This window comes from Bos indicus x Bos taurus, chromosome 7, assembly GCF_003369695.1.
Source record: "Bos indicus x Bos taurus breed Angus x Brahman F1 hybrid chromosome 7, Bos_hybrid_MaternalHap_v2.0, whole genome shotgun sequence".
NCBI lineage: Eukaryota > Metazoa > Chordata > Mammalia > Artiodactyla > Bovidae > Bos > Bos indicus x Bos taurus.
This window is the reverse complement of record NC_040082.1, coordinates 85,487,801-85,619,018: the sequence shown is the minus strand read 5'-3', so window position 1 is coordinate 85,619,018 and position 131,218 is coordinate 85,487,801. Positions and strand designations below refer to the sequence as shown.

General features: G+C 38.6%; 1 protein-coding gene across 2 annotated transcripts; it reads right to left on the bottom strand.

The window, feature by feature from the left end:
- Positions 1-40,518: 40,518 nt before the first annotated feature.
- On the bottom strand, positions 40,519-121,076 carry SLC27A6 (solute carrier family 27 member 6). Of its 2 annotated transcripts, XM_027547036.1 has the most exons (10): positions 120,043-121,072; positions 104,590-104,793; positions 91,416-91,574; positions 89,997-90,121; positions 69,818-70,012; positions 52,782-52,872; positions 49,122-49,320; positions 48,046-48,143; positions 46,794-46,924; positions 40,519-41,088 (listed from the first exon to the last, which is right to left on the bottom strand). In XM_027547036.1, the coding sequence occupies exons 1-10, from the start codon at positions 120,569-120,571 to the stop codon at positions 40,912-40,914; spliced, it is 1,908 nt and encodes a 635-aa protein (XP_027402837.1). In that variant the 5' UTR covers positions 120,572-121,072; the 3' UTR covers positions 40,519-40,911. The 2 variants fall into 2 exon arrangements, with proteins under 2 accessions (XP_027402837.1, XP_027402838.1); XM_027547037.1 differs by lacking the exon at positions 69,818-70,012 and having other exon boundaries at positions 120,043-121,076.
- Positions 121,077-131,218: the final 10,142 nt, after the last annotated feature.

Below are 131,218 nucleotides of genomic sequence, written 5' to 3'. Positions count from 1 at the left end.
CACCCATAGACCTTTGATTTCCAGATTTATGTCACACAGGCCTCATTTCTGAATGCCAGATTCATATATACAAGTGCTTATTTGATATCGCCACTTGGATCTCTAATAGATTTCTCACATTTAATTTGGTTTGCACCTTCCCAAAATTTCTCCCTCTGTGTTAGCATGTAAGCATGTGTCAACCTCATTTTACTAAGTACAATAAGCATTAGCTTATCCTTTATTCCTCTTTCTCTCCCCCTCTAGTCTATCAACAAGATCTGATCATCAAAATCCAAACTTTCTTATCCATACAGTCCTACCACCCAAGGCCAAACCACCATCGTCCCTCGTCTGACTAAAACATGATCATGTTAAACAGTGCCTATTGTTGATTTTTGTACCCCCAAAGGCCATTTACTACAAGGCTTTCAATTCCTGCAGTGAAAAGACAGAGAACATTGAGGATCAGGACTAGGACTTAATATTAAGAGGAGCAGAGCTCCAAAGAACATTAAATTCTTAAACAGTACATATTTTCTATGCCAAGGTCAGGGACCTGGTTGGGAAATGGAACCATGACACAGGCAATAGGATTGATAAAACTAAAAATCCTAAGTCCTCAGACTCCTTGGGCTTCCCTGGTGGCACAGATGGTAAAGAATCTACCTGCAGTGTGGGAGACCCAGGTTCGATCCCTGGATTGGGAAGATCACCTGGAGGAGGGCATGCAACCCAGTCCAGGATTCTTGCCTGGAGAATTCCATGGACAGAGGTGCCTGGCAGGCTACAGTCCATGGGGTTGCAAAGAGTCAGATGAGACTGAATGATTAACACTAGCGTTTAACCTCAGATTCCTTAATGACCAGCATTCCTTCATGTTTTGAAGACAAGGCTTTTCCTTAGCAAGACATGAATTTTCTCAGGACTTTCCCTCCACCTTCCTTCCTGGTACCTAGGCCCATACATAGGCGTGCTGCTGCTGCTGCTGCTAAGTCACTTCAGTCGTGTCCGACTCTGTGCGACCCCTGAGACGGCAGCCCACCAGGCTCCCCCGTCCCTGGGATTCTCCAGGCAAGAACAGTGGAGTGGGGTGCCATTGCCTTCTCCGATACATAGGTTTATGCAACAACAAAACCAGGCCATTGTTGTACTGGGCCTTCTAAAGAAGGAAAGGGGTGATATCTCATAGGAATTACAGAATCTAACAAGCATGTACCAGCAGGAACTGAGACCATGCATGGCCCTGAAATATGAGGGTGCACAGTCAAGGAGGTGAAGCATAAGTTTATCAGTCAAGAAACTACCAGCATACAGGATTTAACACCCTTGTAAAGCTTTTGGGAGATAGACCAGCTGCTTCTAGAGCAGCTTCTACGTGGACCATACATTTACATTTCTCAAACCAAAGCTATGGCAGCTGTCTTTCCCTCCAAAGAGGTATAAAGTGACTGGACATCCTTCAGAAAATCACACTTGTCCACTATATTGATAACATCATGCTAATTGGAGAAGATAAGGAAAAAGTAATTATTCGTGGCAGGCCTTGGTAAGACAAAAGAGCTCCAGAAGGGAGAGAGAATCTCAGAAGTTTCAAGGACCCACCACATTAGTAAAATTTTAGGGTTCAGTATCTAGGGCATTCCAAGACACCCAGTGAAAACAAATAATTACTTCTTGCACTTGCATTTCCCATCATGAAGAAGGAAGCAAACAGCCTAGGAGACCTCTTTAGATCATAAAAGTGAAAGTGATAGTTGCTCAGTCTTGCCTGACTCTTTGCAATCCCATGGAATGTAGCCCACCAAGCTCTTCTGTCCATGGAATTCTCAAGGCAAGAATACTGGAGAGTGGGTTACCATTCCCTTCTTCAGGGCACCTTCCTGACCTAGGGATTGAACCTGGGTCTCATGCATTGCAGGAAGATTCTTTACCATCTGAGCCACTAGGGAAGCCCCTTTAGATCATGGAGACAGCATCTTCCACAACTGAGCATAAGCCAAGACTCATTCTGTGTGCCATGAAATGCTGCCAACTTTGAGTGTAGCCAGAGCAATGGAAATGACTTTGCAGTAGATCCCAGCAGTGATGCAAGCACCTCTGCCTCTCAGACCATACAACCTGGCAAGTCCTATGATAATGGAAACACTAAAGGTACAAAAGGATGCTGTTAAATTTATGGCAAATCCTCCTGCAAGAATCACAATGCAGACCATCAGTCATTAGTTTTGGAACAAAGCCATGTCACCTGCAGCAGAAATTTATACTCTACTAGGACATAAAGTGACCATGCAGGTGGAAGAGCCCATCCTGAGCTGATTTCTGTCAGATCCACCAAAGCGTATGGTTAAGAAATGCAAGAGGAAATAGAAAGTTGGCATGATGCATATGGAATCAAGAATAAACAAGGCTGGACAGAACAGTGAACTATAAGAGCAGCTAGTCTAGACACCTGCACCAGCCACCTCTGTCTCACCAGTGCCTGTCCCTCAGGTCCCACTGGAAATCCATTATCACTAGCTGCTGGGAGATAAAAAGTTTGGATTGGCTTAATATCCTGGTGTAAGACAAGAATGAGGGGAAATCCTCCCAGTGGGCAAAACTCCCAGTGATCAGTGACCTGGTCATCTACTTTCCTTGGAAAGAGAAGTTGCCTGAACAGAGCTTAGAAAATACACAGAATCATGCCAATGGCAAATGGCTTGGCAAGCTAGTCAGGAATCCGGAGGAAGAAAGACTGGACAATCAGGAACAAAGAGATCTGGGATAGACACACGAATGTGTTCATATGGGAATGAGCACCAAGTGTGACAATTTTCATATCATATAGTAATGTTCCCTAAAAGGAGCTGCTAGAGGATAAATATTATCCTACCAGGTATACAACCAGAATATATAAAAGACTCCTATTAATCAATAATAAAAAGATAGCCCAGTTAAGCTTCTCTGGTGGCTCAGATGGTAAAGAATCCTCCTGCAATGCGAAGACCCAGGTTCAATTCCTGAGCTGGGAAGATCCCCTAGAGAAGGGAATGGCAACCTACTCCAGTATTCTTGCCTAGTTCCTCATAGGCAGAGGAACCTGGCAAGCTACAGTTCACGGGATCACAAAGAGTTGGACACGACTGAGTGGCTAACAAATACGTAGCTGAATTAAAATGGGAGAAAAGACTGGAACAGAGATATCATTAAAAAAGATAAATGAATGTCCAGCAAGTACATGAAAAAGTGCTTAACGTCACTAGTTGTCTGGAAAGTACACATGAAATCAACACCAACAAAAAATACTACTTCACCCCACTGAAAAAAGCTAAAATTGAAAGGCCATGACAATAATACAGAGCTAAAATTAGTATGCATTGCAGTGGGTGTGTAAATAGCACAACCACTTTGGAAAAATTGATAAGGAAGTTTTTTACTTAAATAAATATATACCTGGCCTTTAACCACAAATCTCGATTCTAACTATTTATGCAAGGGACATGACAACATATTTCCACAAAAGGGATCACATATCAGTATTCACAGCAGCTCCATTCACAGTTTCCCAAAGGTGGAAATAACCCAAATATCAATAAGATTTGATAAGCAGGTAGTGATATATTTATACAATGGAATACTACACAGAAATAGAAAAGAATGAATATCTAATATCTTAATAACATGGTTGAATCTGAAAAGAAACAAAAACATGAAGCCAGACACCAAAAATATGCATTGTATAATTTCTTTCAAATCATGTTTGAAAAGAGATAAAGTTGATCTCTGGTGATCGAAATCAGAACAGCCATTATCTGTGAGAGGACTGGAATAACTGGAGCGGGCGGGGGGAGGGGGTGACAGTATTTTCTAGGGTAATGGAAATACTCTGTATTTTATTTGTGTACTTAGGATCTATGCATTTTACTGTACATGAATTTTTACCTTAAAATAATTCAAAATAAAAAGTATAATTCAATGTCTTATATTAGGTCTCTGATTTTAATTTCTGTCACTCATTCTGCTCCTGCCCCATTGACCCCTTGTCGTTCCTCATCTTTTGTACTTGCTGTTCTTTCTGCCTGAAAACCATTTTTCTCTTAGAGAGCTATACTCTCTGAGCTTTGTATGTCTATATGAGTTTTTGTTCCCTCATTTAATTTAGATCTGTATTCAAATAGGGACCTCAAATCAAAGGAGTTCAGCCTTGCTATCTTATATAAAATAGATTACTTACTGTGATCACAGTCTATACTCATTTCCTGCTTCATTTTCTTTTCTTTCTTAACACTTTTCACCATTTGTATATATTGTGAGAACAGAGGCTTACCTCTGTTGTTCCCTGCTAAATCACAACCTGGTACATAGTAGGCTGTCTGCAAATATTTGCTGAAGGGCTGTTCCCCTGAATATATTTTCAAGCTCACCATACTGAGAAATCCAGGGTATATTCTGTCAAAAGGGATATATTTTAGGTGACTGCTCTGTCTGCACTGTAAATGAATCCTGAGATAACTTATTGGATTACTGGATTTCTCAGCAGGCTCCAAACAAGATTATCTGACTTCATTTGTGTTTTTTGGAAAGTTTGTGATAAGGAAAGCAAAGGAATCAAGTATCAAGACAGCTTTTACCCTCTCCTCCTTGGGGAATTCTGACAATTTTCTGCAAGGGAAAGGGAAGAGTGTCAAGATGTCACTTTATACATAGATAGATTATGGTGCAGTCAAATGATTTAAAGAGCTACAGGATAAATTTAAAACAGAGGAGACCTTAGAGATCATTTAATGGAGACATCTAGCAGAACCTTCATGCTAGAATTTATTATTTGATTACAACATCAAAGATCTTACAGTTAATTGCTAGTGTATCCAGCTATGTCACTAATAATATGCTCACCCTCACGTTAACATAAACTTGAATTGCTTGAATTTTTCATGAATTCGCTCAATCAATGAATAAGATTGAAGGGAGTTTGGGCTTCCTGTGGGGCAGAGACAGCTGTTCTATTGAGAACGAAATTTAGATAAACACACAAGCAGGTTAATAACATTGGAATAAGAAAATGAGGTAATTGCCTAATCATATTTTCTTTTATATTATTTATAACTTTGTCTTAAATGTCTATTATCCTTATTTCTTGGTATTATTTAGATATAGATTAATATACTAAAGGCAGTCATAATTTTGACCTGGTCAGGTATTCCTACCTGTCTTATTTTCTTTTCAAAGAGCATATTTTCAGAGTAACATTTCTGTTTTAAAACAGTCATCTCACCATGATCATCTTTTGAAGATAGAAAGGTGTTTATAACTTATTATATTCTGTATTTTAGAATTTCCACATATCTCATCAAGAAGTTTCTGTCCATTGCTGAGTTTGGTTCAGTTTTCAATAAACGGGTTCCTGGAGTGGAAATGAGAAAGCAAAATTATAAACTCTTTCCCAAACCCAGAACTCCTGTTGTGTCTAAAATTATCTTCAGTTCTTGAAATCATCAACCTAAGAGAGTTTAGCAACATCTCACTAGTCCTAATTAATTTTATCACTATTTACACTTAGGCTTTAATTTCCCTAAGTTCAGTTATGGCTGGTGTGGAGTCCTTAATCACATTTTTGCTTGTCATCACTGCTCTGCTGCAGATGGCCTTGTCATGCATGGCAAATGCAATTTTGTGATTCACCATTCTTTGACAAAAGTTGGCACATTCATCCCGTGGTTTCCCTGGGGGATTAGTTCCCAGACACTCCCCATCCCAGATACCAAAATCTGTGAATACTCTTTTCAGTTCAGTTCAGTTCAGTTCAGTCACTCAGTCATGTCTGACTCTTTGCGACCCCATGGACTGCAGCACGCCAGGCTTCCCTGTCCATCACCAACTCCTGGAGTTTACTCAAACTCATGTCCATTGAGTCGATGATGCCATCTAATCATCTCATCCTCTATTGTCCCCTTCTCCTTCTGCCTTCAATCTTTCCCAGTTTCAGGGTCTTTTCAAATAAGTCAGCTCTTCACATCAGGTGGCCAAAGTATTGGAGTTTCAGCTTCAACATCAGTCCTTCCAGTGAACATTCAGGACTGATTTCCTTTAGGATGGACTGGTTGGATCTCCTTGCAGTCCAAGGGACTCTCAAGAGTCTTCTCCAACACCACAGTTCAAAAGCATCAACTTTTCCGTGCTCAGCTTTCTTTATGGTTCAACTCTCACATCCATACATGACTACCAGAAAAACCACAGCCTTGACTAGACAAACCTTTGTTGGCAAAGTAACGTCTCTACTTTTTAATATGCTGTCTAGGTTGGTCATAACTTTTCTTCCAAGGAGCAAGTGTCTTTTAATTTCATGGCTGCAGTGGATGCTCAAGTCCCTAATATAAGATGCCCTTGTATAGAGAACTTTTCGGGTCAGTACAGCATTTACCATCTACATCTTCCCTCCTCACAAGCTGAAGGAAGCATCCTTGCTCCTCTCAAGGGCTCCTCCATCTCTTAGAGATTTCTGTTCCCAGTCATCTCCACGGCTGTCCTACATAAACACTTTCTCCCTCTCTACTGATCTCTCAGTGAGAGATTAGACATGAAGTGAGGTGATAATGAATTAACTCTTTTCCTTTTCTCCTATAAATATGAACCCCTTCCTCTGCTCTCCACAGAAGAACTTCTTGGGAAAGGTGACTCTAATTCTCTTTCCATTTACTCCTTAACTCACTCCACTATGGCTTTCTGCCTTCCTCAGTCTACTGCTTTTGTCAAGGTCGCCAGTGATCTTATTGCCTAATCCTGTGACCATGTCTATCGCAAAAGACCTGCCTATGCCCTGAACTTACCAGACTTTTCAAATATATTCAACACATCTCTGATCACTCTCTGCTTTGTGAAACCTTTTTAGGTTGTACCTGCCATTACTTTATATTCCCCTGATTTTCCTTTTCACTGACTGTTCTCACCAGCCTTTATTTTAAAAGTGTTGTTCTTTCATTATCTGACTTTTAAATGTCAGCACACAGCAGGCCTCAGTCCTGAATCCTCTTTTCTCTGCACAGTTTTCTCAAATGATTATGATCCATTCCCATCAGTTGCATACCATCTAGATGTTACAACAATCAAGTTGTTGTAGTCTCCAGTGCTGACTCCTTCCTTGACCTTCAGATTCATGTGTCAAACTGCCTGCTTGACCTCTCCACCAATGTCCCCAGGACTTCTCAAACATACCATGGTCAAAGCAGAACTTTAAATTTTTCATTCTATGAATTGTTTTTTCAAGTGTTCCCCCATCCTAGAAAGTGGCACTATTTTAGAAAGTGAGACTGCCTCGAAATGATCAAACTAGAGACCTGTGAGTCCATCTTGACGTATCCCCCTTCAGTACCACAACATTCATTTTATGAGCAAAGTCCACTGTTCCTACCAACCAATGTTCCAACTCAGGTTGCAGTCCTCTTAGTTGAAGCATAACAGTTCTAGTTGGATTACTGCCAAGTGGTTTCCCTGATTTGACTCTTGCCCCTAGCCCATGCTCCAAACAGAGTGAACTGCTGAAAACATATATGAAAACGTCCTACTTCTCTGCTTGAAAACCCTCATTGAAAGTGTGAAAAAGTAGATTCCAACTTAAAGTGAGATGAAATCCACTTTCCTACCTTAGTCTGGTAGGGCTCACAAAGCCTGACTTAGGCACTATCTCTCTGTGCTCACCTTACTTCTATCTTTATACCACATTGCTCCAGCAACATTGAATTCTCTAGAAATTTTCCTGCCTCAAAGCTTTGCACTTACTCTGCTTGCAACATTGTTTTCCAAGATTTTCCCTGCTGGGCTCCTTCTTCATCTTTTAATTCGATCTAGAGGAGATTCTATCAATGGAACCCCCATTTGTTCACCATATTACTGTCTTTGTTTTTTTCTTAGCACTTGCCATTCAGTATTTATCTTTTCCATAAATCTGTTGATAACGTGTACACACCACACAAAGGCAGATACTTTGTTCACCTCTTTCATCAAAGTATTCCCAGTAGCTCAGTACCAGTCAAAAACAACTCAGTAAACACTTGAACAAACCAGTGAATAACTAAATTTAACAGGTTAATCATTCTCCCTAACATTCTTTTTTATTCTCTGGTTGAATAATTCAAAGTTATTTCCCATTCTCTCCCCAAAAATGTTGTAATACAGTTACATCATTCTGTGCTCCAAGGTCCCTGAACCTAAATTATTGATGATCTGAATTTACTTATATGTATTGTATCTATTAGAAACACTTTTACTTGCAGGAAATCAAATTCCTGGCAAAGGATTTACATTTGCATATAACTACAAGTCCAGAGGAGGGTGGTGGCTGCAGTGATGTCTGGTTTAAGGTTGGCATCTAATTCTCTCGCCCTGCCTCTTCTGGTCCCATGATAGGCACTGCAGTTCTAAGCATCACACAATTCTATTCAGTGCCTGACAGCAAGGGCAGCACAAGGGAAAGAAAGTTGTTGAAGGAAAAAAATCCTTTCCAGAAATCCTGCACAAACTTCTGCTGGCATGTCATTGGCCAGAAGCGGCTCACACAGCCACCTGTAGAAATATTAGTAGATATATTCCTAAGTATTTTATTCTTTCCATTGCAATGGTGAATGGAATTGTTTCCTTAATTTCTCTTTCTGTTTTCTCATTATTAGTGTATAGGAATGCAAGGGATATCTGTGTGTTGATTTTATATCCTGCAACTTTACTATAGTCATTGATTAGTTCTAGTAATTTTCTAGTGGAGTCTTTAGGGTTTTCTATGTAGAGGATCATGTCATCTGCAAACAGTGAGAGTTTTACTTCTTCTTTTCCAATTTGGATTCCTTTTATTTCTTTTTCTGCTCTGATTGCTGTGGCCAAAACTTCCAAAACTATGTTGAATAGTAATGGTGAAAGTGGGCACCCTTGTCTTGTTCCTGACTTTAGAGAAAATGCTTTCAATTTTTCACCATTGAGGATAATGTTTGCTGTGGGTTTGTCATATATAGCTTTTATTATGTTGAGGTATGTTCCTTCTATTCCTGCTTTCTGGAGAGTTTTTATCATAAATGGATGTTGAATTTTGTCAAAGGCTTTCTCTGCATCTATTGAGATAATCATATGGTTTTTATTTTTCAATTTGTTAATGTGGTGTATTTCATTGATTGATTTGCGGATATTGAAGAATCCTTGCATCCCTGGGATAAAGCCCACTTGGTCATGGTTGTTCTTTTTGGGTGTTGTTTTTGGGTGATCTTTTTCATGTGTTGTTGGATTCTGATTGCTAGAATTTTGTTAAGGATTTTTGCATCTATGTTCATCAGTGATATTGGCCTGTAGTTTTCTTTTTTTGTGGGATCTTTGTCAGGTTTTGGTATTAGGGTGATGGTGGCCTCATAGAATGAGTTTGGAAGTTTACCTTCCTCTGCAATTTTCTGGAAGAGTTTGAGCAGAATAGGTGTTAGCTCTTCTCTAAATTTTTGGTAGAATTCAGCTGTGAAGCCGTCTGGACCAGGGCTTTTGTTTGCTGGAAGATTTTTGATTACAGTTTCAATTTTCATGCTTGTGATGGGTCTGTTAAGATTTTCTGTTTCTTCCTGGTCGAGTTTTGGAAAGTTGTCCTTTTCTAAGAATTTGTCCATTTCTTCCACGTTGTCCATTTTATTGGCATATAATTGTTGATAGTAGTCTCTTATGATCCTTTGTATTTCTGTGTTGTCTGTTGTGATCTCTCCATTTTCGTTTCTAATTTTGTTGATTTGATTTTTCTCCCTTTGTTTCTTGATGAGTCTGGCTAATGGTTTGTCAATTTTATTTATCCTTTCAAATATATCTACCTAAATAAACTAAAGACCTATATATAGAAAACTATAAAACACTGGTGAAAGAAATCAAAGAAGACACTAATAGATAGAGAAATATACCATGTTCATGGATTGGAAGAATCAATATAGTGAAAATGAGTTATACTACCCAAAGCAATTTATAGATTCAATGCAATCCCTATCAAGCTACCAATGATATTCTTCACAGAGCTAGAACAAATAATTTCACAATTTGTATGGAAATACAAAAAACCTCAAATAGCCAAAGCGATCTTGAGAAAGAAAAATGGAACTGGAGGAATCAACCTACCTGACTTCAGGCTCTACTACAAAGCCACAGTCATCAAGACAGTATGGTACTGGCACAAAGACAGAAATATAGATCAATGGAACAAAATAGAAAGCCCAGAGATAAATCCACGCACATATGGACACCTTATCTTTGACAAAGGAGGCAAGAATACACAATGGATTAAAGACAATCTCTTTAACAAGTGGTGCTGGGAAATCTGGTCAACCACTTGTAAAAGAATGAAACTAGAACACTTTCTAACACCATACACAAAAATAAACACAAAATGGATTAAAGATCTCAATGTAAGACCAGAAACTATAAAACTCCTAGAGGAGAACATAGGCAAAACACTCTCTGACATACATCACAGCAGGATCCTCTATGACCCACCTCCCAGAATATTGGAAATAAAAGCAAAAATAAACAAATGGGACCTAATTAAACTTAAAAGCTTCTGCACATCAAAGGAAACTATTAGCAAGGTGAAAAGACAGCCTTCAGAATGGGAGAAAATAATAGCAAATGAAGCAACTGACAAACAACTAATCTCAAAAATATACAAGCAACTCCTGCAGCTCAATTCCAGAAAAATAAATGACCCAATCAAAAAATGGGCCAAAGAACTAAATAGACATTTCTCCAAAGAAGACATACAGAGGGCTAACAAACACATGAAAAGATGCTCAACATCACTCATTATCAGAGAAGTGCAAATCAAAACCACTATGAGGTACCATTTCACACCAGTCAGAATGGCTGCCATCCAAAAGTCTACAAATAATAAATGCTGGAGAGGGTGTGGAGAAAAGGGAACCCTCTTACACTGTTGGTGGGAATGCAAACTAGTACAGCCACTATGGAGAACAGTGCGGAGATTCCTTAAAAAACTGGAAATAGAACTGCCTTATGATCCAGCAATCCCACTGCTGGGCATACACACTGAGGAAACCAGAAGGGAAAGAGACACGTGTACCCCAGTGTTCATCGCAGCACTGTTTATAATAGTCAGGACATGGAAGCAACCTAGATGCCCATCAGCAGATGAATGGATAAGAAAGCTATGGTACATAAACACAATGGAGTATTACTCAGCCATTAAAAAGAAAACATTTGAATCAGTTCTAATGAGGTGGATGAAACTGGAGCCTATTATACAGAGTGAAGTAAGCCAGAAGGAAAAACACCAATACAGTATAATAACACATATATATGGAATTTAGAAAGATGGTAACAATAACCCTGTGTACGAGACAGCAAAAGAGACACTGATGTATAGAACAGTCTTGTGGACTCTATGGGAGAGGGAGATGGTGGGAAGATTTGGGAGAATGGCATTGAAACATGTAAAATATCATGTATGAAACAAGATGCCAGTCCAGGTTCGATGCACGATACTGGATGCTTGGGGCTGCTGCACTGGGATGACCCAGAGGGATGGTATGGGGAGGGAGGAGGGAGGAGGGTTCAGGATGGGGAACACATGTATACCTGTGGCGAATTCATTTTGATATTTGGCAAAACTAATACAATTATGTAAAGTTTAAAAATAAAATAAAATTTTAAAAAAAAGAAAAAAAAAAGAAATATTAGTAGAAGCAGGTATTTTAGTACAAAGGAAGAAGGAAGGAATAGCTTCTGATGGACAATGAAGAATAAGGGCTATAAACTACCACAAGTTTAGGCAAGTCTAGTCTTCCTTTTCTGACTTTGCTTAGTGAAGGCAGCAGATGGTAATTGCCCCAGTTTCCACTCCGTTACTCTACTAGCAAACTTGCAATGTTTTCAACACATGAGCATTGCGATTGAAAAAGCCGGGGAAGCCTTGTACTTGCTCCACTCGCGTAACACATATTGCCTCTGTGAAGTGAAAGTCACTCAGTCATATCCGACTCTTTGTGCACCCATGGACTATACAGTCCATGGACTTCTCCAGGCCAGAAAACTGGAGTGGGTAGCCATTCCCTTCTCCAGGGGTTCTCCCCAACCTAGGGATCAAACCCAGGTTTCCCACATTGCAGGTGGCTTCTTTACCAGCTGAGCCATCAAGGAAGCCTTAAATTATTGATTCCCTCATTTCCATTAAGTCTGGAACTGAAATTAAGATGTCATCAAGACCATGCTCTCTCTGGAGAGACTCTAGAGGAGAATTTTCTTCTTGCTTCTTCCAGCTTCTGGTGGGTATTGGATTTCCTTGGCTTGTGGTCATATCATTCCAATCTCTACTTCCATCTTCCCATCACCTTTTCCTATGTCTCTCTGTAGTCACATCTTCCTCCCTCTTATATTTCCATGTGATACATGCATATACATGTGGTCACTTCTAGGGCCACCTGGATAATCTCCACATCTCAAGATCCTCAACTTAATCACACCTACAAAGTCACTTTCTGCCATATAAGAAGACATTTACAGGTTCCAGAAATTAGGACCAGATACCTGTGGAAGCTAGGCTTCCTTGGTAGCGCAGATGGTAAAGAATCTGCCTGCAATGCAGTAGACCTGGGTTCAATCCCGGGGTCGAGAAGATCCCCTGGAAAAGGGAATGGCAACTCATTCCAGTGTTATTGCCTGGAGAACCCCATGGACAGAGGAACCTGGTGGACTACAGTCCATGGAGTCACAAAGAATCGGACACAACTGAGTGAATAACACACACACATATCTGTGAAAGTCATGATTCAGACATGCACAGTACATTATACTTCATATAATTCACACAGCCATTGAGGGAAATACAGTTATTATTTCCATTTACTGATGAGGAAATGGAGACAGAGAGAATATATAATTTTTCCAAGAACAAATAGTCATTAAATGGCAGTATCTGGATTTGAACCCAAGTTCTATAATTCCTATAGAAGTACTTCCCCAGCTGAAAGTGCCAAGACAGAGATCAAATGAAAAGAGTTTTCTCCTTTAAAGTTTTCTCCTAGATTATGGAATTTCCCTCACTTTCTCATCTTTGGCAGGACTCCTTGTTCTAGTGTGTACTTTATCCTTTCATACATACACAATCAATTTAAGTGCAGGGCTTTTAGAGTAACATGAGAAAAGTATGCTGTACAAACTGTATTCTGTTGAGATATTTGCTGAATGAATGGAAGTTTAACCAATCCATCAAAGGAACACCACTGTTAACAATAAGCGGTAAATAAGCCAGGTACTCCTTATCATTTTTAACATTGAAGACAGACCCTTCTAGAAAAGCTTTCTAGATTCTGTACTCTCAATATTTCAGCCAGTTAAACCTTCTTAAGCAATTCACAGATCCCAGGAGAAGGTTTTCTAGATTAAACATCCTATGGCATCAGATTTGTCACACGTCTGGCAGACAATCTTGGAACCTTTGGGCTATGGAGACCAGAAGGTTTTTGCCCCTTGAAATCTTTGACCCATCCATCTCTGCGTCTTGCTCAGGGCAGGCTGCTTAAGCCCATCTCTGTATGCATGTTCTAGGGGTCCTTCCAGAAAGCTATCTATACCCTTCTCAAAGTCTACATTCTTTATAGCACCTTTTTAGTGAAATCATTTTCTATTTCTCTTCCCCATAAACCTAGTTTCACCAAAATAAATTTCATAGTTCTTCACATCACCACACTCTGAGGGTCAGGTCACTTGGCCCAAAGGCCACATCTTCCTTCCAGAAAATCTCATTCTCCCTTGGCCAGACTAGCGTGAGAGCTCACATGCACTTCAGTTTATAGCCTTATGCTGTCCTACCAGTTCTGAGACACCACAGGTATTGCTATTCTACAAAATACTGGAAAGATGTGTTCAAAGACTAATAATCACAGAATTGAAATATTTTTTAAAATATATGTTGATAGGTGCAATATGACAGTTCCTCATATATTTCTGGTCAGCATGTCAATTATTACAATCCTTTAAGAAAACAACTTGACATCATGTATCACAAATCTTAAACATATTAATGATCTCTGATCTAAGAATTCTATTGCATAAGTTGCTGTAGGTTGAGGTGCTGTAACTGATTCCAAACATGTAAATGGTTTAAACACAAAAGAAGTTAAGTTCTCACTTTTGTAAGTACTCAGGTAGCCTGGTTAGAGTGACTTTCCTAGACAAGCTGACTTAGAGATGACTTAGAAATGAGGATACTTCTTTCTAAATGCATTCTAAAGCATTGCCATCCCCTATGCCACCACCATCTGCACCTGGCAAAGAGAAGAGGAGAGAGAGCACAGGGAAGCTACCTTCACTTAAAGCTTTAACCCAGAGGTGGCAGACATAACTTCCCCTACCTTCCATTGGTGAAAACTCATCATTCACCTAACTGAAAGAGAGCTTGGGAATGTAATCAAGCTATGTACTCAGATACAAGAGGACCTAATCTTTTTTTGATTAATGAACAGCCTCTGCCACATCAATCTTTCAAAAGAAATAAAACTGAATATTAAAAAAAAAAAACAATGTAGTGGGGATATAGACCCAGAACTCAGACCACGTAAGTGTCAAGGACAGATAGATATATCCAGATTTGAATGTTGGCTTCTGGTCTTCATGGACTTCCCTGGCGGCTTAGACAGTAAAGCGTCTGTCTACAATGAGGGAGACCTGGGTTCAATCCCTGGGTCGGGAAGATCCCCTGGAGAAGGAAATGGCAACCCACTCCGGTACTCTTGCCTGGAAAATCCCATGGATGGAGGATCTTGTTAGGCTACAGTCCATGGGGTTGCAAAGAGTTGGACACGACTGAGCAACTTCACTCACTTTTTCTGGTCCTCATAAGTTGGAGCTCTTAGCCAAGTTACACGTTGTCTAATTTTTAGTTGAGGTAATCATCTCTCAAGGGGATTTGAAGATTAATTGGAATTTAATAGATTTAAATCACTTACTAAAGAAATTTTTACATGGTTATCACTTAATGGGCTTCCCAGGCAACTCTAGTGGTAAAGAACCTGCCTGCCAATGCAGGAGATACAAGAGACACAGATTTGATCCCTGGGTTGGGAAGATCCCCTGGAGGAGGTCATGGCAACCCACTTCAGTATTTTTGCCTGGAGAATCCAATGGACAGAGGAGCCTGGCAGGCTATGGTCCATAGAGTGGCACAGAGTCAGACATGACAGAAGTGACTTAATACACATGTATGCAATTGCACTGAATCTCTTGTTCATCTTCCCTGCAGGTAAACACAACAGAATCTAAACATGTTGCCAATTGTCAAAGATTTTCGTATTGCTCATCCAGGCTTAAATACCTGCTAATTTAGATAATGACTACAGTCCATCAGTTAATAGTATTTACAACAAAAACATGTGGCCAGCACTTAGAATATCAGTCATTAGCTAATGTGAGTCATTTCCAGATGATAGAGAGATCATTTATATTGTCTGTATGGATTTCACTTGAATAGTGTGGCATCTCCCAGGGTTGACCCTAACAGTAGATACTGGTGGCTCCTTATATGTCGACTTACTGAAAGACTCTGAAAAAGCCTACTCATTCTTCACAGCTGATGAGGTACAGACTGAAAGAACTCTCTCTAAGCTTGAGGGAGGCACGAGAGAGATGTAAGAAGGAGAAGAGTCAGAAAAGATTAGGAGAACAGAAATTGACCAAATTAAAGTCTGCTTGAGTCAGAATAGGTGAGAGTTTATGCTGCAGTAACAGACAACCCCTAGAATAATGACTTAACCCAATAAATATTTTTTCCTTATGTATATTACATATTCAGTATGGGTTAGAGAAGGCTCTGACCAATGCAGTTATTTGGGAGGTGAAAGCTTCTGTGATCAGAGCCTTCTCCCCAAGTTGGTATACATCATTTCTGACCACACTTGGTTGTTCCCAGCAAAGTTCATTGCCACCTATAACTGACAGACTTTCCATGATATGCCTGGAAAGAAATTGGAGATCTTTGGCAAAGAGCATAGTTACTACCTAAATCTGTCATTCTGTTTATAAAAATCTTGGTTCAATGGCTCACTCTTTGCCCCACAAAGAGATTACATTACCCCTACTCCAAGAAAGACAATCCAAAAATCCTACTCCTGGGACTTCCCTGGTGGTCCAGTGGTTAAGACTCCAGTTTTCCAAAGTAGGGAGCATGAGTTTGATCCCAGGTTGGGGAACTAAATAAACTGAATATTGCATGGTAGAACTAAAAAAAAAAAAAAAAATCCCACTCAGTCATGACATTAAGCTCAGTATCTTGGATCTCTGCATTATAGTCATCAGTTTCTACTTCAAATTTGGATGTAGCTACTCTAGAAATGGAAACCTGTCAACAAGTTAAAGTCCAGCACACACATACACATACGCATACACACACCATACATTAGGGTGTGCATGGACTAATGCTGGAAGCAATAGGAGGCTAGTTCAGGAAGTTAAGAACTGCTGAAAAATACTAGTTTAGTGGTAATTCTTCTGTGACTTTTACCAATAAGCATGATCAGTCAGGCATTTTATTCATGCTAAACTAGGGCAATACCTGGAAAAGATAGACACAAGGGCCTTCCAATACTCAATACTTTGCCAAATTAATATGATGAAGTTAAAACTCCTATGTAGTCTGTATAAAGATAGGCACCAGGATATGACATAGTTTACTTTTATCCCAGGCATGTCTATAGCTTTCTAGATCTGCAAAATTAAATTCCCTTGTGGGGGTGGCTAAATTTAAACTCCAGACTCCTTTAGCAAATGTATTTCTCATCTATTTCCACCTCGTCTTCTTCCCCCTTGTCCTGCCTGTGTGGTCTATAAGCCCCTGAGCTCATTTGGACTGAAGTCTAGTGTCTGTGTTTCTGGCATCTAGTTTGTTTGGTCCCAACTGATTTTTCCTCTACTGAAGATAGATCTATAAAAAGAAAGGGAGTATTTTTTTTTACAAGGATGGGGAATTTTCACAGAGCAACTCTTCATTAACTGATGGCACAATTGGCTGAAAAATAAATTATAGATGAGAAAGTATGGGGATATCTTTTAATATATATATTAAACTTCAAGAGGAGCGACACCAGGAAATAATGAAATAACCCTGAAAGAAGTACAGACTGCCAAACATCAGGGGGAATAAGCAATTGAAAAGAAAAACACACGGGGAGCTTTTAAACAGAAGTCAGTGAAGGAGACTCGCTCTTACTGTCAAAGCATGATCTTTGCACCAGCAGCCTGGGGATCATCTGGGAATTTGTTAGAGATGCAGAATTGTGAGTCTTGAAACTTACAAAATCAGAGTCTGCGTCTTAAATACATCACCTGGTGATTCATGTCTGTTGGTGCTGGCGCTCATCTAAATGACAGTTATGAAAAGTTCTTAAAATGAAACAATATAATTGTTCACATATTCTTACATTTAGAAGAACATCAAACATAGTGCCTGACAACTAGTTGGTTTTGGTGACTATTTATCATGAAGATAAAACTAACCCTTTTGGACTAGAAGTATTTCTTTTGCTGTGTAGAATATAACTGCTGAGATAAAGTTTATGTGGATGGCTAACAGTGAACATAAAATCTGAAAAAACAATTTTACGTAGAGGAGTGCCTTACCATTTTCTTACGTATTCCTGTAAACGTACACATGCATAAATCAGGTATACAAATATGTAAAATGTATTATAAATTAAAAAGTATAACCTTTGTCACATAAGTATCTTTATATAATAAAGAGCACTTGGACACAGGGAAGTTAAGTGTATCCAAGGTCACATATCGTATAAGTGGCAGAATATGGAACAGAATCTAGTTCCTGTGATCATAATCTTACATTATATCTAATAACTTTGAGGCTTAAATATTTTAATTAAGATTAATTACAGTAGTAGTCCATGATGAATTTCAAACAACAATCAAATTATAATTTGAATGGTATGGTTTCAAGGTCATGTTCTTCTGGAATTTTAAACTAACACATGAAAATTTCATCTTCAGTTTAGAAATATTTTTCCATTATTTATAACCATATATTTTTAGTTTGTATGACTATGGGTTTACTCTTCTACTTTCTAAATAATTTGGTGTAAATTTAATTTAAACATTAAGGCTTTACCTCAGGGAAATTTTAATTTCACAAAGTGTTATCAAAATTTTAAATCTGAAAGCTTTTCTTGTACTTGAGTTGCTTTAATCTATTCAATTTTTGTAATGGAAGCCATAAAATATAAAATGGTAAAACTAATTTATTTAGTATTTTCCAAGTGTTATCACTTATGCCATACTTTTTGTGTACCAGTAAAATTCCTTTTCTTTAAAATGTTAATATACATTAGCTTCAAATTTTATTATGCATAATAGCTTATTACTTACATCCATTACATCTATGTGAGTTATGATTGCAATATAAAAATATCCATGCTCATGCAAGGTAAAATTCAAAGATAAGTTTAATACAGGGTTAACGAGTTTTGCTATTCTAGCCATATGCCTGTATGCTAACTCACTTCAGTTGTGTCCAACTCTATGAGACCCTATGGACTGCAACCTACTAGGCTCCTCTGTCCGTGGAATTCTCTAGGCAAGAATACTGGAGTGAGTTTCTGCACCCTCCTCCAGGGGATCTTCCCGACCCAGGGATCAAACTTGCATCTATCTGCATTGGCAGGTGGGTTCTTTACCACCAGCACCATGTGGGAAGCCCTTTCTAGCCATATACTTAATGTTACACATTCTTTTTCAATAAAAAGTGAGCTCTCTGCATGTGTACATGTTCTCTCATAATCTGTGGCTTGAATTTTCATCTTCTTAGTGATAAATTTAGAGAAACATATGGTCTTAATTTGAACTGAATTAGAGATATTAGCCATCTTCATAGTTAGTGTTTTGGTTCTATTCAAATGTTTCACATTCTGAGTTCATAATCTCTCATTGTCTAAAAATTTTATTGTTTTTGCTTTCACACTGAAATTTGCAATCAACTTGTATTGATTTTTGGTTGTGGCATGATGTCAAAACAAGTTTCATTATCTTCCCACATGGATATCCAATTTTCATAACATAATATTTTGAAATCAATATAATTTTCCCACCACTCTCTAGTGCTACTTTTCTCATAAATCAGAAATTTACATGCATACAGGTATGTTTATGATTTTCCTATTTTCTTTTTTCTTTTATTTTTCTGTTTTTGATGCTATGATAATATCATAAGTAATTTAACTGTATGATAAACATTTAATTAAAAATTGAATTTACTTAATAGAAGGATATTCAGATTTACCATTTTCTTTTGCATCAGCTTAAGTAAGTTGTATTTTTCTGAAGATCTAACACACATTTAACTAAAGTCCTAGAAAGGAAAAAGAGAGAGAGTGAAAGAATGGGCCAAAAGGAATATTTAAAGAGATAACAACTAAGAATTTTTTAAAACTGATGAAGGGCTTCAATCGCTAGATTCAAGAAACTCAGATATTAATCAAGATAAATTTAAGCTGTTACTGCTGCTGCTAAGTCGCTTCAGTCATATCCGACTCTGTGCGGCCCCATAGATGGCAGCCCACCAGGCTCCCCCATCCCTGGGATTCTCCAGGCAAGAACACTGGAGTGGGTTGCCATTTCCTTCTCCAATGCATGAAAGTGAAAAGTGAAAGTGAAGTCGCTCAGTTGTGTCCAACTCCTAGCGACCCCATGGACTGCAGCCTACCAAGTTCCTCCGTCCATGGGATTTTCCAGGCAAGAGTACTGGAGTGGGGTGCCATTGCCTTCTCCGAAATTTAAGCTAGTGGCAAATAAATAGGATGATGTTTAAAGAAGTAATAACAGTTGAGAAAGGAAAAGCAAAGAGACACACTATGTAGAAAGAAGGTAGCAAGATGCTAAGTTTTAATTCAAATACTATTGATACTGGTTATAATTTCAAATACTAATTACATTAAATGTAATTACTAAGTGCTAGGGTTGGGATTTTTCAGAACATCTCAGATGTCTTAAAGCTATTCTATAGTCTCCGCAGGAGCTGATTCATTCTGTTTACCCTAATTTCTAGAATGTAATTTTTGTGCCTTTATTTATACCATTGGGGGTGTATAAGGTTCCCCATCACTGGTGGGTTCTGGAGGATAACTTTTGTCCTATATCCTCCCAGTTTCTTCCATTGTGTTGCTCAGCTTCCCTACCACAACTTCAGGGCAGATCAAAGACCCCTGGGCCAAAATCCCAAAGAGATGCTGCATGTCTCTGCATTTGTGTCAAGACTTAATTCTCAGGACTTAATTCTCAGTGTCTTCTCAGCCACTAATTGTTTTACTGTCTTGTTAGGATAGTGATCTTTGCAAATAAATGTTTTATAACAAATTTTATGCAAGTTTTCTAGCTGGTTTCAGTGAGAAGAGTGGTCTTAATTACCTAATTTGCTACTACCAGCAAAGATAATTCCCCTTTTGTTTTTCTCATGCATAAGGACTATCATTTCATCTTTTTGTAATCTAGTTTAAATGGTTTATTTATTTCTTAAACTTATTAAAACTAAGAGTTTTAATAGAATAGCATAAGACTTCATTGAAAGTCACAATCTCTGAATTCAATAATTAATACTTTATTTAATATTTATAAGTCAAGCATTTAACAGATTCATGGTACGCAATGCCTCATACCCAATTCTATCAATATTAAAACAGGCATAAGTTTTATGCAAACATGTTTAACATCAACTTCCTTTACCTTAGCTAACACTAGGAAAAACATAGGGAGCACAAATAAAATATTGGGGATATGGGGCAAGTGGACTCCAAATATTTATAGGTTAGAAGAAACAAGATAGGAATACTATGAAGCTAAAAGGAAGGATAGAAATTAAGGTAGATACGTGTAGAAGACAAATTCCACTATCTCTTGGTATTCCTAGGATCTGCTATGGCTCTTTGCAGCTGTTTTAGAATAGCTGGCAGTTTTCCTAGTATGCAAATAATGTTGAATTGGGGGCTCATGTGAATATTTCTCCCATCTCAGTTTCACAACTTTATGCTTGGCTATTCTTGATAATGAAAACAAAGCCAGATGGTATAGCCAGTTAACAGGCTGAATGAGACAGCTACCAGAACTTAAATAAATAGAAGTTAGTCTTAAATAACTCAAAGGCTTTCAGTTGCTTTTCTTAGTGTGAATGAGCAATGTGCAGTCAATTGGCAAGAGATGGACTCAGTTACTTTAATACTTCAAGTTATGCTTAATGCAGTTTTGTTCAGAAACTATGGATTAAGGAAGATTTCCTGATAAAGAAAAAACTTTGACTATTGAATAATGAGAATGAATTAGAAATGTTGAGAAGGGCACAGGGGATGGATAACTGATGCAGGGAGACATCTAAGAGATACATTTTAAGATATTACTATGTGACCGCCAAAGGAGCAATTTCTGACTCTAAAAAGACTCAAGGTTCTGACTTGAGTAATTATGTGGATGGATAATGGTGCCATTTACTGTTACCAGAAATGTAGTAGGTTGAAATCCTGTGATGCATCAATATTTAAGAACTAAGCTGAGAAAGAGGGGCAAAGCACTTTGAGATAACATAGAAAAGCCAGAGAAAGTAGTGTCTTAGAAATGGAGAGATCTGAGAGTTTCAAGAAGAAATAAACACTCAAAGATGTCAAATAAAGTCTGTATATCTAAACAGAAAATATTACAAAGTCATTGGATTTAACAATATGTTGATCAGTAAGGACTTTTAGAGAGCAATTTTGGCATCAAAAATAAGATATCACTGAGTTAAGATGCAAAAGAAGTAAATAACTGGAAATAAGGTCGAAGTAGACTTTCAAGACTTTCACTGTCTCAGTCACAGTGAGATGGGATGGCACCTGTAAAGAAACGCAAGATTGAGGGAGGGTTTCTTTTTCTTCCTCCAGAAGAATAAACTTAGAGACTGAGGAAAACTCAGGAGACTGATAGGATACATACAGGAGGAAATGTTCATAACTGCTGGAGAAAATACCAAGTGAGAAAGGGGGTCTTAACAGAAAGTAAGAGAAAGTGGTTGGATATAAAGTAGAAGGACATGTTTAACAACTGAGGATAGGTGATATTGCTTAAGGAAGATACAGATGTGAATATGTTTATAGAAGATGAGTTGTGTAGATGATGCATGACCCAGACCCTAAGCTCAGCAAGATAACATTGATTAAGCTGCACTCTGAAAACTCAGTAGAAGTTGATTTTAATGTAAATGTTACAATTATGAGGAATGACAACTTATAATAGTCATCCACATAATAAAGTATCTAAATAAGATAAATTATACTGTGAACAAATCCAATAATTAGATTTTAATAAAAATCTTACACACAAGATTGAGGTTGAATGACAATTATGGGATATAAGGGAATTGCTCATGTTCCACAAAGGTTATATTCTCATCAGTTAGGCTACCCTGAGACTTTAAGTACATACAGTCCCTCAGCATAGGGTGAATATTTGAGACAGCAGAAGTCAAAGAAGAGGACATGACTAAAGATATGATACAACATAAGAGCTCAGAAAAGAGCTTTTGAAGCTTTCACTACAACTCACTGCACCTAGGAATCTTCCATTCATATTAACTTTTGCAATTTAGTCAGAGATCACATATCCCTCTTTGCCTGGTCTACAAGTGTTATCCCAGCCTCCTTTTCTATTTAGCATTTGTCATATGGTGAGCTTAGATTTAGGCACACCTAGTTGAATGTGAAGGGCTTCCCAGGTGGCACCAGTGGTAAAGAACCTGCCTGCCCATGCAGGAGACATCAGAGATGCAGATTAGATCTCCTGGAGGAGGGCGTGGCAACCCACTCCTATATTTTTGCCTAGAGAATCCCATGGGTAGAGGAGCCTGGCAGGCTACAGTCCATGGGGTCGCAAAGAGTAGGACACGACTGAAGCAACTTAGCAGCAGCAGTGGAATGTTAACACTAAGAAAGGTCACACTGAAGTTGAGTGAATAAGTCAAGTTAGGATAGCCAAGAATTTTAAATCAGATGGTGATGTCTATTGAAATTTGTCCTAAGCCACTCCCAATGTAATTTGCTTTAATCTAATTTGACCTCGTTATTCTTGGTAATATAAGTTTAGTTGTTCAGACTATGGGAAATTAGCTAAGACTGAACTATTGACCTGATGATGAAAATCTATCCCAGGAAAAATGTCTAAGAGGCTCATAAGGCCCTGGAAGCTTTCTCACAGTCTCCTAGCTCCTAGGTTAAAACCCAGTGCCCTAGAAAGAAGCATTTATTTGCAGCCACAAGTGATTAGGAAAGCATTGTATTAACATTTTTTTAAGGAGAGAAAGGGGCTTTCCAGGTGGCACCAGTGGTGGTAAAGAAGCTGCCTGTCAATTCAGGAGACATAAGGGATGCGGGTTCTATTCCTGGGTGGGGAAGATCCCTTGCAGGCAGGCATGTCAACCCACTCCAGTATTCTTGCCTGGAGAATCCCATGGACAGAGGAGCCTAGTGGGCTATAGTCCACAGGGTTGCAAAGAGTCGGACACAACTGAAGCGACTTAGCACACACACACAAGGAGAGAAAAGCAGTGATAAAAAGGAAATCAAATTAATTTCTCCATCTTCTGTTAACTTATGTTGCCTTCCTTCTTTCCCTTCCCTATCTCTTCCCATCCTGAAAAACCAATACTTTGAATATTGTTTCTTGAATACAAAAATCAATGCAAAATATTCAACAGATAGGTTAGGGATATTATGCTTTAGCTCAATGATTCACCAACTTTCATCTTATGAACACCTGGAGGGTTGTTAAAACACACTGCTGGGCCTGCCTCCAGAGTTTGAGTCAGTAGGTTTGGAGAAGAACCAGGTAACTGCATTTCTAACAACTTCTCATGTGCTGCTGCCACAGCTCCAGAACCACTCCTGAGAACCACTGCCCAGCTCGACCTAGTTGCTCAAAATATCTGCCTCCTTGTGAATTACTTGAGAAACCCCCACTCACTCCCCAGCCACCCACCCAATGCCATCACCATTTAACTTCCTGGAGTCAGTGAAAATTCTGATGTGCATTGAAATCCCAGATCACTTCTGATTAGTCATGTGCTTCAGGAGAGACTCTTTGTGACCCTCCCCCAACCCAGGAAGCTCCAAGAATTAAACTAGAACACGTTAAGTTAAATGGCTACCAAGGTGTCTGACCACAAATCCCAGAGTCCATTAGTTACCAACACTATGCTGATAGGAGGGCTTCTCTGGTGGCTCAGATGATAAAGCATCTGCCTGCAATGCAGTAGACCCAAGTTCAATCCCTGGGTCACGAAGATCCCCTGGAGAAGGAAATGGCAACCCACTCCAGTACTCTTACCTGGAAAATTCCATGGACAGAGGAGCCTGGTAGGCTACAGTCCATGGGGTCGCAAAGAGTCGGACACTACTGAGCTTTCTCACTCACTATGCTGATAGGAGATCCAGAGCATCCATGACAGCATCCTTGTGTGGTAAGCGTGAACAACTCAGACATCTCAGCGGGTCAGAAAGAACTCATGAGCAGTCATTGAAGTTTCAGTTATTTCACATCTTCATACAGATTCAGTTTTAATGATAACTGAAGATTTAAAGACCATTTATTAAATTGAACAATAAACCATGGTTCTAATGTAGTGCTTCTTTCTTAAATTTTCTTAGGTTCTAGACCTACTTTGAGAAACCGAGAAAAGCTGTGGCCCCCTTTTCCAGGTCAGTGCAACCAATTTATTGTGGAAACAGCGATCAACTGAGGGATCTATGTTTTCCAAATTCAGAACCTTTTGTATTTAAGGTAGCATATTCACTGGTTCTGGAAATTAGGACATAGACACCTTAGGGTGTATGTGGGGGAGACCTTATTTTGTCCACCACAGCCTTAATTTTATTTACATCTTTCTAACATGCACTAGCTTTTGGTAGATTACCTTTACTTTCAAGATCAGTAAAATACAATGAATAATAACTCTGAATGTCAGTTAATATTTAAACTCACTTTTAACATTTGGTAGAAGTTAGAAGTTAACATTTTTCTTAAAATAAGTTAAATGTTAAGTTTTTTTTTTTTAATGCTATGAGGAATGGAAAGTGTTGGGGCAAAAATCCACTCATTTTTATAACCTATCAAATATTATGGACTGGAGTTCTCTTTCTCTCTTTTTCTTAAACTTATATTTTTATATTGTCACTAAGGGGCTTCCCTGGTGGCTCAGAGGCAAAATACTCACCTGCCAATTCGGAAACCTGGGTTTGGCCGGGAAGATCCCCTGGAGTAGGAAACAGCAACCCACTCCAGTATTCTTGCCTGGGAAATCCCAAGGACAGAGGAGCCTGGCGAGCTATAGTCCATGGGGTCGCAAAGAGTCAGATATAACTTAGCAACTAAACAACAAACAAATGGTTGCTAAAGTAATGCTTGTGTTCTTGCTAGAGGATTGTATTTTTCAAAGCACAGCGTAAGTTTTATTCTACATAGTAACAGGAAAAGGATCCAGGCACCAGTATATAAAAGCCTTATAGTCTCCTGGTATAAGTATACAATCTACTTATCCCTATGATTAAAGTAATGCTATGGTTCTGTAAAGGGAACAGTCTGAAGCTGGCAGCATGGGCATGCTTGTCTGGGTCACACAGGCCAACCCCTGCTATTCTGGGCACTCAGGAACTAGGGTGCCAGCTACTAACACCAGCCAGCAGCAAAGAAGTACACCAATATCTTCACTCGTGTAATTTACTTTGGCATTTGAAAGCATATTTAATCCATCTTTAAAGTACAATTTATATAAGGTAATATGTAGCAAAATGTGTTCTTGTAAGCGATTTTTTTCCATAATAATGGACGCTTCTAATTTTATTCTCCTTTTTTTCCTTCTGGTTATGGTTCACTACTATCAGACTCTGTGCTTGACTTGCACGTGAACCTGACTTAGCTGCTTTCCTGGAAGTCCCTGATGTGATTCCTAGTAGACAGTGATCTCTTCAGGATACTTTCAATGATAGGTAACAGGAACTCTGCTCAAACTAACAGAAATCTATTGCCTCCTATAACTAACAATCCAGAAAAAGAACAAATTGTGGAGTGGTCCAATTAGGGCTTTATCTCCATTTCTCTGCAGTTGTCAAACTCTGTTCTTCCATGTGAAAATCGCTCAGTCACACTTTGTGACCCCATGGACTGCAGTCTGCCAGGCTCCCCTGTCCATGGAATTCTCCAGGCCAGATTACTGGAGTGGGTAGCTGTTACTTTCTTCTGGGGATCTTTCCAACCCAGGGTTTGAACCAAGGTCTCTGGCATTGCAGGCAGATTCTTTACCATCTGAACCACCAGGAAACCCCAAGAACACCGAAGTTGGTAGCCTATCCCTCCTCCAGCAGATCTTCTCCATTCAGGAATCAAACCAGAGTCTCCTGCATTGCAGCTGATCTACCAGGGAAGCCCTGTAAAAACATAGGTATCAGGTTCTTTTGCTTGTTTGTTTTAGCTTGATTCCCCTCATCATTGTAACAGAATGTCATCAACAATGTTGCCATCAACAGTAATGGCATCCTGCATCCTCATTCATTCATGTCTGGCTGGAGAGTCTGGCTTTCCATAGTTCTCCATTAAAAGTAAGGAAGGACTTTCTCAGAAAACCTGCCCTGGTTTCTCATTAATTAGAATATGAAGCTCATTTCTGTTCTTAACAAGTCACTAGTAAAGGCAATAGCAAGACCAACCACTTCTACCCCATGAGATCAATCACACAGATCTTATAACTAGAAGGGGAAAATCATCATTATCATCACTATCATCAGCATTTCAGACAGACTTAAGAAATTAAACAGATTGCTCATTTATGAACTTCTTTTTTCTAGTAGAGACCCCCACTTCTGTCTCTTGCCAGTTATACCCTGGGGGCTTATTCCCTCAGCATGGAGCTTCAAGCAGGCTTTTTCTAAATTTCTTATATCCGATTCTTTCCTTCCCGTGCCCCTCCTGCAAACCTCCCCAATCAAGCAATTTCTCTCTCTGTAGGGGTCTGCTAAATAAAAGTAAATAAATATACCATATATTATCCATTCATTTAATTGCTATTTAATTAAACTCCTTGTTTTTACTGACTGTGATAGTTTTAAGGAATACAAGACATGTATTTTGTAAAAAGTTCTTAATTTTTTTTCATGATAAGAATAGGGTTATCAATGAGTTATTGTCTACATGTTGTCTTTTTTTTTTTTTAGTACTGTGTCAGTAACTAATGTCTAATGAAAGCATATAAGAAGTCTGTATTATTGCTTTGCTCTCCTTATATACAGAACTTTCCCACATAGCCTATGAAAATTTCATTCATTTTACTACAAAACTCAATTTGAGCTAAATGTCTTTCATGCTTTCATATAGCACACAATTAGATCTTAAGAGTCAAATAATATTTTTTTATTTAAATAGGTTTTGAAGGCAACTAAATAGTAAAATTGGGTATTTTGATGAAGATTAAAAACAGTTTTTTAACAGTTTTTTAACTGAAGATTAAAAACAGTTGACCATTCATAGATTTCCTTTTTGAGCTTAATAGTTTGGCTTGCTTATCATTCACCAAAATATTTGACACAGGATTTATAGGCATAGGTTTGATCATTAGCTTTGATATAAACCAATTAGTTCATATTTCTCCCTTACTGACTTTCTTGGCAATGTCAAAAAAGAATTTCCTTTTTGTTTGCTAAACTCAGTCTGATAGCAATTTTTCATTATATTATTGCCTCTTTGGCATAAGCTTTCATGTATCATCCTCAATAATTTTAAGATGTCTGCATGAGAATATAATATCTGGTCTCCATGCTGCAGTTCTTAATATATGAAGAATTGCTTTAACTTTCCATTAAGTTATGGACAATTTATATATAAAACATATCTATATAAAACGTCATTTTTTGGCTCAGATGTCCACTTACAGATAATAGTACATTCAAGAAGTAGCACAAAGAGCTATGATAATAAAGATAGCAAATGTCTTACCTATTTCCATTTCCACACTTGGCAGCTCGGTGTCAGCACAAGTCTTTCTTTGACACACCGTTACTGATAATGGCTTCCTTGTTCATTCATCATGCACAATGAGGCCATAGTAATCCCTTGGCTGTTCTTCCTATTCCAGACCTAATTCACAGACAAATGGAAAGAAGTAAAATAGCTGTCAATCCTAAGAGATCTGCTCCATGAATCATACTAGAAGACCCCAAGAAGCACAGTCAGTAAACAGTCCTCTGAATGTCTTTCTATAGAGAGGCTTCTTTATAATTCTATGTCAAGAATTAATAGTTAGAGAATTTAAATTTCAGTTCAAGACAGAATTAATTTCCATTTTAAAAGGCAAGATTGCAACACTTAATTTCAGGCAATTTTGACTTTTCTTACATCTATAATTTCTCTTAAAATTGGGTCTAAGTTTTTGAGAGTGTGCTAAGGACACTTGGGGAGGAGGGGGGCATTGGGCTACTTAAATTAACAATGATATTTGCATCAAAAACTATTATAAAAAGTGAGAAAGCTCCTTGCATACTAATTTGCAAAGATCTCCCATATACGTTATTAAATGGAAAACAGAATAGCATTTTATATGCTTGAAATGGGCACAGAAATAAGGATACGTATTTATATTTATTATATTGTCATAAAGACATACTGAAAGTTATCACAAGAACTAAATAAAAATGATTCCCTACCATGGGTGAGAGACAAATGAGGATGAAACCAAGACTTACCATGTATTTTTTTCATCTTGCTTTATGTTTTGCTTTATTTAAAACAATATGATCTATTTAAAAGAAAATACAAATATTTAAGTTCTCTCTTGATATCATGTACTCTTCAAGTTCTTCATCTCTGTCCCCATTTAATGCAAACTTCATAAAATTATCTCCACTTTCTCCTCTACCATTCACTCTTCAACCTATTTGAATCTGTCTTATTGCCTCCCCACCAGTTAAAAACTACTCTTGTTGAAGTCATTCAGTTCAGTTCAGTTCAGTCGCTCAGTCGTGTCCGACTCTTTGTGACCCCATGAACTGCAGCACACCAGGCCTCCCTGTCCATCAGCAACTCCCAGAGATCACCCAGACCTGTGTCCATCTAGTCAGTGATGCCGTCCAACCATCTCATCCTCTGAAGTCATTAATGATACCTATTTTGCCAAACCCGAGTAACAGTTTTCTTTCTAGCCTTGTCTTTCTAGGTCAATCAGAATCATTCTACACTGTTGAACTTTACCTTCATAGTCTGTGACAATGTAGCACTCCACCCCTTACCTTTCCACCTCCATCTGAGCTCTGTTCGTTCTCTATACTTTGGTCCTAGGCTTTCTGAACTTGCTCTTGTGTCACCTTTCATTCTGCTACTTGAGCTCCTTGAGTGTCCTTGGAGCTCCTTAATTCTAAATATCTTATTTATGTGGCAATTCCAATTTTTTTATCTAACTCAGACCATCCACTGAGATCTAAACTGGTGGAGACAAGTACACTGGATCGTTCCCAGGATTGTACTACTACAGACAGTGCCCAAGTCAGTGACCTCGTAAGTATTTTTCTGTATATGTCCAGGTACAACTCTTAGAATAAATTCCCGGAAATGAGATCACTAGACCAAAGATACCTGCTTTATAAAGTTATAGATATTGCTAGAGTGATTTCTGTGGGGTTATATAATTTTATACTTCCATTAGCAATATATGAAGTCCTGTTTTCTTATTCCCTTGCCAACTGTTGGGAAAATTGTGAATTTTGACAATATAAGTGCAAAATAGAAGCGAAGTGTACTTTCAGTATGTATGTGTTTCTCTTATTATAAATAAGCAAGGACATTTTTTATACACTTTAGAAAATTATTTTCTCCAAACTATTTATGTTTATAACCTTCATCTATTTTTTGTTGTTGTCTGTTTTTGTTAACTGTACTACTTGCCTTTTCTTTAAAAAAAAATGTATTTATTTTAATTGGAGGCTAATTACTTTACAATATTGTGGTGGGTTTTGCCATATATTGACATGAGTCAGCCATGGGGGTACATGTGTCCCCCCATCCCGAACCGCCCTCCCACCTCCCTTGTCATCCCATCCCTCTGGGTTGTCCCAGTGCACTGACTTTGAGTGCCCTGTTTCATGCATGGAACTTGGACTGGTGATCTATTTCATATATGGTAATATACATGTTTCAGTGATATTCTCTCAAATCTTCCCACCCTCGCCTTCTCCCACAGAGTCCAAAAGTCTGTTCTTTACATCTGTGTCTCTTGCTGTCTTGCATATAGAGTCATCATTACCATCTTTCTAAATTCCATATATATGTGTTAATATAATGTATCGGTGTTTTTCTTTCTGACTTACTTCACTCTGTATAATAGGCTCCAGTTTCATCAACCTCATTAGAACTGACTTAAATGTGTTCTTTTTAATAGCTGAGTAATATTCCATTGTGTATATGTACCACATGACTTACCTTTTCTAAGAGATCTTTAAGAGATTATCCCTTATCTGTGATGTGAGTTGCAGATATTCCCCTAGTTTTTCATTTGTCATTTGATTTTGTGGTATTTTTTTCCCCAAACTGGAATTTCTCTTTTCTTTCTTCCTCCTCCAACTTCTCTTCTTCTCTCTCTTTCATATTTCCTCCCCATCATCTCCCTCTGCTGTCTCCTCATTTTTTCTTCTTTCCTTTTATGTCATCAAATATTTTTATATTTTCATTTTGGTTTGTGAATTTCTCTGTGACCCCAAGAACAGCAAGCCAGGCCTCCCAGTCCTTCACTATCTCCCTGAGTTTGCTCAAATTCATGTCAATTGAGTCAATGATGCCATCCAACCACCTCATCCTCTGTCACCCCCTTCTCCTTCTGTCTTCAACCTTTCTCAGCATCAGGGTCTTTTCCAATGAGTCACCTCTTTGCATCAGGTGGTGAAAGTATTGGAGTTTCAGCTTCAGCATCGGTCCTTCCAATGAATATTCAGGGTTGATTTCCTTTAAGATTGACTGGTTTGATTGCCTTGCTGTCCAAGGGACTCTCAAGAGTCTTCTCCAACACCACAGTTCAAAAGCATCAATTCTTTGGTTGTCAATGTTCTTTATGGTCCACCCGTACATGACTACTGAAAAAAGCCATAGTTTTGACTATATGGATCTTTATCGGCAAAGCGATGTTTCTGCTTTCTAATATGTTGTTTAGGTTGGTCATAGCTTTTCTTCCAAGGAGCGAGCCTCACGGCTGCAGCCACTGTCTGCAGTGATTCTGAAGCCCAAGAAAATGAAATCTGTCACTATTTCCACTTTTTCCTCATCTATTTGTTGTGAAGTGATGGGACTGGATGCCATGATTTTCATTTTCTGAATGTTGAGTTTTAAGCCAGCTTTTTCATTTTCCTCTTTCACCTTCATCAAGAGGCTCTTTAGTTCCTCTTCACTTTCTGCCATTAAAATGGTTATCACCTGCATATCTGAGGTTGTTGATATTTCTCCCAGTAAGCTTGATCCAGTTTGTGAGTCATCCAGCTGGCATTTCACATGATGTACTCTGCATAGAAGTTAAATAAGCAGGGTGACAATATACAGCCTTGATGTACTCCTTTCCCAATTTGGAACCAGTCGGTGTTTACATGTCCAGTTCTAACTGTTGCTTCTTTTCCTGCATACAGGTTTCTCAGGAGGCAGGTAAGGTAGTTTGGTATTCCCATCTCTTTACGAATTTTCCATAGTTTGTTGTGTTCCACACAGTCAAAGGCTTTAGTGTAGTCAATGAAACAGAAGTAGATATTTTTCTGGAATTCCCTTGCTTTTTCTATGATCTAGCGGATGTTGGGAATTTGATCTTGGGTTCCTCTGCCTTTTCTAAATCCAGCTTGTACATCTCGACGTTCTCAGTTAACATACTGCTAAAGCCTAGCTTGAATTTTGAGCTTTTTTCGTTTTTTTTTTTTTTAATTTTGAGCACTTGAAGAATTTTTAGCATAATTTTTCTAGCATGTGAAATGATTGCAATTGTATGGTAATTTGCGAATATACAAGTCACCATCTGGGAACAAAGTCATTTTCATAGTACTTGAAAAATGTAAGTCTACATTGCCTTTCTTTGGGATTGGAATGAAAACTGAGGTTCCAGTCTTGTGGCCACTGCTGAGTTTTCCAAATTTGCTGGCATATTGAGTGCAGCACTTTAACAGAATCATCTTTTAGGATTTGAAATAGCTCAGCTGGAATTCCATCACCTCCACTAGCTTTGTTCATAGTAATGCTTCCTAAGGCCTATTTCACTTCACACTCCAGGATTGCTGGCTGTAGGTGAGTGACCACATCATCATGGTTATCCACATCATTAAAATTCTTGTCTTTGTTTCAACATTTTGATCATTTTCCATTGGCTGACCTGTCTATCCATGAACCAGGAACACACTGCTTTAACTGCTGAGTGTTTATGAAATGTTTTAATATGAGATATGCCTCATTATCGGAGAAGGCAATGGCACCCCACTCCAGTACTCTTGCTTGGAAAATCCCATGGACGGAGGAGCCTGGTGGGCTGCAGTCCATGGGGTCGCTAGGAGTTGGACACGACTGAGCGACTTCACTTTCACTTTTCACTTTCATGCATTGGAGAAGAAAATGGCAACCCACTCCAGTGTTCTTGCCTGGAGAACCCCAGGGACGGGGGAGCCTGGTGGGCCGCCGTCTATGGGGTCGCACAGAGTCGGACACGACTGAAGTGACTTAGCATAGCATAGCATAGCGTGCCTCATTATCCCTCATGGCTCATCCTTTTGCAAAATTATCTTAGATACTTTCGCCTGTTTATCTTTCTACACATACTTTAAAATCACCTAGTTCTAGTTTAGTCTAGCTCTAGAAACAGGAAGTCTTTTTAAATGTGGGAAATAACAGGTCATATTTATATACTGAGGAAAATAATTGAATAGAGAGGAGAGATTAAATTCGGCAGAAAAAGGAAGATAATCAGGAAGAATTCTTAAGTTGGGGAAGAGAAGATTACTTCCAGAACATAGAAGGTAAGAGCTTTTGATAGTAAAAGGAACGTCCATTCCACAGCAAGAAAAATAAAAGTAAGTGGCATGTGGACTTACAGTTTTTCAAGTGCTATGAAAATGATTGTTCCCAGATGGTGACTTGTATATTCTCAATAAGTGTGAGGCAGGCTATCAACTGAATGCAGTGGGGTGGATGTGGACTGGAAGATTGGGAAAGCATGGAGAAGTATGATATAGTAAAGAAAACATGAGCAACCAGTTGGTTTAATGAAGATTGGGACTGAATCTTAGAGGAGATATTTAAAATGCAAGTTCCCAGGACCTATATCCAACAGAGTTCCTGATTCAGTAGAGTTGGGGGAGCACCTGAGAATCTACATATTAAAAGATGCACAAATGATTGTTGCTCACTCTGACCCTGAGAATCATGGCCTCTTGTTGGACGCTGAGGACTGTGGCAATAAGGGCTTCCTGTAGTAATCAGATGAAGAGGAGAAATCATCTCTGTTCTCAAGGTCAGGCTGTGCTGACTGGGAAATGCAATCACACTTTAACCCTTTTACCTTATTGTTGAAATATGACAGAGTACACAGATGGTAATCATACAGCTATGCCCCTTTCTCCAGAAGGAAGTGAGTCAAATAGTTTACATGGATGAAATGTCAGTTTAAATCAGGAAACCAAAATTCTGACTAAGGAAAAGACAATGAGAGCACTGCAAGAGGTCAATAAACTCCACAGACATTTTTAATATTGCATATTAACTTTGACTTTTAATTTGGTGAAGATGTTACCCAGAGCTTTCCGGTCTGAAAACTACAGCCCCCAATGATAAATCCTTTCACCAGCAAAAAAAAAAAAAAAAAACCAGGTGTAACAAATTATGAAAGATCATCAAAAATGTGGTTCAAACTTGGTTTCTGTTATATATTTTAAAATTCACTTGCAAAGTAACTGAAATGTAGGCAGAATTAATAGCCAGAGTGTGCTTCCTCAAGAAGATAAAACTCATGTATGAAGTTTATAAAAAATACCAATTTTTTTTATTCTTCTCTTGAACTGTCTTAATTCATCTTATTTAATGTCAAGAAGTGATATAATCTACAGGGAAGTAAAATATATTGAAAGAGAAAATGACAACCTAAAATTTATTTCTACTGATAAAGGTTGAGTATATTACATTTTCTCCTGTAATAACACAATTCAATTCTCTGCTATCTGTCTTATGCTTTCCTTAGAGATGTCAAGATAGTTAACTTTTAAGCTCTCTTAAAAGTATACATAAGCAGAGTTTTTCAATTCAAATGACACGGAGGATACAGAGTAAAAAGTAAAAACCCACCCACTGCCCATCCAATTCTATACTTCTTAATCAATTAAGTCTATTTGAAAATGTCCTTGCAAATATTTGTATTTCTCAATGTATTTTTAACAAATGATACTCTCTGCAAACTCTATACTTACTCATATAACATGGAAATGATACCACGTTAGCACATACTGACTTTTTAGTCACATCTTTGCAGTCATTGCAGAGCATCACAAAATATAGATTCTACCCATATTTATTTAGTTTTCTCTATTTTTAGATTGTCTTCAATTAATAATATTGCCCTGAATTGAATCTAATCTAACATAAATACTGGCTCACTATCAATAACTTTTTATTCCTAGGAGTAGAATAGCTGGGTCAAAGTTATATGCATTTTATATTCTGACAGGTACTATTCTCCAGACAGTTGCACTCATTTATAGGCCTACCAACAATACCTATAAGAGTTTTATTTTCAGTATGTTGCTAGCTCTTGACCCATCCAATCTTCATAATTGTTCAACTCTCATTGGTAAAAAATATCTCATCCTTATTTTAAGTTGTAGTTTCCTAATTTGTAAAGAACTTTAAGATTTCTCTCCTAGTGCTTCATAAATATCTATAATTTTTCCACTGACTTTCACATTGTCTGTGCTATAATTATTATTTGCATTTTGCTTTTGTTTAGTCACTAAGTCATGTCCAGCCCTTTCTGATCTATGGATTGCAGCCCACCAGACTCCTCTGTCCACTTCCCAGGCAAGAATACTGGAGTGAGCTGCCTTTTCCTTCTCATGGGATCTTCCCAATCCAAGGATCAAACCTGCATCTCCCGTGTTTCCTGCATTGGCAGGTGGATTATTCACCACTGCACCACTTGAATAGTCTCTTTTGATCCTTTGTATTTCCATGGTGTCCATTGTAATTTCTTCTTAGTTTCTAATTTTATTGATATGAGCTCTTTACCTCTTTTTCTTGATGAGTCTGGCTAAAGGTTTATCAATTTTATCTATCTTTTCAAAGAACCAGCCTTCAGTTTCATTGATATTTTGTATTGTTTTATTCATCTCTATTTCAATCATTTCTGCTCTAATCTTTATAATTCCTTTCCTTCTACTAATTTTGCGTTTTGTTATTTTTCTCTAGTCGCTTTAGGTGTAAGGTTAAGGTTGTTGATTTGAGATTTTTATTTACTGGGATTTAAGTAAATAATTCAAGTAAATTATTAAGTAAATAATTTAAGATTGTATTGCTATAAACTCCCTCTTAGAACGGCTTTTGCTTTTGTCCCACAGGTTTTATATCACGTGTTTTCATTTTCATCTGTCTCTAGGTATTTTTTGATTTCCTCTTTGATTTCTTCAGTAATCTATTGGTTGTTTAGTTCAGCTCAGTTCAGTCGTTTGGTCATGTCTGACCCTTTGTGAGCCCGTGGACTGCAGCACACCAAGCTTCCCTGTCCCTCACTAACTCCCAGAGCTTGCTCAAACTCATGTCTAACTAGTTAGTGATGCCATCCAACCATCTGGTTGTCATCCCCTTCTCCTCCTGCCTTTAATCTTTCCTAGCATCAGGGTCTTTTCCAATGAGGTAGTTCTTTGCATCAGGTGGTCAAAGTATTGGAGCTTCAGCATCAGTTCTTCCATACTCTTTAGCTGCCACATGTTTGTGTTTTTTAGTTGTTGTTGTTTTCTTGTAGTTGATTTCTAATCTCATAGAGTTGTGGTAGGAAAGGATGTCTCATATGATTTCAATTTTCTTAATTTTACCAAGGCTCACTTTGCTGTGCAGCATGTGATTAAGCCTGGAGAATGTTTCATGCGCACTTGAGAAGAATGTGTATTCTGATGCTTTGGGATGGAATGCTCTTTAAATTTCAATTACTTCCATCTGGCTTAATGTGTCATTTAAAGCCAGTGTTTCCTTATTGATTTTCTGTCCAGATGATCTGCCCACTGATGAAAGTGTTAAAGCCCCCACACTGGCTGTGTTACTGTTGATTTGTCCTTTTATGGCTGTTTGTATCTGCCTTAAATATTGAAATACTATGTACATACTTATTAATAATTGTTATATCTTCTTCTTGGGTTGATCCCTTGATTATTATGCAGTTTCCTTCTTTGTCTCTCGTAACAGTCTTTATTTCCAAATACATTTTGTTGGATGTGAGTATTACCAGTCCAGTTTTCTTTTGATTTTCATTTTCATAGAATACTTTTTTCCATCTCCTCACTTTCAGTCTGTATGTCTTCCTAGATCTAAACTGGGTCTCTTGTAGGTAGCATACATACAGGTCTTATTTATATATCCATTAAGTCAGTCTATCTCTCTTGGTTGGAGCACTTAATCTCTTTAAGACCATTATTGGTATGTATTTTCTTATTGCCATTTTGTTCATTGTTTTGGATGTATTTTTTATAGGTCTTTTTTCTTCCCTTCCTCCTTTGTTCTCTTCTCTTGTGATCTCATGACTAACTTTAGTATTATGTTTGGATTCTTTTTTTATTTTCTGTGTGTATCCATTGTAGATTTTCAATTTGTTGTTACCATGGGATTTTGATAAAACAGTCTATATATAGCCAAGATTGTTTTAAGTGGCTGGTCTTTCCACTTCAAATGCATTTCCAATATTCTGCATTTGTGCTGTCCTCGTAATTGCTGGTTTTGATATCATACTTGTGTATGAATTATTTCCTACCTTTACTATATGATTGTCTTCACCAGTGAGCTTTTCCATTCATAATTTTCTTGTTTCTACTTGTGCATTTTCTTTTTCACCTAGAGAACTTCCTTTAGTACTTGTTGCAAAACTGGTCTGGTGGTGCTGAATTCTCTTAGCTTTTGCTTGTCTATAACCTTTTTGATTTCTTTGTCAAGTCTGAATGAGAGCCTTGCTTGGTAGATTATTCTTGGTTGTTCTATCTTTTCATCACTTTAAATATATTGTGCCCTTCCCTTTCAGCCTACAGAGCTTCTGCTAAGAAATCAGCTGGTAACCTTATGGGAATTCTTTTATACATTATACATTGCTTTTAATGTTTTTTCTTCGTCTTTAATTTTTGTCACCTTGATTGCTATGTGTCTTGCATGCTCCTCCTTGGGTTTATCCTTCCTGGGATTCTCTGTGCTTTGTGGACGTGGGTGACTGTTTAATTTCCCATGTTGGGGAAGTTTCTGGCTACTATCTCTTCAAACACCTTCTCAGTTCCTTTCTCTCTCTCTCTTTTCCTTCTGGGACCCCTTTAATGCAAATTTAGGTGCATTTATTGGGGTCACAAAGAGTCAGACATGACTGAGCAACTGAACTGAACTGAACTGACACAGCCTGACATAGGTCTCTTAGACTTTCTTTACTTCTAATCATTCTTTTTGCTTTATTCTGTTACATAGCAGCAAATTCTACCATTCTGTCTTACAGGTTCCTTATCCATTCTCCTGCCTCTGTTACTTTGCTATTGATTTGTTCTAGTGTATTTTTCATTTCAGTTATTGTATTGTTCTTCTCTGTTTGTTCTTTAGGTCTTTGTTAAATATTTCTTTTATCTTCTCAATCTGCTCCTCTATTCTTCTTCTGAAATTTTGGGTCATCTTCATTATCATTATGCTGAATTCTTTTTCCAGTAGATTGCTTACCTCTACTTCATTTAGTTGCTCTGGGATTTTACCTTGTTCCTTCATCTAGGACATCTTCCTCTGCTGTCTCATTTTATGTGACATTCTATGACTGAGATTTTTGTTCTGCAGGCTGCAGAGTTGTAGTTTTCCTTGCTTCAGGTGTCTGCCCTCTGCTGGATGAGGCTGTCTAAGAGGTTTGTGCAGGTTTCCTGGTGGGAGGGACTGGTTACAGCCCAGTGGTGGGTGAAGTTGGGTCTTGTCCCACTGGTGGGCAGGGCTGTGTCAGGGAGCTTATTTATTGAGTAGCTGAGTGCTGATGAAGACTTTAAGCAACCTGTTTGCTGATGGGTAGGGCTGTGTTCTCTCCCTATTGGTTATTTAACCTGACGAGTCCCAACACTGGAGCCTACAGACTGCTGTGTGGCATTACATCTTGATAAGAAAATGATGATCTTCAAAAGGATTCACACTAATGAGTACTCTCCAGAATTATTGCTGCCACTGTCTTTGTCCCAGCAGTGAACTGCACCCGCCCCCCATGCCACCCTCCAACCTGCACCTTCTCAGAAGATCCTCCAATACTAGCAGATAGGAATGCTCCAGTTTCTTATGAAGTTGCTGCTTTTTCCCCTGGGCTTTGGTGTGCATGAGACTTTGTATGCATCTTCCAAGAGTGTTTTGTTTCCCCCTGTCCTGTGGAATTCCTGAGGTCCAACTCCACTGACCACCAGAGCCAGATCCTCTGGGGGTTCCTCCTCCCATTGACAGACCACTCCTTGCCCCCCACCACTCCCAGTATAGGAAGCCTGCTGTAGGGATCAGAGCTTTTAATCTTGTGGGAAAACTTCTGTGTAATAATTATTTTCCAGTTTGTGGGTTGCTCACATGGCATGTATGGGATTTGATTTTATCATGGTTGCACCTCTCCTTCCATCTTGTTGTGGCTTATTCTTTGTCTTTGGATGCAGGACATCTTTTTTGGTAGATCCCACTGTTTTTTTGTTGATGGTTAGTCAGCAGTTAGTTGTATTTTGGTGTTTCTACAAGAAGAGGAGAGCTCATGTTCTTCTACTCCACCATCTTGTCTCTCAATCTAGTCTTCAAAGATTTTAAGGAGCTATGAATTAGTATAAAAAAATTCATTCAAAGTTATAGCATTTTAATCTAAAGTTAAAAATATAAACATAAAAGCAAAACAGTTTTTTAATGGGAAAGGTAAATAACAGTCAGATAACCAATACAAAAATTAAATAAAATTTCATTTACTTAATAAATTTTTAATAAAGACAATAATCCATTTTCATTTACATAGTAAGAGCATGGATACCCTTAGATTTATTTAACTTTTTCTATTCCTACTGATTTAAAATTTTTCTCTTAAAATTATGGATTTTTTCAAAGTTGACATTATTTTCTCTTTCATTAAATCATTAGAAAGTGTGACCTTTGTTTATATGCTACTTATGATTAATCTTTACATTAAAAAAATATTTTACCTTTATAATATATACATTTTTCTAACAATGCCAAAAAGGAACTATCTGCAACTTCTCTTCCAGCCAAAATAAACGTTTAGCATGGGGAAGCAACAGAATGCAAAGCTAACTTTCCTTCTGGTTGTACACAGAATTAGGTTTATGGGCAAAGGAGTTGCCTGCTAGGCCTGCTTTTTTTCTTCTTCTTCTTTTTTAACTTCGTTTTGTACTGGAGTTTAGCTGATTAACAATGTTGCGAGAGTTACAAGTGGACAGCAAAGGGACTCAGCCATACATGTACAAGTATTCATTCTCCCCCTAACACCCCTCCCATACAAGCTGCCACATAACACTGAGCAGAGTTCCCTGTGCTACACAGTATTTTAAGACCAGCTCCACCACCCACTCCTGAGGAAGTTAGCTTATTTTGATAAGAGAGTCTTTCACCTGCTTTTGGCTTCAGGCAAACACTGGAGCCTGGTGCTTTCAGATGGAGATAAGTACCACTGTGATTATTACACAACTCTTGTGATACATTTCCTGGTTAACTACTCAGAAAACCTGTTCACATTCAAGCCTTTATGCATCTGATCTTGGTGTTAACACATGGGTCCTATTCTAGTCTATCATTTCCCTGTACTGTTAGTGGTTTCTATAGCTCTGTTGAGGGTTTACCTTGTAGCTCGGTCAGTAAAGAATCTGCCTGCAATGCAGGAGTCAGCCTGCATTGCAGGAGACCTGGGTTTGATTCCTGGGTCCAGAAGATCCCCTGGAGAAGGAAATGGCAACCCACTCCAGTATTCTTGCCTGGAAAATCCCATGGACAGAGGAGCCTAGTGGGCTCAGTTTGTGGGGTCGCAAGAGCTGGACATGACTTAGCAACTAAACCGCCACCAGAATAGCTCTGTTGGATTTTAGCATCAACTTGATCCCATTTATATATCTTCCCCAAATTCCTAAATGCTTGGGGCTTACCAGTTTTCCTGCTTTATTGTTTCATATTTTTACATTTCTTCTAGCCTCTTCATGTGAATTTAGGAAAGGGGATACAGGAATGCATGCATTTAGTCAGTTACCTTCCTTTGAATGAAAATTTACAATTAAAAACATCAAAACAAAACCTCAAAACTCACAATAAGGATAGCTTTATTGAGTTGTAAGACAGGGCACATAAAAATCAAATATTTGAGTAAAATTCAACCCTTCACTCAAAACTAGATTTTAAATATTAATATGTACATTTTTAGCATGTGTCTAAATTGTTAACCACTTATTTATTATTTAAAAACTTTAAGGCAGATATTTACTTATGCACTGGATCCCCAAATAGATAAAAGGAATAATCAACTGAAGTTTGTTATCAATTGAGACAAATGTAAATTATTACTTAAGGAAAAATGGTTTCATATTAAGGAAATACAGCACATGCATAATTAATGTCAGTTCCCCTTTTCATATTAAAGAATCACTCTCCTCTCATTCCTCCTAAGCAGCATATGAAAATCCCATATATAAAAACATCTTAAAGTTTAATCTTCCCTAATATTATCTGATCATAAATTTCTTTGGTCAAGGGAATATATGATTTTTTCAAGTTATCCATGAAGTAAAGTGGGTCAGAAATTTTCAATGGACTAAATCCTTCTTCCACCAACTGAAACTTCTGTAGTTTGAATGTTCCTGTTGCTTCCATCTTTTCCTATAAAGCAATGACCTGGATTAGTGGAATCATTTAACATTACCTATAATATACAAATAAAATATTCAACAATACAGAGCATAATATTTAATTATAACATTTTTATGTCCAGTAAGCATCTCTATTTTTACTACTAATAATTTAACACTAAAAGTTTTTAGATTTTTTAATTCTAAGTGCCCTTTAGAACACTTAAATCTTTACCTTGATTTTCCTGTAAACTTCATTCAATATATAAGAAATATGAATATAGTTACTAATTGACTACAACTGATTACAAACATGTCTAAAACATATAGATTTATCTCTCCAGTCCAACATCAATACAATATCATGTACAAAGAATGCTTCTAGACTGTAAGGAGATAAAAGTTACAAAAGACAGCAATCTATTCCACAAGGAATAATCCTGCAAGAACCAGAGAGTATAAGAAATAATCTAAAACTTGGGTTCCCAAACTATACACCGAGGTGCTTCATGGTACCTCAGTGAATTGCCAGGGTCTCCATGGGATATTTAAATTTTTCAAGGTAAATCCAGTGACATCTGATATCACATAGAAAACTACTGGCTCGAGGTTCACAGTTCACAGTTCACAGTTTCAATATTAGTTTGTGATACATTTTTTCCCATCATGCCATGTCTCTGGGAAATAGGGTTTTCAGTGGTTGCTATCATAAAAAGCAAGCATAACCAAAAATCAATGTGGAGTATGGAATTAGTCTGGTCCTGTTCAATATAATGTAACTCCAAAATTTGAGGAGCTGTGTAATACCCAACGTAACATCTCCTTAATACATCTGATTATTTAAATATGAAATAAAAGCATTTTCTTTCCACTTATATGCATTATCTTTAAAAATAGCAACTAATTTATTAGACCTAAATATTTATTTTACTTTGTCCTAACTACTGAATAAATGAATGCTTAGGTATTTCTTTTGACCCAAGTGAAGTCGCTCAGTCATGTCCAACTCTTTGCGACCCTATAGACTGTAGCCCACTAGGTTCCTCCGTCCATGGGATTTTCCAGGCAAGAATACTGGAGTGGGTTGCCATTTCCTTCTCCAGGGGATCTTCCCAACCCAGGGACTGAACTTGGGTCTTCCGCATTGCAGACAGACGCCACAGGGAGGCTGTAGGTTTTGACCCAAGAGTGCTATGAAATAATTACTAAGGTGCTATGGATCTAGAAAGCTTACGAATCTTTGCTTTAAGGAATTTAAAGGCGACAAGGACTTTAAAGGATCTGTGTGGTAGTTTCAGGCATAAAGAAGCAACCTTGTTTTAAGTCAGATAACATGTAGGGTCCATATAACTCACAGGTTCTATGAGTAGTTTGGCCATTTTTACACATCCTTATGAGCATCACTGACTCGATGGACGTGAGTCTGAGTGAACTCCGGGAGTTGGTGATGGACAGGGAGGCCTGGTGTGCTGCGATTCATGGGGTTGCAAAGAGTTGGACATGACTAAGCGACTGATCTGATCTGATGAGCTAATTCTACTAAATCTACTTCTCTTTGAACCTTCTTCTCTAATCTCATCCCCTATCCTGCACTGTCATCACAGAATTAGATGTAACTGTGTAGAAACATATATTATTTTTTCTCTTTTAGAAAACTAGAAGTTCACTACATAAAATTTGATGTTCTGCCTTTTTTTAAAAAATAACAAAAACATTATACTAGATATTTTTCTCCAGATCAGGTAATTTTCATCAAAATATCACAATTTAATGGTTTCATAAGAGTTCCTCTAATTATAATATGCTAATTAACCTTACACTTGTTATTGAACTTAAAGAGAACAGAAAAAAAAATTTACTACTATAAAGAATAACATTTTATACATAACATTTGTGCATCTTTAGTTATGTCCTAAGAGTAAATTTTTGGAACTGAAATTACAAAATCAAAATATATGCAGATTCTAAGAGTGTGATCACACATTTACCAAATTGTTTTCTAGAGTGATGATAGCAATTTGTTCTTCCACAAGCAGACTGAAAGGACTGGTTTAACTGCATCTTGGCCATAATGAGTAATATCACATTTAAAAATTTTTTGTACATTCATTGGCAAAAAGATCCTTTTAAAATATGTGCTAAATAAAATTTTAATAAGATAGTCATCCTATTCATTTTGCCAGATGTAACTTATACTTTTGCATTACTTAGATCAGATCATTTATTAATTTATTTATTAAATTATTTATTTATTTATTAAATAATTGTGCTGCCAACTATCATGCACTATGCATGACATTATATCAAATACTATAATAAACATAAAACTCATGGATCATGTGTTTTAGGTGTTTAATGATTCTAAAATATCTTCTAAATTTGTACAAGACTGATTTAATCTTTGGAGGAGTCTTGTGCCCAAAATATTTCTTCTGATTAACGATCGTGAATTTTAAGTTGCCCTTGGAGGTACATGTTTAAAATATTATTTGATCCATCAACTTTCTACTCCATTAAAATATATTCTTCTGGGGCAAGATGGGAGGGACAGAAGAGAGCTGGGTGGAATTATAAGAGGGTAACAAGAGGGAGCATTGTGGTAGTGGAATTGTTCACATCTTGACTATGGTAATTGATACAAGCCATAAAGGTTATAAAAATGTATGGAATGATACACACATACACACAAATGAGTACAAGTAAAAACAAAGGAAATTTTAATAAGATGAGTGGACTGTATCATTATCAATATTCAATAATCATTATGAAAAATGGTACCATTAGAGGAAGCTAAGTAAAAGGCACAGATGATTTTTCTGTATTGATTTTTACACATGCATGTGAATCTACAATTATTTCAAAAATTTCAATTAAAAATGTGTTACTTCTTTTTCATAATGACTGGAGAATTCCATGGACTGTAAAGTCCATGGGGTCGCAAAGAGTCAGACATGACTGAGCGACTTGCACTTTGGACTACATTTATCATTTCAGAGCATTGTTATAAAAATAATCTGAGATAATATATGTAAAAGCTCTTAAAATATGATGTCAATGGAGATGTATCTGTGACAGTTTAGATGATACATCTCATTGACCAAGCAGTGACTTGGCCACAGCGATCACTCAGCAAATATTTTTAAAAAACAATATTAAGTCAGCTGTTGCTCTATTAGGGATCTAACAGTGATATGACACATATACCCAGTAAAATTCTACATGATTATGTTAAGATAAGAAATAGTTGAGCTATTTCAAATCCTAAAAGATGATGCCGTGAAAGTACTATACTCAATATGCCAGCAAATCTGGAAAACTCAGCAGTGGCCACAGGACTGGAAAAGGTCAGTTTTCATTTCGATTCCAAAGAAGAGCAATGCCCAAGAATGCTCAAACTACTGCACAATTGCATTCATTTCACATGCTAGCAAAGTAATGCTCAAAATTCTCTAAGCCAGACTTCAATAGTACGTGAATCATGAACTTCCAGATGTTCAAGCTGGTTTTAGAAAAGGCAGAGGAACCAGAGATCAAATTGCCAACATCTGCTGGATCATCGAAAAAGCAAGAATTCCAGAAAAACATTTACTTTTGCATTGCTAACTTTGCCAAAGCCTTTGATTGTGTGGATCACAACAAACTGTGGGAAATTCTTAAAGAGATGGAAACACAACACCACCTGATGCTCCTCCTGAGAAATCTGTATGCAGGTCAAGAAGAAACAGTTAGAACCAGACATGGAACAACAGATTGATTCCAAATCAGGAAAGGAGTACGTCAAGGCTGTATATTGTCACCCTGCTTATTTAACTTATATACAGAGTACATCACGCAAAATGCTGGGCTGGATGAAGCACAAGCTGGAATTAAGATTGCTGGGAGAACTATCAATAACCTCAGATACTCAGATGACACCACCCCTATGGCACAAAGCGAAGAACTCAAGAGCCTCTTGAAAGTGAAAGAAGAGAGTGAAAAAGTTGGCTTAAAACTCAACATTCAGAAAACCAAGATCATGGCATCTGGTCTCATCACTTCATGGCAAATAGATGGGGAAATAATGGAAACAGTGACAGACTTTATTTTGGGGGGGCTCCAAAATCACTGCAGATGGTGACTGCAGCCATGAAATTAAAAGATGCTTGCTTCTTGGAAAAAAAGCTCTGAGCAACCTAGACAGCTTATTAAAAAGCAGAGACATTACTCTACCAACAAAGGTCTGTCTAGTCAAAGTTATGGTTTTGCTAGTAGTCATGTATGGATGTGAGACTTGGACTATAAAGACAGCTAAGTGCAAAGAATTGATGCTTTTGAACTGTGGTGCTGGAGAAGACTCTTCAGAGTCTCTGCAAGGAGATCCAGCTAGTCCATCCTAAAGGAGATCAGTCCTGGGTGTTCAAGGGGAGGACTGTTGCTGAAGCTGGAACTCCAATACTTTGGCCACCAGATGCGAAGAACCAACTCATTGGAAAAGACCCTGATGCTGGGAAAGATTGATGGCGGGAGGAGAGGGGGACAACAGAGGATGAGATGGTTGGATGGCACCACTGATGCAATGGACATGAGTTTGAGTAGGCTCCAGGAGTTGGTGATGGACAGAGAAGCCTGGCATGCTGCAGTCCATGGGGTTGCAAAAAGTCAGATACAACTGAGTAACCGAACTGATGTTAAGAGATGTTGAGGACTAGTTTTGGGAAGTTATTTTTGAGGCACAATATTATATGAATAAATGGCTGAATAAATGAGCTTGCAAAGTTACCTAGTAGCTGAGTAAATTTTACTGGACTTTTCTCCAGCAACCTAACAAGAGAGGGCCCATCTCGCAAAGGACTTCTCTCTCAGATGGTAAAGAATCTGCCTGCAATGCAGGAGACCCAGGTTTGATCACTGGGTCAGGAAGATCCCCTGGAGAAGGAAATAGCAAGCCACTCCAGTATTCTTGCCTGGAGAATCCCATGGATAGGGGAGCCTGGTAGGCTACAGTCCATGGGGTCACAAAGAGCTGGACACGAGTAAGCGGCTAACACACACACACACCTTTCAAAACAAATGAGTTCAGAATTCCCCCAAGATATATAGTCACTGAGGGAGACTGGACAGAATGAGGATAAAAATTAAAAGCAAAATTGCTTAAAGCCAATTGCCTTGAGGGTCTACACACATTCTGCAGATACTCTGAGGCGGCCTGGTGGAATCTAATTTTAGGTATACAGCATCAAATATCTTCACAAAGCACAAAAGCATGTGTAAGATGTGGGTTTGTCTTGCCACCATCATGGGGACCATCGTTTATCCAGATTGAAGAGGAGGAGGGCAACAAATAGGACAAGGGCAAAGACGCTAGCATTTTATTGTGCAAGACCCTGATGCTGGGAGGGATTGGGGGCAGGAGGAGAAAGGACGACAGAGGATGAGATGGCTGGATGGCATCACTGACTCGATGGACGTGAGTCTGAATGAACTCCGGGAGTTGGTGATGGACAGGGAGGCCTGGCGTGCTGTGATTCACGGGGTCGCAAAGAGTCGGACATGACTGAGCAACTGAACTGAACTGAACTGAACTGTCTGTAATGAGGCTTCAAATATGGCATAAATTAGCATCCTAATACTTTTCATTGTTCTTGAAATTTTCTAATAAAAACAAAATGAACATATTGTCTAAGTGGTAAGTATTATTTTGTAATTAAACTATCTTGTAAATTCCTGGTCTTAAATTTTAGGGGTAGGTAAAATTACCTGCATTCTTAAAAACTGTGGACGAGCGTAAGCTGGTAAAAATGTAACAACTTGCTCATAAACTTTTTCCAAGTCTAAAGACATGTTTGGTTTTAAAGTAATAGAAGCCATTCCTGCTTTTCCTTCATAACCTGAAAAAAAAAGTTTGTAATAGAGTTAGTTTTACAAGCAGTAGGTGAATTTAAAAAAAATCCTGTTCATTATACACTGTTACAAATATAGACATTACATCTATTACATTAATAACAATGCAACAGTAGCATGAACGAGTGGGTCTTGAGCTTATGATTTACTTTCTAGAAATGATGTAGGAAAGAGAAAGTGCAGAATCTATGTTTAATTACCTACACTTCAAAAATGAAATAGATGGAATAGAAAACACAGTAAATTACCCATAATTTGTATGCCATTACTATTAATATGAAATATTAACAGGAAACATTTTAAAGACAAATATATATTTTTTAATGTCATGTTAAGTATCAATTAAAAAAACAAGAAACTAGAGACTAATATTTCCATGACTAAATCCACAGATTGCTCCATGACTAAATCCACAGATTGCTTACTGCTTAACATCCCATCTTTTTCCCCAGGGGTTCAGAATTTCTTGTAGCATTTCCCCAGGACCCAAAGACTATTAAACAGACTTTTTTTTTTTGCTGCCCTCTCCAAACATCCCCACCATCAGTATCCCCTGCACATGCAAATTTCAAGTTGGTTACTTCTCTTTGCCATTTTCACCAAAATGAGACAATATTCATATACATATTTATAAAGTTGAGGCCAAACAGATTTTAAAATAATTTCTGAAAAAGATTCAACTTAACTACAAGTCAATGTTATTAAATATTTAAATTAGAACATGTTCCTGTTTAGTGGTATGTATAAACTCTAATCATCTAGTCATTACACATTGTGGTATGTATAAATTCTAGTCATTTTTCTCATCATCAAGAGAAAAATAATAGGCCACTGAAAAGCTGTAACTATTTCTAGCACTACATAACTTGACCATAGTTTTCAAAAGATCTGCTTAAAAATATACATATACATTAAAATGCAATTGGTACCATTCCCCAGGTGTGACCGTGCAGTTTGCTAGCTTGGGGTTATGACATCCCTTTGCCAGCCCAAACTAAGACATCTTAATATGTGAAAAATGAAATGTTCAATTAGCAAGATTGTTGCAAATGAAAGAAAATTTCATTTCATTCTAAGAATCCCTCCCAAACCTGACATCTATTCATACCTGGCACAACCACACCATAGACATTTGCTTCCTGTATGAAATCCAGCATCCCAATGATAGCACCAACCTCTGTGGTTGCTACATTTTCCCCTTTCCACCTAAAAAAAAAACAAGTTCCAGTTAGTACCCCTATATGTTAAGAACAAGGCACCCAGTTTTAAGTTTCAGTGCCCTGCATTTGGCTCTGTGCAGGCACCTAATTACCAAAAATAATGGCAGTTTTCAAAATGAAAGACATTTCTAAGGAAGAACTTTGTAAGTCAGCAAAATCAGTATCTGTTTCTCAGTTAAAATTACTTTATCTGTTGTCTTATTGGTATAAATTGCTTACTGTAAAATGTTTTCTTTTAAATGCCATAAAAATAACTACAAATCTCTCTGCTTGTACAAAGCATTCTCTATCTATAATGATAGAAAACCTGAAAGGAAAGTTAGAGTCTTTCAGTTTATTGCACCTCTTTAATTTCTAGGGATTAACCTCTTTGGCTCTTTTAATGCATACAAATGAATATTTTTTTAAAAATGATTTTGCATAAGATGCCCTTCTAACGTGACACAAAGAAGGTGAGGAAAACGGATGTTTCTGGACTGTCTATAATCTGGTCGTCCACTGTTCTACGGTCATTGATTAGAAAGCAAAATAAATTAATAAGCCTAAGATAAAGAATTAAAAAAACTTCTAAGAAAGATAAATTTTGCTGTTTCTTTATTTTTGCCATGAAGTCAAGAATTAGACAGTATTTGACTGTTTTTCTGTTTTAACCCTACAATTTAGACTTCACATCAGTCTGCCTGTATCATATTCTTTAAAAAAAAAAAAAAGAAGTCACTGATTTGGACCCAAGTGATCCAAGTGATTCATTAAGTTAATTATAAAAATGACATCAAAATGTAACATATGTTTCAATCTAGAAACAGATGGGCAGTGAATTTTTAAACCGGGAGTCATTACTGAGATAAAAGCACTCTGTGCCCTGAAGGTAGAGAGCAGGTGGTGTATAGTGTTTCTACAGAGCCTCCCTCAGAGCAGTGTTCACAATCGAAAACCAAGCTTTGCAACCAATGCTATTCCATACCTGAAAGTGTCTCCAATCCGGTCCCAAAAATAAAGGAAATCCTCCTGGTCTTGGACCATTAAATCTCCTGTGTTAAAGTAAACATCTCCTTTCTTAAAAACATCACAAAGCAGTTTCTTTTCTGTCTGCTTCTTATTCCCAGCATAGCCAAAGAAGGGATTCTTTTCATTCACTTGAGAAATGAGAAGTCCGGGTTCCCCTGAGAGAGAGGCATTTTCAATGATGTGATTAAAAATATTATTCCACACACTGTGTGTGGACCTTGTTACATGTGACAAATACATCCAGTGTAGCTTATCCTTCCTTCCTCTGAACTTATTTTTATTATATTTGACATCAATTACTCTGGGTGCCTAAGTCTAGCACACCCTTTTACAGACTGCCAAAATATAAATAACTCTGGAAAAGCTAACAAAAAGGAAATAGAATGTAAAAAAAGTAATTTTAAATTTATTTTACATCCTGAGTGGATACACTAATGGCTATGTTTTTGGAATACATAGATTCTAACACCAATAATAATGGCCATAATATAAATAACAACTAAAATGATAATTTTAAATAAGATTATGATGATGGCAATATTTATTTATTGGGCACTTACTATGGAGCAAGCCCTATGAGAAATGCAACTGTCATTACTTTTTCAGAGAGATTCTTTGAAGTTGATCAATATAATCCCTATTTCACAGGGAAGGTGCTAGGGCCCAAAAGAGTGAAGTATATTAGTAAAATTCAACAGATAGAAAGGAAGGGGCCTAGAACTCAAATTCAAGTCTCTATGATCTTTCTGTATAATATTAGATTTGACTTAATTGATATGCTATTAAAAGTTTAAGACAATGTTTATTCCTCTGGAAATCCTCAAAAGACAGGAGATAAGCCATGAATTTTTTTGGTTTTACTTATATTTAGACACATTATCTAAAATAATTTTTAATCAGGTATAGTCAAATTAATCAAGATATTGCTCAGCATTCAGAAAGGTAAAAAGCTACGTCTAATAGTAGAAGACAAAGGAGACCAGCAATCACTTCCCCAGAAGATTTCAAGGCCAATGACTTACTCTGGCCACTGTGAAGACAGTTAACATCTGTGTGATGCGTCTGATGAGGCTATATTCCAGCACACTCTAAAGTAGTTTCTGTTATTTTAACACTCTTTCCAACTCTTACTGCTTTCACTCCTGGACATTGAGGGTTCCCAGGGCACACAAGCCATTTGCCGAAACTCGCCTGCCCTGCTTCAGCAGCGACCCCTCACTGTCAGCGTCATCACCAGTACCATCATCATCATCATCATCACTGCCATTGGTACACTGTAGGAGCACTTTCTGGGTACCAGTCACTATTCTGAGCACTTTACATGTGTATTCCATCTCAGTCTCATCAGAAACCTATTGAGTCAGGCCCTCTTATTATCTTCATTTTACAGGTGAAGAAACTGAGGGAAAAAAATAGCTCAGTTGGTAAAGAATCCTCCTGCAATGAAGGAGACCCCGGTTCAACTTCTGGGTTGGGAAGATCTGCTGGAGAAGGGATAGGCTACCCACTCCAGTATTCTTGGGCTTCCCTTGTGGCTTAGATGGTAAAAAATCCACCTGCAATGTGGGAGACCTGGGTTAGATCCCTGGGTTGGGAAGATCCCTGGAGAAGGGAAAGGCTACCCACTCCAGTATTCTGGCCTGGAGAATTCCATGGACTGTATAGCTCATGCGGTTCCAAAGAGTTGGACACAACTGAGTGACTTTCACTTTCACATAGCTGCCAAATGTTGAAGTTTTTTTCAACCACCTCCATCTGATTCCATGCCTCCCTCCATCTGACTCCAGGGCTTCCCTGACAGCTCAGTTGGTAAAGAATCCACCTGCAATGCAGGAGACCCCAGTTCAATCCCTGGGTTGGGAAGATCCGCTGGAGAAGGGATAGGCTACCCACTCCAGTATCCTTGGGCTTTCCTGGTGGCTCAGCTGGTAAAAAATCCACCTGCAATGTGGGAGACCTGGGTTCTATCCCTGGGTTGGGAAGATCCCCTGGAGAAGGGAAAGGCTACCCACTCCAGTATTCTGGCCTGGAGAATTCCATGGACTGTAAAGTCCATGCGGTCGCAAAGAGTCGGATACGACTGAGCGACTTTTACTTTCACTTTCATCTGACTCCAAAGGTTCTCCTCCCTTGCGTATTCCATCAATCTACATTTCCTATATACATTTCAGAATTTTCTAAGCCTCTTATATTTTCCTTAAAATTTATATTTTTTTCTTTTTCTTCTTCAGGACACAGGTGATAGTTCCTTACCTGACAAATTAATTATTGCAAATGCTTAAAAAGGTTAGAGTGTATTCTTATCTTTCCCTCTTAGGAATAATTTATGAAAGACACAATGATTTTGTTTTGGAGGGGCCACATTGCGTGGCATGTGGGATCTTGGTTCCCTGACTAGGGAGCGATAAAACCCATGCCTCACTGCAGTGAAAGCACAGAGAAAGACACAATGCTTTAATGGGAAAAAAACTGAGCAATCCTTTTCAACAATTGCAAAGTTATAAAGTGGATATTTGGTGACAATCTGCTTCTAAAAAACCCTGAGATTTCATAAGCAGTTTGGGGATCCAAGTTCCAATATCACATATTATGATACATATAATAAATAAAACACACTAGAAAAGTGGGGATAAACAAAGGTCTTTTCAGTCTCCTTAGAAATGACTTTTCCCTTAGACACTGTCTATGGAGTTGAATTAGAAAAAAACATTGGATAAATGCTCTTAGACTTGAAATTCAGAGGAAGGGAGTATTTGCTTTTTAATAGATAAGGCTCATTTTTTTTGTCCAATCTTTCAGGTAGTGTGGGGCGGAGGGGAGGCAGGGAACAGGTCTATGAACTTTATCTCCATATTTGAAGTCGTCTTCTGAAATGCAGTTGAAACATTATGAGGCAATAAAAAGTAACTTTGGCCTGATTTTCTCAGACTGGATCTCAAAGCAATTTTAAGGGCACATCTCTACATTTAATTTTCCACCTTGATTATATGCAGCTGCTAGTTAATTGGGGCACTTGCTTTGATTAAAAATTTTCTAACCCAAAACTATAAGAAAGACTAGCTTGGAGAAGGAGGAGCTGGATGACGAAGAGAAAGGGAGGGAAGTAACAAGCTACATGCCAGGCCTTCCATGGGGCTCTGCAAACATCATCTCATTTAGCTGTCAACAGCAACCTAATGAAAAATATTGTCACTACTATCCCACATATAAAGAAAATGAGACTTTGATGAGTTAAGTGATTTGCCCAAAGTTGGACAGTTTCTAAGTGTGAGAGCCCAGATTTAAATCCAAGTCTGTCTCGCTTTCCTCTGTACATAGAATTATAAAGTGCCATTCATTTTTATATCTTGATGACATAGGACATTAGACATATGCGACTGTAGGAGTGGTGGATTAAGAAAACTTTAAGCCCAACAGTAATCACTTGAAGATTTTTGTAATTACCATCTGAGTGACCCACATGGGGCCTCTAACTTTTAACAATTAAACCATTCTTCTTGCACTAAAAATCCAAATACATATCATAAATAACGACTCTTTCTTTTCTAAATTCAGTAACTAAAGAGAAATTCAGAAAATTTACCTGAAGAGGCATCTTCAAATACAATAACCTTACCTTTTTTCACATCACTGCACCAGCCCTGTTCATCTCTAATGGGTTCATCTTTCTGAAAATCATACTTTATCAAGTGAAAAGTGAAAAAAAGCTGCAAAAGCAAAATTAAACAAAAACAAAATTTAGTAATTTATTTGTGCAGTAACATCCACTGGTAGGAGATTTAAAGTTCAGTCAGTTGAAATACTGTTTGTGTCAATTGACTGAACTTTAAACCCTGATGCTGGGAAAGATTGAAAGCAGAAGAAAGGGATGACAGAGGATGAGATGGTTCAATGGCATCACCGACTCAATGGACATGAGTTTGAGCAAGCTTCAGGAGATTAGTGAAAGACAGGGAAGCCTGGCGTGCTGCAGTCCATGGGGTGGCAAAGAGTCAGTCATTACTGAGAGACTGAACAACAACAAGAACAATTGAAATACAGAATTAGAATGTGGATTTACTAAAGACAAGTAAGCTTTCCTGGTAAAAAAAATTAAATGAATATTTCAAAATCAAAATTGAAGTTGTTAGTAACCAGCACTCCTGTACTGGCATTCACTTTCACTTCTTTTATGTTGCATATTACCTTAGAAAAGTTTTACTAGTTTTAATCTTGAATGAATACCAGGAAGTAATCTGTGCACTAAATCACATACAGTTAAGAGGACCACTTTCTTGCCTTCTCTTTTCTGCAATCTTTCAAAACATCCTTTGAAATGGAAATTTTAATAGAACTAAAATGTAAACTGGGAAGATCTCCTGGAGAAGGAAATGGCAACTCATTGTAGTATTCTTGCCTGGGAAATCCCATGGACAGAGTAGCCTGGCAGGCTATAGTCCATAGGGTTGCAAAAAGAGTCGGACACAATTTAGTGACTAAACAACAAAATAGATACTATGTGAATGCGAGGATTTTGCTGTATATTTTAACTTATCATCCTCTGAGAAGGGATTAGATGCCTTAAAAGTACTGTTTTTGTCATTTACCTTGGCCTTTTCCCCAGTCTTTCACCCTAATGTCTTTAACCCTCAGCACTTCTGCACGCTATTGTGTAGGATGGGAATTTTTTGGAACACACTTATCACCCCAGGAAACAAGCTAGTTGGACATCTCTCCTTGACTCTCCATATTTCCTTCTCCTCTGCTCCTGTAACATTCATATTACCATATCATACAGATTCACAGAGCCTCAAAATCTGAGCGTGGGAGAGAACTGTAAGTTGGTTCAATCCAACTCCCTCATGTCATACATAAGAAAATTGAGGTTTTCCCAATCAATTAAAAAAGCAATCTTATTTGAACCAGCACACAGTAAACTAAAACGAAGGTAATAAATTAAAGAACAAAAAACAAACAAACAAACAAAAACTAGGAAGGACAAATAAAAGAGAGCAAGAGAGAAGGAGGAGCCTGAGGAAGAAGAGAGAAACTAACATAGAACAAAGGAGAAAAGATGGATAAGATCAATGAGCTCAATGTAATAATACTATTTACTATCAAAGACTAAACACCACTATCTCTGGATAATCAACATGTGACCACAATCACAATTCAAATGAGCTAATGAATTTCAATTAAATACAAAGGAGAGCAAACAATAGTAACTGAGTACTTACTGTTTTCCAGTCACTGTGCAAAGAGCTTTTAGTTTAATCATTAAACACACTATGAGGTAGAAGTTAATATTATCCTGTTTTAAGATGGGGACCAATGAAAGAGACAGCAAAGCAAAATATATTGTTACTCTAGACATAAAGATTCTTGTTCCAATGCAAGCTTGCATCTTGTTGGTTTTCGTCTTTAATTGGCATAACAAGAGACTGGCCGCTTCCTAATAACTGGTAAGAAGAAAGATTCCAGAAACTCCAGAATTGCATTTGTCATTTTGGCCAAACAAGAACAGAACTTTGTTTATTACCCATCTTTCTCTCTCCTGTTTTACCTGTTTTAGCATGCTTTATATCTTGAAAAATTTGCCCAGCAAACTGGTAATATCAGCTTTAACTTTATTTCTTTGAGATTAATTTAGCAACCGCATGCATGAGTAAGATTCATTCTGCATCAAATCACTGTCAGTGCACTCCTTATTGGATACAGGGGACTTGATGGTCAGAAATCAAGTAATTTTATAATACAAATGAAATTTAAACATATCATAGCATCTTCTAGAAGTAGCCAGTATTAAGTCTCAGCTAAAAGGATTTCTACTTTTTTTTTCTTTATCTTCAAGAGGTCCCAGAGGTTACAAAAATGGTAACAACAAAAATAAAAAGTAGATACCACATTTTAATATCTCCTGAATGTATACATACAGGTGTAGGTATAGGAAAAGGTATGCCTGTCTAGAACACAGCTGCAGGGGGTCTCATTTGTATCTGTCTAGGCAATGGGTCCCCAGAACTGTGTGGCACTCACCTGCGTGGCTGTGCACACTGGCCTTAGAGTTCCCACACCTGTATGCTTCTGCATATTCAAATTTGTAAATTCAGAAGTTGGAAAGGGAACACAAAAATTATTTCCTCTATTAATACATGAGTATACTTTGAATCCAGAGAAAGTGACTTGTCAAAGTCAAAAAGTCACGTAGTGGCAGAGCTAGAATTAAGTCCCTAGGTACAGTGATTCCAATTTGGGATGTTTGGCCTCAACATTATACTACATTGCCTAAACCTGTACATTACAAGCTCATTTATCCTACACACACAAATATAAACTTCCCATCTGTTATATATTTATATATAGTAACATGTAATATTATATAGAGTTGGGCCATTATGAATACGTATTTCTAGGTGCAACAGCATAGTTCTGATTGGTTCACAGAGTTATATTTAAAAAATAATCATTTGTGAGGGAGAGTCCCAAAACAGCAGAGGAATAGGATGGGGAGTTCACTTTCTCCCCCACAAATTCATTAAAAGATCATTTGAATGCTGAGCAACTTCCACAAAACAACTTCTGAATGCTGGCGGAGGACACTAGGCACCCAGAAAGGCAGCCCATTCTCTTCAAAAGGAGGAAGGACAAAATATAAAAGACAAAAAGAGGGACATAAGAGTTAGGGATGGAGACCCGACCTGGGGAGGGAGTCGTGAAGGAGAAATTTCCAAACAGCAGGAAACCCTCTCAGAGGCGGGTCTGTGGGGAGTTTTGGCATCTCAGAGGGCAACATAACCAAGAGGAAAGAAAAAAAAAAAGCCCACAGAATAGGCGCCTAACCGCACTCCCAGCAGAGAAGTAGCCCAGACGCTCGCATCTGCCACCAGCGAGCAGGGGCTGGACAGGGGGATGTGGGTGGCATTATCAGTTCTTACGGTAAGGACCAGGCCTGAATGCCCTGAGGATAATCTGAGGGAGCTAATGTGAGATAGCAGCCCAAACTGTGGGATTTCCAGAGAGGGAAAACAAAAGAGAGAGAGAGAATTTGACCTGAAAAAGGCTCTAACTCACAGCCTGGCCCGAGCACTAACAAAGGATTGAGCGAACACCAAAGGAGAGCAAGCCGGCTGCGTGCAGGTCCCTCCCCGCTGCCGGAGGCAGAGAAGCATGCAAGCGACAGCCAGAGCTTGAAGGCAAGGGGCTGCTCCAATCTCAGCTCCAGAGACCCAGAGATCAGCATTCTCCACCAAACTGTGAGCAGGCTCTCAGTTGCTAACCATGTCTTCCTGGGATCTTGGATGGTTGACATCTGCCAGAAGGGTCACAGCTTGATATCAGCTCCTCAGAGGACATACATGGTGCACCTGAGATGATGCTCTCACAGCACAGCCGGGAAACCAAGCGGCCAGGGCCGGGGAGGTGATTAAGATGTACAGCCTACCTGGGATAGTGCGCTCACCAAGCACCTGGTCATCTGAGCTGCTCAGACCTGGGAAGGGCACAAAATGCACGCCCAACTGAGTCTGTGCCCTTGCGGAGTACCTGAGAACCTGAACCTGAGCAGCTTTGACCTGGGAAGTGCATGAAATGCAGGGCCCGCTGTGGACAGTGCCCTGCAGAGCACCCTGGAGCCTGATCAGTGACTGAATTGACTTAGCAGTAGCAGCAGTAGCAAGCATTGGAGGGGGCCTATAGACCTTAAGAACAAGGACAAGCTGGAACAAGGAATTATCTGAAACTGAACTGACCCCACACTGCCCACAACAGCTCCAGAGAATTCCTAGATATACTTTTACTATTACGACTTAAAAATTTTTTTTAATTTAAGTTCTTTATTACTTCTTTAATTTTCATTTTTATAACCTACTATTACCTTACAAAAAAAGATCCTATTTTTAAAGCAAATTTCATGTATATATTTTTTATAATTTTTGTGATTGATTTTGTTTTGTATTTTTAATATTGTATTCTTGAGGGTCTAAACTCTAGATTTTTATTCTTTGCTTTTTGGTATTTGTTACCAATTTTGTACCTTTAAGAATCTTATCTTCAGTATCCATTCTCACTTAGGGGTGTGATTACTGGCTTGATTGCTCTCTCCCCTTTTGACTCTTCCTTTTCTCCCCTAGATCACCTCTATCTCCTCCCTCCCCCTTCTCTTCTCTACTTAACTCTGTGACTCTCTCTGGGTGTTCTGGGCTGTGGAGAACACTTAGGGAATTGATCACTGGTTAGATTGGTCGCTCCCCTTTTGACTCCCCCCTCTTTTCCTCCTAATCACCTCTATCACCCTCCTTCTTCTCTTCTCCATGTAACTCTATGAATCTCTCTGGGTGTTCCAGACTGTGGAGAGCACATAGGGAATTGATTATTGGCTGGATTGCTCTCTCCCCTTTTGACTCCCCCTCTAGAGATCCAATAAGTCCATCTTAAAGGAGATCAGTCCTGGGTGTTCATTGGAAGGACTGATGCTGAGGCTGAAACTCCAATACTTTGGCCACCTCATGCGAAGAGTTGACTCATTGAAAAAGAACCTGATGCTGGGAGGGATTGGGGGCAGGAGGAGAAGGGGATGACAGAGGATGAGATGGCTGGATGGCATCAACAACTGATGGACATGAGTTTGGGTAAACTCTGGGAGTTGGTGATGGACAGGAAGGCCTGACATGCTGCGATTCATGGGGTCACAAAGAGTCAGACATAACTGAGCGACTGAACTAACTAACTAACTTCTCCTCCTGGTCCTCCGTGAATATCTGAGTATCCCTCACTGTGGAGAATAGAATTGTTTCACCATCAACCTAGATGTTTTATCATCTGTGTTATATGGGTAGAGAAGTCTTGAGGCTACTGTAAGAATAAGACTGAAAACCAGAGGCTGGAGGCTTAACCTCAAAACTTGAGAACATCAGAGAACTCCTGATTCCAGGGAATAGTAATAGACAAGAGCTCATCCAAAAGCCTCCATACATATACTGAAACCAAGCTCCACCCAAGAGCCAACAAGTTCCAGAGCAAGACATACATGCTAATTCTCCAGAAAACAGGAAATACAGCCCTGAGCATTAAAAGACAGGCAGCTCAAAGCCATACCAAACCCAGACACCCAAAAACTCACTACTGGACACTTCATTGCACTCCAGAGAGAAGAGATCCAGCTCCACCCACCTGAAAACAGATGCAAGCTCCCCTAACCAGGAAACCTTGAGAAGCCACTAGTCCAACCCCACCAAAGGGAGCAGGCTCCAAAATAAAGAGGAACCACAAACTTCCAGCCTACAGAAAGGCCACCCCAAACACAGCAATCTAAACAAAATAAAAAGGCAAAGAAATATTCAGCAGAGAAAGGAACATGATAAATGCCCACCAAACCAAACAAAAGAGGAGGAGATAGGGATTCTACCTGAAAAAGAATTCAGAATAATGACAGTAAAGATGATCCCAAATCTTGAAAACAAAATGAAGTTACAGATAAATAGATTAGAGACAAGGATTGAGAAGATGCAAGAAATGTTTAACAAGAACCTAGAAGAAATAATGAAGAGTAAATCAATATGAATAATGCAATAACTGGGATCAAAAGCACTCTGGAGGGAACCAATATTAGGATAACTGAGGCAGAAGACAGGATAAGTGAGGTGGAAGGTAGAATGGTGGAAATAAATGAAGCAGAGAGGGAAAAAGAAAAAAGAATGAAAAGAAATAAGGACAACCTCAGAGACTTCTGGGACAATGTTAAACACCCCAACATTTGAATCACAGGAGTCCCAGAAAAAGAAGATAAAAAGAAAGGGCATGAGAAAATACTTGAAGTGATAATAGTTGAAAACTTGCCTAAAAAATTTTTTTTCAACTATTATCTCATCAAGTATTTTCTCTAAAATAGGGGCTTCCCTCAAAAATCTGTTGGTAAAGGATCCTCCTGCAATGCAGGAAACCCTGGTTCAATTCCTGGAGCAGGAAGATCTGCTGGAGAAGGGATAGGCTACCCATTCCAATATTCTTGGGCTTCCCTTGTGGTTTAGCTGGTAAAGAATCCACCTGCAATGCGGGAGACCTGGGTTGGGAAGATCCCCTGGAGAAGAGAAAGGCTACCCACTCCAGTATTTTGATCTGGAGAATTCCATCACAAAGAGTTGGACATAACTGAGCGACTTTCACTTTCACTTCATTTCACTTTCACTTTCCCTAAAATGGGGAAGAAAATAGCCACCCAAGCCCAAGAAACCCAGAGAGTCCCAAACAGGATCAGCTCAAGGTGAAACACCCCAAGACACATATTAATCAAATTAATAAAGATCAAACACAAAGAGCAAATCTTAAAAGCAGCAAGGAAAAAGCAACAAACAACACACAAAGGGATCCCCATAAGGATAACAGATGATCTTTCAATAGAAACTCTTCAGGCCAGAAGGGAATGTCAGGACATACTTAAAGTGATGAAAGAGAAAAATCTACAACCCAGATTACTATACCCAGTGAGGATCTCATTCAAATATGAAGGAGAAATCAAAAGCTTTACAGACAAACAAAAGCTGAGAGAATTCAGCACCACCAAACCAGCTCTTCAACAAATGCTAAATGATCTTATCTAGATAGGAAATACAGAAAAGGTTTATAAACTCAAACCCAAAACAACAAAGTAAATGGTAATAGGATCATAAATGATGCTAAAGCTGAAATTCCAGTACTTTGGCCACCTCATGCGAAGAGTTGACTCATTGGAAAAGACCCTGATGCTGGGAGGGATTGGGGGCAGGAGGAGAAGGGGACGACAGAGGATGAGATGGCTGGATGGCATCACTGACTCGATGGACGTGAGTCTGGGTAAACTCCTAGAGTTGGTGACGGACAGGGAGGCCTGGCATGCTGAGATTCATGGGGTCACAAAGAGTTGGACATGACTGAGCAACTGAAATGAACTGAACTGAACTATCAATAATTACCTTAAAAGTAAATGGGTTGAATGCCCCAACCAAAAGACAAAGACTGGCTGAATGGATACAAAAACAAGACCCCTATATATGTTGTCTACAAGAGACCCACCTCAAACCAAGGGACACATATAGACTGAAAGTGAAGGGCTGGAAAAAGATATTTCATGCAAATGGAGACCAAAAGAAAGTAGGAGTAGCAATACTCATATCAGATAAAATAGACTTTGAAATAAAAGTGATGAAAAGATCGCCTACATAATGATCAAAGGATCAATCCAAGAAGAAAATATAACAATTATAAATATATATGCACCCAACATAGGAGCACTGCAATATGTAAGGCAAATGCCGACAAGTATGAAAGGGGAAATTAACAGTAACACAATAATAAAGGGAGACTTTAATACCCCACTCACACCTATGAATAGATCAAGCAAATAGAAAATTAGCAAGGAAACACAAACTTTAAATGATACAATGGACCAGTTAGCCCTAATTGATATCTATAGGACATTTCACCACAAAACAATGAATTTCACCTTTTTCTCAAGTGCATACAGAATGTTCTCCAGGATAGATCACATCCTGGGCCATAAATCTAACCTTATTAAATTCAAAAAAACTGAAATCATTTCAAGCATCTTTGCTGATCACAATGTGGTAAGATTACATGTCAGCTACAGGAAAAAACTATTAAAAATACAAATATATGAAGGCTAGATAACATGCTTCTGAATAACCAAATAATCATGGAAGAAATCAAAAAGGTAATCAAAATATGCATAGAAACAAATGAAAATGAAAACATAACAACCCCAAACCTATGGGATTCAGTAAAAGCAGTGCTAAGGGGAAGGTTCATAGCATTACAAGCTTACCTCAAGAAACAAGAGAAAAATCAAATAAATAACCTAACTTTACACCTAAAGCAACTAGAAAAAGAAGAAATGAAGATCCCTGGGGTTAGTAGAAGGAAAGAAATCATAAAAATTAAGGCAGAAATAAATGAAAAAGAAACAAAGGAGACTATAACAAAAATCAACAAAACTAAGCTGGTACTCCTTGGAAGGAAAGTTATGACCAACCTAGATAGCATATTCAAAAGCAGAGACATTACTTTGCCAACAAAGGTTCGTCTAGTCAAGGCTATGGTTTTTCCTGTGGTCATGTATGGATGTTAGAGTTGGACTGTGAAGAAGGCTGAGCGCCGAAGAATTGATGCTTTTGAAGTGTGGTGTTGGAGAAGACTCTTGAGAGTCCCTTGGACTGCAAGGAGATCCAACCAGTCCATTCTGAAGGAGATCAGCCCTGGGATTTCTTTGGAAGGAATGATGCTAAAGCTGAAACTCCAGTATTTTGGCCACCTCATGCGAAGAGGTGACTCATTGGAAAAGACTCTGATGCTGGGAGGGATTGGGGGCAGGAGGAGAAGGGGACGACAGAGGATGAGATGGCTGGATGGCATCACTGACTCGATGGAAGTGAGTCTGAGTGAACTCTGGGAGTTGGTGATGGACAGGGAGGCCTGGCATGCTGCGATTCATGGGGTCACAAAGAGTCGGACACGACTGAGCGACTGATCTGATCCGAAGCTGGTTCTTTGAGAAGATACATAAAATAGACAAACCATTAGCCAGACTCATCAAGAAAAAAAGGGAGAAGAACCAAATTAACAAAATTAGAAATCAAAATGGAGAAATCACAACAGACAATGCAAAAACACAAAGGATCAGAAAAGACTAGTATCAGCAACTATATGCCAATAAAATGGACAATTTGGAAGAAATGGAAAAATTTTTAGAAAAGTATAACCTTCCAAAACTGAACCAGGAAGAAATAGAAAATCTTAACAGACCCATCACAAGCATGGAACTAGAAAATGTAATCAAAAATCATCCAACAAACAAAAGTCCAGGACCAGATAGAGTTAGAGAAGAGCTAACACCTATGCTACTTGAACTCTTCCAGAAAACCACAGAGGAAGGTAAACTCCCAAACTCATTCAATGAGGCCACCGTCTCCTGAATATCAAAACCAGACAAAGATGCCACACAAAAAAAGAAAACTACAGGCCAATATCACTGATGAACATAGATGCAAAAATCCTCAACAAAATCCTAGCAAACAGAATCCAACTACATATTAAAAATATCATACATCATGACCAATTGGGCTTTATCTCAGGGATTCAAGGATTCTTCAATATTCACAAATCAATAAATGTGATACACCACATTAACAAATTGAAGGATAAAAACCATGTTATTATCTCAATAGATGCAGAGAAAGCCTTTGACAAAATTCAATACATTTATGATAAAAACTCTCCAGAAAGTAGGCATAGAAGGAACATACCTCAACATAATAAAAGCCAGATAGGATAAACCCACAGCAAACATTATCCTCAATGGCAAAACATTGAAAGCATTTCCCCTAAAATCAGGAACAAGACAAGGGTGCCCACTCTCACCACTACTATTCAACATATTTTTGGAAGTTTTAGTCACAGCAATCAGAGAAGTAAAAGAAATAAAAGTAATCCATATTGGAAAAGAAGAAGTAAAAGTCTCATTGTTTGCAGATGACATGATCCTCTACACAGAAAACCCTAAAGACACCACCAGAAAATTACTAGAGCTAATCAATGAATACAGTAAATTTGCAGGATATAAATTAATTAACAGAAATTCCTTGCATTCCTATACACTAACAATGAGAAAACAGAAAGAGAAATTAAGGAAACAATCCCATTCTCCAATGTGATGAAAAGAATAAAATACTTAGGAATAAATCTACCTAAAAAAAAAAAGACATATATAGAAAACTATAAAACACTGATGAAAGAAATCAAAGATGTCACAAATAGATGGAGAAATATATCATGTTCATGGATCAGAAGAATCAATATAGTGAAAATGAGTATATGACCCAAAGCAATCTATAGATTCAATGCAATCCCTATCAAGCTACCAATGGCATTTTTCACAGAACTAGAATAAATAATTTCACAATTTGTATGGAAATACAAAAAACCTCGAACAGCCAAAGCAATCTTGAGAAAGAAGAATGGAACTGGAGGAATCAACCTGCCTGACTTCAGACTATACTACAAAGCTACAGTCATCAAGACAGTATGGTACTGGCACAAAGACAGAAATAGAGATCAGTGGAACAAAATAGAAAGCCCAGAGATAAATCCACTCACCTATGAACAGCTTATCTTTGACAAAGGAGGCAAAATTATACAAAGGGGAAAAGACAATCTCTTTAACAAGTGGTGCTGGGAAAACTGGTCAATCACCTGTAAAAGAATGAAACTAGAACACTTTCTAACACCATACACAAAAATAAATTCAAAATGGATTAAAGATCTAAATGTGAGACGAGAAACTATAAAACTCCTAGAGGAAAACATAGGCAAAACACTCTCCAACATAAATCACAGCAGGATCCTCTATGACCCACATCCCAGAGTGATAGAAATAAAAGCAAAAGTAAACAAATGGGACCTAGTTAAACTTAGAAGCTTTTGCACAACAAAGGAAACTATAAGCAATGTGAAAAGACAGCCTTCAGAGTGGGAGAAAATAATAGCAAATGAAGCAACTGACAAAGAATTAATCTAAAAAATATACAAGAAGCTCATGCAGCTCAATACCAGAAAAATAAATGACCCAGTCAAAAAATGGACCAAAGAATTAGACAGACATTTCTCCAAAGAAGACATACAGATGGCTAACAAACACATGAAAAATGCTCAACATCACCGATTAACAGAGAAATGCAAATCAAAACCACAATGAGGTACTAACTCACACCAGTACCATTTCAGAATGGCTGCTATCAAAGTCTACAAACAGTAAATGCTGGAGAAAAGGGAACCCTCTTACACTGTTGATGGGAATGCAAACTAGTACAGCAATAATGGAGAATAGTGTGGAGATTCCTTAAAAAACTGAAAATAGAACTGCCATATGACCCAGCAATCCCACTGCTGGGCATACACACTGAAGAAACTAGAATTGAAAGAGACTCGTGTACCCCAATGTTCATCACAGCCCTGCTTATGATAGCTAGGACATAGAAGCAACCTAGATGTCCATTGGCAGATGAATGGATAAGAAAGTTGTGGCACATACACAATGGAATATTACTCAGCTATTACAAAGCACACATTTGAATCAGTTCTAATGAGGTGGATGAAACTGAAGCCTATTATACAGAGTGAATTAAGTCAGAAAGAAAAACACCAATACAGTATATTAATGCATACATATGGAATTTAGAAAGACAGTAACGATGACCCTATATGTGAGACAGCAAAATAGACACAGATATAAAGAACAGACTTTTGGACTTGTGGGAAAAGACAAGGGTGAGATGACTTGAGAGAATAGCATTGAAACATGTATATTACCATATGTGAAATATATGATCCAACATCCGCTGGATCATCGAAAAAGCAAGAGAGTTGCAGAAAAACATCTATTTCTGCTTTATTGACTATGCCAAAGCCTTTGACTGTGTGGATCACAATAAACTGTGGAAAATTCTGAAAGAGTTTTCCAGAGTTACCAGACCACCTGATCTGCCTCTTGAGAAATTTGTATGCAGGTCAGGAAGCAACAGTTAGAACTGGACATGGAACAACAGACTGGTTCCAAATACGAAAAGGAGTTCGTCAAGGCTGTATATTGTCACCCTGCTTATTTAACTTATATGCAGAGTACATCATGAGAAACGCTGGACTGGAAGAAACACAAGCTGGAATCAAGATTGCCGGGAGAAATATCAATAACCTCAGATATGCAGATGACACCACTCTTATGGCAGAAAGTGAAGAGGAACTCAAAAGCCTCTTGATGAAAGTGAAAGAGGAGAGTGAAAAGTTGGCTTAAAGCTCAACATTCAGAAAACGAAGATCATGGCATCCGGTCCCACCACTTCATGGCAAATAGATGTGGAAACAGTGGAAACAGTGTCAGACTTTATTTTTCTGGGCTCCAAAATCACTACAGACGGTGACTGCAGCCATGAAATTAAAAGATGCTTACTCCTTGGAAGGAAAGTTATGACCAACCTAGACAGCATATTCAAAAGCAGAGACATTACTTTGCCAACAAAGGTCTGTCTAGTTAAGGCTATGGTTTTTCCAGTGGTCATGTATGGATGTGAGAGTTGGACTGTGAAGAAGGCTGAGCGCCGAAGAATTGATGCTTTTGAACTGTGGTGTTGGAGAAGACTCTTGAGAGTCCCTTGGACTGCAAGGAGATCCAACCAGTCCATTCTGAAGATCAGTCCTGGGATTTCTTTGGAAGGAATGATGCTAAAGCTGAAACTCCAGTATTTTGGCCACCTCATGCGCAGAGTTGACTTATTGGAAAAGACTCTGATGCTGGGAGGGATTGGGGACAGGAGGAGAAGGGGACGATAGAGGATGAGATGGCTGGATGGCATCACTGACTCGATGGATGTGAGTCTGAGTGTACTCCGAGAGTTGGTGATGGACAGGGAGGCCTGGAATGCTGCGATTCATGGGGTCGCAAAGAGTCAGACACGACTGAGCGACTGATCTGATCTAATCTGATAAGTGAAATAGATCACCTGTCCAAGTTCGATGCATGAAACAGGGCACTCAAAGCCAGTGCACTGGGACAACCCACAGCGATGGGATAATCTCTTAAGTCCTTGCAATATCATGATGGATAGTACTATTTTTACTTGCCTAAGGGCCTTGGGCAGCCAGATAGTAACTACACTGTTGAGAGTGGGTCTCTGAGCCAGGTCAATAATGTTATGTAGGACAGAGGTTTGTAGTCACACATCTTGACTTCCTGAAGGACGGGAGATGGAGGCTGATTACAGAAGCAGCCAACTAGATTTAAATGACTGAGAACCCCCACTCCCCCAAAAAACTCTGGACATCAAGACTGGGTAAGCTTCCTGACCTGGAAATACATGTAACTATTATATCAACTTTTGATGAGTTTTCTGTAGTGAATTATCAAAAATTATTAAAGGCGGTCTTAGGGACCCCCAACTGCAACTGAAGTCAGGTGTGAAGATTGTCCTCTGTGAATTTTTTTCTAACTTCACAGTTGGATAAATTTCCTAGTCTCTAAAAGATGCTTGAAAGTGAAAGTGTTAGTTGCTCAGTCCTGTCTGACTCTTTGCAACCCTATGGACTGCAGCCCTCCAGGCTCCTTCCTCCATGGGATTCTCCAGGCAAGAATACTGGAGTGGGTTTCCATGTCCTTCTCCAGGGGACCTTCCCAACCCAGGGATAGAACTTGGGTCTTCTGTATTGCAGGCAGATTCTTTACTCTCTGAGCCACCAGGAAAGCTCAAAAGATGCTTACTTTAAGACAATAAAAATGTTTATATAAATGTGAAGGAAAGAAGCCTTTTTACCAAATCTCATACTTTACTTTTTGTATCTATGGATTTACCACCATGAAAGATGAAGATAATTAGCACTTATACCTTCTTCTTTCTTCCCACCCAATTCCCATTTTTGTTAGTCATGAATATTTCTATATTGTCAGGATTTACATTTCCATTCCATCTACAAATGTAATTCAGAGTTTTAAATCTTCTACATTTAATTGGATTCAATCGAACCTTTTAATAGAAGGTGGTTCCTTCATTTCTAAAGACTGCTTTATCTTCATATTCACCAGAATTTTTCATTCAGTGAATATAAAGCAGTAGTATATTCCTGTAAGTACATAGGAATTACATTCTCTGATTTCTTACAAGTTTGAGGATGCCACTTTGTTGCATTTGGATTTGCAGGACAACTTCATTAAACTAGCATTCTTAGCTGAAAACATTACTTTCCCTTTCGGGGGGGAACTGGGTGTGATGTTTTCATTTGAAAGATGCCTGAGCCATTTCATATCTTCACCCTCTACTTTGTACATCTTTTGCTTTTTCTGCCTTAGCATCTGCTTATGGTTCTTCAATTTATATTCAGTAATTTCACTGGAAAATATTTTCTGATAATCATTCTGTACCATATATTCCACCCTGAAATATGTGCTCTTTTTGCTAAACATTCAAATCTTTATTTTCAGGAAGTTTTCTTCTATTAGGTTTCAAGTAGTTTTTTTCACTTTGAGTTTTTTTTTTTTTTTTCTGTAGGAACACAAATTATGCACATGTCAGATCATTGTCTATGTTTTCATTTTATCTTTTTCATTTATTTTATATTATTATTTGCTTATTCTTTATATTGTTTGTGTGACTCCTTAATCCCATCCATCTTGCTCCCTAGTAGTGTTTACAGTCTTATTTATTTTTAAGTCCTTCAGTGTGATGTTTAGCTCTGTAACATTTTCATTTTTCCCTTATATTTTTCTCCTTTGGGTTGAGCATGGCTACTTTTCAACTCCTTTTGTTGATTTATGCCTTTCCTGCACTTTCCTCTGGGCTCTTATTTTTAAACAGAATATAATTACAAGTTTTTGAACCATGGGAAATTATTTTTCTAAACATTTTCTGGCTATTTGGGGGGACTTATTTTGATATTCATCCATATTTTTTTTAGCAGTTTTTTATTTAGATTCATTTTCTTCCTTCTTTTTTTTCAAGTTTTATTTCTTTCGATTTCATGTTTGTTCCTTCCCAGTTATAATTACTGGGCATAGAAAAGGAGAAGTCAGTCTACAACTTTTATGTGGATGTCTCTCAATTGAACTGTCACCAAATTTTTTATATTATTTGCTTTGGAGCCATTTATGGGACACACCTCCCTTCATGCATTTAAATAAATAGGAAACACAGCACACAAGAAGGACATTTGGGTCACAGGAACTTTGTGCTGCTACTTTATCTTTTTCTTGTGGTTATAACATCCTACCTCTGTTTAGAGGCTGACTTCTTTCTGAGAGGGTAACTGTAAGCCTCCAATAGGTTTAAATTTTTGAGAGACACACTTATCAAATTTCCTCATATAATTATGAAACAATTATTGGTCTAATTTTTTTCTGATTGCCTGTTACATAATGAAACAATATGCAAATGAATGATAAAAGACTAGAATTCATAGGTACTTTTTTTTCTTCCATTTCCAAACTGAAAAAAAAAAATCAGAAGTTTTTCCAAATAAACTGGAGACAATCATAACTTCCTGTATTATGCATTATAACAGTCTGACAGGGACTTTAATATATTAGAAAATTACAATGAAGTCAAGCTTCATTGTATTCCTACTACATAATTACTTAGGAATGACTCAGCTTCACCAAAAATGTTTAATATTAATAGCAAATTTTTAATGGAACCAGTGCAATCCACTGAGAAAACTAATCATAAAGAATGTAGTACTTGATAATATCAGCACTTATTATTCCACCAATTATATTTGTTCACAATTCACATGAATTTCTAAAGTGTCAATAAGACCTTCACAATCCCAAAGAACATATTTATAAAAACAGTTTGTACCTTATTTAAGTTTCAAATATCAGAGCAATTAATACCAGCTTTGAATCTATTTCTTTACTTTTAAAAATTACACTTTTATCTCTTTTGATACTCACTAAATGCTTCTTTTCTACTTCTTTAAATTATGCTCTTTATCATTTCCTTCCTTTTATATTCTTTGAGTTTGTTTTAGCTGTTTTTAAAAATTAACTTATAAAAATGGATATTTAGCTCACTAATTTTCACTCTTCAGTTATTATTCTTATTCTTCAATGTAACATTTTCATTATCATTTGGCTTAAATTATTTTCTATTTTTATTTTTCTATTATAATTTTTCTTTGACTTATAGATATTTAGAGATGCTTCATTTTCAAATATTTAGGAAAAGATCTAGCTGTTATTTTAAACATTTCTATCTTAATTAAGCTGTTATCAGAGAACATAATCCATATATATTTGATCCTATGAAATTTGCTGGAATTCACTAAGTGGTCCTGTAATCTTTGTGAATGTTTTGTAAATGCTTAAAAATAATGGATATTCAGCAGTTTTAAAATTCAGTGTCCTATATATGTTCATCAGTGCAAGTAGTTTCTTTATTGTATTATTTAATACATTATATCATTGAAAAAATTTTTGCATGTTCTATCAAAGAGATAAAATATTCTACTGTGATTCTGGATTTGCTTATTTCCCCTTGAGGATTTGCTTATTTCAAATTTTCATTTTTATTCTTTAAAAATATTATTATTGAATATAAATTCTATTTGATAATTATTTTCTCTAAGCAAGATGAAGGTATCTGTCCACTATATTTTGTCTTCCATGGTTGCTATTGCGAAATCAGCTGTGTTTTACTCCTAAGAAGGTAATTCCTTGGCTACTTTTAAAATGTTAGTAATATCTTGGCATAGTTTTTAAGGAAACTATATATTAGAAGCCTACATATAATTTTTGAGTGATATAAAAATGAATGACAGTAGAAATTGTGGATGGAAAACACAGAAAATGAAAAGAATCAAATTAATATATATCAGGACCTATGCTTGCTGTTTATACATTTTATCATGAAATTTGAAAGCTGAGCAAAAGAACTATCATTATCCCCATATTACAGAGGGAAAAGATGGGAGATAGGCAAGGTTTTAATAATCTATGGCACCACAGTTTACCTAGAGGCAACTATGTTATTTAGAGGAGTTCTTAATTTTTTTTAAAAAAAGTGATAATATTTACTATAAGTTACAGTATAAAGTCTAGAAGAGAGATTAGCAGATCTCAATATATCTCTTTTTTATTGTACTTACTTTGTGGAAGAAAGTCGCTCTCCCGACTGATCCAATTTTCCCAGTGTGATTCATGAAGTTAATGTTTCCTTCAGTAGCTCCATAAAACTCACACATCTTAATATTTCCAAATCTGTCTAAGAATTCTCTCCATACATCACTGCGTGCTCCATTTCCAATGGCCAAACGCACCCCATGATCCTTTTCTCCTTCCCTCTGTTAGAAGAAAAACATTTTCCTCTTAATTTATTAATTTCAATTCCCAATTCCTTCTGTCATTGTTATTACTTAAATGGCAACAATCCAGAAGTAAGTTGTATATGGAAAGGAGTAAAAAAATTCATGTAAGTCTGTGGCATAACTGGGTCCCGTAGCTAATGAACTAACACTGGCCCAGAGTAATACAGCTTTTATTTTCCTATATCTGGGAAAATCTCTTCCTAAATTTGAGATGCTGAAGTCTTATTTTCCCTGATATATATTTTCTTCCTTACCAGAATGGAGGTTCCTCAAAAATTTAAAAACAGAACTACCATGTGATCCAATAAAGTGCACCCCATGAAGATGGGGAAAAAATGGAAACAGTGACAGACTTTATTTTCTTGGGCTTTTTGGGCACTGTGGACAGTAACTGCAGCCATGAAATTAAAAGATGCTTGCTTCTTGGAAGAAAAGCTATGACAAACCTGAACAGCATTTTAAAAAGCAGAGACAAAGAAACTTTGCTGACAAAGGTCTATATAGACAAAGCTATGGTTTTTCCAGTAATCATGTATGGATGTGAGAGGTGGAACATAAAGAAGGCTGAGTGTCAAAGAATTGATGCTTTCAAACTGTGGTGCTGAATGAAGAAGACTCGAGAGTCCCTTGGACAGCAAGGAGATCAAACCAGTCAATCCTAAAGGAAATCAACTCTGAATATTCATTGGAAAGACTGATGCTGAAGCTGAAGTTCCAGTACTTTGGCCACCTGATAAGAAGAGCCAGCTCATTGGAAAAGACACTGATGCTGGGAAAGGTTGAAGGCAAGAGGACAAGGGGGCGACAGGGGATGAGACAGTTGGATGGCATCACTGACTCAATGGACACAACTCAAGGAGAGAGTGAAGGACAAGAAAGCCTGGCATGCTGCAGTCCACAGGGTCGCAAAGAGTCTGACATGAATGGCTACTGAAGATCAATAACAAATATTCACTGCAGCATTATTTACAAAAGCCAAGACATGGAAGACCCTAACGCCCATCAACAGATGGATGAAGAAAATGTGATATAGATACATGTGAATATTATTCCATCACAAAGAAGGATGAAATCTTACCAACATAGATGGACTTTGAGGGCATTATGCTAAGTGAAATAAGTCAGACACAGAAAGATAAATACTGTATGATCTCATATATATGTGGCATCTGAAAAACAAACAAACAGCAGCAAAAACAAAACCCCAAAACCCTAAACAGAAAACATATTGGTGGCTGCCAAGGGCAGGGTAAGGAGTGAGCAAAAACGGGTGAAGGGGGTCAAAATGTACACATCTCTAGTCATAAAATAAGCAAGTCCTGGGGATGCACAACACAGCGTGGTGACTATAATTAACAATACTGAATTGCATATTTGAAAGTTGCTAAGAGAGTAGAAAGTGAAGTTGCTCACTCATGTTCGACTCTTTGCGATCCCATGGATTGCAGCCTACCAGGTTCCTCCATCCATGGGATTTTCCAAGCAAGAATACTGGAGTGGGTTGCCATTTCCTTCTCCAGGAGATCTTCCTGACTCAGGGATTGAACCCGGATCTCCTGCATTGTAGGCAGATGCTTTACTGTCTGAGGCACCAGAGTTGACTCTTAAACAACCAGGGATTAAGGACAAGGACCCACCATGCAGTAGAAAATCCAAACATAACTTCTAGCTGGTCCTTAGTATCATCAGTTCCACATTCCCAGATTCAACAACAGCAGATCATGTAATACTATGATATTTACTACTGAAAAAAATCTCCGAATAAGTGGACCTTTGCAGTTCAAATCCATGTTGTTCAAGGGCCACTGTAAATCTTAAAGTTCTTATCACAAGGAAAAGAAAATTTGAAACTATGTATGGTCTTGAATGTTAATTAGACTTACACTGGTGATCAATTTGCAAAACATACAATATACTGAATCATTATATTGCATACCTAAAACTAATATGTTTATGTTCATTATACCTCAATTAAAAAGTTACAGTTAGGATATAATATCAGCTTAGTCATGGTAAAACCATGATTCCCTCTGATGTACCATTATCCTTACAAAAGTAATATAAAATAACAAGAAATAATAATAAGCAATAATAATAAGGTAGAGAACACAATGTCCCTGACACAATTAAAAATGGCCCAATGAACATTCTTTATCTCAGTTCCTTCTCAGTCTTAAAGGAGATTTTAATCTATTAACTTTAAAGAACACAGAGAATGGGAAAGGTAATTTCTCAACCTGAAAAGTGAAGAGATAAGAGGCATGTGACTAAGCAGAGTGGATAAGTTTGAACTCTAAGCCTGCATTTGGGAACACAATACACACTCCAGAGTGTGTCAACAAAGCATCAAAACAAAAAACAAAAAAACATGAGGAAGGCAGAAATCTTGGTTGCAAATTTGTGTAGGAAGCAGTTGCACTCGGAGACATCCTAATACAGACAATGTATCTGGGAGTTTGCCCTCTGCGCATTGGTCAAATACTTGAGACTTACTCTCTGAAGAAGGCCAACCAGATACCATTTCAGGTGTAGGAATCTACTGAAAACAGTAGATTCAGTGCAAGCCTGAATATTAAGTGGTGAGATCTCAGAGCCAAACTAATCTGCAGAGGTAGAAATCAGAATACTGTTTACATTTGGTAGAACAATGACTGATTTTTTATGATACCTAGGGGAATATCTTCAAGAAAAAATGAATAAAATTCATTAAAAATACTTGAAGTGTTATTAAATCATGTTCAGAAATTTCAGCTATAATGGAAAGTTTTGAGATGAATTAGTAACAGGCATTTAGAAAACAAAATTTTAGAAGTCAATTAGCATCAGGAATAAAAAGCTAAAAATTCTCATTATATTTTAATTACATTGTATGTATGCTATGAACAAATTATATATGACTTTTTAAAATGAAAACAACTAATAATCAGCATATTTTAAAACATATTTAAAACAAAATATTTTAAAACATTAATATAATTAGATTGGTGCCACAGAGGGAGAAGAAACATATGTGTGCATGAATGACTGTGAGTAGGAAGGGCAGCAGATGACAGCTAAAACTGAAAAATCAAGAAGTAGTAACATACATGTTTTATTAAGAAATATAGAAGTAGGGGCTTCCCTGGAGCCTCAGTGGTAAAGAATCCTCCTGCCAATGCAGGGAACATGGGCTAGATCCCTGATTCAGGAAGATCCCACATGCTGCAGAGCAGCTGAGCCCTGTGCCACACTTATTGAGCCTGTGCTCTAGGGCCTGGGAGCCACAGCTACTGAACCACACGCTGCAGCTACTGAAGCCCAGGTGCCCTAGAGCCCATGTTCCACAGGAGAAGCCGCTGCAACGAGAAGCCCACGCACCACACTAGAGAGTAGCCCCTGCTCACCACAACTAGAGAAAAGCCTGGGCAGCAGTGGAGACCCAGCACAGCCAAAAATAAATAAATAAATACAATTATTTAAAAAGAAATAAACACGGAAGTAAATAATAATCAAAATAACTTAAAATCATTAAATATATTTACCTCTAGAGATCAAGTATTGACAGCATTGGGTACCGTTTTCTCTTGAGAGTACTATCTGATTTTTTTTTAAATTGTAAAAGTACTAGTTTAGTAAAATAAAAATCAAATTAAAAAAATAAAATAAGAGCCAAGGGCTGTGGATACATCAGAATCCGACTTGCTGATTTGATTAGGCCTTTAAACTCGTAAGGTAAATATTCCACTGATAAACGAAACACAATGAATAAACAAACAAAAACGTCCCTCAATCACAGTAGCTTCTTCCAAGACACAGGATTCTTCTCTACCACTAAATACAACCAGGAGCAATTCTGTCCTGGTTCCTCCTCCCATGGGCATGCCCAATACTGCCCACCTGGCATGGAACCAGCTTAAGAATTTTTCACTGCCATCTTTGTATATAAAATATTAGTCCTGCAAATCTTAGGATTTATTCTGCTTTAACAGAGAACAATCTTTCGTACGGCATGACTCCTGGATGCTTTTCAGGTAAGAGACGAGTTTTAGCAAGTATCATTAATTATAAAATGAACTGGCATACCAGTAAGAAGGTTGTTTGCAAACCCAATTACATAGATTTTAACCTGTGTGGTCTATAGCTGTATAAGCTTACTATTAATAAATGAGAATATTCATTCAGAGTCATTCAATGATATCGAAAATAAAATCACCAAAACTAGGATAAGGCTTTTATCCAGAAATATTAAATTCACATATTTAACTCTTCAGATATGTATTTAAAGTGTTTAAATATTTATTCTACTTTTCTTTCCTTTAAAAGAAAACCCAGAAGATCATGCTTTGAGGGGTATGAAGAAAGGTCAACAGATTCATTATTTAGTGTTGTGGGAAAAAAGAGAATGAATATTTCCTTTGTCGCTGGTATGCATATACTCCTAAGAGTAAAATACAAATGACATAATTAACATAAGGTATATAAATTACAGTTATTTTACAGTTTATTGAGCTATAATCTAAAGTTTCAATGACATTATTCAGATTTTTGTTTAACTGATTAAAATCATGAGCGTGGAAATATATAAATGAAAATAATATTATTCTTTTATTTATAATAATGATATAAAAATATATGAAGCTCTGGAGCAAGACCAAACTATATAATTATGTTTGGCATATGCCCACACAAAATCACATATATACACATATATGGAGACGTGAGGGGAGAAGAGAAACAGAAGCTTTTAAAAGACTAGTTTACACAGGAGTGGAAACTTTAAAGATATATAATACCCAGGGAGATGTTATCATAAATGCCATCAAGATGTTATCAATGGTTACCTGGGGCTAAATCCAGCCTACTTCCTCTTTTAGTCAATAAGTTTTATTAGGACAGAATCATACCCATTTATTTGAATTGTCTACCCTGCTTTTGCAATACAGCTGCAGAACTAAGTAGTTGTACCAGACAGCATAATCCACAAATCCTAAAATAATTACTAATCCGGCGCTTTATGGAAAAAGCTTATTGACCTCTGCCCTAAATTATACACAAAGTGAGAAAAGCAACAACTTAATGTTAACACATAGCAAACACCACCTGGTAAACTGGACAACACACTGGTGCTACAAATTAGCTCATTAAGCCTTTCATCCAGATTCATTCTATGTTTTCTTCCTAAAAGAAGGGCTGTATCTTACTGGAAATAAAGGGGAGTTGGTTTTATTTGTAAAGCAGATGAAGAGTTTCTTATATATACAAGCACATTGGTTGGTGGGCAAAAGGTTGTTCAGATGAGCCTTGAAAAAATCCTACCCACCTAGTGATGTTGGGAAGCTCTCTTGGTGACCCTGCAAGATGACTGGAAGCCAAGGGAAGGTATCAAGCAGAGCCTGAGGTAATAAAAACAGTAAACTGGTACCAATGGCATGACGGACTGAGAGTTTTGCAGCAGACAGCAGTTGAAATGATCCAGATAAAAGATAATAAGAGGGGGAACCCACTATATGGTCAGAGAAATGGTAAAGGAGGGTCAGCAAAAAGACAAATGTGCAGAAGAAAAAATTATCAAGATTGGTAAAGGGAGACTTCAAGCATACCCTGGCATATATGAAAATTGAGACTCTTGAGAGTCCCTTGGACTGCAAGGAGATCAAATCAGTCAATCCTAAAGGATATCAGCCCTGAATATTCATTGGAAGGACTGATGCTGAAGCTTAAGCACCAATACTTTGGCCACCTGATGCTAAGAACTGACTTGTTGGAAAAGACCCTGATGCTGGAAAGATTGAAGGCAGGAGGAGAAGGGGATGACAGAGGATGAGATGGTTGGATAGCATCACCAACTCGATGGACATGAGTTTGAGCAAGCTCTGGGAGTTGGTGATGGACAGGGAAGTCTGGTGTGCTACAGTCCACAGGGTTGCAAAGAGTCGGACACAACTGAACAACTGAACTGAACTGATATGGAAATTGAGAGCAGGGTCTGAGGTTGTGAATCACACTTAATCTCATGTGTGTCCTTTTTGAAGGTGATTTGTGAAATCAGTGGTAAATCATCTAAAATGTAACCAAATCTTCCTAATGCATGCGTGCCAAGTCGCTTCAGTTGTGTCTGATTCTTTTTTGCAACCCCATGACTGCAGCCCACCAGGCTCCTCTGTCCATGGGATTCTCCAGGCAAGAATACAGGAATGGGTTGCCATGCCCTCCTCCAAGGGATCTTCCCAACCCAGAGATTGAACCCTTGTCTTTTGCATCTCCTGCACTGGCAGGCAGGTTCTTTACCACTAGTGTCATCTGGGAAGTCTTAATCTTCCTAATGCCCATCTATCATTTAAAGAAGTTCCTCTCTGTCTAAAAGTCTCTTAAAGACTTCTTTTAGGAAAAATTCCAATTCCTTTCCCTTCTTCCTGAGTTATGAGGTTACTACCTAAATGTCACTGGATATCTAGGCTGTGTTGGGAACAGGATGAGGAAAGCATGCGTAAATATAAGCACAATTAAATGAACAAATGAACACATAGCACCTACATAGGCACATACACAAAAGAAAGACACAGAGTGGCAGAGACAAAGAGACAGATGGAAGAGGAAAGGCAGAGAGTAAAAGTTAGAGAGAGAGAGAGAATATGAAAAAAAAAAGAAACAGAGTGAAATAGAGCAACATACAAACATGGACACAGTGACATATGCAGAGGCAGAAAGAGACCCATCTGCATGTGACAGAAACACAGAGACACTCAAGACAGTTGAAGACACACACACACACACACACACACACACATGTGCACGCAGGGGTGTAAAGTGAGACACAGTTACACAGCACAGAGATCCACAACACAAACAGAGCGAGAGATGGTGACAAAGACGCATGCACACCGAGGGGTGTTTTCTCTCTCACAAATACATATGCACACACACACAAAGCCAAAAAAAAAAGATATAAACTAGACACAGATATCCTGGAAGACAGAGAGAAGCACATACACAGAGACGCACAGCTGCACACAGAGGCATCAGCATGCAGGCACACAGAACGAGACGCATGCAAATAGAGAGACTTACGATCAGAAACTGAGACAGAGAGAGTCCAAGAAAGAGGGCAAAGCAGAAATCGGGACAGTGTGGGACGGGAACGAAAGACAAGCCTGCAGTCATGTCAGAAGAAGCAAGGGAGTATGTCTGTACCCCGTGACCAGGTTATTATATTATCTCATTTTAATCACCATGACAACTCTATGAAATAAGAAGCATTATCCCCATTTTGCACACTGGGATAATGAAGTTCAGGTCCAAAGTCAAACATCAAATAAACAGAGATAGAATGTGAACTCATCAAAGCCTACATGCTCCGTGGGCAGAGAGGGAAGGAAGGAAGGAGGAACGGACAGAAGGAAAGAAAGAAGGGGAGCAGGGAGAAAACCAGCTCAAAACCCCTCAACAGCTCTTGCTCTGTTTTCCCAAGCCTTTCCCCATGATTTTAGTAATAGAAAACAATTGAATCCTGGGTGTCTGGGCTTCCCTGGTGGCTTAGTGGTAAAGAATCTGCCTGCCAATGCAGGAGACACGAGTTTTATCCCTGATCTGGGAAGATCCTACATGCCGTGGGGAAACTATTCCTGTGTGCCACAACTATTGAGACTGTGCTCTAGAGCCTGGGAGCCCAAACTGCTGAAGCCTGCAACAGCCTGTGCTCCGCAACCAGAGAAGCCACTGCAATGAGAAGCCCTCATACCACAACTAGAGACCAGGCCCCGCTCTCTACAACTACAGAATGGTCCTCGCAGCAACAAAGACCAAGCACAGCCAAAGATAAATAAATACATAAAACTAGTAGTAATAAAAAAAGGAAATTCTAGTTTAGCAGTAAGGGCTAAAGTGTTTATACACTGGTGCACACACAGAGTAAGCCACTTCATTGTACACAGAACAGACACATTTTATCCCATTTGAAATTTAAGAGAGAACCTGCTCAATGGATCAGAGCTTTCAATGCTGACATTCCAGGGTCACAGTTTCCAGTAGATGGTTTCCCTCTGGCTTTCAGTGCCACGCATCACAACGATGTGCCCATAGCAGTGGAGGAGTCACAGTAATTTGTACCAAGGCTCTTGTTTCTTCAAAATATCCTCTGGGAGCTGTTTTCCAGGAGTGTCTGTTGAGCTTCTGTATTTGAGGGACTGGCTAAACTGCAGTTACCTCCTACCAGTCACAGATTTATTCCTGTGCTGAAATATACAGGTCTCTAACAATGTCTCTTAGAAACAAAGCCTCCTTCTTCCAGACCACGTGCTTAATCCTATTCAGTGAATCTACAACACACCCAGGCTGAATAGCCTCTTTATATACTTATGAAAAGTGAAACTCTGGAGGCTCTGTTTTAATATAGGTAATTTTGTGTATCAACCCTGATTTCTCAGGAAACAAAGACTGTTGATAGATGGAGAGACAAAAAAAAAAACAACAACTCACAGTGAAAACAAAGGGGCAAATCTTTTCTGCCTTTTAGCCCTGGATAAGCAGTGACTTAAGGGACAAAACAAAAGTATGGTGTAATTCGTAAAGGATCATCAAAAACATACAACTTGTGTTAGGGATTACAATTCTTCCATCTTGATTCTATTTAACAGAAGACCTCTTTTCTCCAAAACCCACTGTAATCACACATATACAAGTATCACACCCACGCATCCCAGTAATAAGAAGAATGACTATAACATTCCAACAGTTTGCTTCTTTCATGGACACTCTACTACTACACACTGGAAAAATACAGACAGCAAGCCCAGTGGGTGTCACAGAACAGGGACAAAGAAACTCAAGTTCAAACAGGGTAAGAGAGAATCCTGTTGACAAGAAAACAGGCACAAAAGAGCAGATTTTATACTGAAGCAGGAAAGGAATGGTGGAGGGGAGAGGCCAGGGGACTCTTTCCAGAAAGGACCTAAGAGGATTTGAAAGCAGAGTCCCCTATTGCTAAGACAGTATAGGCTCAGCTGCCCCTAAAAGTCATGGTCAAGCTGCCTTTCCAGTCTGGGTATGGGCAAGCCACGATTTCAGAGATGACAGTCATCAGTTCAACAAACCAATCTACATCATAAATAACAGTAAGAAAAGACCTCTGGGACCGCAAGTGTTACCACAAAAAGCTCTAACACATTGTTGTTTGGTTCCTAAGTCCTACTCTTTGCAGCTCCATCGACTGCAGCACGCCAGGCTTCCCTGTCCTTCACTATCTCCCGGAGTTTGCTTAAACGCATGTCCATTGAGTCGGTGATGCCATCCAACTATCTCATCCTCTGTCACCCCCTTTTCCTTCTGCCCTTGATCTTTCCCAGCATCAGAGTCTTTTCCAATAAACTGGCTCTTTGCATCAAGGGAGCTTCAGCTTTAGCATCAGTCCTTCCAATCACACCGTGACACCTAGTGGGCTCATTTCCACTCATTTTCTAAAAATAATAAGTAATCAAGATTGCCATTTGTAGATCACTCTGCACAGGTGCTTTCTATCCTGGCAGCACTGGGAGAACTGAAAATGGGAGGAAAGCAATGCTTCAGACCAGCGGCGCTGCAAAGTGGCTTTGTAGAGAAAGACCAGCTTCAGGAGGTGACAAGACTCACCTCTAACCCAAATGACTGAGTTCACTCACCTAAAAGGGAGGACGATCTTCCCTGGAGACCCAGAAAAAGTTCACCTGAGCCACAACTGCCATGAGTCACTAATGAATGTTCTGAAAAATGCAAGATAATTTCTGCTGAGTGCAGCAATGGCCTCAGGCCCTTTTAGGCAATAATGCCGACTGTGATTTTTCTGAACTCTCCCTGGACTCTGTCCTCCCCAGGAACTCTGACTTTCTCATTGCAATTGAGCTTCCCTTTCAGGTCTGGGACTAGGCAAAGGCTGTGCCGATCATGAACACTTGTATGTCCCAGCAACTGGTCTTCTCATATTTGTTACTTTATTTTTAAAACTAATACAACTATTTTTTATTCAGCACTACGATGTCAGGCACCATTTTGAGTACTGAGGATATAACTATAGATAAAAATGATAAACCTCCTGCTTTCCTGGAACTTATATCATAGGGTGGGGAGATTAAATGACAACAAATAAAAATTATCTATGAAATATATAATGAGGTGATATGTTTTATGAGGAAAATAAGGCAGTGAAAGAGAACTAGGAGACTGTAGTGAAGAGCCTGACTCCATTCTTTATGGTTGACTGTGGAGAGATTTCAAACCACCCCCATCCCCCTTCCTCTTCTGCCCTAAATCTGAGCAAACTATTGAGAATGGCCAGGGCTCCTTCCTTTGGCAGCAACAGGAAGTTCAAAGCACATGAGCAACGCTACGTGCACAAGGTCCCTCACCCTAGTGCCAGCCTCTTAGCACAATAAAAGCTGAACTGGTCTCTTTCCTCTGCTATCCCAAGTCAGTTTTTGACCTGCTTGGGACCCTTGTCCTCCTCTCCCCAGAAAGTCACATTATGTGAGTAATAAATCCATTCACATTCTCTTAGTGCACGTATGACATCATCAGTCTCAACAGTACAACCCGATTTTGAGTGTGGGGTCCACGTGAGTTGGGAAGGTGACTTGTACCAGACATAAATATGGGTTGTGGCCAGAGAAGCCCTCTCTGAGGAGGAGGAGGAGGGGATCTGAATAGCCAGAGAGTGAGACATGCAAATATCTGGGGGGAACATTCAAGGGGAGGAACTGAGAGTCCTGGTGCATTGAAGAAAAAGCTAGGAGGCCACTGAGGCTGGGGTGGATGAAACAAGCAGAGTGTGTGTCGGGGTGGGGGTGGGGGATCCTAGCAGGGCAAGCAGATCCCACAGAGCTGTATGGCCCCATGCTAAGGGCATCTGGATTTTCCTCCAGGAAAACTATCAGAGGGATTTGAATAGCGAAGTAACATAATCTGATTTACATTTTAACAGAATCATTCCAACTGCTACATAAGAATTGAAGTTAGAAGGGCAAAATGGAGTTCAGAAGAGGCCATTGCTGGGATTTGGAGGGGCGGGAAGTTGTGCCAATGCAGATGAGAGCAGCAGGGCAGTAAGATGAGGTTTGAGTCTGGATATATTTAAACGTTGAAACTGCAGGATGTGCTCGTGGAGGTGTGAGAAAAAGAGAAGCTGCAAGGAAGATTAATGACAGAGCTGCAGATACACTTTTGAGAGTTAAGTTGTAGATGGTATTTTCAGCTGGGAACACGTCCAGGGAGAGAGAGAAGGGAAAGGCTTGACTGAGAGTTCTGGACATGCTACCATTTAGAGGTCAGGAAGACTGAGGAAGATCCCAGCAATAGAGCCAATTTAAAGCTATAAACTGGCATTCCTGAGCCTGGTTTATATGAGTCTAATATAGAGATACGGGCTGATAGATGCGATTGCGAACCTGTCAGGCTGGAGACTAGAACAACTTTGGCACATTTGTTACAATAACAAAAACATCTCATGAGGCCTCTTTGGAGAAGGCTGTCTCCTCTTCCAGGAGACTCCATCATTATGGACCATCTGTCTCCATTTGTACTTCAATTTCTGTCTCATTAATACTTACGTCAGCTTTGGATGTAATTGTTATTATACTCATCCTGTAGATGAAAAGACTGCTGTGGGGACTGCTCAGAGAAGCTGAACAATTCGCCCATCATCACAGAGCTTATAAGATAGGGAAGACAGGCTTGAATGTGAAGCTCCCTAACTCCAAGGTGCAAAGAAATTAAATGATTTGCTTGATGCCACATGATGAATTAATGGAAAAGATGGACTTAGAACTCTCTTTTTTATTTAAATCCATTGTCTTTCTTTCACTGGGAATAAAGTCATCTGCTGGAAAATTCAGGCTGCTAATAATTTGCTAAAAAATCTTGTATTTTCTGGTAAGCCTTACTAGAAAGGCAGAGATCCACAATTTCTGACCTTGACTTCATATGTCCATAGCATGGACATTAGAAACAGATTATTAAAGGAAGAGGCAATGTGGAAAATAGCAAATAAATAGTAAAATAAATAATCTTGAATATAAATTTTAAAATGTTAAATCAATATGGAAGGTAGGAAAACCAACTAATACACCATGTTTATAGTAACAGCAGGATATACCCCAAGAGGAAACAGGTATAATATTTTCAGGGTTTCCGATTTTGTATTTTTATTTCTAATGTTTTTGTGTGACAAGTGCAATATAAACCTGTTAACATTTTAACATTAGTAAAGCTTTATTTTAAAATAATAATGGTCTAAATTGATTTTTGCAATCAATGTTGCATGGTTTTTATTATTCAAAGGCCAAATATCTTTTAACACTACAAAATTATTCTAATTTTATAATGACATTCATGAAAAACATTACCACATTCTGCTTAAAAATAATATCCTTCCATTTGTGTTTGGCTTATCACTTCACGTTTTTTCACATACATCTTATAACTGGATGATTAGAATCAATGGGCAAATTAGGAGAAGTAGGTACTGTTATCTATTTTATATTGGGTTAGCCAAAAAGTTCATTCAGGTTTTTCCATAAGATGTCACAGAAAAACATGAATTAACTTTTGACTACACTAAAGCCTTTGACTTTGTAGATCACAATAAACTGTGGGAAAGTCTTAAAGAGACGGGGATACCAGACAACCTTACTTGCCTCCTGCAAAACCTGTATGCAGGTCAAGAAGCAACAGTTAGAAACCGGACATGGAACAACAGACTAATTGCAAATTGGGAAAGGAGTACATCAAAGCTGTATATTGCCATCCTGCTTATTTAACTTATATGCAGAGTATATCATGTAATGGCGGGTTGGATGAAGCACAAGCTGGAATCAAGATTGCTGGGAGAAATATCAATAACGCAGCTGACACCACCCTTATGTCAGAAAGCAAAGAGGAATTAAAGAAATCCTTGATGAAAGTAAAAGAGGAGAGTGAAAAAACTAGCTTAAAACTCAACATTCAAAAAAATGAAAATCATGGCATCTGGTCCCATCACTTCATGGCAAATAGTTGGGGAAACAATGGAAAGAATGACAGACTTTACTTTCTTGGGTTCCAAAATCACTGCAGATGGTGACTGAAGCCATGAAATTAAAAGACACTTCCTCCTTGGAAAAACAGCTATGACAAACCTAGACAGCATATTAAAATGCAGAGATATTATTGCCAACAAAGGTCTGTTGGCAAAAGTCAAAGCTGTGGTTTTTCCAAGTAGTCATGTATGGGTGTGGACCACAAAGAAGGCTGAGCACTGAAAAACTGATACCTTTGAACTGTGGTGTTGGAGAAGTCTCTTAGGAGTCCCTTGGACAGCAAGGAGATCAAAACAGTCAATCCCAAAGGATATCAACCCTGAATATTCATTGGAAGGACTGATGCTGAAGCTGAAGCTCCAATACTTTGGCCACCTGGTGTGAAGAGCTGACTCACTGGAAAAAAACCCTGATGCTGGGAAAGATTGAAGGCAGGAAGAGAAGGGGGCGAAAGTGGACGAGATGGTTGGATGGCATCACTGACTCAATGGACATGAGTCTGAGAAAACCCAGGGAGGTTGTGAAGGACAGGGAAGCCTGGTGTGCTGCAGTCCACGGGGTCGCAAAGAGTCAGACGTTGCTGAGCAACGGAACAACAACAACAAATATAAAGACAGAACCTGTGGCTCCAAGAGAAGAGACCAGTAGAGAGTCACATAATAAAAGCTTGAACTGAGCCTGTGTCTTTTGATTCCACAGCCAACACACTACCTGATGGCTTTCCATATAAAGCAAACTTGTGGGGAAACCCAGTAAAAAAGGATATATGTATTCTAGTGGAAATGACAGCAGCAAATGTATAATAGATAAGACAGAAAAAGACATGTATGCTTTATATGTACCACTACCCATGAACTATGAATCAGTAAGTATTAAAAATGCATTTATAAAAAGCCTTTAATATATACACAGTTCTAAAACTTTCCAAAACATTAATTCCCTTCTAATTCTACCAACATTTAGGTTGCTAATAGCTATTTTTAAATATTAGTCCCTCATATTTATATATTTGTAGCTTCTCAGCAGAAAAGAAAGTTCTGGTTCCTTGCCAACTTTTCTAAAGCTTTCATATTTAGTATGAGAATAGTAAACACGTCTCTGATTTATTAAAGAAAAACTGGGTTTTAAAAGAGAGCTGATTTTCTCAACCATGTAAAAATATGCTTCAAATATCTGAGGAAAAGAAAAAATTTAAAAAGTACTAAATATTTTTAAACAACTGGATCTTGGAGATAAAATCAATTATTCTGAGTGCTGTCAAGAAGACAATGGCAATGAAACTAAATCAGAACATCTTGATAACAACTAAAATTCACATTAATTTTAAAGTGTCATTCTTTGGAAGTTACTACATGGGATAATCAAAGTTTCCAAAGCTTAATTCTTTGACAAACTACATCTTTCACAAGATGTGAAATGGGGAAAACCTAATGGTAAAACACTTGAAGTAATACAGAGACTAAGAAAATGAAAACACAATAAAAGAACAAATGCTTTAAAAATATTCATTTTTCAATTAGAAAAGAATAAATAGTAATGCCCTGAATCAGGGACAAGGTAATGCCAATGAGAGCCTGTAACTGTCTTCAGACCCATTAAAAACATAACTGATAAAACCAATATACAAGTTCAAGAGATCTAGGTTAAGTCAGCATCATTTAGTCACTGAGTGGTAAAGAATCTGCCCACTAATGCATGAGAGGGGGGTTCGAACCTTGGGTTGGGAAGATCCCCTGGAGAAGAAAATGGCAACCGACCCATGTATTCTTGCCTGGAGACCCCTTGGGTAACGAAGCCTGGCGTGCTACAGTCCATAGGGTTGCAAAACCACAAGAATTGGAATTTTATTCTCGAGTACTATTGAATTGTCTTTATCCTTACATCTTATCTAAATATGACAAAGTGAAAGTGTTAGTTGCTCAGTTGTGTTTGACTCTTTGTGACACTACGGACTGTAGCATGCCAGGCTTCTTTGTCCATGGAAGGAAACCTCTTAAAGCTTGAAAGAAATGATGGATTCTCTTTGGAGAAAGTACAGCAGGTTCCCTTTCATAATGAAGTCTTAAAAAATCTCACATCATCAATGCCAACATTTTCATTTTGCTACCTTCAAAAAAACACAGCAAACACTTAAGGGTTCACTTCAGGACTGTCTAAACATTACTAAATATTGTAATGTAAAAAAATAATAATAATAAAAAATTTTTTTAAAAAGAAAGTTTAGTATAATCTATACGGAATTGAATGAAGAATATTTAATATTTAATGAAAAATATTCAATAAATATATCAAATACGTTTAAAATGTTTTAAAATGTCTCTCTTCATGATGAGAGTTGAGCATAAACTATTTTGTCAAAGTTTTAATATTGTCAAAGTTTAATATTCAATGTTAATATTCACTATAATATTCAGAATCATAAGTATATTTTCTAGTTCCCAGTAAATTTCTTAAATTTTAAGAAAATAATATAAGGGAAATAGGATATAATTAATAGAAAACATATATACAAATGTACATATACTAAAGAATATAAGCTATGCTTTGAGAATGTCAAAATGTGGGTGTTCCACATTGAGAGCTATAGACAAACTATATAGTGTAAATGATAGACTATAATGTTAACTTGAAAAAGAGGCATAATACATATGCATCATAACAGAGGGCTTTGTTAATTAGGCCCCGTTCCCTGTACATTTTGGGCTCCAGATTCCTGCATTCAACTGCCTATTTTACTACTTAAACTGGATGTCTAACACACCAAACTTAACATGTCCAAAAGATATTTAATTTTCACTTCTTGAATTTCAGTTTTCCTTATCTCAACAGATAGTTCACAATTGCCTAGACATATGAACTGCAATCTTCTTCACTCTTCCCTCCCTATTCCTGAACTAATGGGAATCTTATTATCTTGCTATCTTTCCTTCAAAATGGATTCCCGAATGGGTATATTTTCTAGTTTACTTTCATCTTTTCCCAAATGCTCTGAAGGGTACAAAATCCAAATTTCACCTCCAGGATCTACTGAGCCCCGTAAGATCTGGTCCATGGATGGCCCAGCCAGTTTGCATCTCATTAAACACTCAGTGGTGTGTCCGCTGCGGGCTGCGTTGTTTTCAGTTTATTCCATCATGACTGCAGTCCGCTGGCTTTGCCTTGGCGGTATCCCACCCACACCATCATGATTCCTCAGCTCTCAGGTTACCATGTCAGTGAAGCCTTCCCTGACCGCTCCACCTAATCAGCAATCCCTCACTCCTACCACTCATTGGTCTCCATCACCTCAAAAGGTTTTGTTTCTCTGTAATATTTATCATTATCTGTAATCACTTTTGTAATACTGGCGTGGGTTGCCATTTCCTCCTCCAAGGGATCTTCCTGACCCAGGGATTGAACCTGAGTGTCTCTTGTGTCTCTTGCATTGGCAGGCAGATTCTTTACACTGTGCCACCTGAAAAGCCCTAATATTAAGAAAATATAAGGCTAGATCTATGATAAAATGTATGATGGCCTTCAGTAATGTAGAAAATATGTAGTATTGGAAGATGGGGAAAGAGCTGCTTTTCTAGTCTCAGGGGAAGAAGATAACTCCAACACTCCATGACTAAGAGGAGCAAGTACCTCAGATACTTTTTTTTAGATTTTCTTTAAGGACAGTGCTGCTGCCAGCAGTTTGAGGCACATCCAAATGTTTATGCCAAAGGAAATTTTGTAACTGAAGTTTTTAAAAAGAGAAAAATGATGGGGTTGAGTCGGGGGGTGGATAAGTGCTTCCAGCTAGGGACAGTCAACTCTAGGAGGTTTTTATGCAACTACATACAAACACTCAACTCAGACTGTGGCTTCTGCCTTCAGGTGAATGTCCAGAATATATTACCTACCCTGAGATGGACAACAACTCTAGATATAGAGAATATGTGGTTTTGCTTTCTTTTAAATATGTCTATTAAATATCTCTGGGGCTTAAAACCACATCTAATGAGACGTGCAATTTACTTCCTTTGAAGGTGTGTGGACTGTGTCACTTGTTAACTCTGTGGCCCGACTTGAACCCACTGCTGTGTTGGCTGCTCAGCACACACTGCCACTTCCTTTCAGGGAAGTTCATTGAAAGGAAGGAACACTGGGCAGCAAGAGAACAAGATCCCCTTGAAGGGATAAGATGTCATAACAAAATGACTTTCTTCTTTTCCCAATCTTTAATGCCAAGAACTGTTTGTACTCTGTCTGTGAGAAATCAACAAAGAAGATTAGGTAATACAATGTATCTCTGTTCAAAAAAAAAAATCGTTACGTTTTCCTTTTGGCAAATATGTTTATTTCCCTCTCTCCTCATCAACTTGTCTTTGGGTAAATGCTTACAGATTATTTCACAAACATGAGTCTTTCCTCAAAGAACTTTAAGAATTAAAATAATTAACTAAACAACCAGGAGTTCTGCTCTCAATTCAGTTCTCTCAAATTTTCTTCAGCTACAGTATTTCTCCCAAATCAGCGCAGTACAAGTTTAGAGAAGAGAAAAGAATATTTCACCTCGCTTAAAAACGTCAAAGGAAAACATCATGAAAAAAGGCTTATAGCAAATATAACAAACTTAATTAATTTATTATACGAAATAGGAGCTCAAATGAATAAGATAAAACATGTGCCAAAGAGATAAATAAGTAAAAGAGGTATTTTAAAAGGGAGCTACAGTTAAAAAGCTCCCCCATTTTGCCAGTAATCTTAACAAAGAAATCAAAAATATGTTAGCTTCTAGTTTATTAAACTAGAAATAAAATTAAAACTCTTTTCCTCATTTTTTTAAAAAAGAAACAACATTCTTTGCTCGAACAATATTACTACAAAGCCCAAGCAAGTTGGGTTTCATCCACTATATCTGAAAGAGTGAGCCAGGGAGACTGGTCTTTTCTCCCTGTTCTCCATCCTACAGGGACTTTTGCAGAAACTTACAAAGCATAATGTATTTTAAGTGTTACCCACGTAAATAAAATGTAAGCGCTATTAACAACAATGACAAAAACAACTAGTGTCTTGTTTTCCGTGAAGGACACTGGAAGACCCTTATTTTTAATACCACTCAGTATCAATAAGAGACTGTGCAGTGGGCATACTCCAAATTGTCAATGAGATTCTAAATCACATCAATCACTCTGAACAGCAATCTGGAAACATGCCATAAAACTCACCAAAACGTCTGTGTTCTTTGACTACCTTCACTTCTGAGGCCCCACACTGACTATATTCCATGAGGATACTAAATATAGCATCATTTAAGATGGTAAAACTTATAGAAAAAATTTAATGAATGTATCCAACCATGTAATAATGACTTACAGAGCAAATGATCTTGCAAAAGTTCATGTTGCTAATAAAGGATGAGAGGAAATAGGAATGTCTGGGGCCATGGTCTAGAAATGCTATGAAGAAGTTTGTTAGGTAGTGCTTACGATGTCCTGCACTGAAAAAGCCTTTCATTTTACTGGAGGGCATTAATTCCTCAAATAGTTCAGGTATCACATCATCGAAAAATACAATAAAATCTGTAAGAAGAAATAAATCAGTCTGTACCCCTATAATTATTCTACTGGGAATCTTCAGGTAAGACCACAATTCTGACACTGGCAAACTCTCTTGGAGAAGAATAAAAGTCAAAAAGCTGAAACACTTTTATGAGACTCCTTGTCTAAGCCATGAACGTGGGGAATGCATAGGGATTTGAAGCACTGTTGACCAGACAAAAGGGTAGGATGGCCTCTCCCACAGGACACAGGTCAGGAGTCAGATGGGAGATCTCACGATGGTAAACTCCAAGCTTAAAATGACAAGCATTTTGTAAATAAGATTCTCCAGTTTCAGATTCTTCTCTGTGTTCTTTCTCCTGTGTAATTCCATATCTTTAATACAGTCTTATTTAAATGCCTCCAGTCTAGCCTCAGCTGTGCTGTGGGTAAGGAAGGATTACATGTCCATATTTTAGCTGCCAGAGAAGGCATTCCAGTCCACCATCCATGCCTTAAGCCAGGGTGAAGATGGGAAAAGGCAATGAGTGAGACATGTCTTAGAAAATGTGTTTCTCTCAAAGGTCAAGGGCAGGTCATCAGTCAGGCTCTGCAGTTCCACCTTGCATAGTGAGGCATCCTTTATTAGCACCCTTCAGGGGGCTGGTATTGATTTGATTACAGAGTCCCTTCTTTGTAGCCTCAAGTATGTTTAGACCATCAGATAGTTGAAAAATAAGCATCTTGAAATACAAATGAGACCAGGAAAAGGACGGTAACTCCTGAAGGCAAAAAAGCAAACCAACTAATATAAAGACAGCCTTCGGGCTTACACAACTGTCCCTACCTGTCTGTTTTCAGAAGGGGTGATTTATCAAAAGGTCATGAAAATGACCACCTTAGCGGGAAGATAAGTGCAAAGTGCAAAGCAACATTTCTTTTTAAGTCTACAGCAAAACCAAACAAAAAAAATATTCTAATGTAATCACTTGTTCAAAAAAAAAAATAGAAAAACAAATATAATCAGTGTCATTAGTTTTTGTGCTTTTTTTTAAAAGATCAACATTGTAAAAGATGATCTAATTCAACCCTTGGAATAACTGCTCTCTGTAAACAGAAAGTAATTTCATAATCAGATGCATGCTATGTTTATAGAAATTTTTTTTTGTTGTTTACAGACATTTTAATCAGTATAAGCATGAAGTGGACTGGATTGCAAGTCTCTCTTCCCTTGCCTCAATAAAAAGCACATTAGTACATTCCTAAATAGCTCTTCTTTTATTTTCTTTGATTGTTTTATATTTATTTTATTTTGGGGTTTTGCATATATCCTTGTAAGTCAGTTAAACTATGTTCTGGAAAAAAAAATGGAGCATAAGCAAACAAAAATTATTATCTCTCAATACCTTTTCTTTCTGAAATTACTTTTTCTCTTACCTTAGGTTGTTTGCAAAGGTAGTGACAAAGTTCTCCAATGTACTGAAACACAGTCACATTATACTTTCTGCAGTCATTCCAAAACTGGCTTGCTGAGAATTTCTTCCTTAACACACAAGTGGCACCTATGAGAAAAGGCATAAGAAGGCACAAGGGAGAAAATTCAAGGGCAGAATTAACATAAAACACAAATGACGTTGCTCCGTCCAGAAGAGTTTTGCTCACTTTCAAGGCTTTTATAATCTATCAGCGGCCATTTATATCAAGCTCATTTGAAAACATTAATCTTACAGTCCAATAAATCTTCTAAAAATATTCATGCTGTAATTCTATATTTGACTGTAGATATGCTTCTTACAATACATGGGATGAAAGAAGCAGTCAAAATAAACAGGACAATTATAAGTAGTAGAGAATGAATATAGATAAGGGTCATCCTTCTTCACAGAGACCAAGAATATTCACTTACTTTTGACCTTGAATATATACATAGTATTTATTTTTAAAAATTTTAAAGTAGCCTCATATATTTTGAGGTTGAGTTAGCAAGGTAGAATTAGTAAGAAAGCACCAACAAAAAGGTTCATTGATGACTGGAGAACCTAATTTTAACAACCTAATTTTAATAACAATTTTAAGTCATATGAATATGTTCCAAGGAAAATGCTAATGTCTTGACCTTCATCTTTATTTACTGTGGACATTTATCACATTCTAAACATACCATTCTACAAAATTACTTTATAGTATTTTAGATATATATATATATATATATATATATAAATCATGATGAGTGATCTCTAAAAATTATTTCTGAGTGAGCTAGTAACAGACACATAATCTCAGCATGATTATCAGTGGAATATACTGAGTTGTCAGTTCCACTAAATGACTTGTTGGGTATCTGGAGTACAACGTTTGCAAAGATAACCTCAATAACTCCTCCTCTGCACTTACGTTCACAATGTGAATTTGACACTCTTTCTTTCAAGAAGTGGGGTCTATTTCCCCACTCGTCAAATCTTGATTCTGAGCTGGCTTGTGACTTGCTTTGATCAGCAAAATGCAGATAAAATGATCCATGTGACTTCCAAAGCTAAGACTTAAGAAATACTAGGCTTCTGATTGGGAAAGCTCCTACCTCCACTTAAGGAGGCAGGGCTTGGCCACTAAACAGTGAGAGATCACATGGAGAAGGAAATCTTGTCACCAGCCCGTTCCAACCACAAGGCCAAATTCCCACAGCACTGCTCTTTCCAATGGGTGATGAAGCTGTGTCCTTTTAGTAAACATTTTATAGCTGTATAACACGCACACAATTACTCTGAATTCTACCAATAGCATTTCAAACTTTAATGAAGACAAGTTCTAATTATTAGACACCGTGAAAACGTGTTCAAACAGACAATGAAAGCGTACCTAATTCAATACATCCACCAATTCCCACAAGAGATGCGGCGCTATGATACAGAGGAAGAGTTATATAAATGATGTCATCAGGAGTACAACCAAAAGCCCATAATCCAGTAGAACTCTTCATAGCTGCCAGATGACAAATCATAGCTGCTTTTGGTAGACCTGGAAGAAAAGGAAAAAAAAAAAAAAGTAACAGAAAAGATACTGTGTTGGTATCAACTACAACAGCAACCGAGACAAAAATACATCAAAATGGTCTATATGCTTGGTGAAAGGGGCCATACAAATGCCAGCTATGACTTTAGCCAATCTCTAGAATCTTGGAACTACCCAGAGGATTAAAACTATAAAATTATATAAGACTTTGAAATCTCAGTTCAGTTCAGTCGCTCAGTTGTGTCCAACTCTTTGTGACCCCATGATTCGCAGCACTCCAGGCCTCCCTGTCCATCACCAACTCCCGGAGTTCACCAAACTCATGTCCATCGAGTTGGTGATGCCATCCAGCCATCCCATCCTTTGTCGTTCCTTTCTCCTCCTGCCCCCAATCCCTCCCAGCATCAGGGTCTTCTCCAATGAGTCAACTCTTCGCATGAGGTGGCCAAAGTATTGGAGTTTCAGCTTCAGCATCAGTCCTTCCAATGAACACACAGGACTGATCTCCTTTAGGATGGGCTGGTTGGACCTCTTTGCAGTCCAAGGGACTCTCAAGAGTCTTCTCCAACACCACAGTCCAAAAGCGTCAATTCTTCAGCGCTCAGCTTTCTTCACAGTCCAACTCTCACATCCATACATGACCACTGGAAAAACCATAGCCTTGATTAGATGGATGTTTTTTGGCGAAGTAATGTCTCTGCTTTTGAATATACTATCTAGGTTGGTCGTAACTTTCCTTCAAAGGAGTAAGCGTCTTTTAATTTCATGGCTGCAGTCACCAACTGTAGTGATTTTGGAGCCCAGAAAAATAAAGTCTGACACTGTTTCCACTGTTTCTACTGTTTCCCCATCTATTTCCCATGAAGTGGTGGGACCGGATGCCATGATCTTCGTTTTGTGAATGTTGAGAAATACGCCAACTTTTTCACTCTCCTCTTTCATCAAGAGGCTTTTTAGTTCCTCTTCACTTTCTGCCATAAGGGTGGTATCATCTGCATATCTGAGGTTATTAATATTTCTCCTGGCAATCTTAATTCCAGCTTGTGCTTCTTCCAGCCCAGCGTTTCTTATGATGTACTCTGCATATAAGTTAAATAAGCAGGGTGACAATATACAGCCTTGATGTACTCCTTTTCCTATTTAGAACCAGTCTGTTGTTCTATGGCCAGTTCTAACTGTTGCTTCTTGACCTGCATATAGGTTTCTCAAGAGGCAGGTCAGGTGGTCTGCTATTCGGATCTTTCAGAATTTTCCACAGTTTATCGTGATCCACACAGTCAAAGGCTTTGGCATAGTCAATAAAGCAGAAATATATGTTTTTCTGGAACTCTCTTGCTTTTTCCATGATCCAGCAGATGTTGGCAATTTGATCTCTGGTTCCTCTGCCTTTCTAAAACCAGCTTGAACATCAGGAAGTTCATGGTTCACATATTGCTGAAGCCTGGCTTGGAGAATTTTGAGCATTACTTTACTAGCGTGTGAGATGAGTGCAATTGTGTGGTAGTTTGAACATTCTTTGGCATTGCCTTTCTTTGGGATTGGAATGAAAACTGATCTTTTCCAGTCCTGTGGCCACTGCTGAGTTTTCCAAATTTGCTGGCATATTGAGTGCAGCACTTTCACAGCATCATCTTTCAGGATTTCAAATGGCTCAACTGGAATTCCATCACTTCCTCTAGCTTTGTTCATAGTGATGCTTTCTAAGGCCCACTTGACTTCACATTCCAGGATGTCTGGCTCTAGGTGAGTGATCACACCATCGTGATTATCTGGGTCATGAAGATCTTTTTTGTACAGTTCTTCTGTGTATTCTTGCCACCTCTTCTTAATATCTTCTGCTTCTGTTAGATCCATACCATTTCTGTCCTTTATTGTGCCCATCTTTGCACGAAATGTTCCCTTGGTATTTCTAATTTTCTTGAAGAGATCTCTAGTCTTTCCCATTTTGTTGTTTTCCTCTATTTCTTTGCATTGATCACTGAGGAAGGCTTTCTTATCTCTTCTTGCTATTCTTTGGAACTCTGCATTCAGATGCTTATATCTTTCCTTTTCTCCTCTGCTTTTTGCTTCTCTTCCTTTCACAGCTATTTGTAAGGCCTCCCCAGACAGCCACTTTGCTTTTTTCCATTTCTTTTATCTAGGAAGCTTCAAAGAGCCATATTTGCTATAAAAATGCCCCAATTACACAGTTTTTTCTCTGGTTTGACCTATGTACTGAACAAAACTAAGGTTGCCACGGGTTTTTTAGTGAAAGCAGCACATGTGACTGCAAACCCCAGTCTACAGTGACCTCCAGACACTCTTCCAGAGTGAGCTTCATGTCTGCCTTGTTGCTGCACCTGCTTTGACATTTTCTGACAGCCTTTGTGCTTCAGTGTCATCCACTGGAAGAGACTGGTCTCAGACACAAAATTGGCATGGCCTTGCCTACAATCCTAACTAAAATTCCTTTATTAAGTTTTTTCAAAAGAAATTTCTGCGGCTCTTTATGATAGCTAGGCATCTCACAACCTGAAAGAGTTCCTTGTCCTCCACATGGATAGAGAATCCCTCCAAAATTTCTTGTCAAAGCCATTATAAAGATTTTGAGTGAGACTAGCATCCTTGATTCTTCATACTGTAATTGCTTTTCTCATCTTCGTCCAGAAAATCTAATATTTATGCATTTTCTGCCTCTGAGAAGTTCCTACCTGCTGATCTTCAGTTACCATATTCTGTACTTTCCATATTGTTCCTGATCTCATGGCAGCCCAGCTTTAAAAGTAATTTTTCAGGTGGAGGTGTGTCAAAAAATGAAGGATGCTTTATCTAGTTATTTTTCACCTGTGTGCTTATGTCACTCCTGTAATGCACTTTAGTAACAAACAAATTACTCATGTTTTGGTTCCTTTTTTGGTTAGTTTTAAGTGAATAATGATCTCATTAACTTATTATAAAAGTTATTATAAATTATTTAAGGTACTCAGACTTTTTGATAAAGGAGACAACAGATAGGAGCTTATCCAACAGTGAAAATGATCAAAGGTTCATGAAGCTTAAAGTTTTAAAGAAAGAGCCAACAGAATAAATGAAGCTTGTTAAAACTGCAACTTAAGAGTCTCTCTTGGAAGAGTTGGTTCATTACCATACTAAAGCCTTTGAGGGGCCTAACTGTACAAAAATGTTACTGTTTTTTTCAATGGTGTTTCTCAAACCCCTGTGGTCATAAAGCACCTCTTCAAGTTTAATTTTTTTTCTTTGTAGACATGAAGGGATATGTGTGGCACAAGCTTGGAAAAATGCTTCCTTAGATGGTCTCTGAAATCCTCTGCTTTTCTAACCTTCTGTGGATCCCAAGCATTAAAACTCCACACGCCCACAGATGTGGGGAGACCACTGTGATGTGGTCCAGGCATAAAGGTGGGAGTGAGGCTCTGTCCAGTGAATTGGTGATTAGCAGAAAGAAGGAAGAAGATATGCTAGTAAGAGAAAACCAATTTATGAGTAGGGATGAAAAAATCTGGGAATCTGGGGATGATTTTGGAAAAGGGAAAGAACCCCTAAGATTAAGCAGGCAAGACAAAAGGAAATAAACTTAATGGTGATTGCAACCAGTCCCAGTGCAGCCTGGAAGGCAGGTCCATCTTTTTCCTCCTTCCACTGCTTGCAGGAGTGGCTGACCACAAGGCTGCTGTCCAGGGTTAAAAAGCCTTTCCTGGAGATCTTGAGGCACCTAATGAAACTCAACGAGCCACCTCGGAAGTAGATACTGGCAGACTGAACACATACATAGGCCCTTAAAGCAAAAAAGAATGGAATTGGAGGTGACAGCAACACGATTTTAGAAAGGCAGGTGGACAACTGACACATCAGACCCAAGAAGACAAGCCTTGAAGAAAGTTGATTTGCTCCCACAAAGTCCCAGCAAGGCTCAGAAACTTGGGGACTAGGTACCTCCCAGAGTGGAGTATCAATATGGAACTATAAAGAGGGAGCTAAATGGGAGTTCTGTTTAAGAAGCAATTCCACCAGTCACAAATAAGGGAAGGCTCTCTTGCTCATCAAGATCTTACAGAATCTCCCAGGTCAAAGACACGAATGGTATAAAAATTGACCTCAGTTTTTCCTTACTCAGAGACATTCTAAGTTTGTCCCTAGGTTGATGAATATAATATTTTGGTGAGCTTCACAGTAGCAAAATGATTAGGAAAGGTTTGATGTCATCCAAAGGGCTCCCATACAACCTGCTTGAAAGGGCCAGTGAGCAGACTCTGCTCCCATCATTTTTAACTTTTCTAAGTCTCACTTCTTTACATCACTCCCTAACTTGCATCAACACTTACTTCATTATCAACATTATAAGATTTTTTGTTTGAGAAAATCTGCTTGATTTTTATGATAATAGGCAATACTAATATAAATTCTCATGATCATTACAACTACTATCACTTAATCCAGCTCTGGGTTTTGAGCTGCAAAACATCAGTTTAGAGAGAGAGAGATCAAGGAAGAGAGAGAGAGAGATGCTTTTAAATAAAAAACATCAATTCAATCTTTAATGAGGCTCAACATGAGACAGGCTAGGATCTGGGGCCTGTGATCCTTTCCTTGGGCTGCCTGCACCTCAAGTGACAGAATAGAAGAAACTATAAGGGACTAAAAACCGCTGCATGTACAGTTGAGGCAATTATGAAAAACATGCAAAAGGGGCACAAATCAACTGCCATTTCTGAGGTGCCAGGAGCAAAAGGAGGTTACTGTCCATGATGCCTGTAAACAGCACCTCCAAGGGGGTGGGCAGACCACTTAAGCTATCCCTGCAGCCCCGCCCAACAATCCACCCCTACCCGCACCCCATTTTAGGAACCAGCCTGCCCTCCCTAGTTAGGGAGCCAGCAGGAGCGCTTGTTACTTGTTTTTACTTCTCTGTGCTGCGGCAGCATGAGTCCCAATCAAGCCTTGCCTGAATTCCTCATCTGATCCCTTTCTGTTTTCTATTGATTAAAGAGTCCAAGGATCCTAGTCTGTAGCAAATGTGATTTTGCTACATTTTTTGACAGTTTTGTATTTATAAAGCATGACATCTACTGAATGCCCAATTCTGTATGTTGCTTTGCTCTCTATAAGACCCCAAGTTGCTCAGAACTTTAAGCTAAAGAGAGATGATATTTGTGTAACTTTTCCTGTATAGGATCATTCACAATCCAAATTTGAAAGAATGTCAATAAATGCTTTTTACATTTTAAAATGTAAAAAATAAAATGAAATTACCACACCAGATTGCTTCCCCCACACTGGTAAAGATCTGATATGTATTCTCTGGAAAAAGATGAGCCTCTGGAAACATCAGGAAGGAGAGAGACTGAACATATCACGGGAATAAGAGAAAGTGGGCATCCTCCTCCAGGTCCTTTTTTATAGTTTACTAGTTTTCCCTTCAAGGTTCTGGTCTGAGGAATATAAAGCACCTAGAAGTAAAACTGATAGTCATGAATCTGCCAAGAAAACGTCCTGGACACTGAAACTAACCAGCTCACAATCCCACTCAGTCACACAGAGCTTCCAGTTAGGATTTGGGTTGTTTTGGTATGTGTGTTTTGACGGCTAAACTTTAAACATGAGCAGCCAAAGGTCAACAGATATTTGAGGAAATCCTCTAAAGAACAGAGGTCACTGTAAAATAAAAGGTAAAAGGTCATTAGAGAAAATAGAGACAAGGTAGAGAGGAGAAATTTTTTAAAAAAATATTAATATTCTGAGAGGTATGAGACAATGAAGTATCAAGAATACAAAAATAACATGCTACAAAATGAGAAATATTCAGAGAACATAGAGCTAAAATATAAATCTCTCAAAAAGTAAACCCATAGGTAAGAGAAGGAAAATAGGATAGAAAAGATGAGAAAATTAATAACAGTTCAGGGAGGCCAAGCTTTAAAAAGTTAGAGATCCAAAGATAAAAGAATGAACAACAACAAAAAAAAAAAAAAACAAAATAATAGAAGGAGAGAATGGGCAGAAAAACATAGAAATAAAGAAAAGAATATGCAGACATCTTTAAAAAATTTTTCGAGTACCTAGAATTGCAAGACATGAATTTCTAGATTTAAAAGGCTGACAAATTTACCAGCAAAATGGATAAATAAGACTAGTCCCAGTACAAATAATCTTGAAATCATAGAATACTGAAGGCTCATGAAATTCTAAAAATTCCTCCCCTTTGCCACCCACCACCCCCACCCCTGCCAAAAGAAAGAAAAACAACACCAGGTTGACGTAAAGGATATGAAAGCAGAAGAAAAAGACTTCTCAATATATATACTGGAAGACAGAAGGTAAAAAAAGCAATGCCTTCAAACCCCTGCACCAATATCATTTCTTAACTAGAAAAAAAAACATTCAAGCATGTGAGAACTTCAACTTACCTACTAACAAGCAGCTGCTAAAATAAGTGCAGTGATAAAATGAAAAGTAAACAAAGGAAATAAATTTAGAATCCAAGAATCAGGGGATTGGAAAGAAGGTCTGAAGGGAATTCTCAGGGTGATGGTGAGAAATGAACCCAGGACATGTCAAGATTGAAATCGTAGGGAGGAAAGCTTTGCGAAAGATGTGATCGAGAATTGACGTATATACACTAATACATATGAAACAGAAAACTAATGAGAACCTGCTGTATAGCCCAGGGAACTCTACTCAATGCTCTGTGGTGACCTAAATGGGAAGGAAATCCAAAAATGAGGGAATATGTATACACATCTAGCTGCTTCACTTCACTGTGTAACAGACACTAACACTACAATGTAAAGCAACTATGTTGTCATTGTTGTTCAGTTGCTCAGTTGTGTCGGACTCTTTGCAGCCCCATGGACTGCAGCATGCCAGGCCTCCCTGTCCTTCACCATCTCCCAAAGTTTGCCCAAGTTCATGTACATTGCATGGGTGATGCCATCCAGTCATCCTCTGATCCTTCTTCTCCTTCTGCCCTCAGTCTTTCCCAGCATCAGGCATTTTTCCAATGAGTTGGCTGTTTGCATCAGAAGACCAACATACTGGAGCTTCAGCTTCAGCATCCGTCCTTCCAATGAATATTCAGGGTTGATTTCCTTTAAGATTGACGGGTTTGATCTTCTTGCTGTCCAAGGAACTCTCAGGAGTCTTCTCCAGCACCACATAAGGCATCAATTCTCTGGCATTCTGCCTCCTTTATGGTCCAGCTCTCACAACCATACATGACCAATGGGAAGACCACAGCCTTGACTACATGAACCTTTGTCCACAGAGTAATGTCTGCTTCAACACATTGTCTAGATTTGTCACAGCTTTCCTGCCAAGGAGCAAGTTTCTTTTAATTTCATGGCTGTAGTCACCATCCTCAGTGATTTTAGAGCCCAAGAAGAGGAAATCTGTCACTACCTCCACCTTTCCCCTTCCGTTTGCCATGAAGTAAAGGGACTGAAGACGCTTACTCCTTGGAAGGAAAGTTATGACCAACCTAGATAGCATATTCAAAAGCAGAGATATTACTTTGCCAACAAAGGTCCACCTAGTCAAGGCTATGGTTTTTCCGGTGGTCATGTATGGATGTGAGAGTTGGACTGTGAAGAAAGCTGAGCGCCGAAGAATTGATGCTTTTGAACTGTGGTGTTGGAGAAGACTCGTGAGAGTCCCTTAGACTTCAAGGAGATCCAACCAGTCCATCCTAAAGGAGATCAGTCCTGGGTGTTCATTGGAAGGACTGATGTTGAGGGTGAAACTCCAAAACTTTGGCCACCTCATGCGAAAAGTTGACTCATTGGAAAAGACCCTGAAGCTGGGAGGGATTGGAGGCAGGAGAAGGGGACGACAGAGGATGAGAGGGCTGGATGGCATCACTGACTCGATGGACATGAGTTTGGGTGAACTCCAGGAGTTGGTGATGGACAGGGAGGCCTGGCGCGCTGCGATTCATGGGGTCGCAAAGAGCTGGACATGACTGAGCAACTGAACTGAACTGAACTGAAAGGGATCAGATGCCAAGATCTTAGTTTTTTAATATTTAGTTTTAATCTGGCCTTTTCACTCTCCTCCTTCACCCTCATCAATAGGCTCTTTAGTTCCTCTTCACTAAAGAACTAAAGAGGAACTAAAGCAACTATACCCCAATCAAAACAAAATAGAACAAAAACAACAGAAAGAACATAGGCTTGACAAAATACAGACAAGCTTTTCAATGTCTAAAGGTGAGTTACTTTTTGATAGAAGGATGGGTACAAACTGGTCATAGATGTAGAGAAAACTAAGCAAGCAAATGAAAAAACAGATGATCAATTCCAGATTGGGGAAAGTTTTACATGAAAGGAAACAAATATAATTTTATTATACTATAGAAGGCAGCTAGAAATAGTTATGATACTGATAACTATCAAACTATCAATACTAAGTTATGATATGGATAACTAATCAAACCAATATTTATGATGAAACAATATATAGAGTGATGTCAGAGAGAGAAAGTATGTGTATCAGAGGAAAAAATCTGAGTTGGAGGGAGAGAGTGGTAAAGAAAGAAGATAAAATTTTCATCTTCCATTGTGGACAAGCAGTACCTATTTTTTGGGGGTGCACCTATGAAGTACCCAATAAAATTCTCAAGCTATTTAGATATATGGAGATGATTACAGAAAGATCTGTGCTGGTGAAGACTCTTGAGAGTCCCTTGGACAGCAAGGAGATTACATCAGTCAATCCTAAAGGAAATCAACCCCAAACATTCAATGCAAGGACTGATGCTGAAGCTGAAGCTCCAATACTTTGGTTATCTGATGCAAAGAACCGACTCACTGGAAAAGACTCTGATACTGGGAAAGACTGAAGGCAGGATGAGAAGGGGTGACAGAGAATGGGATGGTTGGATGGCATCACTGACTCAATGGACATGAGTTTGAGCAAACTGCAGAAGATGGTAAAGGACAGGGAAGTCTGGCATGCTGCAGTCCATGGGGTTGCAGAGTTGGACACGACTTAGTGACTGAATGACAATAACAAGAAAAATACCGAATGCAATTGGTTTGAGAATAGGTTAGCAGGGTACTTCTCTCTAATATTTCTAAAACTATTAGCATTTTCATCTTTGTACTGTATAACTTTAATATGAATAAATATCAAATAAAATTAATAGTGCTTTTGCTTTCAGCCTGCTGTGCAAATGTATCAAACACTGGTTTTAATCTTCAAGACAGGAGCTGTTAATAGTCTGCTCCCCACTATTCTCTTTGGGGTGAGGAGGGTTGCAGGGAGAGGAGAGTGGTAAAGACTGTTTTGAAGACCAGAGTCACTTTTTATAAGAAAACAGCATAAAGACAAATTGTCAAGTACCTTCTGTTGGAAGTTTTCAAAGATAATTTCCAAAATTTTATTGTCTCTTTCAAAGTTAAGTCAGGTCATCTTTATGCTGACAACTTGATACATATTAGCATTTCCCAGTTCATTTATAAGAGCTGTTTTAAACAGAGTAACAACAACAACCTGGACCATGAACTTCCTGATGTTCAAGCTGGTTTCAGAAAAGGCAGAGGAACCAGAGATCAAATTGCCAGCATCCGCTGGACCATCAAAAAAGCAAGAGAGTTCCAGAAAAACATCTATTTCTGCTTTATTGACTATGCCAAAGCCTTTAACTGTGTGGATCACAATAAACTGTGGAAAATTCTTTAAGAGATAGGAATACCAGACCACCTGACTTGCCTCTTGAGAAACCTGTATGCAGGTCAGGAAGCAACAGTTAGAACTGGCCATGGAACAACAGACTGGTTCCAAATAGGAAAAGGAGTACATCAAGGCTATATATTGTCACCCTGCTTATTTAACTTATACGCAGGGTACATCATGAGAAACGCTGGGCTGGAGGAAGCACAAGCTGGAATCAAGATTGCCAGAAGACATATCAATAACCTCAGATATGCAGATGACACCACCCTTATGGCAGAAAGTGAAGAGGAACTAAAAAGCTTCTTGATGAAAGTGAAAGAGAAGAGTGAAAAAGCTGGCTTAAAGCTCAACATTCAGAAAACTAAGATCATGGCATCTGGTCCCATCACTTCATGGGAAATAGATGGGGAAACAGTGGAAACAGTGGCTGACTTTATTTTTCTGGGCTTCAAAATCACTGCAGATGGTGATTGCAACCATGAAATTAAAAGATGCTTACTCCTTGGAAGGAAAGTTATGACCAACCTAGACAGCATATTAAAAAGCAGAGATATTACTTTGCAAACAAAGGTCCATCTAGTCAAGGCTATGGTTTTTCCTGTGGTCATGTATGGATGTGAGAGTTGGACTATAAAGAAGGTTGAGCACCAAAGAATTGATTCTTTTGAACTGTAGTGTTGGAGAAGACTCTTGAGAGTCCCTTGGACTGCAAGGAGATCCAACCAGTCCATCCTAAAGGAGATTAGTCCTGGGTGTTCATTGGAAAGACTGATGTTAAAGCTGAAACTTCAATACTTTGGCCACCTGATGTGAAGAGCTGATGCTGGGAAAGATAGAGGGCAGGAGGAGAAGGGGATGACAGAGGATGAGATGGTTGGATGGCATCACTGACTCGATGGACATGGGTTTGGGTGGACTCCGGGAGTTGGTGATGGACAGGGAGGCCTGGTGTGCTGCGGTTCATGGGGTCGCAAAGAGTCGGACACGACTAAGCGACTGAACTGAACTGAACTGAACAACAACAGAAAAGTACCACGTATCTCCAGGATAAGAGAGATTATTGTTAGCCTGCAAATAGAAAAAAGGAAAGAACAAAGTAAGAAAACTTTACTATGCAATAGTAGTTTTGCTTACCATACTACCTGTGCATAAGAAATAAGTACGCTTACACTGTTGGTGGGAATGCAAACTAGTACAGCCATTATGGAGAACAGTGTGGAGATTCCTTAAAAAACTGGAAATAGAACAGCCTTATGACCCAGCAATCCCACTGCTGGGCATACACACCAAGGAAACCAGAAGGGAAAGAGACACGTGTACCCCAGTGTTCATCGCAGCACTGTTTATAATAGCCAGGACATGGAAGCAACCTAGATGTCCATCAGCAGATGAATGGATAAGAAAGCTGTGGTACATATACATGATGGAGTATTACTCAGCCATTAAAAAGAATATATTTGAATCAGTTCTAATGAGGTGGATGAAACTGGAGCCTATTATACAGAGTGAAGTAAGCCAGAAAGAAAAACACCAATACAGTATACTAACGCATATATATGGAATTTAGAAAGATGGTAACGATAACCCTGTATGCGAGACAGCAAAAGAGACACTGATGTATAGAACAGTCTTTTGGACTCTGTGGGAGAGGGAGAGGGTGGGATGATTTGGGAGAATGGCATTGAAACATGTATAATATCATATATGAAACCAATTGCCAGTTTAGGTTCGATGCAGGATACAGGATGCTTGGAGCTGGTGCACTGGGATGACCCAGAGGGACAGTATGGGGAAGGAGGTGGGAGAGGGGGTTCAGGATGGGGAACACGTGTACACCCATGGCGGATTCATGTTGATGTATGGCAAAAGCAATACAATATTGTAAAGTAATTAGCCTCCAATTAAAATAAGTAAATTTAAATTAAAAAAATAAATAAAAGATAAAACGTAAATCTCAAAAAAAAAAAAAAAGAAATAAGTACCAAAACTTTTGAAGTGAAGTGAAAGTCGCTCAGTCAAGCCCGACTCTGCAACCCCATGGACTGTACCCTGCTTTTAACACATCTCAGTTCAAACTCCTGGTCATCTTCAAATTAATTACAAAAGTTTATTCAAACTACCATTAATACCATTCAATTTTTCTCAGAATCAATTAAGTTTAACATTTCTTTTGAATTCCCAGGTAGTTTCATTATTCTTTGTGTCGCAAAGAGTGTGTGTGTTGTTTACCTGATAAAAGGAAAGTTAGTTTCTTGATTCTTATTTGTAACCTCCCCCAAACGTGCAAAGATCTCAAGATTTCCTGTTTCTCACATGTTCCAGTCAACCCAAGGAAAACCAGGAGAGCTTACTACAGGTTTTTCAATGGTAGCTCTATACTTGGATTGTGTTTAGGAATTAACATTTTATACAAGAATAGAGAAACCTGTTTTAAAGTAGACTAATGGATTTTTTAATTCAGAAGGATGATTACAAACATTTAAACATCTTTTCATTTATATATCGGGCATCTAAGGGAGGCTAGCAAAGATCCTGCCAAAGAAGCAGTCCAAATTTCACACTTTGAGTAACTGGGCTGGATCAAGTCTTCAGATATTCCAGTGCCATTTGTACTACCAAACTTGAAAATCTTTCCACTTGCAACAATGGCCAAGTGAACATGGTGACTTGCCAAGCTAAAGGTAAAGCTATTACATTTTCCATCCAAGTTTGAGAGTTCAAAGATCTAAAAAAACCCAGGTTTTCTTGGATACACGCTTTCTCAGATTTTTGGTAGCTATGAAACTGAGCCCCACTAAAACCAAATTCTTTTACGAACTCTCTATCCAAAGCTTTGTTCCCTTTCTTGTCCCCTCTGACCTCAATCCCCAGGGAACTGAAAGGTAATCAACCAGCATCAGATGACTAAATGCTGTTGCTGATGACATAGATAAAGCACTAAAGTGAACATCACAGCTATTGTTAACAGATTGTTTCTCCAGGGCAAGATGAGCTCACAGACCCTCAAGCCATGGACCACCTTGCCAGAGAGTTGTAAACCAGAGTCATCCTGACTCCCCAAATTGTCACAGAACTGTCACAAGATGATGACTAACCCTAGCTTCTTTATTCTTCTCCTTTAAGAAACCCCCAACTCAAAGGTCAAGTTGAAGTGGATCTGAGGCTTGGTGGGCTGCAATAAATCCTTATTTTTCTGCAATCTCCTGCTATCAGAGTTTGGCTTTCTATACCTTGGGTACTCAAGTCCTTTGCTCAGTTACAGCTACACAGGGCAAAGATTTGTCCAAACCGGTTGCTTTTCAAATATAATACACTGCATTCTTTTTAAGTTTCACGAACAAATGGATCATACCTGTTGTTCCAGAAGTAAAAATATAAAGATAAGGAGTCTTGGTGTTTGAGATAGCATGGTGGCTGCGTGGCACATGACAGTCAGATGCTGTGCTCAGTTTTTCTTTGAGTGAAATTATGCCTTGTGGAACAGAGTCTTTCATTGCCCAAATGCTGATACCTTCTGGGAGTCTTGGAAGAACGTCTTCTATAGTTTCTAGAAAACCTAAAAATCAAAGGATTAGGAATAAGTAAATAAGACATAAATCTCAAACCACTCACCTTGTGTGTTCTTTTGCCTGTTGGAACAGGGATGAAATGTAAATACAATGCCAACTTCCTTTTCACATTGGATAAGTAACATCCTAGCCATTTTATGATTCTGTTTCAACATGACCAACTTAAAGGAAAATCTAGTTATTACCTAATTTCATCAATGCAAAAAACCCAATTCAAACTGAAATTTGGAGATCCCATTATCCAGGCTGTGTTTTTTTTCCCCTCAATTTTTTAAATAAAACTCTGTTTCTGTAATTTGCCTTAAATTTAAATTCTGGACACTGCCCTGAACATCTGAACATTCTTTCTGAACATTCTTTCTGAAATACAACTCAGTATCTCATTATTCTAAAAAGCCATCTGTCTGTCACTGCTCAGCTCCACTGTAATGCAACAATCCAAGAGAAACATCTGACTGCTCCGGAAGCACAAGATTCCAGATTATGGATTCACAAGAGTCTGCCTTAGATGCCATTTCAGAGTGAAAAGTTAAAGGAGGAGATTTAGAGATGCTCTTTCCTCTGGATCAGAATTATTAAAGGTAAAAGGTCTTTGAAAGGAAAAGAAGGAAAAGAACGCTTTCCAGAAAAGGTGGCAGGATTCACAGTGTACAGTAGCAGTGCGATCCAAGGCCTCAGCAGAACCAGCATCAAGCAAAAAAGAAGTCAAAAGAGTAGAAAACTGCAAGCGCAGGTGTCTTCAGGCCTGAAGAGCTTAGGCGTCTTCATAGTATCAAGGGTCTGGGTTGAAATCCAGGCTTGAGAAAGGCAAAGGGATACTCATCTCAGGAATCATCTACTGTACAGATAACTAAAGCGTGATTGTATAGGGGAGACTGTGTTGAGGACCTCTGGGAGACTGACTAGACCTTCTTAATCTGACCTGCAATGTAGGAGACACTGTCATCTCTCCAGGACAATACTGGTAGAAAAGGAGGGAGCTGGAAGGTGGGTGCAAATCCTTGAGGAGGAAATATTTAGTGTGAGGGTACCTGGCACTCTATGGGACACAAAAGAAGCAGAGCATCATCATTCCTGGATGATGTATAAGTGAGTGAGGCATCTTTTTTTTTTTTTCCCCTAGAGTAGACAGACAAACAGTTCTTAATATTCTTTAAATTCTTTTAAAATGTAATGCTCTCTTCCTTTAACATGGATCTTTAACCATGTCCTCTTTCATGTTCTACATGGGTGCTGCAGTTTTATTTTTTGAGATAAAAGGGATTTCTGAGTGCTACATTATTTATCTTAAAATCTATGTTAACATCCACAGGGACATTAAGCAGTGGCCTTTTGGAGTTAATGCGAGGAATGCTTAAGATCACCAGCAACCACCAGAAGTTATGAAGAGGACAGGGAAGATTTTTTTTTCTTAGACCCTTCAGAGGGGACATGGGCCTGCAGATACTTTGATTGTGTACTTTTAGTCCCCATATCTGAAAGGGAATGAATTTTTGTATTTTAAGCTTACCCAGTTTGTGTTATTTTATTACAGCAGCCCTGGGAAGCTAACTCAACCAAGGTCACAAGCTGGTGAATAGAACTGTTAGTCTAACCTAAGTCTAACTAACTCTAAAATCTATATATTACCTCATAAATGAAGCCAATGATAAAAAATACAACTAAATGTAAAATATACCCTGGTCAGAATGGTAAAGTCCACATAATTATAGACCTGTCCATCTAAGTACTTTTTAAAAATACTTTTTAAACAAGAATTAAAAAATAATCACTAGATATATTCTATTTTAAAGTTAAATTCAGGGTGCTGCATTAAACATATTTCTGGAAATGTAAAGAAGTGTCTGGTTCTTTCAAAAAGCTATCTGTCAGTCCTGACTCAGGTCTACTATAAATACAAAACATTTGGAAAAAAACTCATGATTTACTTCCTCAAAATCTATAATCCAGATTGATTACAAAGAAGCAGCAAGAGAAATATGTCAAATTGGACTAGGAAACTCACAAGAAAACTAAGGAAACACAGAAAAATGGTAAGGAGTTGACATGTTAGGATTGGGGAGGCAAATTGGCGATTGAAATATTTTTCATTAATTTTTATTTTTTTTAACAAATTCAAATAAAATAAGATGTCAGATTCCAGAGAAAAATCTTTCTCTACTGAGCATACACAGCATATTGTTCTATACAGATTGCTTTGGTAAGAAGAAGAAGTGAAAAAATCATAAGGAATGCTGGGGGAAGGATGAGTCATAAATAAATGAAAAAGCAAGACAAACAAATGATCTGGACTTTGTATTTTCTCTTAATTTTTAGCACTAGATTTTGCTTAAATGATTCTTTCCGGCATTTTGAATGTATAAGTACAAGTCTGAACTGACCCATTTCATTCCCTTAACTTTAAGTCTGTCACCTGGAACTGTAAATTAACAAGATAAATTTTATATGTTCTTAATAATATATGTGTCTAAATTGGCAAAATAGGTGCCAAGAAAGTTACAATATGATTAACTGTTGATCAAAATCTTTGTTGGAACTGTAGAGTCTAAAAAAATCATAGTATTTACTAAGAGTGATGACCTTTACAAGAAAAAGGAAGTGAGTGGATTTCTAGGAATCAGAGGAGATACAATTTAATCTCCTTCATGGATTATAATGAAATTGACTTAGCTGAGACATTTAGAATTAACAAACAGAATTTTATCTAAACAAGTTATTTCTTTAATAGTGGTAGGAAGTATGGATGAGGAGAGTGAAAATTGAGATAGAAATTTGAAAAATCTTGTAGGGGATAAAGGATCATTATTTACTTGTCACTGTCAGGCTTTCTCGATAAAATGGCAAGTTTTAGTGTCACTTTGTAAATTTTACATATTTATTCCTGCCCCCCCCAAAATAGCTTTTGTTTAAATACTTCATGAAGACTTGGCTGTGTTTCGTGAAGATTTACTCTTAGTGAAGTGTCCTACCACTGAAAGCTACAGAACTGTAAGCACCTCAGAAGAATTATGGCTGTCCTGCTCTGCCCTTTCACCAGCTGTGCCTGGCACACAATCATAGTTGCTGGATATGGAATCCAACTCATGGGATCCACTGTAGGTGCAGGTAGTAATAGTAAGTTACCATAAGAAATTGAGACAGATTAAAATTCCATGAGATTTAACAAAGTCTACAACACAGGAGAAGACAGAATCTCTCTTTTCAAAGCAATACATTCTTCCAAGAAATACACACTGTTTCTTGCATGCATTGGTTTAGGTGGGGTTGCAAGCATAAAAAGAGGTTAATTACGATCTCTGCTTATAAACATTTACCACTGTTTGTACAAATTAATTTCTTGTTTCTATACCATTGCTATGTTTCATTCACATTTCTGAGACTATGAAATCAATGAGTAAAAATGTAATATATTCCTTGAATATACCATTAGTGTGAATTATGTTATTCATTCTGCATTAAAAACTTTTTTTTTAATTGAGGTATAGTTGATCTACATCGCTGTGTTAGTTTGTTTTTGATGTACAGTAAATGATTCAGTCATACATACATATATATTCTTTTTCATTATAGCTTATTATAAGGTATTGAATATAGCTTCCTGTGCTATACAGCAGGACTTTGCTGATTAACTGCTTTAGGGATAGTACTGTCTTAATATATCCCTTCCCTCCTTTCCTCTTTGGTAACTGTAAGTTTGTTTTCTATGTCTCTGAGTTTGTTTCTGTTTTGTAAATAAGTCCATTTGAATCTATTTGAAGCACTTTTTAGATTCCACATATAAGTGATACCATATGATATTTGTGTTTCTCTGCCTGACTTACAGACATTGTTTTAAAATTATCTTGTGCTGTGCTCAGTCGCTCTGTCATGTCCGACTCTGCAACATCGTGGACTGTGGCCCACCAGGCTCCTCTGTCCATGAGATTTTCCAGTCAAGAATACTGGAGTGGGTTGCCATTTCCAACTCCATAAATTGCTTTATTCTACATAAAACAAACTAATATTTTCAATGGTAATTGCTCATAGCATAGTGTTTTAAAACACTGGCAAACATTTAACTTTAAACTTTTAGCCCAGGACCAGATGGCTTCACAGCTGAATTCTACCAAAAATCTAGAGAAGAGCTAACACCTATCCTACTCAAACTCTTCCAGAAAATTGCAGAGGAAGGTAAACTTCCAAAAGTCATTCTATAAGGCCACCATCACCCTAATACTAAAACCTGACAAAGATGCCACACACACAAAAAAGAAAACTACAGGCCAATATCACTGATGAACATAGATGCAAAAATCCTTAACAAAATTCTAGCAAACAGAATCCAACAACACATTAAAAAGATTATACATCATGACCAAGTGGGCTTTATCCCAGGGATGCAAGGATTCTTCAATATCCACAAATCAACCAATGTAATACACCACATTAACAAATTGAAAAATAAAAACCATATGATTATCTCAGTAGATGCAGAGAAAGCCTTTGACAAAATCAAACATCCATTTATGATAAAAAAAAAAACCCTCCAGAAAGCAGGACTAGAAGGAACACACCTCAACATAATAAAAGCTATATATGACAAATCCACAGCAAACATTATCCTCAATGGTGAAAAATTGACAGCATTTCCCCTAAAGTCAGGAACAAGACAAGGGTGCCCACTCCCACCACTACGGTTGAGCATAGTTTTGGAAGTTTTGGCCATAGCATTCAGAGCAGAAAAAGAAATAAAAGGAATCCAAGCTGGTTTTAGAAAAGGCAGAGGAACCAGAGATCAAATTGCCAACATCTGCTGGATCACGGAAAAAGCAAGAGAGTTCCAGAAAAACATCTATTTCTGCTTTATTGACTATGCCAAAGCCTTTGACTGTGTGGATCACAATAAACTGTGGAAAATTCTGAAAGAGATGGGAATACCAGACCACCTGATCTGCCTCTTGAGAAATTTGTATGCAGGTCAGGAAGCAACAGTTAGAACTGGACATGGAACAACAGACTGGTTCCAAATAGGAAAAGGAGTACGTCAAGGCTGTATATTGTCACCCTGTTTATTTAACTTATATGCAGAGTACATAATGAGAAACGGTGGACTGGAAGAAACACAAGCTGGAATCAAGATTGCCAGGAGAAATACCAATAACCTTAGATATGCAGATGACACCACCCTTACGGCAGAAAGTGAAGAGGAACTAAAAAGCGTCTTGATGAAAGTGAAAGAGGAGAGTGAAAAAGTTGGCTTAAAGCTCAACATTCAGAAAATGAAGATCATGGCATCCGGTCCCATCACTTCATGGGAAATAGGTGGGGAAACAGTGGAAACAGTGGCTGACTTTATTTTGGGGGGCTCCAAAATCACTGAAGATGTTGGCTGCAGCCATGAAATTAAAAGACGCTTACTCCTTGGAAGGAAAGTTATGACCAACCTAGATAGCATATTCAAAAGGAGAGACATTACTTTGCCAACAAAGGTTCATCTAGTCAAGGCTATGGTTTTTCCTGTGGTCATGTATGGATGTGAGAGTTGGACTGTGAAGAAGGCTGAGTGCCGAAGAATTGATGCTTTTGAACTGTGGTGTTGGAGAAGACTCTTGAGAGTCCCTTGGACTGCAAGGAGATCCAACCAGTCCATTCTAAAGGAGATCAGCCCTGGGATTTCTTTGGAAGGAATGATGCTAAAGCTGAAACTCCAGTACTTTGGCCACCTCACGCTAAGAGTTGACTCATTGGAAAAGACTCTGATGCTGGGAGGAATTGGGGGCAGGAGGAGAAGGGGATGACAGAGGATGAGATGGCTGGATGGCATTACCGACTCGATGGACGTGAGTCTGAGTGAACTCCGGGAGTTGGTGATAGACAGGGAGGCCTGGTGTGCTGCGATTCATGGGCTCACAAAGAGTCAGACACAACTGAGCGACTGATCTGATCTGATCTGAAATTGGAAAAGAAGAAGTAAAACTCTCACTGTTTGCAGATGACATGATCCTCTAAATAGAAAACCCTAAAGACTCCACCGGAAAATTACTAGAGCTAAGCAATGAATATAGTAAAGTCGCAGGATATGAAGTCAACACACAGAAATCCCTTGCATTTCTATACACTAATAATGAGAAAATAGACAGAGAAATTAAGGAAACAATTCCATTCACCATTGCAACAAAAAGAATAAAATACTTAGGGATATAGCTATCTAAAGAAACAAAAGACATATATATAGAAAACTATAAAACACTGGTGAAAGAAATCAAAGAGGACACTAATAGATGGAAAAATATACCGTGTTCATGGATCAGAAGAATCAATATAGTGAAAATGAGTATACAACCCAAAACAATCTATAGATTCAATGCAATCCCTGTCAAGCTACCAACGGTATTTTTCATAGAGCTAGAACAAATAATTTCACAATTTATATGGAAATACAAAAAACCTTGAATAGCCAAAGCAATCTTGAGAAAGAAGAATGGAACTGGAAGAATCAACCTGCCTGACTTCAGGCTCTACTACAAAGCCACAGTCATTAAGACAGTATGATACTGGCACAAAGATAGAAATATAGATCAATGGAACAAAATAGAAAACCCAGAGATAAATCCACACACCTATGGACACCTTATCTTTGACAAAGGAGGCAAGAATATATAATGGAGAAAAGACAATCTCTTTAACAAGTGGGGCTCGGAAAACTGGTCAACCACTTGTAAAAGAATGAAACTAGAACACTTTCTAACACCATACACAAAAATAAACTCAAAATGGATTAAAGATCTAAACATGAGACCAGAAACTATAAAACTCCTAGAGGAGAACATAGGCAAAACACTCTCCGACATACATCACAGCAGGATCCTCTATGACCCACGTCCCAGAATATTGGAAATAAAAGCAAAAATAAACAAATGGGACCTAATTAAAATTAAAATCTTCTGCACAACAAAGGAAACTATTAGCAAGGTGAAAAGACAGCCTTCAGAATGGGAGAAAATAATAGCAAATGAAGCAACTGACAAAGAATTAATCTCAAAAATATACAAGCAACTCCTGCAGATCAATTCCAGAAAAATAAATGACCCAATCAAAAAATGGGCCAAAGACCTAAACAGTCATTTCTCCAAAGAAGACATACAGATGGCTAACAAACACATGAAAAGATGCTCAACATCACTCATTATCAGAGAAATGCAAATCAAAACCACAATGAGGTACCATTTCACGCCAGTCAGAATGGCTGCTATCCAAAAGTCTACAAGCAATAAATGCTGGAGAGGGTGTGGAGAAAAGGGAACCCTCTTACACTGTTGGTGGGAATGCAAACTAGTACGGCCATTATGGAGAATAGTGTGGAGACTCCTTAAAAAACTGGAAATAGAACTGCCGTACGACCCAGCAATAGCACTGCTGGGCATACACACCAAGGCAACCAGAATTGAAAGAGACACGTGTACCCCAATGTTCATCGCATCACTGTTTATAATAGCCAGGACATGGAAGCAACCTAGATGTCCATCAGCAGACAAATGGATAAGAAAGCTGTGGTACATATACACAATGGAGTATTGCTGCAGCTGCTGCTAAGTCACTTTAGTTGTGTCCAACTCTGTGAGACGCCAGAGATGGCAGCCCACTAGACTCCTCCGTCCCTGGGAGTCTCCAGGCAAGAACACTGGAGTGGGTTGCCATTTCCTTCTCAATGTAGGAAAGTGAAAAGTGAAAGTGAAGTCACTCAGTCCTGTCCGACTCTTCGCAACCCCATTGACTGCAGCCTACCAGGCTCCTCCATCCATGGGATTTTCCAGGCAAGAGTACTGGAGTGGGTTGCCAGTGCCTTCTACTCAGCCATTAAAAAGAATACATTTGAATCAGTTCTAATGAGGTGGATGAAACTGGACTCTATTATACAGAGTGAAGTAAGCCAGAAAGAAAAACACCAATACAATATACTAACGCATATATATGGAATTTAAAAAGATGGTAACGATAACCCTGTATGTGAGACAGCAAAAGAGACACAGGTGTATAGAATAGTCTTTTGGACCCTGGGGGAGAGGGTGAAGGTGGGATGATTTGGGAGAATGACATTGAAACATGTATATTATCATATGTGAAATGAATTGCCAGTCCAGATTCTATGCATGATCAGGATGGTTGGGGCTGGTGCACTGGGATGACCCAGAGGGATGGGATCCAGAGGAAGGTGGGAAGGGTGTTTATGATGGGGAATACATGTACACCCGTGGTGGATTCATGTCAATATATGGCAAAACCAATACAATAGTGTAAAGTAATTAGCCTCCAATTAAAATAAATAAATTTATATTAAAAAATAAACTTTTATGCATTACTAAAACTAATATGAAATTCAACTACACATGGTTAATGTGAGGTTTCCATCCTACAAAGCAATATTTACACAGAAACCAAATTGAAATTGTAGATCTCATCACACGCTCTTAGCTACCATCTGTTGCTTAACAACAGCTCAATGGGTTTCTCACAGAACACCTGGGCAGGTTATGGTGCCTAAGAAAATTGATGCTTAAGTAAGCAATCCTAAAGCAATATATATCATGATGTAGATAACAATAGTTCTTATCAAGCCAGACACTAATCTCATCATCAATGATGTGTCAGTTATTTTTACAAATAATAGTTTACTGATAATAATAGCCCTAGGAAGTGCATAATTATTCATTCATGATAACATATTCTTCCCTGAAGCAATTTTATTAACTGCTCTGAATGGGTACACACAAGTTTGTAAATGGGTTTCCGGGTTTCATTTTCAGCTGTCCCCACATCTTTTAGGGCATAGACAGTATATTTATTATAGGCAAAATTGTGCAAGAAAGTAAAATGTAGAATACTTCGTTTGTTGTTAATGCAACACATCGTATTTCCAATAAATAATTATTACTTAGATGTGTGTTTTTCCAGTTCGGGCTTGCAACTTCTCTGAGGAGGCACTGCTGCTGCTGCTAAGTTGCATCAGTCGTGTCCGATTCTGTGCGACCCCAGAGATGGCAGCCCACAAGGCTCCCCCGTCCCTGGGATTCTCCAGGCAAGAACACTGGAGTGGGTTGCCATTTCCTTCCCCAATGCATGAAAGTGAAAAGGGAAAGTGAAGTCGTTCAGTTGTGTCCGACCCTCAGCGACCCCATGGACTGCAGCCTTCCAGGCTCCTCCGTCCATGGGATTTTCCAGGCAAGAGTACTGGAGTGGGGTGACATTGCCTTCTCTGCTGAGGAGGCACAGTCCCTCTTTAAATTGTTTTTGCTCCTGTCAGTATTCAAGTTTCATTCCCTTATAGCAAACACGTGTTCAGCATAAACTGTATATAAGAACTCCTCATGATCAGTGAAGAAAATAATCATCCTTAGAATACTACCTTTTCCAACTAGTAAATCATGAACAATCAAAATTAATTATATATATATATATATTTTTTTTTTTTTTGGAATGGAGGTATTCCTTGACCTAGCTGAGTCTAAAATGAGAGGAAAAAAAAAAGGCAAAACAGCCATTCAGTCTACTCTACTTAAAAGTATAGAAATGCCTTGAAAATGAAAATAGATATGTCGAGGCTAGCATAGTACATGGATAAAATAGTACAGGTTCACATGAGCCACATCTCATCTATCTGAATATGTCTTACTTTCTATAGAACTTAAAGGGTTTTTATTTTTTCCTCTAACTATTCCTCTTGGTCTTTGAAAAGCAGATGTCTTTACGGTTGAAAGTCATTTGGAGAATTACAATGGTTTGATTGTTAACTGGAACATTTGCTCCTGCACAGTGTGAATGCAACAGATCATGAAAACGGACAGGGCAATGCTGCACGCATTATTTTAAGTTTAGAGAACCAACATAAGAGTGTACTTCTTGTGAAGAGAAACAAAACCCTTCCCAGAAGGTTGAGACACAACATCCTATTGAATCTAAAGTAAAAAGGTCCAGGGTAATATTAATATATACTTTTCAGTTGTTTACTTATAATTATAACGATTTAATATGTGATACACTGAGAAAGGAGAGAGTGCAAATTACATGCATGCATGAATGCACGCATGTTCAGTCGCTTCAGCTGTGTCCGACTCTTTGCAACTCCATGGACCGTAGCCCACCAGGCTCCTCTGTCCATGGGATTTTCCTGGCAAGAATACTGGAGTGGGTTGCCATGCCGTTCTCCAGGGAATCTTCCCAACCCAGGGATCGAACCCATATCTCCTGCATCTCCTACACTGCAGGCAGATTCTTTACTGCTGAGCCCAGAAAATACAAAAATGCAAGTAAATCTGAAATTTTGTGGATACTAAGTCTAGAAACTAAAGACCACTGCAGCTGCTGCTGGTGCTAAGTCGCCTCAGTTGTGTCCGACTCTGTGCGACCCCATAGACGGCAGCCCACCAGGCTCCACTGTCCCTGGGATTCTCCAGGCAAGAACACTGGAGTGGGTTGCCATTTCCTTCTCCAATGCATGAAAGTAAAAAGGGAAAGTGAAGTCGCTCAGTCGTGTCCGACCCTCAGCGACCCCATGGACTGCAGCCTACCAGGCTCCTCCGTCCATGGGATTTTCCAGGCAAGAGTACTGGAGTGGGGTGCCATTGCCTTCTCCAGAAACTAAAGACTACAAAGCTTAAAATGCTTTGACTTTCAGGGAGTCATGATTCTAACATTTAGCAACACTGATATAAAATAACATAACCAGTAACTCATTGATATATCTACTGCCAAAATCAGCTACCAGAAGAACAGCACGGGGACAATTCCTGGGCAAAAACAGGCAAGTAAGTAAACAGTTACTGAATGGCCCTTGTGTACCTTAAAGTTTTTCATTAGATTGATCACCTATTCATTCATCCAGACAGTAATTACTTATTGAGCATCTCTTTTACACTAAGTTCTAAGAATTTAGCAGCAAACAGAACAAACTTCCTCAGCTCAAAGAGCTTACATTTGAGCTCTTGGCCAAGTCCTCCAAGTTGCACAAGTACCTCTACGTGATCTGGCAAACACAACTTTACCATTCCACCAAGTCACTGAGAGAGCCATGGCACACAGTGCCTGAGGCAAGAGGATTGGTGGGAAAAATAACAAAACCAAGTAGATGACCAGATGGAAGATGACAGAGAGAGCTCCGGGAAAGCAGCAGGGCAGAGGGAGGGGCCTGGAGGGAAGGGAAGAGAAAGGGAAAAGATGGAGATGAGGAAATGGGCCGGAGCAGAAATGAGGACAAAGACAAAGGTGTGCTCAACATCAGAAAATCCAGGCTCCCGTCCCACACTGCCTCTCCTAAAGGCAGGAGCTTGAGCAATGTACTTGCCCACTCTGATCCATGCTTCCCTCCTCTTTAGAACCAGACTATGGCTGTGGTGAAGATGACATAAGGCAATGCATCTAAAAATAGTTTATTACTTACATAGTGCTATAAAAATGGAAGAGACTTATTTATTATTGCTACATATGTCAAAGGATATAATTATATAAACTTTTAAATACTACATACAAATACCTCAACATTTCACGTTTGTACTGAGTAAAGAGAAAAGCCTATATAGGTAGATGATAATATTGGCTGCAGGCACTGTTGGCAAAATCAGAGTTGAAATATTGGGGGGAAAGGACTAGGTTTGATCTAAGATGATTTAATATTCAATAAGTGCTGAAATTTTCCAAAGAAAGTTGGGACGCCACTTGACACATCTTCTAAATCAAACTACACAAATACAGTAACACTTCTTTGCAACTATTTTTGAGTCTTCAGACTGAGAAAAAGGAATAATAGTTTTATAAGCATTTACATTTTTTCTAGTGATAGGAGCATTAAAAACCTGATGTCTTAACACTGGCAACTTTTAATTTTACTATATTTATATAACTGGAATGCAATTTTTTCATGGTTATAGCAAAAGGGGATTAACAGCCCCAGAAACCTATAATGTGTAATACAGCAGAGTCTTAGATCAGAGACCAGGTTTTGGGTCTGATCTGCACCTACTAAGCTGTGTCACCCTAGACCCTTGGTGAACTTCTTTCCCTCTTAGTTTCTAAACTATAGCTGTGCACTTGCCTTTCAAAGGTACTGGGTACACCTTTTACATAGTCAGCCTTGAGTAAATGGCAACATTGATATCTTTGTTAGCAACCACTAGAGCAAGAATAACGTTTATTCTTATTCTGGAGACAGAACTATCGGGCAACTGTCATGATTGTAATGTCATCTATCACCACGGACCACCGTGGACACTACCTGGCCTGCCTATAAAACTTGTTTGACGCTGGTTTTATATAACATGAATTTTGCTAAAACATAGCAAAGTGTTAAACGTCCTGGACCAAACAGATGACTTACTAGTCTTTTTTGTAGCTAATACCAAATTAGAATGTGCCATCAAAATTCAAGTGAAATCCCTTAGTAAAAGCCTCCAATGACTTTACAATGATAATAGCAATTATTTCGATTCACCAAGGATTTACTTTGTATGCACTAGTGACTCAGCTAGTCATTTCACCAAAACTGCCATTTAATCCTCAGAATTACACTGTGAAGGAGATGGTATTTTCACCAATTCACAGCAAAGCAAAATATCACTCAAAGCAGCTGAGGACCTTGTTTTTCAATCACACAATTAAGAAGTGGCAGATCAGAAGTGAGACCTGGGGCTGTCCAGCTTATCTAACACTGTCTGGTCTTTCCACTTCAATACACTCTTGCTGGAGATATAAGGATTTAATAGTACATCTCCATTAGAAACATCCAACGGGAATTTAAGAACTCTGAAATGTAAAGTTTTAAAAACTATATGTATATATTGCTCATGGATTAGACTCAAGATGCCAAGAATACAGTTTTCAGGGTAAGAGCTTCAGATACAGAAAAGTGACTGTGATGGAAGCCATGCTGTCTTACAAAACAAAACAAAACTAGCAGTTAACTAAAAGGGAATTCTCCTATCTTTGAAAGAAACATATGCTATTTATATATTTTGGAGGTGTGCTATAAAGACTTGTTACTAGGATTTAAGGTTGAATTCTCCAGGTACCTACTTACTGAGCAAATTAATTAAACATGTTTGGCTTAAATTCCAGCATCCCAATGTGGCTTTCATACACAAAACTTGTCTGGTAGTGGTAAAAACAAAAATAAGGAAACAATGCTATTAGTTATTGGCAAGCAAAGCAAAAGCTGGCACAAGTAAAACTGCAAAATTAGTTGGTCCTAATTGGGCAACAGCTCAGTCAACACCAAAGTTTGAAAACTCTATTCTGAGAGTTAAACAGCCCTACACACTTCAGGAGGAGGCCCTCAGGAGACAGGATATGAGATGTTTCTCAGGTTGACCTCAACATCATGGCCACAGAAATCTTTTCAGAGATATTGTGGCCCTTCTAGTTTGCTCTTCTTTCTTTGCACAATCTAAGGTTCAGATTTGCTCCAGAAACTGCAATCTAAATTAGAATGAGCAACTAAAATGTCAGAATATATCCTAAGATGAACTGCGATAGTTTTCCCTGCTGTATTCATATTATCACTGCCCATGGCACGAGAGGTAAACACTGCTTCACCATGTTGTGGAACCTCTGTGTGACTCCTTTATTCTACTTATTGCTACAGTTCAAAGAAGTGTTATACTAGCTAACCTTTTTCCAAGGTGAAGAGTTGAATTTCAATCTTGGAGGATATAACTGTTGAATTAAAAAAAAAAACAAAAAAAAAAACACGAGAGGATTTCTGGTTTATCCACTCCAGTAATTTAAGATAAAATCAGTCCTTAAGAGTAATAAGACACATTTGGGAGTCTGGGATTGACATGTACACACTGCTATATTTAAAATAAAATGCCTTTCCATTAAAAATATGATCATAAATTAAAAAGAACAAACATTTTGCTTCTTCATCTAGTCACAATTTGAGCTGGAAGGACAAAGGAAACAAGCAAAAGTGAAAGCCTTGAATAAATAACTTTTTTTTTTTTTACTATATATTGGCTAACTCATTTTCATGTGATATACAATTATTATATAAAAAAGGGTACAGACAAAGTATTATACTTTATAAATCAGTGGTATATAAATGTAGATCCCCCCCGCCCCGTATTTCTCTGTGAATCTAAAGATTCTATATGACTGTAGCCCACCAGGCTCTTCTGTCCATGGGATTCTCTAGGCAAGAATACTGCAGTGAGTTGCCATGCCCTCCTGCAGGGGGTCTTCTTGACCCAGGGATCGAAACCGCATCTCTTATGTCTCCTGCACTTGCAGGCCGGTTCTTTATCACTAGTGTCATCTGAGAAGTCCATATGAGGTGTCAGAATGTATCTATTAACCTAAAATACTTAAATATTTTCACTAAGGTCTTTGCCATGATCCTCTACCTTCCTACCCTCATGAAAGAAACATGTGCATAAACCACTTAGATTATACCAAATAAGTTATCAATTTTCATACTTCGTTTTCCCTGTTATGCAACTTATCATCCTAGGTTCTTCATTAGTCAGGCACTCAACCAAAAACTTTTCTTTATAGTTCACTGTCAGTATACGTATCCAAAGCCTAAATCCAAGGGGAGGGGAAGAAGGTCAGCACTTACTGGAAAGAAAGATAAAATGATGCACCGGTGGGGTAAGGAGATGGGGGAGAAAGAGACTGAGAGTCTGCCAAGAGCTTGCCACTGGCTGGAAGTCCAACTTTGCCAGGCAAATCCTAGCTTGCAGGCAGTGCAGAATAAGAGCAGACATGAAGACAGGAATTCATGCACTTCTAATTAAACATGTTTCTTCTGCAAAGGCAGTCAACTTCAATAGTGCTACTATTAGAGGCAGAAGGTATTCCACAATGAAACAGGATTGTCTTCCTTCACATCAGATAATTTTGTCAGATCTGACAAAATTTAGAACTTAACCAAGCTCTCTCTGTGTTCTTGTACTCACTGAAGGTAGCAAGAACAGTAAAATGTGCCCCTTAGACTCATCCTGTCCCTTTGCTAAAATAATAAGATTTCAGAAAAGTCTGAGATTTCAGTAAAGTTCTTCAGAAGCTGTCCTGATAATTAGTCATCTACAACAGTGATTGAAGTGAGGGAAGGGGAAATTAAACCACTTGTACCCTTAACATCCACATTTCATCACATACCCAGGATACTAGTTGCTAATTGGTTCTAACAAAAAAAAATGAGGCCGGTGGGGGTGGGATAGGAGGCAGGGCTGCCATTCTGCTCAAGCAGCTCATTTCCCATACTCTACCTGCACCCACCACGAGGACCCTGGGCTCACAGCTGCGGATGCAATGCAGGAGGGAGACCGATCGAACGTTGGAGTTGAGGAAGGCCACCACGCAGCCCAGCTTGGCCAGGCCAAACCACACGTGAACGAAATCCGGTTCGTTGCTCATCAGCAAAGCCACAGTATCGCCCCTTTTCAGCGGGGAATGGTTCAGCAAGACATGAGCCACTTTATTACTTCTCCTGTCCACATCCTCATAGGTGTAGATGTCTCCCTCGTAGATGATGAAAGGTTTCTGGGGCCGCTTCATGGCCTGGATCAGGAATTTATCCAGGACAGTGACTAGCTCCCCTTTCTGTCCGTGCTTCCCTGTCGTCCAAAGTCCACAGCGAACCATCTTCAGCAGGTACCAGAGGTCACTCCAGAAGTAAGGGTACAGGAGTTTCTGCAAGAAGCTCAGGAAGACCATTCCAGCCCCTAGTCCTGTTAGCCACGGCAGGAAAGTGGGGACCGCAAGACCAGAAGGCAGCCCAGATCCCGGTTCTGCCATTGTTCTCTCCCGGGGGCACCTCTCTGCCGAGACCACCAGTCGGCAATGTGCAAGGCTAGCACCTGCAGTTCGCCCCAACCTTTATGGGAGGGAGAAGAACTCTTGCGAAACTGAGTTAAAAGTCTTCTGCACAGAAGTTGCTCCAAAGAATGCTGGGGATAAGTCCTAGGACACCTGGCGGGTGAACAGTTCAAGAGTGAGATAAGCTCAGGGGCCTCCGGGGGGGATCGAGGAATGCAGCACAGCACACATTGACTTCTGAACCCCGACGGCGGCCCGCGCCCTGCGGAGTTCTGAGGCACCTACCAGTTCTCTCCGGGCTAGTTGGATCAGTCCCCGGTGCCTTTCAAGCTCCTGAGAATAGCCCACCACCCTCGGGGGCAGATGCTCTCCGGTGCCTGCAACTTGGAGGCTGAATTCGAGCCGAGAGAAGCTGGGGTGGCGAAGACTGAGATACACAGCGGCTTCCCGCCTGGATCCTGCAGAACCGCGCAGGGTGTCGGGGCCACGCCTCCGTCCAGGGTGTCGCCAGGTCTTGTGGGATCCCCCGGCCCGCAGTGCCGCCCGGGCTGTGCCCCGCGCAGCAGCCCAGCGCCCCCTGGGCTCCCCTCGGGCGAGATGGGTCCCCGCGCTGCTCCCAGGTGACCGCAGCGCCCGCTGGAAAAGCTGCCTCCTGCGCGGATCGCAGCTCCCCTTCTAGGTTCCCGAGTTGGGGTATCTCTCCTCCGAGCCCCAACGGAGGGGCTCGCCTCCCGTCCGCCACCAGGCGCCGGGCCAACCCTGTTCGGACCGCGGTCGCTGGAGCAGCTTCCTCCGGCCGTCCTCCGCTGGCTGGTGTGCAGCGACCCGAGTCCCAGGAGAGAAAGCCGCACTGCATGGGGCAGAGGGCAGCCAGGCTCCTGGAACCGAGTCAAGGAGTTCATTCATTCCATAAATGGTCAATAAAGGAAATTAAACTAGAGGCTACAGAGGCGAGGGGAAGAATTAAAGTAAAGAAAAACTAAAGCTGCCACCGGGGGCGGGGGGGAGGGGGGCGAGAGGGGGCGGCGGGGGTGGGAGGATAGGCAGGGAACAGGGAAACAGGAGACGAAAAAGATATTTATGAATTGGACAGATGCAGGAATATTTGAACTCTTTGTTCATGAAACATCACAAAGTGACTTTGAGGTTATGCAAAAAGTAGTTTTGAAAACTTATATTAGTAGGTTGGTATTGACATTTATACTAAAGTTCAATCCTTAGAGTGCCTTGATAGTGCTTTTTACAAAATTTTCCAAAAGTACTGTTTGAGGTGAGAGCTTAAGTCCATATTCACAATCACATTTTAAAAAAAGGGTAAAATGATTTTTATCCAGTGAGATCATTTAAAAAATGATCAGAACATCAAACTAAAGATTCTAAAAGGGGGGAGGGCGAAGTGGAGAGGCAACAGGTAATTAAAAATAACAATAAATTTTATACAATGGTGAAATTTTACTGAAGATAAACTGAGGGGTACTTAATTACATATGTTTTTCCTTGCAGATACCACCATTCCAGCTCTCTGCCTTTAAGAAGTGTGTATAAATAACCATTTATACACACTTCTTAAAGGCACATATTGAAATAATTAAGCATTGCCTCACTTTGTCAGCTTTTCCTTCTTCAGTCATGTTCTCCAGCTGGGTTCTAGATAACCTCAGATTTCCTAATAAATGAAAAACTATAACTCCAAGGCAGACTTTGGCTTATTAATCTGAAAATGATTACTTTGAAGTCACAGTGAAGAGCTTAAAAGAATGAGAGGCTGTTAAAACTCTTTTGTGTAGATCAAGAAAATCCTTTCTAAAGTTATTCAGAAACACTGCTTTTTTCAATTCAGAAACACCTTTCCATTTGAAGAAAAGTATTAGTATCCAGTAGTTTACAACTGAGAAGTTAGTTTACAACTTGAAAAGCATCTTTGACATTCTATGCTTTTCTTTCCTAGCTCTAGTTTGAATCAGACACCTCCTAGAAAACAATAGTTGAAGCAGAGAATAGAATATGTAGCAGTTGGTCTCAGACTTTTGAATTCCAATACAAGTAAAATCTGTCCTTCTCTAGTGGAAAATGAGTGAAGAAACATAGGTATGCCATATTTTTAATGTGTAAAATTAAAAACATGAAGCTCACATTAAAACAATTATCATCTACTGTCATTGTTTCATAAACAGAAGAATTTATTAAAGCATTAAAAAGAAGAAAAGGAATACCATTATAATAAAAGACAGTCTTTGAGAATAAATCAAATTAACTTCATGAAAAACTCATGTGTTACACTGATTTTTCATATTATGGATCTCCTAACATGATCACACGGAGAAGGCAATGGCACCCCACTCCAGTACTCTTGCCTGGAAAATCCCATGGACGGAGGAGCCTGGTGGGCTGCGGTCCATGGGGTCGCTAAAAGTTGGACACGACTGAGTGACTTCCCTTTCACTTTTCACTTTCAAGCATTGGAGAAGGAAACGGCAACCCACTCCAGTGTTCTTGCCTGGAGAATCCCAGGGACGGGGGAGCCTGGTGGGCTCCCGTCTATGGGGTCGCACAGAGTCGGACACAACTGAAGCAACTTAGCAGCAGCAGCAACGTGATCACAGGGCATGGAACAAAATTTCAATAACTACTAATATATGTGAGTTGAGAAAATATTTGGCACCATAAATGTAAGACAGTTTGATTTATTAGGAAAACTTAAAACATATGTTGCCAAAATTTATATTGGCCAGAGCCAATTCCATGCCTGAAATCTCACCACAAAAGAAGTAATCAGTGATCATCTTGGGACAGCTAGAAGTGTTGTGTGTATTTCTACATCAGCCCGTGAATCTGTTTTCATTTTTTCCAGGGATGTTGATTCACTTTCAAATAGTGTCAAAGACAGCTAAGTAAAAACAGATATAATCATTAATCACAAGTGTTAATTAACACAAAATGGGGGAAAGGCAGTAACAGTAATTACAAGTAAGCTTATCATTTAATTAAAATAAAGAGAAATAAACACACACACACAGTCTAGACATTTCTGTTAACATTACTTTTGATCAAGAACAATGCAATATTTCTCAGGTTCCCCTTTAGGAAATAAAAAAATATATACATTTTAATGTAATTTGAAAATAATTATTGTGACTAAATACAAATCAATGTAGAAGAGAACTTCCGCTTATTTTCAGTCTAAATATGCTCTACTCTACTCCTCTCTCATTTCTGATTTGACTTTCCTCTCTAATCCACTCCTACCCACCTCTGTAGCCTTAGTTATGTTGAGGGTGAATTGTTTAGTGAGTAGATCAAAGTAAAACTGAACAGAGCTTCATATGATGAGCCATGGCTCATCTTGACACCCATAAGGTTTTATCAATGTAAGTTAAAACTTTTGACTTTGTGCAGATCAATTACTTGTGTTCATGTTTTCTGGTGAAACTGTACAGCAGCCACATTTTAAAATATGGGAGGTCTGGGGGGAAAGGCAGAGGTTTAGAAAGGCACCAGATGATGCTACGTTGGCACCAAAATACCACAGCAGGTATTTGCACTGTGCCAAGAAGCACTGAGTTCCTACACTGCAGCCCACACGGGCAAAGGGTGAGGATGGAGTAGAATGTGTGAGAAAGAAAGATGCGGAAAGGAGGGTGAGAAATGCTGAGTATAAGATTTATTCCCTTTAAAATTCTGTTAAAGAACAGACTTTTGCTCAGGTTTTAATTAGTGTTTTACTCTCTGATCAGAGTTGTTTTTTTTTTTTTTTTAATGGGAAGCTTGCAATCTGTGTGTATTAATGAACAATTATTGCCCAGATTATTATTCCTCACAAGGATACATGAAGTCAACTCAACATTAAAGATGATGAGGCTTGTTGTTAGAGAGTTGGGAGGCATTAACTTTATTACATGTCTTAGATACACTAAACACTTCCTGAAGTATAAAATTTTTATAGTAGGAAACAAGTGATTTGATAATAATAGTCTGGGGAACAATTCCCAAATAAACTAAATATTTAATTATCATTTCTGCTACAGACTACAAACTATGCCAAGAAACTCTTGCCAGTCAGAATTCTGCCAGGAAGACACTTTACACTCGTATTTTATTCATGGTTTTTAAAAACAGTTTGCATTCGCCCAAATACTTCTGTTTATGATAACTTCCTCAGTGTTGGTGAAATACACCATTTGGAAAAGATAAAACACTTATATAGTGTTTTATCATGATTCTGAGTCCTCAGTGTAGCCTCATTTCTATTTTAATATAAACCACCTTTATTGACTGGTTCCAAATAGGAAAAGGAGTACATCAAGGCTGTATATTGTCACCCTGCTTATTTAACTTATATGCAGAGTACATCATGAGAAACGCTGGGCTGGAAGAAGCACAAGCTGGAATCCAGATTGCTGGGAGAAATATCAATAACCTCAGATATGCAGATGACACCACCCTTATGGCAGAAAGTGAAAAACTAAAGAGCCTCTTGATGAAAGTGAAAGAAGAGAGTGAAAAAGTTGGCTTAAAGCTCAACATTCAGAAAACGAAGATCATGGCTTCTGGTCCTACCACTTCATGGCAAATAGGTGGGGAAAAAGTGGAAACAGTGGCTGACTTTATTTTGGGGGGCTCCAAAATCACTGCAGATGGTGACTGCAGCCATGAAATTAAAAGATGCTTACTCCTTGGAAGGAAAGTTATGACCAACCTAGACAGCATATTAAAAAGCAGAGACATTACTTTGCCAACAAAGGTCTGTCTAGCCAAGGCTATGGTTTTTCCAGTGGTCATGTATGGATGTGAGAGTTGGACTGTAAAGAAAGCTGAGAGCCAAAGAATTGATGCTTTTAACTTTGGTGTTGGAGAAGACTCTTGAGAGTCCCTTGGACTGCAAGGAGATCCAACCAGTCCATTCTAAAGGAGATCAGCCCTGGGTGTTCTTTGAAAGGAATGATGCTAAAGCTGAAACTCCAGTACTTTCACCACCTCATGCGAAGAGTTGACTCATTGGAAAAGACTCTGATGCTGGGAGGAATTGGGGGCAGGAGGAGAAGGGGATGACAGAGGATGAGATGGCTGGATGGCATCACTGACTCGATGGACATGAGTTTGAGTGAACTCCGGGAGTTGGTGATGGACAGGGAGGCCTGGCATGCTGCGATTCATGGGGTCACAAAGAGTCAGACATGACTGAGCGACTGAACTGAACTGAACTGAACTGAGTCTACTCCTCAGAAGGATGGGGAAGGCCTAGGAGACCAAAGCCTTTTTCTACAAACAAGAAACTGAGGATATGGAGGGGCTTTTGTACCCAGGAAGGCCCTGAAGAGTCCTACTTTTCAGTCTTCCCTTTTCTTTTGCTACTCCTCAATCCTGAGAGGAACAGGGGGCAGAGCAGGAAAGAGAATAAAGTTTTTGATTGAGACATTAATCACAAACTCAGCAGGGGAGCTCGGTTTAGGGAGACTTGATTTCATAAGGCCACCTGCCTGTCCCCCGCCTCCATACTTATCACCTGGGTTTTATAATTGTTAACGTTCTGCCGATTTTGTTTCAACTGTCTTTTTTTTCTTCTCCTGAAATATTTAAATTACAGATGACATAGACTATTTCTACCATAAATACCTCTGGGTGCCTGCATATCTGATTAAAGGATGTTTCACTACCTAATTGCTGTACCATAGTTACATGAGATAAAATTAACAATTCTTTCAGTTCAGTTCAGTTCAGTCACTCAGTAGTGTCTGACTCTTTGTGACCCCATGAATCACAGCACACCAGGCCTCCCTGTCCATCACCAACTCCCGGAGTTCACTCAAACTCATGTCCATCGAGTTGGTGATGCCATCCAGCCATCTCATCCTCTGTCATCCCCTTCTCCTCCTGCCCCCAATCCCTCCCAGCATCAGAGTTTTTTCCAATGAGTAAACTCTTCGCATGAGGTGGCCAAAGTACTGGAGTTTCAGCTTTAGCATCATTCCTTCCAAAGAACACCCAGGACTGATACTCTCAAGAGTCTTCTCCAACACCACAGTTCAAAAGCATCAATTCTTCAGTGCTCAGCTTTCTTCAAGTCCAACTCTCACATCCATACATGACAATTCTTTAGTGCCATCTAATACTTAGTCCATATTTAATTCCTTCCAAAATGTCTTTAAGATTTAGTTGGTCTAAACTAGAATCAACTCAAGCTCCAAGTTCTCTTTTGAATCTGAATAGACCTCATCATAACCTCTGTGTTTTTGCCCAGGACATTTCCTAGTTAGAGATAACAGGCCAGTGGTCTCGCAGAGTGTCCTAACTTCTGCAGTGGTATGATGCTTCCCCATATCTCCTTTAACATGTTCTTTGTCCCCTGTATTTAAAACAAAATAGAAAGCCCAGAGATAAATCCACACACCTATGGACACCTTATCTTTGACAAAGGAGGCAAGAATATACAATGCATTAAAGACAATCTCTTTAACAAGTGGTGCTCGGAAAACTGGTCAACCACTTGTAAAAGAATGAAACTAGAGCACTTTCTAACACCATACACAAAAATAAACTCAAAATGGATTAAAGAACTAAACGTAAGACCAGAAACTATAAAACTCCTAGAGGAGAACATAGGCAAAACACTCTCCGACATTCATCAGAGCAGGATCCTCTATGACCCACCTCCCAGAATATTGGAAATAAAAGCAAAAAGAAACAAATGGGACCTAATTAAACTTAAAATCTTCTGCACAACAAAGGAAACTATAAGCAAGGTGAAAAGACAACCTTCAGAATGGGAGAAACTAATAGCAAATGAAGCAACTGACAATCAACTAATCTCAAAAATATACAAGCAACTCCTATAGCTCAATTCCAGAAAAATAAATGACCCAATCAAAAAATGGGCCAAAGAACTAAACAGACATTTCTTCAAAGAAGACATACAGATGGCTAATAAACGCATGAAAAGATGCTCAACGTCACTCATTATCAGAGAAATGCAAATCAAAACCACAATGAGGTACCATTTCACGCCAGTCAGAATGGCTGCGATCCAAAAGTCCACAAGCAATAAATGCTAGAGAGAGTGTGGAGAAAAGGGAACCCTCTTACACTGTTGGTGAGAATGCAAACTAGTACAGCCACTATGGAGAACAGTGTGGAGATTCCTTAAAAAACTGGAAATAGAACTGCCTTATGACCCAGCAATCCCACTGCTGGGCATACACACTGAGGAAACCAGAAGGGAAAGAGACACGTGTACCCCAATGTTCATCGCAGCACTGTTTATAATAGCCAGGACATGGAAACAACCTAGATGTCCATCAGCAGATGAATGGATAAGAAAGCGGTGGTACATATACACAATGGAGTATTACTCAGCCATTAAAAAGAATATATTTGAATCAGTTCTAATGAGGTGGATGAAACTGGAGCCTATTATACAGAGTGAAGTAAGCCAGAAAGAAAAACACCAATACAGTATACTAATGCATATATATGGAATTTAGAAAGATGGTAACAATAACCCTGTATACGAGACAGCAAAAGAGACACTGATGTATAGAACAGTCTTTTGGACTCTGTGGGAGGGGGAGAGGGTGGGATGATTTGGGAGAATGGCATTGAAATATGTATAATATCATATATGAAACGAGTTGCCAGTCCAGGTTTGATGCACGATACTGGATGCTTGGGGCTGGTGCACTGGGATGACCCAGATGGATGGTATGGGGAGGGAAGAGGGAGGAGGGTTCAGGATGGGGAACACATGTATACCTGTGACAGATTCATTTTGATATATGGCAAAACCAATACAATATTGTAAACTTAAATAAAATAAAATTAAAAAAAAACAAAAAACAAGCTGACAACTGGATTCAAGGGCCTGATGGGATTCAGGTTAAACATTTTTGGCTGAGACTGCCTATACAGCATCACCTATAACATAACACAATATGTTATAACATAACAACGTTAGGTGATGCTATATACTTTATGTTGTAGTTCATCAAGATAAACATATCTAGTTGTCCTGAAATAGCACATCACTACTGATGATAAAAGGTATCTGTATACAGTGTATACACTTATCTCCACCTTGCTTCTTTCACCTAATAATCCCTGTGGTTATAAGCTATCATTATTTAGAAATCCCTATTCTTTTGTGTACTTGCATGTACTCCACTGTGTGCTATTATCATAACCTGCTCAACTCACTCTCTACTGATAGACTTGGTTTTTAATCTTTTGCCATTACAATGTTACAGTTAATGAGTCTGTGTACATAGTATATACTTTTGCCAGTGTAACTTTGGGATATCTTCCTAGAAATGAGATTGCTGTGTGAAAGTGTAAACATATCTGTGATTTGTCCAGATATTGCCAATTTCCAAACCAGCTGTATCATTGGCATGCTCACCATCAATGTATGAAAGTATTTAGGAAGTGCAAAAGCAGTTACTAATGACTTTCATTGAACTGGAAATATCAGAGACTATGTATAACATTTTCATATTATACAAGTTAGTTCACATATGTACAAGTTAGTTCATGAAATATATTGAAAAGCTTTTGGTTCTGTTTTATAACACTATTACCAAAGTGTTTCATGCCTATCAAATGTAAATTTTTCTTTTATTTTACATAAAACTATTTTGTTGGGGTCCTTTAATGGACCAGAACCTGGTGGTCTGGAGTCGATGATAAGAAAGTGAAAGAGAGAGCCAGAGGGAGGGAGAGAGAGAGAGAGAAAGAAAGAAAGACATGGGAACACAAGCTCTGATGGAGCAAAGGTATTTTATTAGCAGAAATGCAGGCTTATATATCTTTAGTAAGATGATTACTCGGCTATTAAATAGGATGAAATTTTATCAATAGCCACAATATGGATAGTCTAATACATACAAGGTCGCTGACGCTGAAAAGAGTCACTGAAAGGAATCCACGCAGATACTGTTTCTCATGATCTCAGTCCTGAGAGCTGCATGCAGTTCTACTTGTTCTTAGAATGGGAACTGATAAGGAACAGAGAATTTATGAGAAACAGCATGTAGGAATCCTTCTGTTAAAAATTCCCTGACAATTCCCCCTTATTTATTTATGATATTTGTAAAAAGAGTTTGACCATTTGAGTTTGTTTAGATTTAACAATTTTTGCACGAAGGCAATGGTAAATGACAAATATAATTGTCAAGGCAATCACCAAAATTACAGTTCTAGACCCAATGCTGTGAGTAATGCTTTGAAACCATCTGCGTGGGTCTAGCCCAGATAATTGATCAGCTAGTTGTTCAGCTAAAGTTTTCAAATTAGTGGAAGAGGGCAGATTTTTAGAAAAAGTTTCAAAGATTTCTTTTTGTGATAATTATACATTCAGAGAGGCATTATTATGTATGTTTAGTAAATGAAATTTGATTTGTTCCCAGTTGTAGGCACTATTATTGAATTGAACAGGAGTAACACAAAATTGAGTAGAATTTCAATCACATTTTAGCATCACCTGTTTTTGTACATCTATTAATTGATCTCCAACCCATTCGATGGCTGTTTTTCATTCCTGTATTTCATCTTAAATATCCTCATCTATCTGAGCCTGAGTGGCCCACACAGTATGAGCTTCTTTAGTCCAATTTTGGATAAAATTATGTGTTTGAATTGAGGTTTGTAAAGCAATGCCAGTGACGGCCGCAGTGGTGCAAATAGCTATTAATCCCAAAATGCCAAAAATCAGCCATCCAATGAATCATTTAGATCACTGGAGCAGTTTAGTAAGTAACCAGGAAGCAAGTCCAGCCATGGGACCTGCTTCCCAGGGCCACTGGAGATTTATTGGTAACCATGGATTATGTCGAGATCAAAGAATCAAAAAGGGAATCATTTCTTAAGGAAATAGAAGAGTTAAGACAAGTATATAATTTGCAATTTATACAAGTTACAGAATGTAAAGTCTTATTGAATTGTAAACTTCCTATAGCTAGAACAAAAGGAAGGGGAACACAAGCTTGTATGAAATATCATTGATTATAATGAAAGAAATAGTTTCTATGACTATGATAGGTCCCTGTGAGATGTCCAGTCCAAGTCCCAAGTTCTTCGGTGCTTGCAGCAAGTTCCAAATGTCCCATGGTTCAGGCCCAATCTGTTTATCAAGGATGGTTCGAGGACGAGGGGGGGCCATTCCACCGTCAAGCCACCTAAGAAGTCCTTTGTCATGGTAATGCTCCATTGTAGTGTTAGTAACCTTCTATGCTACTTGAGTAGCAGATCACACATAATGTTGTTAATATCATCTGAGCAGTTAGATACCCACATAACATGGGTCCCCAATCAACAATGGTGTAACTGGCCACAAACATTAATTTTCCTGATTTAGCGTGACATCTACCTCAATAAATAGGAGTATATTTAAAGTCTTTATAAGTAAACCCCTTACATTCTAACTTTGTCCTTTTCCTAGAGTTTTGGTAGTACTGACATGGTTTTTATAAAATGACAGGGCAGTAAACAGTCCAAGCAATGTGTGGAAGTTCCTTTATGAAGGCAGGACGAAAGCCCATGTTTGTCGACTAACATTAATACATAACTTTGTTGGGCCCATGCATAAAGGAAGGATTTCATAGCCTAGAGAAATGTTAGTCTTCCTTCTTCCTCAGGATA

Bases quoted from the DNA above. Each gene is read 5' to 3' on its own strand.
- SLC27A6 (XM_027547036.1), bottom strand. From the start codon at position 120,571: ATGGCAGAACCGGGATCTGGGCTGCCTTCTGGTCTTGCGGTCCCCACT. The intron at 104,794-120,042 runs GTAGAGTATGGG...TTTGATTTTTAG, and splicing joins GGTCCTCGTGGTGGGTGCAG to GTTTTCTAGAAACTATAGAA. The intron at 90,122-91,415 runs GTACGCTTTCAT...CTTTTCTCATAG, and splicing joins TGGTGGATGTATTGAATTAG to GTGCCACTTGTGTGTTAAGG.